At 63.3% G+C, this 117,880-nt stretch overlaps 5 protein-coding genes across 10 annotated transcripts; 3 read left to right on the top strand and 2 right to left on the bottom strand.

The window, feature by feature from the left end:
- The first annotated feature begins 24,957 nt into the window (after positions 1–24,957).
- On the top strand, positions 24,958–32,187 carry CHI3L1 (chitinase 3 like 1). The gene is made up of 10 exons (XM_028531314.2): positions 24,958–25,268; positions 25,520–25,549; positions 26,270–26,471; positions 26,871–26,927; positions 27,633–27,783; positions 28,528–28,649; positions 29,445–29,568; positions 30,868–31,050; positions 31,399–31,515; positions 31,661–32,187. Exons 1-10 carry the CDS (start codon positions 25,220–25,222, stop codon positions 31,799–31,801), a joined length of 1,176 nt encoding a protein of 391 aa, XP_028387115.1. The 5' UTR covers positions 24,958–25,219; the 3' UTR covers positions 31,802–32,187.
- Positions 32,188–34,037: 1,850 nt separating this feature from the next.
- Positions 34,038–41,374, top strand: MYBPH (myosin binding protein H). Its single transcript, XM_036016048.1, has 10 exons — positions 34,038–34,695; positions 34,787–34,921; positions 35,542–35,709; positions 37,874–37,962; positions 38,319–38,514; positions 38,693–38,832; positions 39,393–39,552; positions 40,554–40,690; positions 40,831–41,017; positions 41,307–41,374. The coding sequence occupies exons 1-10, from the start codon at positions 34,503–34,505 to the stop codon at positions 41,321–41,323; spliced, it is 1,422 nt and encodes a 473-aa protein (XP_035871941.1). The 5' UTR covers positions 34,038–34,502; the 3' UTR covers positions 41,324–41,374.
- On the bottom strand, positions 39,986–66,160 carry ADORA1 (adenosine A1 receptor). Of its 2 annotated transcripts, none has more exons than XM_028531225.2 (3): positions 65,925–66,160; positions 64,748–65,114; positions 39,986–44,040 (listed from the first exon to the last, which is right to left on the bottom strand). In XM_028531225.2, exons 2-3 carry the CDS (start codon positions 65,086–65,088, stop codon positions 43,401–43,403), a joined length of 981 nt encoding a protein of 326 aa, XP_028387026.1. In that variant the 5' UTR covers positions 65,089–65,114; positions 65,925–66,160; the 3' UTR covers positions 39,986–43,400. The 2 variants fall into 2 exon arrangements, with proteins under 2 accessions (XP_028387026.1, XP_028387025.1); XM_028531224.2 differs by lacking the exon at positions 65,925–66,160 and adding an exon at positions 65,439–65,760.
- A 16,284-nt stretch (positions 66,161–82,444) lies between these two features.
- On the top strand, positions 82,445–84,933 carry MYOG (myogenin). Of its 2 annotated transcripts, none has more exons than XM_036016096.1 (3): positions 82,445–82,958; positions 83,594–83,675; positions 84,169–84,933. In XM_036016096.1, exons 1-3 carry the CDS (start codon positions 82,461–82,463, stop codon positions 84,288–84,290), a joined length of 702 nt encoding a protein of 233 aa, XP_035871989.1. In that variant the 5' UTR covers positions 82,445–82,460; the 3' UTR covers positions 84,291–84,933. The 2 variants fall into 2 exon arrangements, with proteins under 2 accessions (XP_035871989.1, XP_028386940.2); XM_028531139.2 differs by having other exon boundaries at positions 82,445–83,078.
- A 2,006-nt stretch (positions 84,934–86,939) lies between these two features.
- PPFIA4 (PTPRF interacting protein alpha 4) lies at positions 86,940–115,337 on the bottom strand. Of its 4 annotated transcripts, none has more exons than XM_028531143.2 (30): positions 115,189–115,337; positions 108,952–109,575; positions 107,340–107,441; positions 106,959–107,123; positions 106,639–106,713; positions 106,335–106,424; positions 105,598–105,789; positions 105,341–105,487; positions 104,985–105,119; positions 104,657–104,740; positions 104,280–104,411; positions 104,013–104,075; positions 103,331–103,422; positions 101,464–101,560; positions 100,090–100,298; positions 99,034–99,274; positions 98,649–98,684; positions 98,373–98,506; positions 97,968–98,134; positions 97,698–97,791; positions 97,287–97,368; positions 96,676–96,876; positions 96,081–96,143; positions 95,609–95,635; positions 94,207–94,382; positions 92,170–92,267; positions 91,637–91,812; positions 89,875–89,943; positions 88,568–88,709; positions 86,940–88,133 (listed from the first exon to the last, which is right to left on the bottom strand). In XM_028531143.2, the coding sequence occupies exons 2-30, from the start codon at positions 109,183–109,185 to the stop codon at positions 88,084–88,086; spliced, it is 3,573 nt and encodes a 1,190-aa protein (XP_028386944.1). In that variant the 5' UTR covers positions 109,186–109,575; positions 115,189–115,337; the 3' UTR covers positions 86,940–88,083. The 4 variants fall into 4 exon arrangements, with proteins under 4 accessions (XP_028386944.1, XP_035871939.1, XP_028386946.1 ...); XM_036016046.1 differs by lacking the exon at positions 115,189–115,337 and adding an exon at positions 109,676–110,136; XM_028531145.2 differs by lacking the exon at positions 95,609–95,635 and having other exon boundaries at positions 115,189–115,324.
- Between the last annotated feature and the right edge of the window lie 2,543 nt (positions 115,338–117,880).

Here is a 117,880-nt window from a genome sequence, read left to right as displayed (position 1 = left end):
CCAAAGACAGATTGAACACCGGCCCACAGACCCAGGAGACAGAACCCAGATCTGTAACCAGAACCCCACAGCCAGACTCCAGAGCTGGAGCTGGGCAATGGAGCCCAGCTGCCAGATACAGGAGCAGAAGCGAGTCCTCACAGTGTGAAAAGAGCCAGGGGCCGATAAAGGACATTCCTGACTCTCTAAGTCCAAGCAGCTGGCCTCAGAAATAACTTTTCATGACAATGTAAGTGTACAATGGAAGAAAATAACTCATGGCACTACTAAATTATATCAAAACCTGCAGAAATACACCAAAAAGACTGGCAGAGCAAAACATAATAATAATGCTTACTCTTGCCGGGAGATGTCCATGATCTCTCAGACACAGCACTTTCCAGAAGTTAGTGTGCCACCCATGAATGTCACATGGCCGGTTCACCAACACTGTGGGGCACTAAAAAATTACGTTTGTCTTTCCTTCTAAATTCTAACACCTGAGATACCAAATTCACATGATCTGATTAATGGGAGACATTCAACATCTAATACCTGCGCAAGGGGGAAGTCACATTAAAATGAATACCAAACACAATGGGGTAATATTGGGCATACGGGGTATTTTAGAAAATGGAAGAACAGAGTATTCGATTTCAAACATGAAGTGGGGACATGCAGGTAATTTAGAAAGAAGGGCAGCATACCTGGCAGGTTGATTTTTCTTGGGCAACTCCCACAACTTTAAAACACAAGGAATACGGTAACAGAGTTAACAAGCTCGGGCTAGGAATCTTACTGTCTGAAGCTGAGGTGATTGTCCTGAAACTCTCTTCCTAAACTGAATTTTGGCAGCTAAACCTCTTAGGAAGAAATGAGATGAGAATCCTGTCATTTCCCAGCCTTCCCTTTCCTAACAGCCAGGTTAACATCAGCATGCCAGGTGCAAAATGCCAGCCCTCTCATGACCGCCTCTGATACTTTACATACAAGTTTTATATCCACAACCTACATTAGCACATTGTTCCATGTTTCACTGACATAATCAGTCCATTTTGAGAATCATTTACTTCACTTAAATTGTTAAATTTAACCTAACTAAATGTTGACATGCATGGACTCCCCAAATTCACCTCCTATGAAACACCTGACTACTTGCCTATGTGGTGGGGAAACAACCTTTCTTGTGACTTCAAGAATCTAAGGGCTGCTCTAATAATCCAACAGCTATGACACAGATTACCAAATGAAAACAGCCAAATGTCAGACATACACAGGCAGGAGAGCCTCACTCACAGGAGAGTCAGAAACCCCACACACACAGAAAAGCATAAACAAGGCAGCAATAATGGGAGGTGCCGTGGTCATTTTCTAGAACAAAGATATCTCCTTAGATCTGTGGGGAAATATCTGAGATGCGGCATTTTTTGGTACTGGCTTTGTAGCGTAATAGAGTTAGGTTTTCACAAGTTATAAGTGTGTTTGAAAAATGGCACATAAAAGAGGTTTATGGCATCCATTGCCCTAATCTGAAAGGCAGTCACAAGGGAACTGGGCAGTCCTTACATTTAGACATTTTAAAATATGCTTCTAAATACCATTGCCATCAACAGTCATGGACATTCCACCTGAACCAACCACTTGGCTGGTTGACTGGCACTAAGGTGTTATTCCCAAAATAAACAGAAGACGGCAGCACAGAACCATGCTTGGAACTTTTTGGGTTTTTTTACATTGACCGTATTGCACTGTGGAGCAAGTTTCAAAAAGCAATATAAGATTCTTTGAGGTTCCGCCCTGGCTGGCGTAGCTCAGTGGATTGAGCATGGGCTGGGAACCAAAGTGTCCCAGGTTCGATTCCCAGCCAGGGTACATTCCTGGGTTGCAGGCCATAACCCCCAGCAACTGCACATCTCCCTCTCTCCCTCTCTCTCTCTCTCTCTCTCTCCCTCTCTCTCTCTCTCTCCTCTCTCTCTCTCTCTCTCTCTCTCTCTCTCTCCCCTTCCCTCTCTAAAATAAATAAATAAAAATCTTTAAAAAAAATGTAAAAAAAAAGATTCTTTGAGGTTCCAGCCAAGATGGAAGCATAGCTAGAAACTCTTCACTTCCTTGCACAATCAAAATGAGGATAACAACCGACCTAAAATCAATACACAAGCGGCGGTGCCAGAATATCAAACTGCACAGCAGTCTGGCAGCCAAATTATTTAAAAAACAGTCAACCAGACCCACCAGACTGGTGCACCGAAACAAAGAAATATGGCCCTGATGAAAGAACAGAGCAAAACTCCTGAAAAAGAGCTAAGCGATGAGACACCAAACCCATCTGCCGTTGGGGAGTTCAAAGTCCTGGTAATCAAAATGTTCACAAAACTGATTGAGCTTGTTCACAAAGTGAAAGAATGAATAAAGACTACCCAAAATGAAATAAACCAAAATTGATGTGTGGGTCACTGGCCAGCAGTGATCACAGAACGCTGTGGATGGCTCATCGAAACGAGAGAAAAAACATGCACAGAGACAGACCAGTTTCTGTGGAGAAGTAGGGATGGAACGGTCACCCCCTCTAGTGGGGAGCATGTCCATTTACCGTCCAAACTGGCTTTTATTGGGTTCATTTGGCATAAGAATTCAGGTAAAGCACATTACTCATTGTGAGGAAGTAAGGATCAAACGATAGGTAACAAGGAACTCTGAGGGTCTATTTTGAGTCAGGGTCAAAGAGCTGTAAGACTTTAAGGAACAAACTAACTTCCTCCTTGGACCCTTCTCATTCAATTTAGAGCATTCTAAACAAAGATGGTTTCACAGGAATTTACATGTTCTTTCTTAGGCCTGATCACCCGGAAAATCCACCCTTTCCAGCACAGGGCGGCACCACCCTGTCATTGTTTCAGGCTTAGGTGGAGCTAGGGAAGTAAGGCAGCCAAGAGATTAAGAGATTTTCTTGCAGAGCAGGAGGACTCGGGCTTTGTCAAAGCCAAAGGGCGAGAGTCCATCACCCCCTTTTGCCGTAGCCCCCAAAGTCCTTCTTTTGGGGACCTCCCACGTGATCATGCCTGTCTGGGGTCATTCCCCCCTTGGGGAATTTTACCCCTCATTGGCTAACCGACCAAGCATTGGGGTCGAGGCCGGGTGACGTACAAAGGAGCAGAAGCAGGACTCCTGTCAGGGAGATAAGCTTGTCTCCTTGCTGGCTTATGGTTTCAAGGGTGTTCCCTTAGCCTTAGCCTAGGAGGGTTACAGCTTCTGATACCAGGCACAGTGGTTCCCAACACAAAATATGCAGGGAACCAACAGTCAGAGGAAGGAAATCAGGACTCAAATCAACTACTTGAAACAAAAGGAAGAAATAAACATCCAACCACAACACAATGAAGAAACAAGAATTCAAAAAAAGGAGAAGCTTAGGAACCTCTGGGACAACTTTAAATGTCCCAATATCCAAACTATAGGCGAGCCAGAAGGAGACGAACAAGAGCAAGACATTGAAAACTTCTTTAAACAAATAATGAAGGAAAACTTCCCCAGTCTGGTGAAGGAAATAGACTTCCAGGAAGTCCAGGAAACCCAGAGACTCCTGAGGAAGGTGAACCCAAAGAAGAACATACCAAGGCACATCATCATTAAGTTACCCAAGTTTAAAGATAAAGAGAGAATCTTAAAAGCAACAAGAGGAAAGGAAAGAGTTACCTAGAAAGGAATTCCCATCAGACTATCAGCTGATTTCTCAAAAGAAACCTTGCAGGCAAAAAGGGGCTGGAAACACGTATTCCAAGTCATGAAAGACAAGGACCCACATCCAAGATGACTATCCAGCAAAGCTTTCATTTGGAGATGAGAGGCAGATAAATGCTTCCTGGATAAGGTCAAGTTAAAGGAGTTCATCATCACCAAGCCCTTATTATTTGAATTGTTAAAGGGACTTATCTAAGAAACAGAAGATAAAAAAAACATGAATAGTAAAATGACAACAAACTCACAACTATCAACAAATGAACCAAAAAGAAAAGAAAAACAATGAAAACAAAAACTAAGTAAACAACTACAACAGGAACAGGATCAGAGAAATGGACATCATGTGGGGGGATTTCAGTGAGGATGGGGGAAGGAGGAATACGGGGAAAGGTACAGAGAAGAAGTTTAATTGGCAGGTATAAAACAGATGGGGAGAGATAAAAATGATATAGGAAACAGAGAACTTAAAGACATATGTACAACCCACAGACATGAACTAAGGGGAAGGAGCTGGAGGGTTGGGGTGCAGGGCGGAGTGGGAGTACAGGGGGGAAATTGAGAACACTGTAATAGCATAATCAGCAAAACACTTTAAAACTAAATAAAAGTAAGTAAATAAAAAACAACAAAAGAACTCAACATGACTGATAGTAAAGATGCTCCATACCAAAACTTGAGAAAGAACTCTTCACCTTTGAATGCACAGCTTAGAAAGAGAAGCTGGAAATACACAACTTTTGCACCGGAACCAAGAACCTAAAATAGTTGATGAAGTCCAGGCAAAGGAGAGAAACGAGCCCATAGACATGTCCTGAGGGGCATGTATATAAAATGAGAGCGCTTGTATTTTACTTTACTTTTTTTTACCTCCTGGCGGAGAATTTCAAATACATTTGACCTCCCCGTTATTTAAGGAAGCTGCAATAGAAAAAGCTAATCACAGATGATTTTCAAGCACGCTCGGCACTTGTAAAAACCTGCCTCTATCAGCTACAAAGCCAGTTCCAAGAAACATCACATGAAACACGCTTATTCCTCCCTAGGCTGATATCTGGAGACCAGACATGAAGTAACCGCACAGTCCTGACATTTGGACGTCTCCAACTGCGCTTCTAAATTACATCACTGTGAAAAGTCAGTGACATTCCCCCTGCAACCAACCACTTTCCCTGCGGACCTGCACTAAGGGGTCTTCCCCAAAATGGAGGAAGAGGCCGACATATGCAATGCATATCCCACTAATGGCTCGGCTGAAAAAAAGTTTCTTCACTTTTTAGTGTAAGATGCAATGATGGGCACACTTTTCATTTTCCCCCCAAAATGTCACTGCACAATGTCATCGCCAATCAGTTCCACTGCCCTCTCCCATCTCTCAGGCAAATTCCCATTCCACCATCCAACAGCCCCATTACCTTTAGGAGCAGAGAGCTCTTCCAGGTACCTTCTGCCACCTTCCACGAAACAGAAATTTCTCTCCACTAGGAGAGATTCGGAATAAATGGCCTCGCGAAGGTGCAAGGTCTGGTAAGTGCTGCAGAGGAATCACGACTGCACAGCCAGGCTGCAACCAGTTTTCCCTGGTCACCAAACAGAAATGTGAGCTCCCACCTCATCCTGAAGCTTTTACAACTTTTGATTGGACCCTTTCCCTCAGATGGTGCTTGTAGTTGGTCTGATGGGGCAGCACGAGTTGCGAATTTCCCCAAAGAGCTCCTCCTACAGCACTCCCTCTGGTATCACCACACAGGCAACATCACCTCCTTTGGATGAAGACTGCCCTGTGGAGGGGCTGCTGCTGGTGGTTCCTTCGTTGGCCCACACTCTCTCCCATTCTGTGTTATTCTCAAATTTTAATGGTTCATACCCCCTCACAATTTGCTTGCAACCAGAATGGTTTCCTCATGTTTATGTGGATAACCGCATGTGGAAATGAGGTGAAGAAAGCTCCCGCCTCCCTGCTTAGCTTCTGTGGAACCCAAACATCATAGCAATTCATGTAATCGTGTAGGTGCAAATGATTTTCAATGCGACATCTGGATACTTTGAATATGTCACCTTTCTCCCACACGACATAACATTGTCCGTCCTCAGTTAACATCTGGACTCGGTGGCTATCAACTGCAAAGGGTCTGCCAGACCCGTGAGACACCTTTGTGCAAGAAATCTTGGGCATGAAACTTCACAGACCACTTCTGACACATTTCATCACCTACAGCACCTTCTCCATACACACGACTAATCTTTATTTGTGCATTTCAGTTGTGTTTTCACCTTTCTGGAAGTGACAAACCCTAATGTGCTATGTTCATCCATCTTCCATACAACAATGGCCACACAAATATTCACGAGTTCTGGTCAGATTTTTTACTGTATGCGAAGATGACAGCTGTCACAATAAATTTTTTTTAAAAAGGGTTTCAAATGAAGTTAAATATAAGTCATGGCATCCACCTCAACCGCAACCCCTAACCCTAACCCCAAGCCATGCCACTGGACTGCGTATCCGAAGCCTGTCCCTGACTCCAGATGCCTGGCTCTGGACATCGTACTCCAGAGAACAGTCTGTCCTCCTATTTAAACCTGTAAACCCTTGAAACACAAACATCTAATGTCTACAAATATAAGGCAGGTTTCTGTATTAGCAGGAAAGAGCCCATAATTCGAGTTTGGTTAATTGCCCACCTCTGGTCACTATCTGTCTTACAAGGGAGTCCCTGATGCTTACAGAAAGAGCCCATAAATAACTTTGGAAATTGCCCCAGAATTTAATTAACTGCCTCCTGTCACGTATGTGTTTTACAACAGGATGACCAAATGGAGTCTGCAGCAAGATAAGAATTTGGGCAGACAGACCCCCATGCATCCCTAAATTTGGGTAGTCACATTCCCCCAGGAAAGCTGGCACCACATTTACCCGTTAATCAATATGTCACTTTTTTCCCCTCCTATCCCACCAACTATATAAATCCTGAGAACAAAGGACTTTCTCTCTCTCAGAGGCTCAGGATGCTCTCGCTCTCAGGGGCTCAGGGGGCTCTTGGCTCTCGGGCCACAGGGCCTCTGGCCACAGGCTGCCCAGGGGCTTGCCACCCTGGTCTCCAGCCTCTCTTGCTTTTCTCACCCTGACTTACTCTGAAACTTTCCCTTTCACCCCCTGATCTACCCAGTCCTGTTCTCTTCCATGGAAGCAGACCACTAATAAACTGATTACATACTGCTAGATTTGCTGATATGTAATTCTTCACATGCGTCAGCAAGAAGAACCAGGTCTCTCCCGTCAACACTCCGAGCCTCTTCATTTGCCGTATCCAACACCAGCCTCTGCTCATCCCCATGCGGAAGCAAAGAATTCAATAAGGCTTCTATGTCTGGCCAATTGAGATGATAAATGGCAAAAACTGATGCAATCAAATCAGTCATTTTAGCAGGGTTATGTCCATAAGAAGGGTTTGAGCTTTTCCAGTTTCACAGGTCCACTGTAGGAAACAGAGTATGTGCCAGACAACATCTAGCAGAGTGGCCTTCTGACCTTACTCGCACTGAAAAGTCTCCAAAAAGGATAGTGCCCTGCCCCGGTGGGGGCTTTTCCTCCACCGAATCTGGTTTCTTGACCGATTCAAGATAGCGATGCCAGTTCAGGCGCACTTTTCCCATTTCACTCACAGGAGTGGATCCCCTGGGGCTGCAGGAACTCTGACCAGCCTGCAGTGGGTCTTAATACCTAGATCTTCTTGGCCCCTCTCCTCTGACCTTCTATCTTTCATATGTAAATTCTCTTTTCTCTGAGCTATTAACTCACTTTCCTCTCTTTTTTCCTTTTTAACTCTGCATACATCTTTATCATATAAACTCAAAAACTTCTAGGTAAGGCAATTTGTCCTACTTCCCTGATTTCGACAAAATAACTTTAGTTACAGTATAATACAGTAATTTAAAGACCCATTCAGTGACCAGCACTCTCCCGAATCTAAGTTATACAGGACACAAACAGAACAGTACTACAACAAAACAACATACGCTTTCGATATATGCTCATACATCAATCAATTTACCAGAACCCACCCCAGCAGGCTGTTTTTTGGAACAGAGGGTTCCCTGCCCCCATATTACCAGACAGCACTCCACGGAGCTCCAAAGAGACCCCTTTTGGGACCAGAGCAGATGTCCTTGCAGACCAGACGGAGCTCCAAACAGACGGTACCCAAACAGAACAGATGACTTCAGTTGTGACCCGGGATTTCAACCTGAACCAGAAAGCGCAACGATTCAATCCAGTGTGATGCATGACGAGAGGTGCTGGGAGCAAGGGGTGAGAATCCCCAAGTGAAATCACTTGGCAGTTGCTTGGGATTCTCTGACTCCAAGCCCCCCAGGGCCCCTCAGTCCAGGCAGCCAATGGGACTCCCTGCCAAACACCCAGACTTACCAGAGAGTCCCAAAGTCTGTCCCAGCAGAGTTGCCAAAATATGTAACCAGAAAAGACACCGGCGTTCGGGCTGCCTGTCACTACCAAATCCAATAAGCAATGACAGTGATTGAATCTTTTATAGGCGCTTTATTCAGATGGCCGGCGATCAGAGAAGATGGCGGGTTCATACCCTAACAAACCATCTTACTCTTTCTTTCCAGGCCAGACCTTTTATAAGGCGGTTGGGGGAGGGCAAACAAGGTGTCAGCGAAAGCCTTTCAAAATCAACAGTTGCCTCCAAGGGGGAAGGGTGGTCGCTTGCTTCTTCCTGGTATTGATGTCTCCAGGAGGTCAGCTGCTTATTCTCAAGGGGCAAGGATGGGCCTTATCTGTAGTTACTGAAACAAAAACTTAACATACAAATGACTTGCTAGATTGATGACTATTTACCTTGAGCTAAATTTTCCCAAGTCTTAAGCCCTTATCATTGCCAGGAGATGTTCATGATCTCTCAGAAGCTGCACTTTCCAGAAGTTAGTGTCCCGCCCATGAATGTCATATGCCCACTTCACCAACACCATGGGCAATACAAAAAATTATTTTTGTCATACCTTCTAAATTGTAACAGCTGAGATAACAATCAAACTCACGCAATCTGATTAAAGGAGGAATTCAACATCTACTACATGGACAAAGAAAATTCATATTCACGTGAATACCAAACATAATGAGGTAATATTGAGTATATGGGGTATCTTAGAAAATGGAAGAACAGAGTCTTAGATTTCAAAGGTGAAGTGGGGGACATGCAGGTACTTTAGAAAAACAGGCAGCATACCTGGCACGTTCATGTCTGTTGGGCAACTCCCACAACTTCAAGATGCAAGTGGTACAGTAAGAGGGTCAACAAGCTCTGGCTAGGAGTCTTACTGTCTGAGGTTGAGGTGAAGCTCTCTTCCTGAAGCAAATTGTGGCAACTAAACCTCTTAGAAAGAAATGAGATGAGAATCCTAAGTCATTTCCCAGCCTTCCCTTTCCTAACAGCCAGTTTGACATCAACATGCCAAGTACAAAATGCCGGCCCTCTCATGACCGCCTGTGATACTTTACATAGAAGATTTATATCCACGAGCTACATTGGTACATTCTTCCATATTTCACGGACATGGTCATTCAGTTTTGAGAATAACTTACTTTACTTAAATTGTTAAATCTTACTTAAGTAAATGGTGATGTACATGTACTCCCCAAATTCACCTCCTATTAAACACTTGACTGCTTATGTGGCCGAGAAACAATCTTTCATGTGACCTCAAGAATCTTTGGGCTTGTCTAACAATCCGACAGGTATGCTACAGATTAGCAAACGACAGTGGCCAAATGTCAGACCTACACAGGCAAAAGAACCTCATTCACAGGAGAGAGTCAGAAACCCCACATGCAGAAGAGCATAAATGAGGCAACCATGATGTAAGGGACCGTGGTCATTTTCTATGACAAAGATATCTCCTTAGATCTGTGGAGAAATACTTGAGATGGAATAAAAGGTGCTGGAACAACTAACTAAATGGGAAAAATGTTGGGCCCCATACATTACATCCTCCACCAAAATCAAGTCTTTAATTGATTTTTACAGCCACTCATAACTAACATAAAACACTGAGAGCTATCTACAACATACCAAGAAATCTAAAGTGAAAGCATGGTAAAAATACACTATACGAACATTAACCAAATGAAAATTATACAACATACAGCAGACTTGAAGGCGAAATGTAAACCACTACTGCACGTAAACAGGAGTACTTCATAAAAGTACTCCTTCAGGAAGTTCAATTGACCACTTAGTTCCAAATTTTTATTCACTTAATAACATAAACTCAAAATTATATAGGACAGAGCTACATGGAAAAATACATGAAATAATACTCATAAGAGGAGATTTAACAAACCTCAGTCATTCAGGTTCTGTTTCAGAAACAATAAAGCCCACAAAAAATAGTAAAAATATTTTTACAATTACATGATAAGAAAATGGCATTCAATGTGCACACATACTTCACTACACCCCAAAATGGCAAATTACAGAAGCTTTCCTAGCACCCTGGGAATTTTTTTTAAAAAACTGACCATACTGTGATATAAAGCAAGTTCCAACAAACTGTAAAGGACTGAAATTTGCATATATATAATGTATATATATATACATATATGCTTATATGTCCACATATATATATTTCTTGCTCTCACTGCCATTTATCAAGAAATCAGTAACAACATGACTAGAAAACACTTATATTTACAAATTATGAAGTACACTTCTAAATAAACACCCAAAAATAATCCACAATTGGAGTTAGAAAACAATTTGCAGGGAATGATAGTAAAAACACTTCTTACCAAGGCCCGATCACTCAGGTTCCAAAGATGATCACAGCTTCAAGATCAGTGGTTTTCAACCTCAGCTCTACGTTTCCCCCAAGGGGGCATTTGGCACATGTATGGAGACCTTTCAGGTTGTCCTTGGGGTGGAGTTAAGGTGGGAGTTACTGGCACGCACTGAACAGAGGTGAGGATTGCTAATAAGCACCTACGATGCAGAGGAAAAATCTCCCAAGAGAAAGAATTATCCACGGCAATGAGAAACCTACTCTATATAGTGCACAATGAAGAGTCAATTAGAATACAAAGAGCATGTGACTTTGCACTCTCGATCTGAAATCATGCCCCTCTCTGGACAGGCAGCCTGCAGGATGAGAGCTAAAGAACAACAACAGATAAATAAATAAATACATACATACATACATACATACATACATAAAATGCCAGCCATGTTGCAAAGACTGGGGGCGGGAGGGAATGTCCCTGGCTAGAAAACACCTGCAAAAGCTCAGAAGCCAAGGAAGATATGACACCTTAAGACACTGAACCACGCTGTGATAAACCGCAGCACTGAGGGTCACTGTTCCTTTTCATTGCCCATAAATCGCTCTGCAATAATTGTTTCTTAAAGTCACTTAGACTCCACAATCTTCCTCATTTAGATTCCAGAACTCACCACCAAATGTTCTCCTCTTTGAAAATGTGGACCTTTGTCATATTGTGAGTTCCTCAGATAACCTATAAGGGACATGATTTCGCTGACAAAAAATTTCTGATTTCTAGAAAACCATTGCTCCAGGTCCTGACCTCATTTAAAATGCTAAGAATCATAGCACTATTTTATTTAATTATTAATGAACTTACAACTAACACATTTTTAACTCTTCATATCTTCATACTTTATTCCAAGCTCTATTTTTCATGCTTTATACAGCTAAACTAATGTAATTTTATTATTGCATGACATCTTATTTACCTTGAGAACTCATGCATATCAACCTACCGTTATCATAAATAACACAGCTTAGTAAATTGTGTGGTAAATAACATGCAGAAATAAATATCTTTTATATATACAAAGAATAATTTAAGGATATAACCAAAGAAAAGAACCCATGGTGCACCTGGTATCTGAATCCGGTATCCGGTCCAGACGATGTGCTCACAAAAAGTGGTTCCAAGGAACTGGTCACTTGCATTGGGACCTGAGACTTGTACCTCCTAATAGTCTTTAAAAAAAAAAATCAACAGTCACTGACATTCCACTATAACTAATCAACGACTTCTCTTGCTGACCTGCACTAAGGTGTCATTCCCAAACATGGCCACAAGATGGCAGAAGAGACCGCCACTTGGAACGCATGTCCCACAAATGGCTTGGCTGCAAGGTTCCTTCACTTTTTACTGTGAGATGCGACGACAGGCACACTTTTCATTTTCCCTCAAACACGGTGACTGCACAAGGTCGTCACCATTTTTGTTCCACTGCCTTCTGCCACCTTTCAGGTAATTTCACCATTCCATGGCCCCACACCTTTGTTATCTTTTGGAGCAGAGAGCTCTTCCAGGTGGCTTCTGCAGTCTTCCAGGGAATGGAAATTTCTCTACAATAAGTGAAATTCAGACAAACCAAAGTAATTGGCCATGCGAAGGTGCCAGGTCTGGTGAGCACTGTGGATGAATCAGGACCTCACAGCCAGGCTGGAACCATTTTTCACTGGTCACCAAAGAGAAACATGCATTCTTACCTTATCATGAAGGTTATGTGTCTTCTGCTGACAAATTTCAGACCATTTCCCTCAGGCGGTGCTTTCAGTTGGTCTGATGGGGAGCGGTACTTGTTGCAAGTAACCTGCTGGCTTTCCACAAGGAACTCCTTCTGCAGAGCACCCCCCAGAAACCACCACAGGGCAACATCACCTCTTTCGGATGAAGACCGCCCTTTGGAGGGGGCTGGTGGTGCTTCCTTTGCTGGCCCTCAATCTCCTCCACTCCACATTATTCTAATATATCAATAATTCATCCCCCCTCACAATTTATTTTGGAAATGAGATGTTTTCCTTATGTTTCAGTAGAGAACCACATGTGGATGTGCGGTCAAGATGGGTCCCCCACCTTCTACCCACTTAACTTCAGTGGAACCCAAACATCAGGGCAACTACCCTAACCGTGCTGGTGCAAATGATTTCCAACGCTTGATTAGGATACTTGGAGTATGTTGCCTGTCTCCCATGTGCCATAGCATGGTCTGTCTTCAGGTAACATCTGCCCATGATGGCTCTCCACTGCACCTGGTCTGCCTACCCGTGGGACAACTGCCCTGGAGACATCTCCAGCATGACACTGCAAAATCCACTTCAGACACATTCCATCACTCACAGCAATGTCTCCACACACTCCACAAATCTTTCTTTGCCTTACAGTTGCCCTTTTACCTTTCTTGAAATGACAAAGCCTAAGGGGCCAAAAATGTTGCTTATGTAATTCCATCTTCAGTGTGAAAATGGCCACACACATATTCACCAGCTGTGTACAGATTTGATTAATGCAAGCAGGTATGACAGCTGTCACAATGCAGTGTAACCAAACGGTTTCAAATGACGTAAAGGGAAGTATATGAGATCAGAGTGAGGCAATTAGGTGGGGGTGTGGAGTTGGGGGAAGGTGGGGGGCTGAACTGACATTTTTACCAGACCAGTTTAAGGCCAGTTTCAACCATCATCACAGCCTCAGAATCCTATACCGTGTTTTTTGCTCTCATAGCACTCAAGCTAGCATTCACAGGGAATGGCTGAGTAGAAGGTTCTGTTGTTCAGGACTTCTAAAATAGGCTCCTGCAGAAGCTCCACAGTGAATCACCATTTCAGTTACAAAATAACTGGACCTGAATGATGGTAAACATACTCCGTAGCAAAGTTTGAGAAAGAAATATTCACCCTTGAATGCACAGCTTAGAAATACTAGCTAGAAATGCACAAGTTTTGCACCCATAGGAGGAACCTAAAATAGTAAATGAAGTCGAGGCAAAGTGGACGAAACGAGCCAATAGACATGTCCTGAGGGGCAGGTACATACAATGATGGCACTTATATTTTATTTTGCTTTTTTGTATCTCTTGTAGCCGCATCATATATAAGTTTTACCTCCTCATTGTTTTAGGAAGCTGCAACAGACAAAGCAAATTACAAACGACTTTCCAGACCACTTGGCACTTCTAAAAATCTGCCTCTGTTATGCTACAAAGCCACTTCCTAGAAACATCACATACAACACGCTTATTGCTCCCTTGGCCATTATTCTGCAGACCAGTCACAAGGTAACTGTATAGTCCTGACATTTAGACATTTCCACGTGCACTTGTAAATACCGCTGCCATCAAAAGTCATTGATAATTTGCTGCAATCGGTCACTTTTCCTGCTGACCGAAACTAACATGTCATTCCCCAAAATGGCCACGAGATGGCAGCAAAGACCGACGCTTGGAACACAGACTGCACAATGGGCTTGGCCACAAGGTTCTTTCGGGTTTTCCGATAAGATGCAATGACAGGCACATTGTTTCATTCTCCTCAACAATGTGACTGGACAGTGGTTTCACCATTTAGTTCCACTGTCCTCTGCTATCGTTCGACCAACTTCACCATTCCATCTGCCCACGACATTGTTATCTCTTGGGGCACAGAACTCTTCCAGGTGCCTTTTGCAGCCTTCCATGGACCAGAAATTTCTCTCCACTAAGAGAATTTAGGAAAGGCTGAAATACCTGGCAGTCTGAGGACACAACGTCTTATGAGCACTGCAGACGAATCGGGACTGACCAGCCAGGCTCGAGCTGTTTTCCCCTGGTCACCAAAGAGAAACATGCTCTCTCGCCTTCTCCCGATGGCCAGTTACGTGTCTTCCGCTGACAAATTCAGGGCTATTTCCCTGGGACAGTTCCATTGGTCCAATGGGGAGCAGTACTGTGGAAGTAACTGCCTGGTTTCCGGTGAGCGGCTCCTACTACAGGACGCCCCAGTGATCCCACCATGTCCACAGCATCACCTCCTTTGGGTGCAGACCACACTTTCGAGTGGCTGCTGGTGCTTCCCTTCATGTGCCCATGACCTCTCCCAATCCACATTGGTGTCAAATATCAATGATTCATCCCCCTGTCCGCAATTTGTCTTGGAAATGGAACATTTTCCTTGTGTTTCAGTAGAGACTCTCATGGGGAAATGTGGTCAGGAAGTGTTCCCCCCTACTCCCCCCTTAACTTCTGTGGAACCCAAACATCAAAGCAATTAATGTAACCATACTGGTGGAAATGGCTTTTGATGCTTGATTTGGGTTTTTTGAGTATGTCACCTCCTCCAGTGTGGCATAATGTGGTCTCTTCTCAATTAATGTCTGGACTGGATGGCTGTCAACTGCAACCGGTCCATTTGACGTGTGGGGAACCCTCACATGAGAAATCTCTGACGTGAACCTTCACTCTTACTGGAAAAACCACTTCTGACACATTTGAGCCATCACACCACCTTCTTGTACACACCACAAATCTTGTATTCCATTTCACTGGCATCTTAACCCTCTTGATATGCCAAGGTCTAATGTAATGAAGATATTACTTCTGTTCATCCATTTTCAGTATGAAAATGGCCACACATTCAACAGTTTTGATGAGATTATTGTTTAAATGCAGGCTGATATGACATCTGTCATGATACATTTTAAGCAAAGGGTTTCAAATGAAGTTTAAGACAAGTACATGAACCAGAGTCACATGATGGCAGAGTGAAGGCGGGGATGGTGAGGGACCAAAGTAATTTTTTTGGCCATCCCGGTATAAAGCACGCTTCAACCAGAATCGTAGCATTGACATCATATACAGTGAGTTTTTTTGCTCTCAAAGCTCTTAAGCTAGAATTCACTGAAAGTGGGTTCTGTTGTTTGGAATGTATGAAACAGACACCTAAATAATCTCCAAAATGAACCACCACTTGAGATACAAAATAACTGTACCTGAAATATGCTTAACATACTACAACCACAACTTGAGGAAGTAATTTTCACCCATAAATGCACATGTTAAAAACAGGAACTGGAAATGTACCCGTTTTGCACCCCTTTGAGAAAACTAAACTAGTAAAGGACATCCAGACAAAGAAGAAAAAAGGAGGCCCAAGACATTTTCGTAAGGGTACGTACATAAAATGATGACACTTTTATTTATGTATTTTATTTTGTATTTTACACCATGGTGGAGAATACTGAATAAACTTTACTTTTGTCATTGTTTGAGGAAGCTGCAAGAGACAAATCAAGTCACAAGTGATTTTCAGGCGTGCCTGCAACTCCTCAAAGCCTGACTGTATTGCGCTACAAAGCTGGTTCCGAGACACACCACATGGAACGCGTTCGTCGCTCCCTTTGCCCTTAACCTGAAAACCAGTCACAAGGTAACTGGACGGTGCTGATGTTTAGATGTTTTCTAATGCACTTGTAATACCGCTGCCATCCAAAGTCACTGATATTCTACTGAAATCAACCCCTTTTCCTGCTGACCTGAACTGAGGTGTCATTCCCAAAAATGACCACAAGATGGCAGAAGAGACCAACAGTTGGAAACACTCTTACTATTATTCCATAGAAAGGTTCCTTCGCTCTTGACCCATACAATGAACCTACAATCATAAACACAATCGAGGCAAAGTTGAGGAATCAAACCCGTAAACATGTCTGGAGGGGCACATACATAAAATGAGAGCACTTGTATTTCACTTTACTTTCTTTTAACTCTTGGCAGAGAATTTTAAATAGATACCACATCCGCGTTGTTTAAGGAAGCTGCAACAAAGCAAATAGCAATTTTCAAGCACGCCTGGAACTCGTAGAAACCCGACTCTATCGCTATACACAGCCAGATCCAAGAAATGTCACTAAAATGTGCTAATTGCTCTCTGGGCCATCTGGAAACCAGTGACAAGGTAACTGGACAGCACTGACACTTAGGTGTTTCTAAACGCACTTGTAAAAACCCCTGCCATCAAAAGTCATTAATATTCCACTGGAATCAACCACTCTTACTGCTGACCTGTACTGAGGTGTCATTCCCCAAAATGGCCACGAGATGGCAGCAGAAATGGACACTTGGAACACATATCATACTATTGGCTTGCTTTTTCTTTGCTTTTTACTGTCGGATGGCACGACAGGCACACTTTTCGTTTTCCAAAAACGTGACTGGACAATGTAGTCATCATTGTGCTCCTTTGCCCTCTGCCACCTTTCAAGCAACTTCACCATTCCATCATTCCACAACACTGTTCTCTTTCGGAACAGAGACTTCCAGGTGCCCCTTGCAGTTTTCCAGGGAATGGAAATTTCTCTCCATTAAGAGAATTTCAGAAAGGACCACGAGAAGGTGCAAGCTGTGGAGAGCACTGCGGATGAACCGTGACCGCACAGCCAGGCCGGAACCGATTTTCCCTGGCCACCCAAGAGACACGCATGCACTCCTGCCTTATCCCGAGGCTTCCCCGTCTTCTGCTGACAAACTCTGGATGCTCTCCCTCGTGCGGCTTTCGGTCGGTCTGATGGGGGTCAGTGTTTGTTGGAAGTCACCTGCTCATTTTCCACAAGGAGCTCCTGCTGCAGGACTCCCCGGGAATCCACCACAGCCGCAACATCACCTCCTTCGGACGAAGACCGCCACACTTTTATGATGCGAGGTCCGTCGTCATCCACTAGTTAGTTGCACACTGCATGACAGCAGAGAAACACGTTTTCTGGCAGCTTTCTCTTAGGTGCTGCTCTCGAGGTGCACAGGAAGTAGCAGAGCTTCTCCTGGTGGCCTCCACTCCACTCTCTTCCCAAGGTGCACACCAGGAGCAGAGAAGAGCGTTTCCTGCTTACTTCCACTCAGGTGCTATTCTCAAGGTGCACACGAGAGGGCAGCACCTTCTCGATGCTTTCCCCAGTGACATCCACTGAAGTCCATGTACGTCGACTGAACAACAAATTCCTAAAACTCCCACGAGGTGGCAGCAAAGACCACCTTTTCCTGGCTTAAGGGCTCTGCCCACTCTATTAAAAAGAGAATCCAAAAGGAGAGAAAGAAAATCCAGACTTGCTAATAAGCTCACTTTGATGCAATTCCTATTTTAAGTCCGTCACGTGCCTCATCTTACCTTTTGCCCTCATTTACTGGATGAGGCAGGAACAGTTGTCATCTGCACCTTGCAGGCACTTGAACTGAAGACTCGTTCTAACGCAGTTCACAGTCCAGGGCCCAGGCCTACCTGGGCCAGGACAGCAGGCACACACGATGCCTGAACAGATTCAGTGATCCACAGTCCTTGCAGCTTCGGGTCAGATCTCAGTTGTTCCACTTGAAGAAAACCTGCATACAACCTAGTGGTCCAGACTGCCACGCACTCACCCCACTGGTGTTTGGGGTGGGACGTGGGCAGGCAGCTGGGAGGGGGGCAGACAGGGAGGAGGAGGTGGTTTGGGCCTTCGCAGGAGCACAACCAGCACCAGATTCCTGTCACAGTGACTTCCCCACTTCCACTCCCTGCCTGTCCCTGCACTGTCTGAAATCTGTTTTTCTATCCATGTCCCCTTCCTCGGGGGCCTCGCCTGGCACTAGCTTCCTAGGGGCTCAGGATGGAGTCCAGGGTGGCAGTTAGGTTACTGGAGAAGAGTCTGAGCCACAGACAGGGCAGAGCTGACTCCTGGCTCCACCACCCACCAGCTGCGTGACCTCAGGCAAATGAACGTAAACTTAGTCTCTGCCAGACGGGGTGACAGGCCCTCTCAGGGCACTGGGAGGACTCAGTGAGGTGGGGTGTTCGGTCCTGCCCGACATGGGGTCAGCCTCACTCTCCCTCCCCCTTCCCTTCTGTGTTCCTTCTTACCTTCTCTGGGCCGAATAAATCAAGAGTCCAGCAAATAGGCTCCTTTCGGCAGAATGAGCTCTCGTACTGGTGTCCAGACGGCCCAGCTCCCCCTGGGCACTCACTCCCGCACCGGTCTGGCTTCCACCTCAGGGCAGCACTGACAACAGCCTCTCTCTGGTCCTCACACCCCTGCTCCTCCACAAACTCGGGGTCGCGCCTCAGCTCAGACCAGCACCACCCCACACCAGTCCTCTCACTTCCTGTCCTCTGCTTCCTGACCCCAGCTCATCCAATCCAGCCTCCACATGGCGGCCAGCTTGACCCTTCTAAATTAGGGGGTCTAATCCTGTCACTCCCCATGCATAAGACGCTGTTACTTCTGAGACATCACTGAAATCAATCATAACTCAGTCCACAGCCTGGTTTTTAAATGATCTTGCTCTTCTCAGTGGTGTAGAGAACGTGGTCTGAACACAGAAACCATATATTCTGATAGAAGACGTGCCAAATTCAGTGTAACTACAAGTGTTATTACACTGACGTGGACATGTTAATATAAATTCCACATGTTGTATTATTTTCCCAGTCTGCCGTAACAGAGTCACACAAACCAGGTGGTTTCAGATGGCAGCAGTGATTTCATGTCCAGCCCCTGTTCCGGGGCTGGAAGTTCAAAACGCAGGTGTGGGCAGGGCCGCCATCCTGAGACGGTTTCCAGCTCCTGGTGGTTTGCTGGCCTCCCCCCGGGGCCCCCTGGGCTGCCCTGCAGCCCGCCAGTCCCTGCCTCAGAGCCACACAGCACTCCTCTGCACGCCCGCACCTTCCGCTTTTCTCCCGGGAACGCCGGTCGCGTGGGATCAGGGCCCGTCCTAAGTGGGCACAGCCACACCTTCACTCACTCACACCTGCAAAGACTCATTTCAACTCAGGTCACACTGATAGGAACAGGGTCAGGGTTTCAACATATTTTCTGGGGGTGAACAATTTAACCCATAGCAACAGTACACTGTAGTCACTCCTGCCAAGTTGTAACAATTCTTTATTACAGCCACCTGCTGTGCGGTGGTGAGGCTACAAGGCAGGTGTGTGTCTGTTCTATCTTGTCCCAAGTCCCTGCGTGAGGTGCACTGCGATCATGGTAACTGCTGACCGAGGTTACTATGGGTCTGTGCTTCCCCTTCTCTGATTGGAGTGCGCACAGCACAAGTCCACAGTGATAGGAGGAGCTGACCGCCCCCTTACCTGGCGTTAAGATCCAATGGAGGCTTGTATCCCACACACACCTTTGTCCCACTGTACAAGCCTGACACACAGACTGCACGACTGTAAAACCCGGCTGGCACGCAGCGCTGGGAGAGGAGACTCTTACGTCCTTCTACTTCCCTGGGGGAGGGGCGTTCCGCTAACCTGGAGCCCAGCGTCCTCTCCCTGGTCTGCAATTCACTCTGAGAGCAAGGTCACACCCGGTCACCAGTCCTGCAGGCAGCACCACCACCTTTTTGGTCTCAGGGACCGGGTGCCTCAGAACACATCGGAAGGGGTGTCACGTTGAGCACGCGGCATCACCTCCCGCAGCAGAGCGCCAGAGGCTGCCGACGCGCAGGTGCCTCCTGGGGCAGGTGGGACGGCCTCTGGAGGACACTGTGGCTCTGCTGAACCGGGAGCCCGGCATGGGGGTGGGAAGGCCAGAGCCTGCCAGGTGAGAGCTCGTGGCTGCTGGTCCCCCGTTCCCCGTGCAGTGCTGCTACCTTCAAGTATTACCAAGCAGGGGGGAGGGGCGGGGGGCGTGACCCTGGAAATGGAGAAAGGGGTCAGGGAAGGAAACACTCACAACAGAAAGAATCCTTAGAATAAGCACATGCGCGTGTATTACAAATGCCGTCTTAGAAAGGACAGTCCTTGAGGACGGCCAGTCGTCAGCTGAAAGGGAAGTAGAAGTCGCTCCTCACTCTGGCTTTTCGGCCCACCCCACCGCCCGAGGCAGAAGCCCCGGCGCCCACTCGCCCTGGCGGCGAGGCTCTGGCTGCATCCTGTGGCTCGGGCCCTGCGGTTGCTGGTCTGCGGCCGAGGGACAGCACCACCAGGTGCAGGAGGAAAAGGACGGCTGGGCCCCTCGGACGGAGCTGCCCCACAGGGGCTGATGGAGGCTGTTTTGTCAGGAGTGGGGAGAGGCTCACAGATTTCTGATACCCCCCACCCCACCCCCCCATCTGTGTCTCACTGTCTGGGCAGCTGCTCTCTCGAGGCCTGCTGGCCCAGGGCGGGGTCCCGGCTCCCGCCCCCGCCCCCCCCACCCTGTCTCTTGCTCCAGATCGGCTGCTCCCCCACGGTAAGAGCTCAGGGAAAAGGGGTGCTGCCAGATTCCTCTGATTATTTCAGCCATTCAGGCAATGCGTGGTTTTCAGGTGTGTCTCAGGGAGAGAGGCGTCGCTGCCAGAGGCCACCGGTCCATTCCTTCTGGTCCTGTGCCCTCTTCCTCAGCGTGGGGCAGGGCGCGGAAGAGCGGGCAGCATTCCCGGCATTCCCGGCATTCCCGGCACCGCCCTGCACGTGTGCGAGGCCTGGGGAGTGGGGGACGGCCCCCTCCGGCGTGTCCTCCCGTTCCCAGCTGTCGTCCAGGCCCTGGTAACTGGTGCGGCCGAGCCCCCAGGAGCCCGGGCGTGGCCGAGGACGCCTTCCCAGCCCTGCCCCCCACCGCCTCCTTGTTCCTTGGAGGCCACAGGCCAAGAGGGACACCGAGGGGCCACCTGGAGGGGGAGGTGTCTGGAGGACAGGGCGGAGGACCCAGCGCCCCGACCCCTCCCTCAGGAGGCCTGTCCCTCGGCTTCCTCGGCAGAGCAAAGACGGCGCTGAGGCCGAACCACAGGCGGGGGGCTCTTCCCTGACCCCTCTGGCGCCCAGTCTGAGTCCATGGGACCAGTCAGGCCTCTGAGGGGGTGGAGGCCCTGCCCCGTCCGCTTCCCAGCCAGCACTCAGTCTCCAGTGTGGCCCATCTGAGTCCACAGCCGCGTCCTGGGCCGCCTCCAGGGCCTGACCGGGACCCCGACCTTCAGCCCGGCCCACAACAGCAAACTCGGCCTCCGAGGGGCTCCAGGGCGGGGCTGGGAGCTACGCACCGGGGACCACAGAGCACAGAGGAGCATCCCCCACCACGTTCCTCCCGCCAGACTCCAGGGGCCTGGGTGCGGAGGAAAGCACACTCGGCCTTCACCTCTGCCTCTCTGGGTGGCCTTGGACAAGGGACCTCTCGTCCCCTGTCCCCCGTGTCCCACTGCCCAGTGGGGAGGTTACACTGGACGGCCTGCTAGCCGTGGGCAACCACCAGGCACTGGACGCCCCTCCCCGGAAGACAAGGGCGGCGAGGGAGGCCGGCGCTCCCTCGGCCTTCAGCGCCCTCAGCGGGAGAAGTCGGGCGCTTTCTCCATCCCAGCTGCCCTGCTCCCTCCCCGTTGTGGGGTGAGCATCCAGGGTTGTCCCTGCAGTGACTCGGAGCACCTGGCCTTCAGAGGGCTGCAGGAGAGACCCCCAGGGCACCAGGCCCCCGATGCCTGGAGACGGCTGTTTCTAGCCCCACCCCCCCGCCCCCCAGTCCAGTGGTGGGAGCCGCTTCCCACTGAGAGAGGGCTGCAGACCGGCACAGGCGGGGGTCTGGGCTCTGCTCACTGGCTGTGTTCAGATTCGGGCAGTTTTTCTGGGTCTTAGTTTCCTCCTTTATAACAGATTTAACCTTCAGAGTTCTTATGAAGACTGACCTGTGATTCAAGATCACACGAGCCGTCAGCGATGAAGAAACAAAGAACCCGAACCTGGCAAAGGAAAGAGAAATCCTCTCCCGGTCGGGGGCGGGCCGGGCGAGGGCTGGAGCTGACGGGGCGCCAGCACTGAGGCCGGGCCTGGAGCGCCGTCCCTGGACTCGGCTGGGCAGTGCGTGAGCCGGGCCAGGGCAGACAGCCGGGGTGCCCAGGACATGTGCACGCTGGGCCCGGCGTGGGGCTCACCACGCACCGAGGAGGGGCTGGGCCGGACTGAGCGGGTCGTGCACTGGACGCAGCCACAGCGAGCGAGCCCTGTGGGCACCGTGACCCCGGCAGCAAGTGACCTGTGCGGCCCGGTCCGCTGTCCTGGGCGCCGAGGACAGGAGGGTGGGTGGTCGGTGGGGGCCTTGCCTGCAGTCACAGGGGCTGACCTCCTCTCCCCCTGAGAAGCTCAGGGGACGGCTCTCTCTCCTTGGCCCAGCCCCGTGACAAGCCGGCCGACCGACACAAGGGACCTCTCAGCAGCAGGAAATGAAGCAACCTGGGCTGAGACAGCAACCACCTCAGTGGGGGCACGTCCAGGCCACGGCCTCCTCGCTGTCAAGTGGCTCTTGTTTGGAAACTGCTCTGTTCCTGAGCGAGCCGCGGCTGGGGAGGGCGGAGCCCCGGCCTGCGGGGGTGGGAAGGAGGGAGGAGGCAGGGGAAACGGAGGTCGGGGTCAAGGGCACTGGGGGTCTCAGGATCTCGGGGAAAGGCGCCAGACCAGGAACAGTCCCCGGCTCGCACCTCCTCGCTCCACGTCGACGTAAGAAATGCCCAAACACGCAAACAACGTTTGTAAAAAGGCATTTGAGCCGAACTGACACAGCCCCCCCAGGGGAGCGAGGTCTCAGAGGAGGGCGCTGCGACTGTCCTGCTGGGCAGGGACTGGGCCATGGGCAGGGTCACGGGGTCACGGGCCTTCTGGAGGGGGTCGTGCTTGCTCCCCCTTCTCCTCCTCCTGCTTCTGGTCACAGCCGGTCACACAGGTGCACACGCAATGCACAGGTGCACACGCACAGGCCCGGGGAGCAAGGCGCAGGGCTGGCTGGAGACGGAGAAAACCCCTTCAGCAGAGAAGTCACCTGCCGGGAGCATGGCCGTGACCGCGGCCTGACCAGTCGGGAATCTGCAAGCCCACCCCCCGTGAGCTCACCTTCCACGAACCCCTTTTCCGAGCACACCAGCCTCCTGAGGCCCACACACAGGCCCTCCTACCGCCTGGGCCACACCCACGGCTTGGGGGCCTGAAACCACACACGTGTCTTCCAGTCCCCTCGCCCGGACTCGCTGTGAGCAGGCCGTCACCCTGTGGGCTGCCCAGACGGCAGCTCAAAATCGGTCCTTTCGTCACAGGAAGTGACGCGAACACGAAGCTCACTGGCACTGCCATGGACGAGGCCTTCGCCTCCGACGTGCCAGAGCCCACGGCACTGCGGCTGCCTCGTTAGCTGCAAGGAGCACGCAGACCTGCTGCTGCTGACGGGAAGATGAACGGTGGGAGAGCGGAGAGGAATCGCGAGGACAGAGGAGGGCTCGGGGCAGCAGGGGGCCAGCGGGACGGGAGGCTAAGGCTGCCAGCCCGGGACCTCGGCCAGCCCCGCCTGCCCCCGAGACGCCTCAGGGAGGCCTCGGAGCACACGGCTCGGGCCGGTCTGCACCCGAGAGATAACTTCTGACAGAGGGGGAGAGTGAAAATAGGCTGTGTTTCATCCACATCCTACGCCCCCATGGAAATGTTCGCCACTGTGCACCACCTCTGTCAGAGACCAGAGGGAGCCCCCCTCCGTGCCCCCCGTCGGGGAGACGGAGCTATCGCTGAAGGCCATTGTGCCGACCACCGCCCACAAAAGGAGTCCAGCGCCTTCAAGGGGGAAGCGCTGACACTTCAGTGTCCACGGAGGGTGGCTCTGGCTGCACAGCACAGGGAGCAGACGGGAGGCGAGAGGGAGCGGCCGTGCACAGAGGGGCGGGGAACCTGCGGCGCCAGCCTGGGGTCACGACCGCGGGGCCGGGAAAATAAAGGCACTTTGTTGGGAAGCACCTCTGACCCAGTTCTGGCTTTTGCCGTTCTGAGCTTTTCAGTCACTGCCTGTTAATTGACTTATAGCTGGCAGAGAACGGGGTTGCCCTGGATCTTTGGCCAAACCATGCGGAGCCTCCGTGAGGAGTTTTAGTCTCCGCCTGAGTGGTGAGGGGTCAGAGGGGTCTGCATGGGGGTGAGCCACCCGTCAGGCCGGGTTTTCAAGGCACCTCAGAGAAGAGCAGAGGCTGTGGAGTCCCGGTGGCCTGCTCCTGGGGACCAGGGCCACCTGGCCTGCTCCTTGGTGCCACACTGAAGCCTCGGGCTGGCGACACACCTTCTCCTGCTCCTTCCAAGAGGCGTGTCGGAGATTCTTGGGAGTTTCCCACTCCAGCTGACTTTCCCTCTAAATAACCACAGAGAGTGAAAGGCCTTCACTCTCACGCCCAGCTGCGGGAAAAGGCTCACAGAGAGAAACCCCCAGGGGAGCGCAGGTCGGGCGGGGCGCTGCTGGACGCGGGGAGGAAGGAAGGCACAGCCTGCTCGGGCGCGGCGGGTTGCACAACCTGACTGTTCCCCGCTTCGCCCTGGCCGAGGGCCTGGACCGGGAGCTGGGGATGGAGAGGTGACAGACACGAGAGCTGCCGTGGAAGTCCGGAAACTGGCTGGGAAGGCCAAGGGGGGGGGGGCGAGGAGGATCTTCGGAAGTGACACTCGGTCCCAGGGGCGGTTCCAGGGCGTCACCCCAATGGCTCTGCAAAGGCAGGTGCCTCCTGAAGACCTGGCCCAAGTTTTCACAACTCCCGGGGGTTTCGCAACCCTCCCCGGGGGCCCAGGGTGCTTCGCCGCCACTGCCCAGCCTGGCGGTTCCTTCACTGACAGCTCAGTTCCCATAAATGGGATGGTTTGGGGCGCAGGACTGTGCGTGGGACAGGTATAAAAGGAAGTATGGGGCGGGCAAGAGGCTCTGGCAGGGCGGCTGGGCACCACAAGCGCAGGAAGAGGCCACACCATGCCCGTCTCCGCTGCACCCAGCACGGGCCTGAGGGCGGCTCACGCAGGTCTCGGGGCTGGCCGTGGGTCTGGGCTGTGGGCGCTGGCTGACATGACCGGCCTAGGTGCACACAGAGCCGCTGCACAGAGGGGTCTGGACCTGCTGGGGGAGGGACAGATGGGTGGACGGAGAGGAAGCAGGGCCGGGAAGGGGAGGAGGCAGCTAGCCATTATGCCCTGACTGTGGGGTGGGGGGCGTGGAGGAAGAGCAGCAGTAGCTGCAGTGGTCTGACCCGGCTCTCCCCGCCCCCCACCCCAGGCCTCCTGGTCCTGCTGCTGCTCCCGAGCTGTAAGTGGCCCCTGGGTGGGGAGACTGTTGTGCTGAGGGAGGCCTGGCAGGGGGTCCCTCCAGGTTCTTCTGTGATTCATAAAGGCTCAGAAATATTAACATTTGTTAAACGAAAGTGAGAAGTATTTTCATGTTTACCTTGCTATTCTCTACTTTTCTGTATATTTGAAATTTTTCAAAACAAAAATCGGTCAGAGGCCAGGGTTCCGTGGAGACCAGGGCAGACCCAGTGGCCGGTGGGTGAGCAGCACCCAGGTTCTCCCTGCAGAAAGGCAGGAACGTCAGGAGGAGGAAGGGGGAGGACTCCTGGTCCCTGGACACAGTGCCCATCTTGGGGGACGGGCCAGGGGCCTGGGATGCTGCTGTCCCCGGTGGCCTTCAAGTCAGGGCCACCCCCACAGGAAGGCGGGGGTCACACCCAGGACCCACTACAGGCCGGGCAAGGCTCCCAAAGGCCAGGATCTCCTGGCACAGCCGCCCTGGGGCGCTCCCTCCTCCCCTTCTCAACCTCCCGGAAGCCTTCCCTGGTGCAGGGAGCTCTGGTCCTCCTTCCTCATCAGACCCGGAGCTCCCGAGGCACCAGCTCCTGCACGCACCACCACTTCCGTGCACAGTTCCAGCGCTGCTCACGCGCCTGCCCCGGGCGCTGGGCTCAGGGCTCAGCATCTAGAGGGCCCCTGGCAGAAGCCTGGCCCAGGCCCCACCCGACTTCTCCTGCAGGTGCTGCGTCCACGCTGGCCTGCTACTACACCAGCTGGTCCCAGTATCGCCAGGGGGCCGGCAGCTGCTTCCCAGATGCCATCGACCCCTTCCTCTGCACCCACATCATCTACAGCTTTGCCAACATCAGCAACAACGAGATCGACACCTGGGAGTGGAACGATGTGACCCTGTATGACACGCTGAACACACTCAAGAACAGGTTGGGCTCAGGGCCGGCCGGGCAGGAGGCAGGTGGAGGGGGAGCCGCACCTCCGCTCCGGAGCGAGGCCAAGGGCCCCCTGCACGCACCTCTGCAGAGAGAGAGTCTGAGGCCTCGGCTGCAGTGCGAGCCGGTGGTGAGGGCAGCGCTGGGGGTGAGGGCGGAGGGGGCTGTGCTCCGGGGCCCTCCTCTGCCCGGGGCGTCTCTCCGAGGACGTGAGGGTGGCACCCAACTCTGTTTCTCCGCGTCGGGGCTTCCCTGCGGTGGAGGGACACAGAAACGGTCAGCGAACCTGAAGCCGAGACGCTGCACCGCGGGCGCGGAAGGACCTCAGAGGCCGAACACGGGGCCACGTGGCACCTTCACCCACCTGGCCCTCCTGCCCCCCGCACCCCGCAGGAACCCCGCCCTGAAGACCCTCTTGTCGGTTGGAGGGTGGAACTTCGGTTCTCAGAGGTAGGACCGGCTCCCCAGAGGGTGAGGGCGCAGGAGTGGGGGGGCACAGCCATCCCCGCCCTCCGGAAGGAGGGTCCGGCCCCGCCTGCTTAGGCCGCGGCCTGGAGCCCAAGGGAGACACTGGGCCAGAGTGACAGGGGCTTCACGAGCGTCGCGGCCACTGCCCGCGTCTCCTGGCTCCGTTCAAGACCTCTCACCCTGGCAGCGGAGGGTTTCTGGCCACCCGACCTCTGCAGCCTCCGGGGCCGGGCAGAGAGGGAGACGAAGAACGGGGAAACCTGGGGGGGTGGAGGCCTGGGAAGGCGCCCAGGAGCGGGGGCAGGGCCCCGGGCTTCCCGGGGCGGGGGGCGGGGCCTCCAGCGCTCTGGCGGTTCGGAGCCCCCTCCCAGTCGGGCGCCCTTCCGGCCCTCGTCCTAGGCAACCCTCAAGCGGCACTGAGATACTCACTGCGCGTGCCCCCTCTTTGCAGACAAGATAACTGGGTCTCGGGCTATAATCTGGGCGGGGGCCTGGCCAGGAGGTGCTGAGCCGGCTGGGAAACCGGGAGCGCCAGGCGCCGAAGCACAGGCTGAGAAGGGCTGCTCCCGAGTCTGCTGGCGTGGGGGGCGGGCTCCCTGCTCCTCCCGCACAGAAGCCCCTCCAGAGGACTGCCACCCCCCAGTGTTTCAGCGCTAGGCACTGAAATGGGGGCGATTTTCGTCCCAGGTTTTCCAGAGTGGCCTCCAACAGCCAGCATCGCAGGACGTTCGTCAGGTCGGTGCCACCGTTCCTGAGGGCCCACGGCTTTGATGGGCTGGACCTCGCCTGGCTCTACCCCGGACACAGGGACAAGCGGCATCTCACCACGCTGGTCAAGGTGCTGGCTGGCTCCGGGTCGGGCAGGGAGGTGGGTGGGTAGCGGGAGGGGTGGACGGAAGCTGTCTGTCCCGGCATCCTCCTGACAGCAGGAGAGCAGGACTGAGGCCCCCAGACCTCAGGGTCCTGGTACCCAGCCCAGGGCGAGGGCCCATGGGCCAGGCCCAAGACATCCCGGGGCAGGAAGACCCCCTGTGACCACAGTGGGCAGTGGGGCGAGGTCCTAGGAAGCAGAAGGTCACTCGGCAGGGCACCCACACAGGTAGTGGGCCTCACTACCCCTGTTCGGTCCCAAAGCAATGGGCTGCACTAGGGACGCTCAACCACATACGGGGCCGCCCAGGCATCTCCAGTCACCCCGGGGGCGGGGTGACTGTCCCCAGCAGCAGTGCAGCCCCTTTCAGCCTGGGGCCTCGTGTGCCAGCTGTGACAGGGCAGAGACCAGAAGGCGGACTGCTCCCAACACCAGCAGCAGCCCCACGGGATCTCCTCTGCAGCACGGGGTGGCAGGGGGTGGCGCTGAGCGGAGCCGAGGTGGAGGCCAGATGGGTCCACACAGTCTGTAGGGAAAGGAAGAGCATGCCTGTGACAGGACCACCGACGGGCCCTGTCCTGCCACGAAGCCCCACACCGCCAGGGTCGCAGCCGGGGGAGACCGGGAGACACTCAGGGCCCTGCCTCCCTCCTCGGGGCTCCCATCCCCCCTCCAGGCTCCCTTCCACTCCCCCGCCTCTCTCCCGCCCAGGAGATGAGGGCCGAGTTTGCGAGGGAAGCCCGGCAGGGCTCAGAGCAGCTGCTCCTCAGCGCCGCGGTGCCTGCCGGGAAGGTGGCCCTGGACAGAGGCTATGACGTTGCCCGGCTGGCCCAGTGAGTCCCCACCTTACTATGTCGTCCCTGGGCATAGTAACCTCGGTCCTTCCTCCTCCACTTGGGGTCCTGAGCAGAGCAGGGAGTTGCAGTGCAGGCATGTGGAGAAGAAAGAGGGAGACGCTGTGAAACCCAAAACCAGGACTGGGCACTCCCCACAGCCGGGCGGGCAGTGGGCAGCGGGTGCATCCCTGGGGAGCGAAGCCACAGTGAGGCTGTGCCCCCTTTCCAGGTGGCCAGGGTGCCCATAGACCGCCCCTCTGCCCCTCAGCCCACACCCTCACCCCAGGGAGAAGGCGCTGCCCCCTCTAAGGCCTGATGGTGGCGGGAGCAAAGGCCTGGGTCCTGGGAAACGGGACCAGAGAACAAGGGTTCTCCCCCAAGACTCTCGAGCCCTCTTTACGATCGCAGGGAGGCGGAGACTCGGAGCTTAAATCGACCACCTACAGGCTAGGGGTGAGGGAGCCCTCTAACCTCTTCCCCCAACACCTGATGCTCCAGTTCACAAGTCCACCTGCAGCCCCCCCCTTAGGTGTGCGGTAGCAGCCCAGGTGCCCTTGTGCTGCTGCCTCCTCACAGGCTGTCGCTGGTGGCGCTCAGTTGCTCCTAGTGGGATGAACCCGCTGGGCTGGCGGGTCCAGCAGGCGGGACAGCGGGCCCTTTGGCACGATGGGGGTTTGGGTGGACGGCCCGTCTCTCAGCCACCCGGCTGCCAGCTCACATCCCGCGGGGCTGGTGGTCCTGCGGCCGAGAGCTGTTCTGATTGCCCCCTGCCCCCCGTCTTCTCTGCTGCAGACACCTGGACTTCATCAGCCTCATGACGTATGACTTCCACGGAGCCTGGCGCCAGGGCACCGGCCACCACAGCCCCCTGTTCCGGGGCCCGGGGGTGGCAAGTGCTGACAGGTTCAGCAACGCTGTGAGTGTGGGGTGGGGGCGTCCTGGCCAGCCCCACGCACCATCCCCCACTCCTCAGTCAGCCCGCAAGGCAAGGGTTAGGGGCCACGTCCTACATCCTCATGATGCCCATGATGCCTCACTGAGGCCCAAGGGCCACGGGTTCCCAGGGTCTGGGCACAGAGGAGGCTGGGCCTCCCCTGGCAGGCCACAGAGGGACCGTGCCAGCGGCAGGGGGATGAGAGCACGCTGGGCTGCGGAGGCCGGTCTGGCCATGTGCTCGCCTCGGGGCCTGAGCCGGCCACCCGACCTCTACAACTGTCACACAGTGACACTGCCTCCCAGTGCCCGTGGAGTTGGGGGGGCCTCTGCCCGCAGAGCTCCCCCCCCAGCCTCCATGGATGAGAATGAGTCTACCAAGACATGATCTGCTTGGGGAGGGAAGGTGGCCAATCTCTCAAAGGAGAAGGACCAGGAGCCTGTTCCTCAATGGGCTTTTATTGGGTTCAGTTGCACAGGAATACAGGTAAAGCTCATCAATCATTGCCAGGAAGTAAGGATCAAACAATAGATAACCAAGAACTCTGAGGGCCTATTGAGTCAGGGTCAGATAGCTAAAGAGCTGTAAAACTTTGAGGAACAAACTTACTTCTTGGTTGGACCCTTATCATTTAATTGAGAGCATTCTAAACAAAGCAGGTTTCACAGGATTTTACATATTCTTTCTTAGGCCTGATCCCCCAGGGAACCAACCCTTCCCAGCAAAGGGTTGCACCACCCTCTGTCATTGTTTCAGGCTTAAGGCATTGTCTTAGGCTTAAGACAAGCAGGGGAAGTAAGGCAGCCAAGAGATTAGGAGACTTCTCATAGATGGAATGAGGACTCAGGCTTTGTCAAAGCCAAAGGGTGAGGGTCCATCACCCCCTTTTGCTGTAGCCCCCAGTGTCCTTCCTTGGGGCCCTCCAACGTGACCGTGCCTATCTTAGGTTGTCCTCCCCTTGGGGAATCTTACCCGTCATTGGCTAACCGACCAAGCATTGGGGGCCAATTATGGAGCAGAAGCAGTGCTCCTGCCAGGGAGATAAGCTTTTGTCTCCTTAGTGGCTTACGGTCCAAGGTCGCTCACCCAGCCTCAGTTTTAGCGGGGGTCACAGCTCCTGAAACCAGGCAGGGTGGCCCCCACAGTGGGGCTTTTTGAGAACGAGACGGGGCACCCTCCAGACCGAGGCGACTCGCTCCCGGAGGGCGGGGAATCCCGGGAGCCTGCGGGGACGGGGTAGCCCTCACAAGCCTAACGGCTCCACTGTCCCCCGTCCCCCAGGACTACGCCGTGGGCTACATGCTGAGGCTGGGGGTCCCGGCGAAGAAGCTGCTGATGGGCATCCCCGCCTTTGGGAGGAGCTTCACGCTGGCCTCTTCTGAGACAGGCGTGGGGGCCCCCAGCTCGGGGCCAGGGACACCAGGCCGGTTCACCCAGGAGGAAGGGACGCTCGCCTACTATGAGGTACGTCCTGGGGAGAAGGTGGGCCTCCCACCCCCTTCTGCTCTCCCCGGAATAAAAATAATGTTCCAGGGCACTAGCCCCACAGGACGAGAGGGAATGGGGTGAAGCACACCCTGTCTGCCTCTGGCCGCCAGTCCTAGGGGGCTCTGGTTTGTGCAGCCTGGGGCCACACAGCTTGGGGACATTTGCATCTGCTTCACATGAGCTTTTGGGAAGCCGGCAGTGGGGGATGGTGCCACCGTAGCCTGTGGGCCTGAGAGAGACCCAGGAACTGCACCCCGTGACCTGCAGTCTCAGCGCCACCCCCACCCCCACCCCCCCCCCACCCCCGCCCTGCTCTCTGCTCAGATCTGTGACTTCCTTCGAGGAGCCACAGTGCACAGGCTCCCCGGCCAGCAGGTCCCCTATGCCACCAAGGGCAACCAGTGGGTGGGGTACGACGACCAGGAGAGTGTCGAAGCCAAGGTAGGACCCCAGCCACATCCCAGGGCAGAGAGGGAGAGGAGGACCTGCAGGGCTGAGCGACCCGGAGTGTCCCCCCACCCAGGGAGGGGCCCAGGCAGCAGGCTCCACCCCCACCCCAGCCCTGCCGCCTGCCCACCCCCTGCAGGTGCGGTACCTGAGGAGCAGGGAGCTGGCTGGAGCCATGGTGTGGGCCCTGGACTTGGACGACTTCCGGGGCACCTTCTGTGGCCAGAACCTGCACTTCCCGCTCACAAGTGCCATCAGGGATGCCCTCGCTGCGGCTTAGTGCTCTGCCTCCGGCACACACAGCACGGGGGTGCCCCTCGAGCTGCAGTCCTGCTACTCGGGGGGCCAGTCAGTTGCCCTGCTGAGCCCCGTCTCCTCCCCTGGGGCCCATGCAGAGGCCACAGCTCTGAGCTCAGCTACGTGGACACGCAGGTGGCAGTGGGGCTGTGGGGCACTGAGGGCTGGGGACCCACAGTGTCAGACGAGGCACAGAGCACATGGCCAAGAAGTGAAAGCGCTTGTGACCGAAAGCCCAGCTCCCTTCCCCGGGCCCCCAGTCTGGGGCCACCACGCCCTCCACAAGGCCCGCCTTCCCCCCTGCAGCCGCAACGACCTTGTGTCTCCCCTCCTGGCTCCACGGTGCTCAATAAAGTGCCAGCGCTCCAGCGTGCGGGGTTCGCCCCGGCCCATCTCTGAGGCCCATGGACCTCACCGCCCGTCGCTTCTGGGCTCCTCTCCCTCGGGCTGGGGGGCCCTGAGCCTGCAGAAGGGGACACGGAGTCCCAAAGGAGACCAGGGTCAGCCCCCGCCCCCTCCCTACCTCCTGGGGACACCCTCAGCAGAGACCACGGCTCCTCCACACAGGCTGCCCTGGGCATGGGGGGGGGGGCTGCACAGGAATGGGGACGGCTTGCCTGGTGTCCAGGGTCCCGACGCAGCTAGGGACCCAGGGACCTCGTTCGTGCAGTGTGGGCTCTGGGACCTGGCCCAGTGGTTCTGGAGACCCGCTTGAGGGGCAGGGAAAGAGATGGCTATTGGCCGCCCTGAAATCTGAGCCCGCCGAAGCCGGGCAGATACAACTGGTCCCGAGGTCACGGCCTGGCCAAAGGCAAAGGGAGTGGAGACCTGGCCAGCACCTCGAGGGGACGTGACATTCCGCAGCTGCCCCGTGGAGCCAAGCATTCCCTGGCCCCGGACTCCTGCCCACCCCCCACCCAAGGGTCTTAGGAAGCCCAGGGCTGCAAGCCCCCGAGCACTCACCCCACCGCTGCAACCCCTCGGGGCCACCCCTCCCCGACTGGGCCGGCTCGGCAGGGCTGACTCAGGGCTCCGGGCCCGTCAGACTCACTTATAGCTGCCGACTCAGAGGGCAGGGTGGGGACCGGCCTCCAGGACCCGCCCCTGCCCGGCAGGACACTGAGTCACCTGGCGGAGGCCGCAGGCGCTGGGGCCCCGCACGCCGCTGCCCGGCAAGGGCAGCCAGGGGTGAGAGGCAGCCACACTGCCCACGCCTGGCTCCTGGGCCCGAGGTCGTGCCTGTGGCTGAGGACCCTGAGTAAATCACGTGTGCATTTATTTTTAAATTGCGGGGCACACCATACACACTGAAGCCGGCGTAGAACGTGCATTTTTAATGCAAAGAGTCGCTGCGCAGTGAAAACTTGTGTAACCAGCACCCAGGACAGGAAATGACACCTGAGGTCCTGAAACCCCACCCAGAGGCCACCACCCCACCCTGGCCTCCCGGTGGGGGTGCCACATGCACGGGAGGCGCCCGCTCCGCCTCTCGGGTGCCAGCGTCCCCCACACTCGCGGTCACCGGCACGTCCGCTGCGGAGGCCACTCTTCCCCCCGCCCCCGTGCCGGCTGCCGCACCGACCCTGCCGTGGACGCCGTCAGCACGTCCGTCCCCTGGCAAACGTGTGTGAGCCCCCAGGGCGTCGCCGCAGGGCCCAGAGGGTGGACGCCACACGTGCAGACCCATCCCACTGTCCCCGAAGGGACGGCCCCCATTCACCCTCCCAGCGGCAACGAGAGCCCTCGAGGCCCCTTCTCCCCGGCACACGGTGTTCCGAGGCTCGCCCACCTGAGTCCTCGGTGAACCCGTGAACAACCGATGACCGGAGTTCGTCCCTGCCCCGCCCCGTTTCCCGTGCTGCACGCGCCCCACAGGCCCTGCTCCGACGAGGCGGCCTGCGGGCTCCCCCCGGGCCCTCTGCCCATCTGCCGGGCTGGCCTGACCCCACCCCAGGGGCTCGGGGTCTGTCGCTGCGTGCTCTGTGACCGGTGGGGACGCGGAGGCCCAGAGAGGCCTTGGCCAGCATCCCCAGCAGAGGCAGTAACCACAGGCCTTAGAGCCCTTCCCAGGATCTCATCCCTAAAAGGCCTTCCTCGGCCCCACCCTGGGATCCCAGTCCCCTCCCTCTCTGGGGCCCTCAACTCCCACAGCCCCAGGGAGGCCCCCGGGGAGGGGCAGGCCAGAGCCAGGGGCCAGAGGCTCCCCAGGGAAGGCTGTTTCGGGCTGTCCGGGCCCCAGCCCCAGGCCGAGGAACTCTGGGCACACGTGACCCCCGGGAGGCCAGCTGGGCCTGATCTGGGTTCACCCTCCAGATGGACACTCTCGTTCCCTCCGTCCTGACCCCTGGCACAGGCTCCTGGCAACGTCCGCTCTCACCCGTCCGTGCTTCCTCCCATCTGGGCACCAGCACCCTGACCGCGGGGAGCCAGCGGGGTGATGGACGCCGCAGCGTGCTCCTCAAGGGACCCTGCGTCCCTGCCCCAGAGCTATTCCTGGCCTGAACGCCTCCCCGCCCCCCAGTCCCCCCCACCTGACCTGACCCCACAGCTGGGAGCCATTTGGCTGGGGGTGGGGCAGCCCTGCCTATATAAGCCCGGACCTAGGTGTCCCAGGCACCCTGGAGGCCCAGACCCTCCACTGCCGACCTCTGCGCACTTCAGCGGGCCCCCCCGCCGGCCCGGCCATGACGGGAAAAGCGGAGTCGGAGGCCCCTGCCTCTGGCCCGGGGGAGAACGCCCCCGAGGCGGCCCAGGCGCCCGCAGAGCCCACAGAGGAAGGGGCAGCGTCGCCGAGGGTCACGCAGGAGGAGCAGGCTCCTGAACCGGCACCTCAGGCACCTGCCCCTGCGGCTGCTAAACCGGCGCCTCCAAGTGAAGGTGACGAGAGGCGGGGCATGTGGAGGGGCAGGCAGGATGGCGGGAGGAAGGGGGCTCCCGGCCACCTCCCTCTCCCCTCCTCCCCCCGCAGACCTGCCCAGCATCCCCCTGCTGCTGACCGTGGAGGACGTGAGCGACAGCTCAGTGACCGTGAGCTGGGAGCCCCCAGAGCGGCTGGGCAAGCTGGGGCTCCAGGGCTACCTGCTGGAACTCCGCAGGGAGGGAGGTGAGCTGTGGGCCAGGCCCCGGGTGCGCCCCGGCAGGCGGGTGGGCGTGCTGGAGACAGCAGGGACGAGCCCCTGGTGCTGCCGCCGGTAGGTCGGGGAGACACACCCGGGAGACTGGAGGCAGGGCGTGTCTGAGTGACCTTAGGAGGGGCCATCCCCCAGCTCGGGGAGCCCCTGAGAGATGGCCCAGAGGCCTGGACCTGGGCTCTGCTCTGCGGGGGGGTGAGGGAGGGGCCGCATCTCAGGAGACCCTGCTGGGGGAGGGCGGGGGACAGTGAGGGACAATGAGGAGAAAGGGGACCGACGCCTGTCCTCCGCCCCACGGCAGCCAAAGTCCGCCGGGGCCCTGCCGCGGACCCCACCTTCTGGGTGACTTGGCAAATGCGTCCCCCCTCCCCGAGCTTCGGCAGCCACACCTCCGGCCACCAGTCGGCCCTAACGTCAGGTGTCCTCAACGTCAACACCATTTGGAAACCAGAGGCAGGGAAGGGGAGTGGGGTGGGGGGGGACTAGGCCCCGAGAGGGAGGTCAACTTCCCCAGTCACCAGTGAGAAGGGAGGCCCCGCAGGGCCGGCTGCCCGGGGCCCCCAAGCCAGGGCCTCACGCCCCTCCCCCGCAGCCTCGGAGTGGGTGCCCATGAACCCCCGGCCCGTGATGGTGACCCAGCAGACCCTGCGGAACCTGGCCCTGGGAGACAAGTTCTTCCTGCGAGTGGCTGCCGTGAGCTCCGCGGGGGCCGGCCCCCCGGCAGCGCTGGACCAGCCGGTGCACATCCGCGAGATCGTAGGTAAACCTCCCCAGGCACCTTGTCCGAGGGCCAGAGAAGCCGAGGCCAGCGGCCAGAGGGAAGGGGGCCGCCGTCCCCCGTCCCGCACCGCGGCCGCGAGAGCCACATGGGGCCCCCTCCCTGCCTTAAGAAAGCTCCGGGTTCCCTGTCAGCCACGGTGCACGTCGGTAGATGTTTATTTATAATTCACATATGAACAGTTGTCAGAGCAGCTTATTGTGAAAGAAACTAAAATCTCTGAAACAAAAAAGTTCCAGGTTGCTGTGCAACAACAGACCTCCAGAGGTGCACGAGGCCACTCCCCTGAGGGGCCCAGTCTCCAAGCGTGGGGGCTGCCTGACCCCCAAAGTGAAGCTCAGGCTCCCCAGTTCCCCTGCCAGTGCTAACAGCCATTCCATCCTCCCTCCTGCCTAATCTCCATCCCTCCAGGGGCCGAGAAAGCTCCCTTCTACCCGCTCTCCGAGTGCTCCACGGGGCCTGGGCTCCAGGTCTCGGGGCAGAGGCTTGGGGACGGAGATGTTGTCCCTCGGCGTCTCTGGTGGGAGGAAGACGAGGGCCCGAGAAAGGCCCGTGAAGGGTTCTCCATCCCCAGAGGGCAGCACCGCCCTGGGGACCTGAGCTCGTGGCGGCTGAGACTTCTATTTGCGGGTGCCACCTCCCAGGGCCGGTCGGGTTTCAGTCGGCTGATGGCAGTGAGTCATTGAGGTCTCTGGGGGTGGCCCAGGGCCCCAGTGAAGGGAGACACAGGCCAGCCTGTGGCCTGAGGCTTTCTCCACCTCCACCCCTGGTCCCACCTCAACCCTCGGGGGGCACCCCGCAGTTCTGAACAAGGCCTCCTGGAACCTGGGTTTCATGGCCACGGGAGGGGTCAAGTTCCGATCTAAGGACACACATCTCAACTCCAGGGCCTGAGCGACACGGGGCCCACAGGGAGCTCAGAGCTGTAGGCTGCCACCGCTGCTCAGGGACCCTCCGGAGGAGACCTGGCCCGCACCTGACCCCCAGGACCGCTCCTGCCTGCCACGCAGCAGGGCGTCTTGCTGGGGTTTTCAGAACCCGAGGATATTCCTAGCCTTGCAGTCTGGGTGAGGCGGGGCCGCACAGGGGGACACAGAGACCTCTTGCTGGGGCGGGTCTGGGAGCCCCCCACGGCCCGGGGTGCTCGGACTCCAAGAGGCAGCAAGGGCCCGGCCTCTCCGCCGAAGCCTGACGCTGACGGGCAGGCTCAGCACCCACGACTCCACTGAATTCCTCTGGCAGCACACCAGGGGATTTCCTGGAGAGAAGGGGGAGAGACTGTGAACAAACAGGGACCGGCCAGGCCCACGGGTGGGCAGGGCAGGGCAGGGCGCGGGCCAGTCCAGGTTCCTCAGCTGCTCAGCTGTCTCTCCTCGGCCACCTGCAGCTGCCACGCATTCCGCCCCGCGGCTCCCGGAGCCCAGCGCCCACCCAGCTAATCCTCAGAGACACAGTGTCCCTTCCCACTGTCTCCTTCCCTCCGCCCGAGCGCCGCCAACTGCGGCCACCTGTTTGCACTGAGAAGCCTCAGTCGCCACCAGCTCCACCCCCTCGGGGACAAGTGGCTCCTGCCCTGGGAATGCCCGGGGGCTTCAGGGGTGGCTCCTGGTGAGTTGCCAGCAGGCCGGCCGGGTCCTGCCCTTGCCGGGGCCCAAGTCAGGTTTCGGGAAGAACTCCCCAGCTGTGGGACTGGGCAGGGGTGGAAAGGGAGACGGCCCGAGCCCCCATGTGACCAGGAGACAGACCGCTGGGCACCTGGGCCTCCCAGCGACTTCTCAGAAGGTGCTGGGCCGGTGGGGGTGGAGGGGCTGGACTAGGGGGCCGAGGCTCTGCACCTCCTCCTCGTCCTCCTCCTCTCTGGGAACGCAGGCCAGCAGGTGCACCCCCCGCCTGGCCTGGTCCAAGAGCCCAGCGACACGGTCAGCTTCCCTCTCAAGCCGTGGAGGCCCTGCCTGCCTGGGGTCTCCTGGCTCTTCGTCCCCAGGGGCCTCGGGGGCTGCGGGCCCCTGCTCTCAGGAGGGAGCTTCACCCACCCCACAGAGGCGCGGCCCCGGAACACACCCAGGAGCCCTCCTGCCCCCCCAGCAGCCCCCACCAGTCAGCAGCCCCACTGCGGTGCTGAGCTGAGACTCTCGCTTTGATGCAGAGCCCCCCAAGATCCGTGTGCCCCGCCACCTCCGTCAGACCTACATCCGCGAGGTGGGAGAGACAATCAACCTGCAGATCCCCTTCCAGGTACGTGTCTCCTGCCCAGGGTAGCAGGCGGGTGGAAACCAGGGCCCTACCTGGGGTGGTCGGAAGAGCCCAGGAAATGTCAGGGTCCCCGTGGGTGTGGCCTGGGACCCACCCAGGTGGTCGTCCCTCCCTCTGTCACGCACATTCTCCAGCCTGTGGGCAGGGCAGCTTGTCCCAGGGCTGGCTGGGCGCCTGGGGTACGGCTGGGCCCAGCCCTGTCGCTCCAGCATCTGTGGCCCGTCCTGGGGGGGGCCGGAGGGCAGCTGCCCAGACACAGCTCCAGAGATGCCAGAACTGGGGGGCTGTCGGGGGCTGGCCCCTCCTGTACACACACTCTGGGGGCTCCTCCCTCCCAGGGGAACCCCAAGCCCCAGGCCTCCTGGACCCACAACGGCCATGCCCTGGACAGCCAGCGGGTGAGCGTGCACACGGGGGACAAGGACTCCATCCTCTTCATCCGCTCGTCCCAGCGCTCCGACTCGGGCCGCTACGAACTCACCGTGCGGCTGGACAACCTGGAGGCCCGGGCCGCCATCGACATCCTGGTCACAGGTACGGGGCTGGGGAGACCGGGGTCCCTCTCACCAGGGGCCCAGAGAGTCCCCACCTCCCCCCCCGCAGAGCGACGCTCGGGCAGCCAGACTAGGGGGGAGTGGTGGGGACAGGGCCCCGGGTGAGGGCCAGTGGCAAAGCCAGCCGTCCCCCTCACCCGGGCACCCGGGTCCTGCAGAGAAGCCGGGGCCCCCCAGCAGTATCAGGCTGCTGGACGTGTGGGGCTGCAACGCTGCCCTTGAGTGGACACCACCCCAGGACACAGGCAACACGGAGCTCCTGGGCTACACGGTGCAGAAGGCCGACAGGAAGACAGGGGTGAGCCCCTGGGGCGGAGCGGGAGAGGGGACTGGGCGGGAGGGGCAGTGGCCCAGGTGGCCGGGAAGGCCCAGCCCGTGAGAGTCCAGGGACTCAGTCCCGGGCTGCCCACCACGAGCCTGACTCCCGCCACTTGGGAAGGTTGCTCTGGTCTCTGGGCCTTGGTTTCCCCCTGAGGACTGCACGGGGGGCAGCGGGGGGCGGTGCTCTCTGAGGCCCTCCAGGCTCTGCATGGGGTTTCTGGAAATTTCACCAGCCTCCGAATCACTGGGGACCCCTGCTAGAGTGAAGGCGGTAGTCCAGGAGGTTCCGGGCGAGGGCTGAGGCCTCAGAGGCTGCCCACCGACTCTGCACTTGCTGGCCCTCAGGCCGCACTCCGGGCGTGAGGCGCAGGATCCTCTGAGGGCCCCAGCGAGGTCACCTGGATGCCCCAGGGCCCCTTCCCCCAGTTGAAAGTCCCTGAGCCCAGGCCAGATGCTCCGGTCTCCCGGGCTGGAGCAGCGGGTGAGCAGGGGGGCGAGAGGGGCCGAGGGCCTGGGTGACCAGGACCGGTCCTGCAGCAATGGTTCACTGTGCTGGAGCGCTACCACCCAACCACCTGCACCGTCTCCGACCTCGTCGTGGGCAACTCGTACTCCTTCCGCGTCTTCTCGGAAAACCTGTGTGGACTCAGCGCCTCGGCCGCGGTCACCAAGGAGCTTGCCCACATCCAGAAGGCAGGTGGGTCTGGGCCCGGGCCCGGACCAGGAGGCAAGCAGGGCTGCCCTCTGTCCCCCCTCCATCCCCAGTTTTCCTTGGTGTGCCAGCCGCCCTCCCTGAGGGCTTCTCGGGGATGCTGCTCCCCGGACAGCGCCGCCCTGTCCAAACCCTGCACGCCGTGCACGGACACACGCCCACGCACAGCTGAGCACACGCCGCTGCAGAGAGACGGACGAGGTGGGCTGCTAGAACGAGCACGCCAGGGCACCACCTTGCCCGCAGGAACGGTCCCTCGGGAGACCGTGTCTTCCTTCCGTAGTGGCTGACCTCAGAGCGGCCACTGGACTTCACGAGCGCAGTCCCGGGGCCAGCCTGAGGGGCAGTGTGCGGGCGGACTCCGGCCGGTCTGCTGAAAGCGCGAACCTCCCAACCCTGACACAACACCACAGAGACGGACAGGGAGACGCAGTGTTTATTGTCTGCACACGGGGCGCAGCCCCTCGGTCACACGTGAAGTCCCACGCCCCTTCACCCTCACTCTGTGGGCCCCAGGGCCCCCCCCACGCAGGGTCTGTGCCGGCTCCAGGAGGCACACCCTTTCTAACACCAGCCTGAGCCGCACAGAATTAGGAAGAAATTTTTATTTAAAAAAGGAAAGCCAGTCAGATCTCCAAAGACAGCGGAAATGAAATGCAGTGTCTCTGGGCTGCTGGTCTCCACCTCAGCCAAGATCACCTCCGCCTTTGCTCCCCGACCCCCCTCTCTGCTCCCGACCCCGGCCCACCCGGGTCTCAGGTGCCCTGTGCCTCTTTGAGACCTTCTGTCCTAAGTGCCCGCCCACTGGCCGTGCCTGGCTCCCCAGCGATCCCCGGAGGCTGAGGCCTTCCTCCAGGCCACCAGCGCACCGCCTGGACAGCTGTGCCCCACAGGAGATGACACCTAGATGGGAGCTGACGGACTGTTTCAGGAGAAGGGTCTCCTCCTGTAGCCTCAGATTCACCCCATTTTCTCCCCAAACCCAGATACTGCTGCCAAACTTAAAAGGTTTGTTGCAAGAGACTTCTCAGAAGCCCCCTCGTTCACCCAGCCCCTGGTCGACCACACCACCACCCCTGGCTACAGCACCCAGCTCTCCTGCAGTGTCCGAGCTTCACCCAAGGTGAGGGCTGGGGCCCTGCGGGGCCCTGCGGGGCCCTGGGGGACGGGGCAGGTGGACTGAGGACTCTGGCGGGGCATCTCCGCCAAGGCCTGGGGACGGCCTTGTTGGCCCTGTCCCAGCCTGTGACCATGTCCCCCCAGCCCAAGATCATCTGGATGAAAAACAACATGAACATCCAGGGGGACCCCAAATACCGTGCCTTCTCCGAGCAAGGCGTCTGCACCCTGGAGATCCGGAAGCCCAGCCCCTTTGACTCCGGGGTCTACACCTGCAAGGCCATCAATGTGCTGGGGGAGGCAACTGCGGACTGCCGGCTGGAGGTCAAAGGTGAGGGTTGGAGGAGGGTCTCTCCTCGGGGACCTGTCGGGGGGGTGAGCAGGAGATGGCCCCTCCCCTCCTGCTGGGCTAGAGGAGGCTGAGCCTTGAGAGGTAAGGCAAGGCTGAGGGGTAGTGAGACCACTGAGGCCTGGGTGTCGGGAAGGCAGCCCAGGGTGGGCAGAGGGGCTGAGAGTCCCCCGGACTGTGGCCATGAGCCTGTCTGGCTCTGCCGCCACCAGTCTGGTCCCCAGAGGACCCCTCACTCTGGCCCAGCTCTTACACATGGCGTCTCTCCCAGCCGCAGCCACACACTGAACAGCGCTGGAGGCAGCTGTGGTGAGGACAGAGGTAACCTGCTGGGGCGCCCCAGGGACACAGCCCCGGGGGAGCTGGCAGGCAGGGCCCTGCTGGGGAGGCCAGGGGGGCAGTGACTCGCTGCACGGCCTGGTCCTGGTTCTGAGTGACCCGAGGCCAGGGTGTCCTCTTGGACCTGTGTCTGGTCAGGAAAGTGGGGCCAACAACCTTCCCTGCCTCCCCTGCAAGGCGAGGCTCTGGACACAGAGGAAGTGGGCGAAGCTCAGGCCCGGGAAGGAGAGAGGGGCCCGCTTCCCCCACGAGAGCTCACGAAGCGTGTCCTCTGCCAGGTGCCCTGGGCTTGAGGGGTCGGGGCCGCCAGGCCGAAAATCAAGCTCCGCGGACGCCCCAGACCCCCATTTCCAAAGTGACCGCTGATGGCTCTGCTCCCTGGCACCAGCCCAGCCTCCCTCCCCCGAGGCTGGAGCCCGGGACCCAGGAGGGGCCTGGCGGGCCCGGACCAGCTCCCCGGGCACCAGGGCCACGGTCGGTTGGCCAGAGCTGCAGGCTGGGCGAGAGGCACTCGAATAAAGGTGTGCGCGTCACCGCCGGGTCTCTGCAGCAGTGATCTGGGACAGTGGCCGGCGTCGCAGCGGGGTGGCACCGTGTCCCTGCGAGGGGGGGCGCAACTGTCACCAGAGGGGGTCTCCACACACAACCCCTTGAGGAAGGTCCAGTGGGAGGGGACTGGAGAGTTCTCAGGGGGGTTTCCCAACGTGAGCTTTTTCGGGGTCTGGTTTCCTGGGGTTTGCTGCCCCAGGGTAAGAATTGTGACAACAGACACACCTTTCTCTGGCCCTTCCTTCTCCGAGAGCCTCCGCGTCACCCTGCTCCCCACTTCTGGGCCCTCACTTTGCATCCCCTCCGCCACGGAGACTGTCAGCTGCCCCGCATGGGGTGGACCCCCAGTCTTTGGGCCCCCCCGCAGTCAGGGGGCCTCCCCGGGAGTCAGGGCACAGCCTGCCTCTGAGGAAGGGTGGGCCTGGAGTCCCTGTTCACGCGCAGGGTCCCACCCCCCACCACCCCTCTGGACAAGGGACTTTGGGGTTGGTAGGGGGTGCCCTTGCCCAGACACCCTAAAACCCTAGACCCTGCAGCAGAGCCCCAAGGGCCCTGAAAGCCAGGCCAAGTACAGGGGGTGCCGTGGGCATTTAGAGGCCAGCAGCACCTCCTTGCCCACACCCTTAGGAGGGCGGCCCCTCTGGGCTGCCCCAGCCTGCTGTACCTCACCCCAAGGGGATCCACAGTCCCCTTGTGCCGCGTCCCTTGTGCGCCCCCTCACCAGGCAGGCACGATGGTCCCACGATTTGGCAGGTCTCCATCGGGCCCAGAAGCAGCAGCAGTGGGTGTCAGGAGAGTCCAGGCCCCTATGCGGGCTGGTGGCCCGGAGGACAGGCAGCCACAGTCCGGGCTGCTGCTGGGCACTCAGTGCTGCCACCTGGTGGCCGTGGGAGGCCCACAACACACTCCACACTTGCTCCAAAGGCTGGTGCAGAATAAAGCAGATACTGGAAGAGATCTCTGGACTTGCTGTTTCCGCCTCCTTCCCAAGAATGAGCCTGGGCTGCTCCAAGCAAGGACGGCAGGCACCCTGGGAGGCAGGGACTCAAGATCCTCACTTCCGCCCCTCAGCGGCTCTGGCCACTTTCTCCTGCAGACGGGGGAGAGAGCGAGGCACTCACTCCTCCCCGTTGCTCGTCTTTCGGGGGACCCCTCCCCTCCTGCAGCTTGGTCCTAGGGTTGCAGGGCCCCCACTGCTAAGATGGGGCCCCTGCCCCCCAGCCCCGCCCACGAGGCCTCTGTCTGAAGCCAGGGCTGCCGGTGGGAGCAGGCATGTGGGGAGGCAACAGCCACCTTCCTCCTCCTTCAGGTTACCCGCTCCTTCCCCGTGGACTGCCCCCCAACCCCCTCGCCAGACCCAGAGGCGCACGCAGGGCTCCCACGCCCCACAGCCAGGCCGGGGAAGGCTCGAGGGGCAAGTGGGATGGTGGGCAGGCGAGGGCCGATCTGAGATGCTCCAGCGGCGGGCAGACGGGGTCTAGTCATCTGGCCTCTCCTCCGGGGGGTCCTCGTCCTTGGGGGGGGCCGGCTGGCCGCAGAAATGGTCGTTCCAGATCTTGAGGAAGGTGACCCGGAACTTCTGGATGCGGAAGGCGTAGACGATGGGGTTCATGGCCGAGTTGCCGTGTGTGAGGAAGATGGCGATGTAGATGAGGAGGCTGGGCTTGCGGCAGGAGGGGCAGAAGAGGGTGATGCAGTTCAGGATGTGCAGGGGCAGCCAGCTCAGGGCGAAGAGCAGCAGGATGAGGGCCAGCGACTTGGCGATGCGCAGCTCCTTCCCGTAGTACTTCTGCGGGTCGCCGGCGGAGGCCGACGCCTTCCTGCTGAGCTGCCGGCGGATCAGGTAGAAGACCTCCAGGTAGATGAGGACCATGAGCAGCAGGGGGGGCAGCACCCAGACGAAGAAGTTGAAGTAGACCATGTACTCCATGCTGATGACCTTCTCGAACTCACACTTGATCACGGGCTCGCCCACGCTGCCGTTGGCCTCCCAGGCCCGCTGCACCGCACGCAGGTTGTTCCAGCCGAACATGGGCGTCAGGCCCACCACGAAGGAGAGCAGCCAGCAGCCGGCGATGGCCACCGCCGCCCTGCGGGGCGTCACCACCGTCTTGTACCTGGGGGCGGGGGAGGGGGGACAGAGTGTGAGCGCCCACAAGGCTGACCCAGCCCCACGGGAGGCCCTGCCCGCTGGGGCCCAGGCCGCAGGGGTGCCTGTCTGTGGCGAGAGAGAGCACCCCGATTCCGGGGCCTAAGATTAAAGGCAGCTCGGCTCACCTCTCCTGGTGGATGGAGGAAACCCTAACAGAAAGCAGAGGACGCGCCTTAGGAGTTTCAATGAAGTTACCGAGGTGGAAGTCTCTGGGGCCTGTTACCCCCACCCCTGCAATCGCATCACTGTTGCATGACAGCCCTCGCTGCGGGGGTGGGAGGCAGCGCTGGCAGATGAGGAAATGGAGGTTCAGAGTGGCCGTGTGAGCTGCCAGGGCCACTCGGAGGGAGGCCAGGCGGCCCCGTGCTCCCCAGCATGTCCACATGGGCCACCCAGCTGCTGGCCCACAGACCACCTTCCCCTCCGCCAAGGCGGCTCTCGGGAAGCACTGCAACCTCCTCCAGGCTCCGTCCACTCTCCCAGATACCCCCCCATCGCCTGCCTCCTCCTCTCCCCTCCTCCCCTCCTGGCCACTGCCCAGGCTCCTCTCCTGAGGGTGGCATCTCAGGAGCCGGCTCCGTACACACAGGCGACTCGGGAGTTGTTCTCCAGAAAGAGGCTCTGGATGCCCCCGGAGCCCCCGCCCCATGTGGGGCCCCCTCGGCCAGCGGACGCCGCCGTGAGCCGTGGGTCCCAGGCCCACCCTCTGCAGGGGAAGATACAGACCGCCCCGTGAGGCTCACATTCCGGGAGAAGACTCGGACGACACTGAAGAAGGGACATAACTACAGGCCGTCCCGTGTCCCTGGAAGGAAATGCAAGGGCGGTGCCCACAGACGGGGCTGCCGGGCTTTCCAGGCAGCGGCGGAAGCCCCAGGTGACGGGAAAACCGGCGAGGCGCCCATGGCCGGCAATGACCCTGCGCCCCACAGAGGACTCAGTCTCGCTCAGTGTCCCTGCTTCCCGCTACGCAAGCCCTGCCGGCGGCCAGCACACACTCAGGCCACACTCAGGCCTCAGCCGAGGAGCTGCTCAGCCCAGCGGCCTCGGCCACGGGTCACTGTTTCCCAGCACCCCTCACAGACGGAGGGGCAGGCGCCCCACTGAGCCCACACACAGCTGCAGACACCCGAGGGTGGGAGGGGCCTCCCTCCAGCTGCAGTTCCTGCCCGGTGCCCGCGGCTTTGTCCTTCCCAGCAACGGCCCCAGGTTCCTCTCCTCCCGGAGGCCTTCCCATCCACTGGCACCCGCTGTCCTGAGCAGGCTTCTCGGGAACAGAAGGGGCACCGTGGGGGTGGGAGAGGTCAGGTCCCCTCCCTGCCCCATGAGCAAGGCAGGTGAGCTGGATGGGGCCTCGGGAACCTCACGCCCAGTTTCCCCCCTTTCCAGTGAGGGCACTGAGGAGCCCGGTGGTCCCTGCACCCCGCACGCGTGGCGTGGGCCGCCCGCCCCTCCCCTGTGCGCCTCCCTGAGGTTCTTTTCATCCGGACCCTCGTTTGCTGCTGTGACTGAAGCCCAGTCCCTCCCGCCGGGTCCCCGGCGAGACAGCCAGCTCACATGCTGGAACCAGAGACTGGATCACGTCTCTGACTCGGGGAGGACCAGGTGACATGTGGACACCTGTGCCTGGGCCCCTGAGAGGTTCCGGCCTGGGAAACCTCGGGACATCTGCGTGCTCTGGCAAACACCAGGCTCGGGGCTTGTTACCGGTGCCCCAGGGCTCCGCAGTGTCCCAGCCGTGGGTCTAGGGCCAGACCCCAGGAGCCAGGCCACTCCATGAGGGCGGGGAGCCAAGGGGCTCGGGCCCCAGGGCGGCCCCGGGTGCAGGTCCACGTCCCATCTACTGCTCACAGCCCTCTCACATCCGCGCCTCAGGGGGCGTAACGGGCTGTGAGGAGCCCAGCTCCAAGGTTACAGACTCCAGGCCCGCCAGTGGGCCAGCCCGTGCCCAGGGCTCCCGGCTCCGGACCAGCTCTCCCTCGGGGCGGCAGGCTCACTGTGGGGCATCTGGACACGGGGTGGCTGGGAACGTCCGTCTCCTGCAGGCTCTGAAACAAGGCCGGCTGGACCCGGTTCGGACGTGGGGGCGACGGTGACGCCAGCGAGAGGAGTGGGTGCGACAGCGTCCCAGGCAGGAGGAGGCGGCGACTTGCAGCTGGGAGGTGCCCCCCCTCCCGTCCTGCCCGACTTCCTGGAGCCCCTGGGTCACAGCGTCCCTGGGGCTCCTCCAGGCTGGGTCCCAGCAGACCCTGCAGCTCAGGGTATCAGCTCCCATCTGTTTTTCTTGCTATTTTCTCCGCAGTGGGAAAGGCTGGACACAGGACCTTGGCTGAGGTGGGGCAGGCTGTGGCAAGACGGGCCGGGCAGAAGCCCACCTTGTCCTCACGCCCAAGAACAGTGGACGCTGCACATCCTGGGTGCACGTGGGGTGGGGCGTGTTGAGTGAGCCTCCCACACTCAGGGTGTCCCTCCCAAATGGGGCACAAGGGCTCTCCACCCCCGAGACTGCACTGGGAACTAGCCAGCGAGGCGGCTGCCCTCAGGAGGGAGTGGTCTCAGGCTGATGTGGGTAGAGGGGGGTTGGGGGGGCCAGCCAAATGCAGGCAGTGATGCTGCAAGGGGGAAGCCCCTTAAGGACACCACTGAAGGGGCCAGGGGCACCCCACCTCCAGCACCTGCGCCCGGCGGAGGGGGGCTAAGGCCCACCCACCACTGGAGAGACAACCCTTTGGGCGTGGTGCTGCCCCTCGGTGTGCAAAGGTAACACAGCTCCAAGGCATCAGGCAACCCATGAGTCAGTGTCTTCCGCAAGTGACAGTGACGACGTGGTGGCACGGGGAGCCGGGGGCAGTGGGGGCACAGACCGTCCGAGGCAGAGGCAGAGGCTGAGGCAGACGGTCCCTGCTGCCGAGAGTGAGCCTGGTGGGACAGGTGGGTGTTTGACGTGCTGCCTGGCGCCAGAGCGAGCGCGCACACCTGTTTAGAGGTGCTGGCGAGGGAGGAAGGCTGCAAGCCCTGGGTCTGAGTCGGGCCAGGAGAGGGCGCTCTGCAGGCTAAGGGAGGGGCCGAACAGGCACAGCCAGCTGATGGACACAACAAGTGAAGAGTAGTCTATTCCGTGACAAACTGAGATGCTGCAGTGGGGCACGGACGGCCCCCACGTGAGGACGGAGAGGGTCAGTGCGCAGGCGGAGCCAGAGCCCGGGAGGCAGCGGGGAGCCCGCCGCCGAGTCAGAAGCTGCGGGTCCCTGCACAGCTCCTGCCACCTAAGGCTGCTCTGAGGAGGACCCCGACGGAGGTGTGAGTCCGTGCCCCCAGGCCACCAGCCCGCTCCAGCGGGTCCGGCAGTGCGGCCGGAGCCCTGTGCTGCCCGCGTGCGGTGCGAGACCTGCAGAGGCTCTCGGCCGGATGCAGCCCCCAGGCCCCGGCCCCGCTGGGCTCTTCCAGTCTGCAGCCCGGAGAAGCTGGGTCTCCGTCTCAGGCCAGGTCCCAGCAGGGGCCGTGAGCGCATCCGTCCCTCGCCCGTGAATAGGCCCCTTTCATGGATGAGGTCACTTCCAGTCGGGGCCGCCGGGCACAGCGCGGAGGCCTCTCCCTGCCTACCGCCTCCAGGCTCACTCGGAGGACTCAGGCTGCAGCCTCCTCAGCACAGGAAAGGCTGGGAAGGCCAGTGGGTGCCACCCGGGCCGAGGGACCTGGGCAGGAAGGCGCATCAGGGGCAGACAGGGGGCTGGGCCCTGAAGCCCAGCTCTGCCTCACTGGGGCGCTGAGCCCTCGCGGGGGCCTTTCCCGAGTCAACTGGGTCCCCAGGAGGCACTGCAGTGCTAGAGGGAGGGGCCAGGGGCCAGGGTACCTCCTCCCCCATCACCGACGCCCATGGGTGTCGGGCAGGAGCCCTGTCTCCTCCTTGGCTCCACCACCCACAGACAGGCCCCCACAGCCCAGCGGCGGCCAGCCCAGGGTGGGGGTTGCTGGCCGTGGTTGCCGATCTCCGGGTGACCCCCCTCTCCCGAGCGGCACCTCCAGCGCTTCAGCCCCTGGGTGCCCGGGTTCTGGCAGGAAAGGCCGCCCAGGCTGTCCGCCCCTCGCTGACTTCCCCGCTCCCGGTCAGCCCCCAGGGGCTTGGGAGCGGCACCGCAGCGGGAGGAATGGAGCCTGGCCGTCACTCGGAGAGCACAGACCGGCCTCTGACCACACGTGTGTCGGCCCGGAAGGAGACAGGCAGACGCCCTACGGTGGGCTGCAGGCAGGGTGGCGGAGCGTCCAACCCACGGCTGGCACTGGGGTACGGTCCCCAAGCCAGGCGTCCATGCCCCTGTCACGGGCTCCTCGCTCAGGCCCTGGCCCAGGGCTGGGCGGGGGCGCCAGAGGGCCCAGCACCCTCCGTGGTCACGCGGCCGGGATGGCTGAACCCCTTTCCCACGGGGCTGAGGAGGGCATTTCACGGCTGCGGTCCCCTCCTTCCTGCCTCCTTTCTCAGCCACTTGTAACTGGAAACTTGGACGCCAAGACCGGGGGAGTAGGGTTTTCAGACCATTAAACCGCTTCCTGCAGAGAAAGTCCCCCTCCCAGAGGAGAACAGGGAACCAGATACAGTCACTCCAGGGGCCGGAGATGCAACAGTAACTTCACCCAGAGGAGTCTGGGTGAAGGGCCAGGTGGGGCACGGGGGGCCAGGACGTCTGGGTCTTAATGACCCTGCTTTGAATCTTGCTGCTTTGGGGCCTGTGGCATCGCCCACCAGCTGCGACTGTCATGCCCCGTGTCCCCAAAGGGGACGTCTGGGCCCCAGGCCAGCCTGCAGAGCTGCCAGAGGAGGAGGGACCCTGAACTCTGAGAGAAAGGACCCAAGTGAGTCCATGGGGCTATTAGCATTAGGAGCGTTGGAAATTGCTGCTGGTCACTCTGAGGACCCTCCCTGCCTCCGGAGGAGCCAGCAGGAAAGGCAGAGCCCCTGCCCTGAGGCAGCAGCGGTCAGCTGGGGCCACCGCCCGAGGCCAAACCCCATGCTCCCAGGCCCCACAGGTCCTGACCTCACAGGCTCTGCGTCCAGGCCCTGGTGTGCTCTCCCACTCCGACAGATGGGTGCTCCCCACTCCCACGGACGGGTGCTCCCCCACTCCCACAGACGGGGAGAGCACACCGGTCTGCTCAGAGGCTCCGACCCTGGGGTGTCCGCAGGGCATGGGTGCTGGACGGTGTTCTCCAGATCTAGGGAGGGAATTTGTCCCAGTCCCCACCCTTTTCCTGAGGGTCCAGACAGGTGGAAATGTCCCACCCCGAAGACAGGAGGCCCAGGAACCATGCTGGGAAGCAGGGCCCTGGGCGACTTTGAAGTGCAGCTCCCTCCTCGCCACCCCAGGGGCAGCCAGCTCTGCCTCCCAAGAGCAGGTGCAGCCCCCACAGCCGGGTGGTCAAGGGTCCTCAGGAAGAGGGCGCCTGACCCAAACGGTCAGCTCCAGAAAGTGTCCCCCGGCTTCAGCATTCCTGCCACTTCCTGCGCCAAACGCTGGCTCTGCAGCGGCAGCCCCCGCCCGCCCCCCCCGCCCGCTGCGGGTGGCTCTCCGGCTCCCCGGGTTGGATGGAAAAAGCCACCGTGTCCATGCCAGGGTTCAGTGACCTGTGAGCGGCCGCGCAGCGAGGCCTCCCTGGGGCAGCCGCCCGGTCAGGGGAGGTGACATTCCTTCTCCGGCGAAGCGGAGAGCCCTGACGTGGCGGGAACTGGAGCAGACTGTGGCTGCTTGCAAGAGGTGGCCGAGGGCCCCACAGCCTGGACGCTGAGTGTCCTCACCTCACTGCGCCCGGCTGCAGGGTGCACACAGGGACCTGCACTGCCCAGGGGGGGGGGCCTGCGGGGAAGCGGCCACGTCAGGACCCCTGGGGGCAGCCGTCGGCCTCACGACCTCGCCGTGCAGGTGTCAGGAGCCCGGGTCCGGTCCGGGCACCTGGGTCCTCGGCAGGAGGGCGTGGGGCTGAGGGGGGGGGTGCCCACGTGCCTCGGTTTCCCTCGCCTAGACCCTCTGGGCACGCGCAGAAGGGAGGCAGGAACAGGAGGACCGGCTCGGGGAGCAGGAGCCCCAAAGCACATCAGCTCCCCGAGGGGGCCCCCCACTAAGGGTGTCACACTCCGGCCACTCGCCCGTGGTGGCAGTGTGGGGCGGGGTGGGCGGTGGGCGCACCAGGGAATGGAAGGAGAATTAAATATTCGTTGAGTGGGTGGAGCACTGAGGAGTCAGGTCTGAGTTCAGACTGGGGCCCCGCCAGCTCATCGCCTTCAGCAGGTCACGGTTCCTTGCTCTGGGTCTCGCCCGCAGCACAGCGGGACAAGGCGACTGGCACGGAAGCCGTGTGGCCCAGAGGCTGGCGCAGGGACTGAGCTGGGCCCCTGCCAGGTGCCCGTTGCTTCCCCCACCCAAAGGCACCCCTGAGTGCCCTGGAAAGTCCAGTCCGTCCTGCAGAGACGCAGCAGGCTGCAGGGACAAAAAGTGTCTTGTTCTGATGCGGGAGGCTGTTCACCACGTGGCTTCGGCGTCTACTTTGTAGCAAGCTCAGCCTTGGGACAGAACCAGTCTGTGTTCCCCGACCCCTGACTAGGGCAGGGAGTGGGGGGGATGGGATCGGGCAGGCGCAGCCCCTCACCTGGCTCCCTCTGGGGCACACAGGGTGTGTGGGGGCTACAGACAGGTGCCTAGGACCTTTCCCCCCACCCTCTGAGCATCTCCTGGCCGGTCTGGAGCCAAGGGCGACTCAGCCTCTGCCTGAAGGGCTGTTCCCGCCGGAGACTCCTGCAGCCGGGCGCCCAGTGTGCAGACCTCCCCTGGCCTCAGGGCAACGCTCTCCCCAGGCTTGGGTTCTCCTCTGTCCCCGGCGCCTGAGCCCTCGGGGCTCCCCAGAGCTCAGGGCAGCCGGCCCTCTGGAACAGAGGCAGCGGGGGAGGGCAGAGAGGACGGGAGGGGCTCCCTCCTCCTCGGAATCTTTCCCGGAGGAAGAACACACGCCCGCCCGGGGGCCTCCTTCTCTCCACGGCTGGCACTTGTGTCGGCAAGGACTCCCGAGGGCCCCACTTCGTGGCTCCTGCTACGTCGGCGCAGGGGAGGGCCGCGGCGGGAAGAAGCCCAGCACAGAGCTGCTTCCCACCGCCGCTCAGTGGGGTCTCCTTGTGCTCCCTCCCTTCTGTCCACTGAACTCGCCAGAGCCCAGGGTCCAGGCCCCACCCGGGCAGCAGCCCTTCTTAGCCAGCGGCCCACAGACGTGCCCACTGGCCCTGGGCCCACCCACTCTGCCCCTCCAGTCCCCTGGCCTTTGCCCCAGGGATGGGCCGGGGGCAGGAAGGGCCCTGATGCAGTGGGAGGTGGGCAGGCACCAGGCTTTCCCAGGGGGGTGCAGGCAGGAGCGGGGCCCCCTTGGGGGATAGTCAGCAGAACTCCGTTTTCCTGCCTGAGCTTTTGACGGCGTGTCCCGGAGGGTGGGGACCAAGTCCCGTTCCCGGTGGGCTCCCAGCACCTGCCCCAGTCCCTGGCGGCCAGTCAGCACCCAGCCGTGTTTGGGGAAGGAGAACAGGTTCTCACACAATTCTCAACTGAAAACAGAGAGCGTGGAAAGAGAACGAGCCCAACGAACAGAAAAGTCACAAACACGAGAGACATTATTCAGTAACATCAATCAGCGGTCGGCTCCAACGTGAGAGAACTGGGAGGGTGGGGCTCGGGCTCGCGCAGCCCCCTCCGGCCTGCACGAGGGCCTGCACCCCCCCCCCCCCCCCCCCGAACAGCGGACCCTCTGCAGGAGCCTCAGGCTGCCCGCGTCGCCCAGCCCAGCCTGCGAAGCCGCTTCAGCAGCAGGCTCCAGCAGGGGTCTGACCCAGCTCCTCCCGCTGCAAGGCTGCCGCTCTGCTCACTGCTCTGCTCACTGCCAGCGAGGGGAACAGCCTGTTCTCCTCCGTGGGGTGCGGCCCGCACCCTTGAAACGGAGCAGCAGGGAGCCTGGCGGCCCCCCGGAATGGGGCCTCTGAGGGGTGAGCCATCAAGGTCCTCTCGGCCGGTTCTCCCGCCTCGGCACAGCCCTGCGAGGTGCTCTCGCGAGCCAGGACCCTGCAGGGACCGCAGGGTGGTGTGGGGGCAGGGGCGGGGAGCTTATTAAATCAGAGCCGTTTTTTCCACCCACCAGGCACGAAGCCTGGAAGTGCGCGGAGCTGGGAAAGGAACCGCAGGCTGCTGGCAACAGGGGGCCCTGGGGGCTGAACGAGGCAGGAATGGGCAGAACAGGCCCCGGGGAGTGGGGGGGACCCCAAAGTGCCTTCCCTCCCCCCTGAAGTCAACACCCCTGTGAGGGCCCTGTGGCAGGTCCCACTCTGGGCCCTGGAGCTGCCCCCTGGACAAGGAGCTGGAGCCCAGCACCAGCTCCCAAGCCCCCGAGGGACGGCCACGCCTGTCCCTCCCCTGACCTCTCCCCGCTGTAGCTGCTGCCTGCTTCTCCCAGAGGGGCAGACACAGGCCGGCGTTTCGGGGACAAGGCCCGACTCGGACTCAGGCTGCTGCCAGCGAATCGGACCCCCTCTCAGAGCCCGACTCCGCATCTGCGACTCGGGGCCACACCTGCCTCTGTCCCCTAGGCTTCCCAGCGGTCTCCTTCCTGTCCTTGGTCCAAGCACCGGGGGCCCGGGGGGCTGGCCCAAGGGCATGCAGCCGGACCAGCTGAACGAGCGGAACTGCACTCGGGGCCAGAAGCCTCCACGCCCCGCTCTGGGGCTCCAGCCGAGAACTCCCCTGTGGCTGCGAGGAACCGAGGGACAGGGCCTCAGGCCTGTCAGCCCAAGCGTCCCAAGGCCCACAGCACTCGGTGCCCCGGTTCCAAAGCACCTGCGGCCCCCCATCTTGGGGGGAGGTGACAGAAGTCCCCAGAAGGAGGGAAGTCCCTGCCGGTCCATGCCGATGCCCCGTCAGGGGGAGCAGCACCCAGGGGAGCAGTGCCCAGCACACACACAGGGGAGGGTGGCACCGGACGGGAGGCGCAGGGGGCAGCGGTCCCCTCCCTCCACTCATAGGGGTCCCGTCGCTGCCGCATCACAGACGGGAACACGGAGGCCCAGGAAGGTCCGGGGAGCGCCAGAGCCCCAGCAGGGCTGGCCGGTGCGGAGCTGAGGCCGGGCTCTGTGCAGCGCCTCGGCCTGGCAGGGCAGAGAGGGCCTCCCCAGGCCTCTCTCCACCTATCACCGCCGGGGGCCTCGAGGGGTCGTTTCTGTCTCCAGATTTAGTTCCCCTGCCCTTGGGACTGAGGGGGCCGTGCAGATGGGCACGTGCAGGCCCTGGGCCCAGAGAGGAAGCAGGCAGGGCCAGCAGGGAGCCACACCAGCCTACGGCCACAGCAGCCTCAGGCCCCGCCCTCACCTCTCAGCTCCGCCTGTGCTGACCCCTGTCATCTGCAGAAGCCCGGGCGCTCCGTGACGACAGAGGCCCAGCAAGCAGGCGCGTCACACACAGCGCCCCCTCAGGGTCCGCCCGGCAGCTCTCCAAGCCCCTTTTCCACTTGCGAACTCACTTCCACGTTCCTCGACCTCCCTGCATCTCAGCACCTTTCTTTGCAAGGTGGACTTGGTGCCAGCCTTGCCGACGTAAGTGGAATTAAATACACTACAAAGGTGACACTGAAGCCACCGTGAGCCAGCCGGCACCCCGCCCCCGCCACAGAGAGGGTCTCGCTTCCTGGGGCCCCTCACGCCAGGCAGCCCCCGCACGCACCGCCAGGCCTGAGGCAGAAAGGGAGGTGCCCGGGCCCTGTGCCCAGAGCAGTGGCAGGCCACGCCCTCACCTGTGCACGGCCCCCCCCCCCCCCCCCCCCCCCCCCGGTGGCGGCCGGCCAGGCTGCAGTGACTCCCCCATGGCCGCCCTCACCGCACCATCTGTGAAAAAGGAAGCCTCAGGCCGCAGTGTGGAGGGGCTGGTCGGCTGCCCGCCCCAGCCACACGGAGACAGACAGACACACAGACACGCACACAGCGCTGTCCACCCCTCCTCCTGCCTCCCAGCGGCTGCAGGAGGGGGAAGGCGCGCCAGGATGCTGGGGAGAGACGTGTCCGCACCCACAAGTGTCTACAACCCATGAGGCACACGCTGGCGTTCCCAGCTCACGGGTGAAGAGACAGAGGTCAGAGAGTCTGGCTGAGACTGGGAGACCAGCGTGGCAGCCTGACTCCCCCTGCCCTGGGTCACTGAGGCCCCCTAGGGAGTCGGGCAGGGACCAGGGACCAAGAGTCCCCTCACCGAGGAGGTGGCTGGTCAAGCGAGCCGGCGGCAGCCCAGGCCTTGGGCTCCAGGCTCTGGTGTCCCAGGCCCAACCCCCACTCAGCACTGGACAGGTCAGGGGATCCTCATCCCCCAGCCTCCCACAGACGGGCTCCCGTACCCCTGAGTCTTCTCACAAGTGTTTCCCTTGAACGTTTCTCTTCCCATCTCGACTGCAGACTGAGTTCACACCCTAGCCACGTTCCGATGGGACGAGGGGGCCTCGAGACTGCCCCCTCCTGGCTGATTTGGCTTCAGCAGTGGAGAGACATGCACTCCTGGGGCTGCCCGTCACTGAGGGTGGGAGCCCAGCACCCGCCGCACGTGGGGCAGGCGTTCTTGCCGGGGTGGGGCCTCCCTCTGCCCACAGGTCACCAAGCCTCACCCTCACGTCCAGCACCCGAAGGGGGCCCTCCACAGCCCCTGCAGGTGGGACACAGAGAGGAAGCAGGTCGGCTCCAGGCGCGGGGCATGTCCACCCACAGCTGCGCAGGTCTGTGCTGTGCTCCCACTCGCCTGCGGGTCCGTGTCGGGCAGCCCGGCCAGCCCTGGGGCAGCTCTGAACTGCAGGCCAGAGACCAGGTCAGGGGTGTTGGGGTGCCCTACCCTCCCCCCAACACCCACAGCCAGCCTACCCCTGAGCGACGGTGCTATTCTTGCCTCCTGATCCGACAGCACTGCCTTACCGACAGGTTTTTGCTGTAGGAATTGGAACTGAGCCCATTTCACAGACGTGGAAACTGAGACCCAGGCAGTAAGTGATTCCCCACAATCACCCAGCAGTGCTGCAGTCAAGGCTCAAACACAGGTCTTTTCATTCGCCCGTTCAGTCCCTCACTGGGCAGTCCCGTCGCAGGCAGCAGCTCCGTGGCCGATAGCGGGTTGTCTGACCTCTTGGAGCCCCAGCTTCTCAGGAGATGTGGGGGCTGGGGCCACGCCATACTGTTAACACAAGACGCTGTCAGTGCCTCTGCAGAAGGCTGTGCAGGAACTTCCACAGGAGAACGCACACCAGCTCCCCGGCACGGTCTCGCAAACTCCAGGTGCTCAAGAGCCACGTGCTGCCACTGACGTCCCTTCAGCGACCCCCGGGCCAGCTGTTGGGGACAAAAGTGGAACCGTGCTGGGCAGCATGGGCACAGCAAGAATGGGCGTGGGCCAGTGAGCAGATCGGACAAGGGCTGTGTTTCGGGGGAGCACAGGAGCTGCAGGGAAGTGAGGGCAGAACCAGGAAGGCTTCCTGGAGGCGGTGTTGTCTGAGCTGAGTCTTACGGAGTGAGCAGGAACGAGACAGATGAGAGAGGGTGTTTATGGGAGAGGACTCATCCTTCTCCGGACTCCGAGGCCTGGGTGGGAAGAAGACGGCGGAGGCAGAGAGAGCACTCCCAGCCTCGGGGGACAGGCATGGGGCTGGAGGGACCTGGGCCCCGTGTGCCGGGAGCGGGCCGAGCCTGCCCAAGCCTCCTGCCGGGGCCGCTGGGGAACCATCGCCCGTGGGTCTGTGCCCTTGAGGACAGGCCTGGTGTCCCCACAGACACACGCTGACTTGAACACGTGCTCCTGCCTGAGGGGGTGAAGCGCGCACAGGAAGGAGCCCCCTGGGCTGGGACTCACGAGGGGCTGGGTGGGAGGAGGGATGGGGTGAGCAGGCAGAGTCTCACGAAAGATCTGGAAGCCCGGGCCTGTATTTTGTGACTCGTAAGAAGAAGAACGAAGAGCTATAACCCACTACACACACACGCACACACACACACACACACACACACACACAGTCCACAGGTGTCAATGTGTGAATACCACCCCACACGCCTGCCCCACGAAGCCACGTGGCCCCCTGCCCCGATCGCAGCCGTGCTCCCACGCCCCTCACTGGCTCGCTGGCTCAGTGCAGACTGTCAGCCCGGGGGCCTGACCCAGGGCCTGACCCGGGGCCTGCTCTGAGGGGTGTCTGCTGCACCACTGTCTTCAAGGTGGCCCCCGGAGCCTGGAATGGGGGTTCCCTGCAGAGGGCGGGCCCCTGAGTCTGTGGGCTCAGTGATCCCCCAGACACACTGCACATTCTCCTCCCCGGAGCCTGACAGGGGGCCCTAGGGAGACACGGAGGACCCGGAGGAGCTGTTCCCAGCCTTCCCTCCTAGCAGCGGGAGCCTGTGGGACGTCAGGAGGCTGGGGCACTCCCCCCACCCCTGGGACCTGCCAGGTGAGCTGGGGTGAGACCTTTTACCTGCCTGTGCCCAGCCCCTCCCCCCCCGCCCCCGCCCATCTCCTGGGAGTGTTTTAACGAAACAGCCCTTCCTTCGCCAGGGCCTGCCTTCGGCCTGTGGGTGGGGGGGGGGAGGGCTACGGAATATCCCATGGCTTCTTCCCAGCCGGGCCACCCCACCTCCCCCGTGGGGGCTTCCCTCCGCACAAGCACCCCCCCCCCCCCGCCCCTCTCCCGGCCGACACCGCCCCAGCCAGCTGCTGAGGGCGGCTGGGTGCAGGCCCAGACGAGAGAGAACCGCCCCCCGGGCCCTCGAGAGCTCGCAGCTGGCTTTGACGCAGACCCGAGCACGGCGGGCGGCGGAGGCCAGTGGACACCGCGCTGCGAGCGTCCAACACGCTCCGGGAAATCCGACCCAGCGACAGCGCCCGTTCCCTGAGTGCCCCGCATTTGCCAGGCCCTCCGTCTCGTCTGCAGGCCGCGTGACGACGTGGAGGAGGCGTGAAGAGGCGTGTGCTCACGCCCGTCCTTCCACGGCGGGTCCCTGTGACCAGGGGAGGGCGCGCCCCTCACCGGAAAGGGGGTCACTGGAAGTGCCGGGGGCACAGGGGCGTCCTTCAAACGGGCCTTCCCCTCTCCTGCCCCAGGGGGGTGCTGCCCGCCGACTCCCTGGTCCAGCTGGGCCGCTGTGGCCCGAGCCCTTGGTTCCACTGGGAGAGAAACTAGGCTGCCAGCCGGCAGGGGCGGGGGAGGGGCGGGGGGCTGGGACGTGGATGCAGTGCTTCCCAGAGCGTCCAGGTCGACCCCGCCCCCTGCTGCCCTGCCAAGCACACTCGCTCCAGGAGCTAAAGGGGACCGTGGCAGGTCGGGCCAGCTGGGGCCTTCTGCAGTTGCCAGCACCCCATGCCCACCAGCTCTGCCCCCCCGGGCTGCACTGGGCACATAATGACTGCCAGTGGCCTGGGTGACCACCCCCCCCCCCCCCCCCCCCCGCTGCCTTAGCTGACACTTGCCACTCAGTGCCCAGCAGCTGTGACAGGCCCCTGCTGTGCTGGGGGGGAGGGGGCAGCGAGAGGGGCCACCCCGGGGGATCTGCCGTCACCTCCACTGCAGCGTCCCTGAGGATCTGGGTCAGCCCGCCACCCTCCCTCGCCGCCCCCGGCTCCAGGCGGGGCAGCACCATCCACCCCGTGGCTTCAGCCACAAACCGCAGAGTCACAGCCGACTCCTTCTCCGCTTCGCACATCCACTCCAGCACCACCCCCGGCCCCCCCCAGCCCCGAGGCCGACAGGCTGCAATCTCTCCGGTCCTCTCCACACCCCACCCCACCCGCCCACGCCACCGCAGCCTGCCCTGCCCTGCCCCCACCCACCCTGCACCCAGCAGGCCGGACCATCCTGCGTCCACGTGGTGGGCGCACCGCCCTCGCACACAGGGCGTTCGATTGAGACAGATCGTGCTCCCGCGTACCGCCGGATTTGATTCGCTGATACTTCATTAAGAACTTTCGACCTTTTAAATATGCAACTGGGATTACATCACCCTGTCTAAAGCACTTCTGAGGCTGCTCGGCGCACTTAGACTGAAGTGCAAGTGCTTGGCCCAGAGCCATGGGCCCCGGCCTCCCCAGGTCCGGGCGACCGTCCCTCAGACGCCGGCTGCCCTGGGGAGAGGCCAAGCACAGCCTGACGCAGGGGGTGCCAGGGTGGTGCCCCTCCTGCCCTCTCCTCAGGCTCCTCTGCCCCTGCCCTGGGGATCGCTCCCGCCCACCAGTCCCTGGGGGCACAGAGGCGGGCGGGGGCCTCGCGCTGGGCCGGGGTCTGGCCCCGGCTCGGTGAGGGAGGGGACTCTCCGGGGGGCTGCAGACACACACGTGTCTCACCTCAGACCCGTCATCACCTCGAGCTCCAGGCGGGCCCTTCCTGCCGCTCCTGACGCCACCAGACGCCCCAGCTCCAGTCACCGTCCCACCCCCACCTCTGGGGAGCGATCTCACGGTCTCACGGGCGGGAGCCAGTCCAGACTCCGCGCATCGCTGCCTCCCGCACCCTCCCTCGGCGCCGCGGACCTGCCTTCGGAGGGGCGCCCCCTCCCAGCACGGGCACCAGCGCCACACACTCTGCCTCCTGCCGTGAGCCGAGCCCAGGGCCCTCTGGACCGGCCCTCGGGCCCCCGCCCGCCCCTCTCCGGGACGGCCCTCGGAGAGGCCCTCCTCCGCTCCACGCGGGCCGAGTCTCAGTGGGCGCACGGACCAACGTCACCGCATCCGGGAGGACAGCGCGGCACAGCAGGCCCGTCCCCTGCCCTGCTCCGTAGCGTCGCCCCCCAGGCCCCTCAGGGGCCCGTGCGGGCTCCGCCGACCCGCTCTGCACACGGGGCCTCTCGGGCACCACGTCCGGGGCTCGGGGGTCCCCTGCACATGCCTGGCTCTCCTCCCCTCTCTGTGCTGGTGCCTGCTCTCCCCCTGCCTCCCAGGGCTCAGTCCTCGCTCCTCCTCTCCACCGTGGGCACTTGTCCTGCCAGTGGCTCCCCGCCCCCACCCGGCCTCCCACCCGAAGTCCCCCCGGGAACTCCCAGCCACCTGCTCAGCATCACGCGCGGCCCAGACCCAGTGAGTCCGGAAGGGCCCCCGTGTCGCTCCCACGCCAGCCGCACCCGCAGCCCCACTTCGGGGCCCGGGATGGACAGTGTGGTCGCATTGACCCTTCTGTCTCCCGTGCCCACACCCAACCTACAGGCAAACTCTTGGGCTCTTTCTCCGGAACACGTCAGAACGCACGCAAACCGGTGCTTAAACTGGACACGACGTAGCACACGGAGAAGCGCACGCACCGCTCCGTTTCCTTCAGAAAAGCTCAGCAGCGGGCAAAACCGACCTGCGGGCACAAAGACCAGCCGGCGGTCACCCTCGAGGGCACTGACTAGGGGCGACACCAGGGGGCCCCCCGGGTCGCGGAAACTGTCCTGAACACTGACCTGGGCGGTGGCCACGGGGTCTGTCCATCTGCGATGCTCGCTGCGCCGTCTGCCTGAGCCTAGGAGGCCGCGGGGACGACCGACAGCCCGAGGGCCCCTCGTCACCTCCCATCTCTGCTCCGTGCCCCCCCGGCCCCGGGGCCAGCCAGCAGGGAGCACCCCCCGGCCCTGCAGCTCGGGACGGCGCTCCTCCCCGAGAGGCTGAGTGATGGGATGTCAGGCCTCGTCGGGGAGAGGCAGGCACTGAGCTGAGCCCCACGGCCCTCCCGTCCTGCCCACCCAGCCCAGAGGGGCCCGGGGCGGAGGAACGCCAGGCTCCCCCCACCGGGGGCTGCGGCTCCCGTGGGACTGGCCTGCCTGGACCAGTGACCGCGCTGGAGGGCAGACGAGGCTGCGGTGGAGGGAGCTGGGACACCGCCCGGGGACCCCCACAGCTGGGGCCTGTGCTGGATGCAGCTGTGCAGCCCAGGGCGCAGGGTCGGCCCAGCCTCGCAAACAACGAGGTTCATGAATGTCATGCTGTGATCGTTGTAATAATTTTTAAGCCTGGTAATAACCCTCATAATTGAAACTGTAGGGAGGGATAAATAGAATATGATGTTCTCTTACTGAAGAAATGCGGACAGCCGGCCTGCTCGGAGCCGGGCGTGGGAGGACGTGGGCGGGTGGCACTGAACAGGCTCAGAAAGGCCGCCTGGACCATGAGCGATGGGGAACGGGACACAGATGCACCCTGAGCACCGACAGAGGCAGGTCCCCCGGCCCCCTGCTGGGGGGAGGGCGTGGCGAAGGCATTCCTCAAGGAAGGCCAGTGATGGCTGAGACTGAAAGGTGAGTTCAAACCAGCTGACACTAGACCATCCTCAAACTCCTTACCAACTGGTCTGTGTTGGCCTGGGAGATGCTGGTGACGTCACACGGGGGAACACACTGGACTGTGAAGCTACAGACGCTCTCGACTGTGCAAGGGTGACCGGTGGCCGAGAGGTGGTGGGCAGACAGGGAGATGAATGGATGCACGGAAAATCGTCCCCGAATGCCAAACGTCAACACTCGTCTGCACGCGGTGGAGTTACCGGCGACTTTCTCATCTCTGTTTCTTCCCAGGCTCTTGACATTTTACACAGTAAACATGCGCTCAGGACTCCACCCCAGGACCCTCGGCCGAGGGCGCCTCGGCCTCCACCTGCTTCCCAGGGGCTCAGATCTGGGCCGGCGGCAGCCTGGGAGCCGCCTCCTCGCCGGCCGGCGAAGCGGCCACTGGGGAACTCATCCACGTCGCACCTCATCCACCTGCAGCCCACGGCACCTGGCCCAGCTCGCTCTTCAGCAAGAGCCACCTGAAGGCCGCCCCTAATTCAAACAAAGAACGGCCTGTCTCATCACCAATCACACTCCCCTCGGCCCACCCCAGCGCTGACCGGCCGACTCCGCTCTGCCCCCGGAGGGGTGGCTGCTGAGAGCCCTTCCTGCCCGGCCCCGGCCTCCAGGGTCAGAGGCTAGGGAGCCAGAGTGGGCACTGGGTGCGGGGGAGGACAGACGTCCTGTGTGCTGGAACCCTGGCCTCGCTTCCCCTTCTGCAGGGGGGGGGGCTGGACGGCAGGGCTGCTCGCAGCGGCTCCGCCCTTGCCCAGGCAAGGGGACGCTCCAGTCCTCTGAAAGCAGAGGCCGGGACCTGAGACCCTGAGGCCACAGACGGTGGCTGGCTGGGGGTGGGCGGGGGTACAAGCACAGACCTCTTTAACTGTCCGGAAAGCCCAAGCTAGTGAGTAGGGAGGGCGGGGGGGCCGAAGTCGGGTCCGAGAGGGAACACACCCTCATCTACGGGAATCCTCGCCCGCCTGAGCCGGGCCGGCAGGAGCCTCCGCTCCTGGCTGTGCTTCCCGGTCAGCAGCCCAGCCGGGCAGGCTTCCAGCTGTGGACAGAGGCGAGGCTGCCGGGCCCCGCTGCCCACTGGGGTGAAGGTGAGGAGGGAGTGGAGGAGCGTGTGTGGGCCGAGTGGAGGCAGGGGACGCAGGCCCGGGTCAGAGGAGAGGCCGCCCCGCCGACAGCCCCCCCACGAGCCCTGCGGCTCCCCGGGGCTGGTTCCGGCCACACGTGGGCTCGCTGGCCAGGGGCGCCGGGCCTCGATTCACACCCGGCCTCTTCTCCTGACAAGATGTTCGTCTGGGCAAATCACCGAACCTCCTGGAGCCCCGGACCTCAGTTCACCCAGAAGAGTGCCTGCGGGAAGGGGCTGGCAGTGGTCTCCGCTGGTGACAGGCCTCGAGCCCTGAGACACAGCAGCTAAGATCTCGGCCTCGCGCCGTTCTCTGCGCCAGGGGCTAAAGACAGCACAGACAGCTTCACCGGGATCTCAGCACAGCGCCATCCGGGGCAACGGCACGGAAGAGCCTCGGGGCTGACAGGAGCCTCGGAGAGCCGGGCGGGGGGCGGGGGCAGAGGTGAACGCCGCCGCATCCCAGGCGGCGGGCAGTCAGCGACAGCGCCAGGTTGAAACTCGGGTCGAGCTGACCCCCACACACCCCCTCCCCTCACCCCACCCCACCCACCGGGTCTCCTGCCCACAGACAGGGCTTTGCTGCTCAGGGAGTCCCGCCAGCCTCCTCTGCAGGGGCAGCCCCCGGGGGGGTGGGCGCCACCCAGACCCCCGGGGTGGGGGTGCTGAGATGAATGTGGGGGGAGGGGCTCCCAGAAGTGAGAGCTGAGAGGAATGGGGCATCAGTTGCCAAACAAGTGAAGGTGTTGTGCAAATGACATGCAAAGCACATGTAAACGACCACGGGTCATTGATGAATCAACCATTTGAGGCTTTTTCTCTTTTGGTAGCTGGATCGCACTGCATGCTGCGAACCTGTCTTCTCCCTTGTCTTCCTGCCAAGTGGAAGGAAGTAAAATTTGTGGTTGACCGACCAAACCCTGCCTCGCTCGGTGAGGGGTCCAGCGGACACGTCAGCAGCGGCCGGGACACACCTGCCGACGCTTGTTCCGGATTCCTCCCTGCCGCCCGGGGCCTCGTTCACCACTGGCTGGCTCAGAGTGCCAGGGCCCCCAAGCTGAGAGGTGTCCCCCAGGCCCAGCAGCCCTGCGACTCCAGGGGGCCCGTGGGGAGTGTGACAGGCAGGGCCTGGAGTGGCCTGCCACCTCAGCCCCTCCTCCACCCAGGAGCCCAGCTTGGGAGCGGGGCCCTCCAGGCTCTGGGGCCTGAGCTGCTGGGGGGCCCGGGAGCAGGGAGGGCCCGGCCACAGCGAGACGGTGAATCAGAGGGTCGGCGTCTGGGAGGCCTGCCTGAGGCTCAACCAGGTGAGCTCTGGACGCCCAGCTAGTTCAGTCCCCGGTAGCTGAGTGCCTGTTACAGGCCCGACGCCACGCCAGGCTTTCTGTGCCAACGGCAGCACAGGCAGGACACCAGAGCTGCCCCTCAGGCACTGCCGACCAGCCCACGGTGCCTGGACGCCTCCCTGGGAACTCGGGGTGGGGGCACGCGTGGGTGGGGGCCACACTCGCCTACTTTGCCTTATGTCGACTGTGACGAGACGGCAGATGTGAACCTGCCGCGTGTGGCTCACATGCGCGTGCCCGACACAGACTGCCCGCTGTATGTCCTCCCAGGCATCCCAGGGAGAAGGGACGGTGCCCTCGTCCCCTGCGGTGGATGAGGTGAATGAGCGACTCTCTGAGGTCACACAGCCAGAAATGCCCAGCAGGGCCGGGGACCCGGCCTGCACGCCCAGCCTCAGCGCCGCCGCCGCCCTCAGAAGGCAGCCCAGCCCCACCCCCAGGTGCACAGAGGCCTGGAGCACACAAGCTGACCCTCGGGGCAGCTGCTGCCACCCCACAGGGCAGGCAGGGCAGGCAGGGCAGGCCCCACCTCCGTCACAGCAGGACCAGGCTCCTGCTCACCCTCGCACCCGCTCCTGCCGGAATTCCTGAGCAGCTGCCTGCACCGGCCCGTCTGTGGGAGCCTCCCAAGGTGGCGGCTCTGCGCGAGGTCAGGAGGGGCCCAGCCACCAGAGTGGGCTGCAGCCAGTGTCTCCCGCACAGCCCACCAGACCTGGGACCCAGGGCAGCTCGAGGGCCCCGTGGGGCCGAGCATCCTGGGTGCCCAGGCTGCCTGCCCTGGGAAACCTGGAGGCTCTGCTCCCGACCGGCGTCAGGGCACACCCTGGGTCTGAGTTTTCCCTTTGCCTGCTCCCACGCAGCTTCCTGACAGGAGCATGGTAAGAACAGGAAAAAAGATACGTGAGAAAAGCTTCCCAAAGTTGCACAAACTCAGTGCAAACGGGAGAAACATGGGCGGCTGGGCCTGCCCGGGCAAGTTGCCAAGTAAGGCCACAGGCCCCACGTCCCAGATATGGAGGCTGCAGCAGGGACAGCAGGTGCCAGAGCCGGCCGCAGCCCCCGAGCCGCATGGAGGGGCCTCTCGGGGTGTCCCAGCAGGGCCGGCTGGCAGGGCGCCCAGGCCCTGCCTGGTGCTGCGACGGTGGCCTGGGAGCCCTGGGAGCCCTGGGAAGGAGCCCCTGGGGAAGGAGCCCCTGGGCACTAGCACTCTCAAGGAGACAGTCACCACGAGGCCACCCACCCTGGTGCTGCCTGGACACAACCTGAGTCCCTGTGTGGTGGCCAGCAAAGACCTGCACGGTTTTGTGCCCGAGCAGGATGGTCGAGAGAAGGTGCCGCACTTGCCCCTCCTCCTGCTGCCACAGAGCTGCCGGTGCGGGTGCCGGGCAGATGTGCCAGTGCCTGCGGCAGGGCCACCCTGTCTGGCTGGAGGAGCAGCCCTCCGGCTCCTGGTGGGCCACCCTCCACACACGCTCACCGCCCCCTGGCAGCCTGCTGCCCCCTCCACTCCCCCGAGACTGGTGGGCTCTGCTCGTCCTGCCCAGTGCTCACCGGGACTCCTGCTGGCCCCTCCAATCCCTCACTCCAGGCCAGACAGCTGGCTGTGTCCAGAGAACAGCAGCAGCGTAGCTTGGGGTCCTGGGCACCACCAGGCTGGCACTCCCCCAGCCACCCAGCACCCTCCTGCCTCGGCGACAGCTCAGCCTGGCACTGCAAAGCAGAGGGCAGGGGACAGAGTGCGGACTGGGGCACAATGGCCCAGAGGACATCTGGCTTACGGGGCCCTGTGCTCCACCTGCCAGCCTCCCAGGACGGCCCTCACGCCGCCCAGCATGGGCGTGGCCGGCACCTCCCGCTGCGGCAGACTCACCGGAGCGGGATCTTGACGCGCAGGTAGCGGTCCACAGCGATGGCCAGCAGGGCCAGGATGGAGCTCTGAGTGAGGATGAGCACGGGGCAGGCGACCATGAGGCAGGTGTGGAAGTAGGTCTGCGGCCCGATGTTGATGAGGATGGCGAGGGGGATGACCAGAGCCCCCACGGCCACGTCGGCCACGGCCAGCGACGCGATGAAGCAGAAGGTGGCGTCCCGCAGCGCCTGGTTCACCTTCACCGCCCAGATCACCAGCACGTTCCCCGGCACGGAGACCAGGGCGATGAGCACCTCCACGCTGATGTAGGCGGCCTGGAAGCCCGAGACGGAGGGCGGCATGGCAGGCGAGCGCGTCAGCGGCGCACCTGGGGTCGGGAGGCGCGGGGTGGGAGGTCTGCCCGTCCAGGGCGGGGGCTGGGGGGCCCCCTCCCTCTGGAGACGAGCCCCACTTGGCACAGCCGGCGCCTGCCTGGGCTGGCAAGACGCCCCTGCCCTTCTCGGCCTAATCTCTGTCCCTCCCCTGTCACCCCTGGAGGTTCCACTCAGCAACTCAAGATAACAGTGCTGGGTCCTCCCCTGGCTTCTTTTTTTTATCAGGTGTGAGGCAGCTCCCGGTACACACCCTACAGGGGTCCCCCATGCCTGCCTCTGCCCACCTAAGCCCACAGAACAGAATACCAGGAGCTCACTAGCCTGCCTGTTGGCCACCAGGGGGTCCCAGAGGCGGTGCCCAAAGTTGGGGACACCTGGTGCCGCCCGGAGCTGCGGGCCGCGCAGGGCAGGGCTGGCTCCGCGCAGCCTTAGCGCCGCTCATCGTCCTCCGGCTCCGCCGCAGCCCCGGCCTTTCCAGCAATCACATGGTGCGCGGAGGCTGGGCCCCGGACGCTTTTAAAGAGGTAGCGCCCTACTCCGCACCTGGGACGGAGCTGACCGACGCTAGTCTGGGGAACCGAGCCCGGCATCCGCAGTGTCGCGCGGTCCCCTTTCCCCAGCGTGCGCCCACCCACCCTAGCCGCTGAGCGCCAGCCCCCCAGCCGCGCTCCGGGCCCCGCTCCAGCTCTACCGGGGACCCTCGCCCACTCCTGCTCCTAGAAAGGGGCTTTCTAGTCGCCGTTTTCAACCCTCTCCTGCGTCCCCCTGGGGGACCCCTGGTGCGGACGGAAACACAGACCTACCCAAGGTCACCAAAGCTGGCAGAACTCACAGCCACCTGAGCGGGTCCGTCCAAAAGCGCCCCGCCCCAGCCCGACGCCTTCAGTGCCGCCAGTTCGTGGGTGCCGGAGCACCCAGGGCCAGCGAGCCTGGTCCGGGGATGGGGCGGGCGGACTCGCCTCGGGCGCCCCCAGCGCGGGAGCCGAGCTGCACAGGGCTGCGCACACCGGGGGGCGGGGGCGGTGCACCGCAGGCCCTCCCTCCTCGCCCTCCGCCTTCTCCCCGCCCCCTACCTACGCTAAACAAAGGGAGGGATTCTGGGTGAGAAAAGCTGGGAAATGGGAGCTCTCCTCAGGGTCCCCTGTGCGAATCCAGCCTCTGGAGTGGACGGAGGTGCAGCCTCCCTGCGTCCACTCTCCCCTCTCGACGCAGGGTGCCCGGGAGGCGACCGCTTCGCCAGCCGCGCAGCACCCCTTCGGGGCTCTGACTTCCCGCACCCCGCGCCTCCGTCCGCGACCCGCTCTCCCGGCCTCTCCGGCCCGGCGCGCGCTCAGGGCCTGGCGTCCTTCCTCACCCGCGCCGCAGGCGCGCTCCCGAGCCGCCGCATCCTTTCCCAGCTCCCAGAACTGCCTGTTCGTGATTTCCATTTCACAGATGGGCGTACCGAGGCTCCGAGAGGACGCCTCGCTCCCCAGATCGGCTCCATCCTGTCCTGTCTCTGGGGCCCCTTTCTGGATTGCCTCGCACAGCCCAGTCCGCTGGCGGTGCAAAGAGCAAGGCTGGGCGGGGAAGCAGGTGCACAGTAAATCCTAACGGAGCCCTGAGCCGCGCGCTCGCTGCTTTGCCCGACCCAGATTCTCTTCTTGGCTGCCTGCGGCTGCGGGTTCTGGTCAGCTGGCCCAGTGCCACCTGCCGGTATCCGCCCCTCACCTCCGCAGACCCTCCCTCAGAACAGGTGCTTTGCAGACACCCCGCCCTGAGAAAACCACACGGACGGTGGGAACCGTCCCTGAGACAGCAGAGAGTCGGGCGGGCGGCCCCACGCCTGCAGCCGCGCCAGCCACCTGAGGCTCTGCCCTGAGGCTCTGGACCCCGCCTCTCAGGACCCCGGAGAGTTCTGCCCAGAGGAGGGGTCTTCTCTGAGCCTCCCTGGGGTGGTGGCCGGGGGCAGGTAACTTCCACTTCTGCCACAGGCAGCGAAGTCGCAGCCCTTGCCCCGGGCCAGCTGCAGCAACGGGCTCCTCCCCAGGCTTCTCACGGCGTCCTCAGCGCCGGGGGCAGCCACGCCCCCACCCCCCCACCCCCCCGCGGCGAGAGCCTTTGCACCCAGCCCTCCACTCCCAGCGCTTTCCTCCACCCGAGCTCTTCCGTGGTCAAGGCTTCCTCTCGGCTCCCCAACCTGGGCTCATCCAGCCGTCAGAAACACCCGCAAAGACCCGGGCAGGCCTGGGCTGGCGCAGGGGGGTGACTGGCTCACCCTTCACCCCGGAGGGCACCCTCCCCCCCTCCCACCCCCAGCTGACAGGGAGTAGATACCTTTGCACACTACCTGCAGGTGATTTGTCTGTTCCTCAGTTCTAGGTGAAGTAAACCGAAGCCTTCATCCCTTCTCCCACTCCCACCCCCACCGACCCCTGCCTGTGTGCCAGGACCAGGCCTCCTGGACCACCCAGAGCCGGCCCCGTAGGGAAGGGGCGACACCTCTGGGAACCAGCAGGAAGGGGTATCAAGGCTCTGCTCAGCCTCCGAGGAGGAGAGGAAGTTTAACGATTCTCCTCTTCCCCCTTCCAGCAGGCGGGGGGTTATTTTGGTCCCTGTGTTGTTCTTCTGCGTTTCTCTGGGCAGTGTTCAAGGGGGGGTGGGGGCAGTGGGGGAGGCGGAGGGCCAGGGCTGGTCAAGGGCAGGCAGATGGAAAGAAAAAGATCTACCATGGCAAGGAGGCCCCTGGCCTTTCCCCCAGGGCCCCTCCTGCCAGGCCAAGCCCCCCCATGCAGTGACTTCCTTGGAGCCCCCCCTTTCCAGGCTGTAATCTAGGTCTGCCTCTTCGCCACCCCTCCCCCTCTTCCCCTCTCCTGCGTCAGAGCCTCCTGTGGGGGAGAGCCTGTACTCCCCTCTGTGCCTGTGCGCGGGGGCGGGGCAGGGAGCGGGCTGGTCCAGGTCTCCCAGACGGGCAGAGTGTTTCCAAACCCTCACAGGAGTGTGCTGCTCCCACGTCCTTCTCAACGTCGTCTTTGTTCCCTCGTCCACCCACCCACTCTGGTCAACACCGGGTGCTGAGCCCTTTCACGGACAGCGAGCTGGGCCCCGGGCGCAGGCAGGAGACACCTCTCCCAGCCCCACCCAGGAGCCCTCCCCCGGCTGCACTTGGAAGGGCCCCACGCGGCGGGCACTGACGCCCGAGGACGGGGGTTCCGTGCTGTGGGCGCCCCAAGGAGTGCAGCCGAGGGGGGGGCGGAGTCTGGGGGGAGGGGCCGGTCCTGGGGGCTCAGACACGCTCCCCTCCTTCAGCCAGAGCCGCTCCGCTTTGATGCACTCACTCCACACACGGCTTCTGGGTACGAGAGTTTATTTGAACATGAGATTCTATTAGTTCTGCCGCTTTAGAAACTTGAAATTTTGAGCCTCGAGCTAATCCACTCACTGTACAAATAAGGAAACTGAGATCCAGAGAGGAGACACCCCTGCTCCGACCCATGGGTGACGGGGGGGGGGGGGGCAGAGCCTGGTGCGGGGGCGGGGACACGGACGTCGGGGGCCGGGGGTGGGGGGGTCGCGTCCTGCCCTTTACACCAGCCCTTTAAAGCAGCGCTTGGCGAGGTGGCCCCCGCTCCTCCGGCCTCGGGCTGCTGCACCCAGAGCAGCCCGGGGGCGAGGTCAGCTCCCCACCCACCTCCCGCCACACCCCCGGGGGGCAGATGCTCTGAGTCCCTGGTCACAGGTGAGGGGCCGAGAGCCGAGACTCCCCAGACGTGACGTGGTCTTCTTGGAGTGGCTGGAGCCGTGGAATCCACTGGCCTGAGCTCCTGGGGGGCTGGGGGAGCAGCCCCATGCATGTGCCCACGCAGGGGCATTTGCCAGGGTCCTGCCGTGGAAGAGGCACTGTTCACGGGTCCCCTCCAGGGACACGCTGTGTGGGATGGAGGGCAAGGCTGCGAGTGGGCCTGCTCGGAATCGCTCGTGCGCCTGCTGCTGTGGCCCAGGCGCCGCGGACACGGGAGGCCGTGTGCCGCCCCGGCACAGGCTGGGGCGGGCCCTGGGCAGGGGTGGGAAGCCGCGTGTGTGGAGAGGAAGGGCTGGTGGCTGGAGCAGGGTCTTGTGGGCGACAGGAAGAACCACAGGCTGAGCCGGAGAGCAGACTCTGGGCAGGGCTGGGCGCTGGCCGCAGGGTGACAGCCAGGAGCCACTGGGGCTGCCAGGAGGTGAGAGGCTGGACTGGGCCTCGGACCCAATCGAAGCCAGGAGCCCGGACTCCCCGCCCTGGCAGGGGTGAGCCCGGATGAACCGCGTTGCCTGCTTGCGAGTGCTCTTCCAGTTGCCGCCACGGGGTCGGCTCCGCTGGCGAGGGGAGCGGGGAGGGCATCGAACAGGGGCCTGAGGGAGCTGAGAGGCGCTCTGGCGAGAAGCTTGGGTCCCGTGCAGAGCGTGCAAACCAGGAGCAGCAGGAGGGGCCGTCAGAGGCGGCAGCGGGCTTGCCCAGGGAAGACGACAAGGCCAACACAGAAGGAAACGACGGGAGGGCGAGGGTGGGAAGACAGAGGTCGCCGGGACGCCCGGGCCCCTCGGCCCTGGAGAGGAGCAGCCCCGGGGAAGGGAGAACAACGGGCCTCTCTCTGAGAAAGGCTGATGCGGGATAAGGAGGTCGCTCCTGGACGGGGTGAGGGGGTGGGCCCCGGGGGACACAACCCGCCCGGCAGGGATGGGGTGCTGAGGGGCCCTGGGGCTGGGGAGCCGCCGTGAGCCACCCAAGGGGGCCGTGGAGACTCGGAGGAGAAGGGGGTGGATGCTGGGCAGGAAGGGAAACGGGGGGCCCCGGCGCAGACAAGGCATCGAAGAGCCTGGCGGGGAAGAGGGCAGAAGGTGGGCCGGTAGCCGCAGGAGAGAGCGTGGCTTCCGGCAGCAGATCTGAGCAGGTTCACACCCTGAGGGAGGGGCTGCACCAGGGGGAGGAGAAGCTGAGAACAGGCCCTGCGGGTCAAGGCCCTGGTGGTTTAACTAAGGCTAGCTGGACACAGAGCTAGCGGATGGACTTGGCGGAGGAGCCCTGCACGTCTCCAAGCCCCGCCCACCCACGCCCCGCCCACCCCGCCCCGCCCCGCCCCGCCCCCACCCGACCCGAGGCCCTCAATCTGCTCTTTCCGCCCGTCTGCCCGCAGCCCAGCCAGCCCTCACCCTGCCCCCGTCTACCGGCGCCAGCCATGGCTTTCTGGGCTTCTCTCGCCCTGACAGCAGCCAAGCAGGGTCTCCGTGCGCGCTGCCTGCCGCCCCGCGGCACCCACAGACCTGGCTCCACCAGGGCACAGACTCGGGGCTCAGGCCCCTGACACGGCCCACCTCGCTCTGGCCGTCCCATCCGCTGGCCCTTCCCTCCCCGGCCCTCACACACCTGCTCCCAGGGCAGCAGGGCAGACGGGGAAGTCGAGGCAGGGAGGTCGTGTGACACTTGGATGTCTCCTTGACTCCTTCCCACCCAACAGGCTGTGCCCTTGCCCCTCAAGAAGAGAAACGTGGTCGCTGCCTCCCCATGTTCAGAGAGGGGGTCGAGGCCGTGGAGACTGGGGGTGGGGGGGGTAAAAACAGAGTTGTCCGGTCACATTCAGGAACCCAGTTCCTGACGTGTAATGGCATGTCGTACAGGTCACCGTGCGAAGCGTGCGACTCGGTGGTCTTCAGCACAGGCAGAACTGTGCCCCGATCACCCTCGTCTGATGGTAGAGCCTCTCCGTCACCTGCCCAAAGCCCCGAACGTCAGCAGTCCTCTCCCGGCCCCCCCGCCGCCCACGCGCAGCCTGGGGACCGCTCACCGTGGGCTGCGGCGAACATCCGTGCACAGTGTGTGTGTGAGCGTGTCTCCTCTCATCTGCACGGAGACCTGGGAGCCCGTGCCCGGCTGTCACGCATCGCCACGCTGCCTGGCTGGGGAGCCACGGTGATGACCCCTTACCGGAGCACAGTGCCCAGGCTCGGGGGCGCCCTGGGACCACCGAACGCTGGAATGAAACGTGAGCTCGGGCCCCCCAGTCCCTGTCCAAGGCCCTTGCCAACACGCCACCGGGACCCCCCGGAGACGGTCTGCGGCTCACCCCAGGGAACAAGCCAGACGGGGGGACCGGGTGCTTTGTGTGCTGGGCTCAGGGCTGAGACCACAGCCCAGGGCGCCCTGGAAGGAGCGCGGTGGGGAGCTAACGGGGCCATCGGCCCTCCGCTGGGCCCGAGAGCCTGTTGCAGAGCCCACCTCTCAGGTGCTCCCAGTGACTGTCCCCCAGAAGCCAGGCGTCACCTGTCGCAGGAGGGGTCTGTGCTGGCCAGCACTCCGGGAGGAAGAACAGAGCGGAGACCTTTGAAAAGCGCAGGTTTGGCCCCAGACCCTGGCTTCAGCCCCCTTTCTCTGCCCCAGCCTCCGCTCGGCCCTCCTTCCCTGGTCTCAGGCACAAATCCAAGTGCTGGTCTAGGGCTGCTCTGCTCCCACCGGCCTTGACCCCTGGTGCCCAACGGACGGGACAAGCCAAAGGTCTTTGCACTAAGTGCTTGTCCTGCAGTCACGGTGGGGAGGTGGCTATGGCCTGGGCTCCCTCTGTCCCCACTCTCCACCCACCCTAAAGCCCCAAATTCCAGGCCGAGGAACACACGGGCGCTGGTGGAGGCGTCCACTGGTCAGGTGGGGTGGGCCACGCAGGGGGCCTTCCAGCAACAGGGGTTTCTTAGTCCAAACCCCGTCCCTGGCCCACGAGGCAACAGACTCCACCCAGGGCTTCCGGGAACTCCAGACAGGTCTGCCGAGTGTTTGCCAGCACCAGGCCGACCCTCTCTTTGTCGTCCACAAGTCTTTCACGCTCCCAGCATGGCCAGTGCAGCGTAACTATTGCTCCGTTTTGCAGAGTAGGAAACTGAGGCTGGGGCAGGGGTGTGGGTCAGCGGGGCAGTGGATCAGGGATGGGTCCAGAGCCAGGAGCAGCCGCCCAGGGCAGAGCTGGTGCCTGGGGCTCCGGGTCCCCCTGCTGGCCAGACAGGAGCCAGGGCCTGGGTCACGGAGGTGGTCAGGCCCAGCGCTCCTGAGCTGGAGGCGGAGCCCGGCCTGCGCGGCCTCCCTGAGCTGCCCCACTGCGCAGCCCACCTCCCCCAGGTGTGTTGGCTCTCCTGGAGAGCGAGCACCACGGCCCACGCCGAAGATGCCCGGCGACCTGCCCGCCAGAGAACGGAGGGGCTGCACTGACGCCCAGTCCAGCGGATCTGCTCCCTCTTCTCTGGGCCAAGCCCCCTAAACCAGCCCCTGGGGGTCCGTCATTGCCGCCTGGAGACAGCGCCAACCTCGCCCCCCCACCTCCCGTGTCTCCTGGAACGGGGGCTGCCGGTGTCTCGTCAGCGCGTCTCCCTCCGAGGCTACGAGTGTCGTCTCCAGTGCCCAACGAATTTGCTGCCAAGTCTCGCTTCTGTCCCTTCTCGGGCGTCTGATGGAGAAGGCTCGGGGTTCTCGCCCGCACGTGGAAGGCTGCGACCCCCGTGCAAGGCCGTGGGGAGGAGGCAGGGATGCACCACGAAATCAGCAGCACCGTGTCCGTGGGGGTCGCCCCTCCTCCCGTCGCTCACCGGGAGGAAGGATGGGGGAGGGGCGCAGGGCATGCGTGGCATGTCCTGTCAAGTGCCTAAGACTCGCCCTGCCCAGTTGCCTCCTGGCGTCCCTGCCCCATCTGCAAGGGGAGCAGGCAGCTGCTTCTGGCCCTGCCTGGGCCCCGACCCGGCCAGAAGCCGGGCCCAGCTGTTGGAATGGCCCGAATGCCTGGGGTTTCGGGTTGGGCCCAGGACAGCCGGGGCGGGGGAGGGGCAGGGCACAGACCAGGGGACTCTCGTCCGTCTCATCACGTCCACTGTCCCCTGTCCCCACAGCTTCCCAAGCCTTTCGGGGCAGCCGGCCCCAGCGGTGCGGGGGTGCAGGAGGAGTTCCCCTCTTTCCCTCCCTGCTCTCCTGCCCTCTGGTGCCTTCTCCCTGTGGCTGAACCCACCCCACCCCACCCCACCCCCGTGCGGCCAGCTGTCACCGCCCCGGAGCCGGGCACTCCGCCTGCCTGACACTCAGGAATCGCCCAGCATTCACATTCGGGCCCTGGGGCTGCCACCTGTTCCCCTTGGTCAGGGCCGTGCGGCCCCACCTGTCACCCCCCCGGCCCCCCCCGGCCAGGACTCAGTGCAGAGCCTCAACTTCGAAACCCCCCCCCGCCCAACTTCCACCTGCCGGGACAAGCGGGGACGGGTCCTAAGCAAACCCACGCCCCAGACCACAAAGAGCGAAAAGGCCCACTCTGCCCGAGAGGAGATTTGCAGCTTCCACAGCGTGCGCTCACTCAGGCCACCTACTCGTGGCCAGCGCCTGAACCAGGGGCTGCTCAGGGTGCAAGGTGAGCAGAGACACATGCCTGCGGCCACGCAGGCCAAACCAGTTCTCGTACAGGCAGCAAGCGGCCAGAAGCACGAGCACACCCCGGGGCCACGCTCGTCCGGTGAAGAAGGGCTGTCCGCGGGGCGGCCGCGACAGGGCGCTGCGGAGTGGGGGCACGGATGACGGCCACCCCTTTCCTCACGGTTCCGGGGGCCCGGGTCCGAGGCCAGGCCCCACGCGGCCAGGTCCTGGTGAGGACGCTGCTCCCGGGGCGCGGACCGCCCCTTCCTGCCCCGCACACGGGCCTTTCCTCGGGGTGAGGAGGTCGGAGAGCAGGGCTCCCGGAGTCGCTCGGTGGGAGGGCACAGACCCCACCGCGAGGGCCCACCGCCGGGACCTCACCCGGCCCTCGCCACCGCCCACAGGCCCCTTCTGCAAACCCCGGCACGCTGGCGGTGAGGGCCTCCACGTGTGAACTCGGGGGTAACCGGCCGTTCAGCCCCCAGCCCGCAGCCACCCAGAGGCGCTCCCTGTCGGCTCAAGGCCAAGAGCGGCAGGGCCCCGGGACTCGGGCAGGACACCTGTTTGGGGGAGTGGGAATGAGAGTGCAGACGGGTCCCGGGAGTCTCACCCCACCCCCCAACAAGGCTGCAGGCTTTTTCGGCTCCGGAGATGCAGAAAACCTCTTCTGAGCCCCGTTCTGGGGCGCCGCCCTGTCCCCCCAGGCCCCCTGTGCACGGCCAGCCCGCCCGCCCCTAGCTGCCCAGCCGAGGCCGAGGCCGGAGCAGCTTCCGCCCTGCGATGTCCCTTCGTGGGCCTTTGGCTGCAGCGACGCAGACTCGGGGGAGGAGGCACAAGAGGGAAGAGCCCGACGTCCCCCAGCGGAGGAGATAAACTCCCTGCCAGAGCAGAGGGAGACGGGGATCCAGGAAGCTTCTGCTTTGCGCTCAGCGCTGGGGTTTCACGGGACAGATGGTGGAGGTTATTTATAGCCTGAAACAGACGGGGCTAGGCCGGCGACGGGTGGGCAGGCTGAGGGCGGGGGCCTCCTCGAGGACTCCTGGGTGCTGGTGTTGGGGGACGGGGTCACACGGATGGGCCGTGGGACCCCGACCAGCTGAGTGCGCCCGGGGCCTGGGGAAGCGTGTCTCCCCATTTGTAAAGTGAGAAACTGAGGCTTGGAGGGTGAGTTACCGACCTCGAGCCTCACGGCTGTAGATGGGGAAGCCTGTGCCTGGCGCCTGGCTTGTGCGGGAGGGAGGAGGGGCCCAGGGTCCACACACCCCCCACCCGCCGTCACGGCAGCCTTGAGCCATAGGCGCCAGGGCCCTGAGCCTGACGGGGGTGGGGCGGGGCGGGGACAGGGAACGAACCCACCCAGGAGAGGTGCAGAGGGAGGGTCCAACAAGCGTGCACACACATGGGTGTGAGCGTGTGTCGTGAGTGTGAGTGTGGGGGGTGCAGTGTGCACTACACCCAGGTGATCCGCCAGGTGAGGGCAGGGTGACGACGCGTGGAGGGGTCTAAACGCTCCTCAGGCCGCCGTGTCCCAGCTCCGAGGACAGGCAGGCCGGCAGGTTGCTGGTGTCCACCCAGCGCAGCTTCCTGGACTCGCCGTCTGTCCCCTCGGGCCAGGGGCTCTCACACTCGGGTTCTGCTCTCGGCCTGAGGTGCTGCCCAGCCCTGGCCAGATGCACCTGCGACTTCACTGCAGCCACAGTGTCGGGGGGGCGGCTTCGGGTGGATGCGTGAGGTCAGAGGTCGGGCTCTTGGCTACAGCCTCGAGGCCAGGAGCCAAGCCCTGGCCAGGAGGGAGCGGGGTGCGGAAAGGGGTTGCACCATCTGCTGCTTGCCACAGGAATGAGGCACCGCCGGCACCGCCGGCGCCGCAGATCGCGCCAGCACCCACCCTCGGGCTCCAGGCTCGGCTCCAGGCTCAGCTCCAGGCCCACCCGTCAGCATGCAGAGGGGACAGACATTCCTGAATTCATGACTCCAGGAATGAACAGAGCGCCCAGTGGCTGGGTGCAGCTCACCAGCTCCTGGGGCTGCGCCAGCCCTTCGGAAGGCTGGGCGTGCAGCCCCTGCCTGTCCAGGCGGCAGTTCCAAGCCCCCCCACACCCCCTTGCTCCCCCACGGGAGAAGCGTCGGAAGGACCAGGAACTCCCCCAAGTCTCCGAGGACAGGAGCGGTGTCGGCTCTGTCACCCCGGAGGGGCGGGGGCGGGGTGGCCCAAGAAGACACTTGCTTGGGTGAAGTGCTCCACCTCTCAGTCCAGCTCATCAGTGAGTGTCCAGGAAACATCACTAGAGCATTTGCTGAGCGCCTACTGTATACCGGCCCTGGGGAGGGGCCGGCCCCCTCAGGAGTCCGAGGCCCGAGCATCAGGAGTAACCTTTGTGGGGAACCCTCCCCGATGACCAGTCGGCCCGGCTGGTGCCACCTCCTGCGAGCGACCTGAGCAAACTTCTGAGCCGGACCCCCAGGCTGCAGATGTGAGCACAGCCACTCACACAGCCGCTGCAAGGACTGCACGGCTCGTGCGTGTGACGTGCTTGTCTCAGTGCCTGGTGACACTGCCCCCTGGGCAGTCCCGCCTGGGCCCTGGCTGCTTCCTCCGACCGTCTAACCCCCACCAGCGATGCTCCAGGCACGAGGCGCCTGGCTCTGGGTCCAGGAATCCAACGGGACATCGCTCCTTGCCCAGACCGGGAAGTGTGAGGGCCTCACTAGCCAACAGTGGCTTTCAGAAATGTGGTCGCAGCCAGGAAAGATGGGGAACAGCCAGGTGACCGGGGCTTCGGGCAGCCAGACTCAGCACAGCTGTGAGGAGAGCCCCGGTGGGGTGGGGCTGGGTGGGGCGGCCTGGGGCCTGAGCCCGAGCCTCGACTTCCCCACCCTTACGTGTAGAAAGTCAAGCCATCGGCTGAGGAGAGCCGGGCTGTGACCGCACTGGGGGTGGGGACCGGGTGGGTGAGGACGCGAGCGTGGGAGCTGGTGGACACGGTGGCACGGCCTGTCCACTGCGGGAATGCCACCGCAGCTGTGCGGTGTGGGGCACACCAGCACGGAGACGCCTGCTGGGGAGAGCCCCTGGGCCCGGGGTCAGCAGGTTCCCAGAGCCACCCCTGCCATCGGGGGCCACCCTGAGACCCGTCCCCCCACGGGGAAGGGGGTGCTGGCAACATGGCTCGGGCAGAACACTCCAGGCAGCAGGGGCCACGGGGCGGGAGGCGGTGCCCCCACAGCCTGCTCTTTGGGGGAGGGGGCGGACGGACCTGCCCCGACTCCCAGGAGCCTGTTTCCTGGTCTGGCTGTGACCCGCTGGGGACGGTCTGAGGGGGCCCGGGACAGACAGACAGACAGACAGACAAAGGAGAATGTCGGGTGTGGCCGGGAGTGACAGAGTAGACGGTGGCCTCAGTCATCACCGAGAGAGGGGACATGGGGATGGGTTCCACGCTCTAACGGTTCCACACCTGCGAGGCATGAGCATGGGGTGCCTGGGACCCGTGACCTGCAGCTCGGGGAGGGGGGCAGACTGGGGGCTGTCGGCACCGAACGGTGCGGAGTGGCTAGCATCGGCCAGACCCCCATACACAGAGCCGTCCGACCCCGGGTGGGAGAGCAGGGTCGCCCAGGGAGACGGCAGGGAAGAGACCTAACCCTCAAGGTCCCTCTTCAAGGGCAGGCGGAGGGGAAGCCCAGGCGGAGGAGGAAGAGGAGGGAGAGAGACGAAAGGAGGAAGAGCATGAGAGGAGTGACAACGAAGCCCGGAGAAGAACTGGGGGAAGCCGCAGGGCCTCGGGCAGGGAGGCGGGGCTGAGAGCCAGCGCCCAGGGGGGAGCGGGCACCCGCTGCGGGCAGCTGGCACCCCGGGGAAGGCGGAAGCCAGTGAGCAGATCGGTGAGTAAGTGTGAAGTTCCGGTGCCAGGAGCCTGGTGCCCAAGGAGAGGCCGTGACACAGCCGCAGCTGAGGGCTGCTCGGGAAAGGGAGGGGTTTCAGTGGGACAGACTCTCCCGTTTCCGAGCTCGGGGGAAGGCCCGCAGGGAGGGGGACAGAGGGACACGGAATGAAGTCCCCAGAGAAGACAAGAGGGGCTCCCCGTCCGCTCGGTTACCAGGCGACAACAGCAATTATGGTTGCCGGGGAAGACAGCACTTATCCCCATTTTACAGATAGAAAAGTAGAGCCCGGGGGGGGGGGGGGGGCCTGCCTCAAGCCACACAGCGTGGATGTGGCCGAGGAGTTCTGTGCCGCCCACGCAGCCACCCGCTCTCCCCCCCAGGCAGGCCCCTCTGTGCCGGCCAGAGCCCCAGGCAGCCGCACGGGAGCCGGCGAGGCTGGACGAGGCCCGAGCTCCCGGGAGGGGAAAGCAGGGAAGGCCCCGCAGCACATGCTGGGAGGGGGCGGCCGGCGGAGAGGCTCTGGGAGGACGAGCCAGAGCCGGAGACCAGCACAGGCATCTCCACCCAGGCAGCAGCTGCTCCCAAATATGTCACAACTTGTCAAAGTGCAGAAATAGAAGCTGTCCAGGGAGGGGCCGGGGGTGGGCGGCCTGCCGGGCTGTGGACCCACAGGGAGGGCAGGAGGGGCACCGGAAGGGAGGGGGCAGGAGGGGCAGGTCGGGGGCGTCCAGCGGTGAGTAGGACAGGTAGGTGCCAGGCAGGTCTGCACACCAGTCAGAGAGCTGCCCAGTGGCCTTTCGGAGAGACCGACCAGGGGTGGATGTGCAGACGGGAAAGGACAGGGTCCTCGCTGACCCCGGCTGAGCCCCAAGTCCACTCCTCAGGCTGAGGCCCTCTGGCCCCACGCACCAGCTCGCTGCGGGCCCACGTGCTGGGTCAGGGCAGGGGTGCCACCTTGCGAGGGGCCATTGGGTCACTCCATGCAGCCCCCAACTTACAAATGGGGGACCTCGACCCAGGGAGGAGAAAGGCCCGCAGTGCACCAACTCCTGCCCCGGGCTCCTGCTCCTGCCGCCTGAACCCCCCAGCGTCTGAGCCAGGTGCACAGGGGCCCGCACGCAGGAAGCACCCCTCAGAGGCCCCACCCGAGTCTCCAAAGGCCCGGGTCCTCTCTGCCACACACCCTGCTGAGCCCCGTGACCACCAGTCCCCTCCCCGGAAACCCACTCCCCGAGGACCCCCACTTCCTGCCCCTCAGCCTCGCCTCGGCCGGCGGAGGCCAGAGATTCCTGGCGGGTGAGCCTGGCTCTGAGGGCAGATTCCAGGCAGAGGCGACTTCCCCACGGCCACCGGACACTCGTCCTGCATGGAAACCGTGCGGGGCCTGCCCGCTCCTCCCTCGCTGCCTACTCCCGCTGGCCTCCAAGCCCTCCTCCCACCTCCAGCCCTCAGGCCTCCGGCCCCCCAGCCCGTGGCCCCCCGCCCTGGCGTGTCTGTCTCCCCCACGCCACTCTCCGACGTGCCCCCGCACGTCCCACTCGAAGCCTAGAGCGCCTCCAGCGGCTGCCGCCCCGCCCTGCGTGGAGCCCACGGGGGCGCAGGCACTCGCCGTGGGGCTGGGCCCAGTCTGCCTGCCGGCCCAGCCAGGAGAGGAGGCACCCGACTCCGCCCCAGGCCTCAGCTCAGGCGCCCAGAGCCAGCACCCCTCGCCCTCTGATCCCGGAGCCCCGTGCACCTAGGGCTAGACCTGTCCTCCGGGCCACAGTGTCCCAGCTGGCAGGAGGGAGAGGGGGACCGCTGACCGGGGGGGGGGGGCTCCCAGCCCAGACCCTCTGGCTGTGGTCTGCTCTCACCGCAGGGCTGCTGCCCCAGGGCCCGGTGCCAGCTCGCCTTCACGGCTCGGCTCGGCACGCAGGGCCCGGGGAAGCGTCGCCCTCCCAGCACAGCCCGGGGCGCAGCCCAGGGACACAGCTCAGGCCCAGCTTCAGAGCCCTCCCCGATGCCCAGCACAAGGGACTCCTGAATGGGCACCCGCTTGGGTGCAGGCCAGGCAGCCCGGCAGCCCCGGGAGGGGCCGGGGGTCAGACAACCAGGCCTGGGCGGGCTGCGGGGCAGGGGAGGAGCGGAAGCCAAGACGGGGACTCCTGAGGCCTCTCAAACAAGACCGGCCCGCGTGCGAGGTGACAGCCAAAGCCAGGCAGCCCCTCCTTCAGGGGCCCAGCTGCTGGGGACAGGGCTTTGGGCAGCAGGGCCTGTGGGCCCAGGCCAGCCTCGGGGAAGGGGGGGGGATTAGGGCCTGACTCCCTGCTGTCAGGCCGCAGCTGATGGATCCCCACTGCTGGGAGCACAAAGCCCTCTCTGTGGCGGCCCCAATGTGTCCCTGTCCATCAGAGGGCGGCTCCTGGGGTGGGGCCGCGGGGGAGGGGGGCCTGGCCTCCAGGGGCGGCTGCTCCCCAGCTCGGCTCTGAGAGGACTGAGGTGGGTCAAGGGGCAGTCTCCTCCCCCCGTCAGGGTGTTGAGGTCACAGACACCCGAGCTACCCTCTCTTCTGCGTCCTGGGAGGGCCTGTGCCCCCCAGCGGGGCCGTGACACAGCCTACAGGCCCCTCAGACAGACACACGCGCGTGCCACTGCGAGGCAGGCTCCCAAGGCCACCCCCACCTCAGGCTGCTGAGCGTGGCGGGGGGGGGCACCCCACCTCTGTGGCACACCACCCTTCCCGGGGCTGTGCGCCAGGGACCGGGTTCCACGGGCAAGACGCCCGTGCTCCTCTCCACACGCACCAGCGAGTGTGTTGCAGGCGTGTCCGCGTCCTGCTCAGGTCACTGACCCCAGCCCCAGCACAAGGGCCCAGGCGCGTCTCCTGACCCGGAAGATGAAGGGATAAGTGTCTGTCGCACACGGGAAGGGGCCCAGCCCCTCCCCCAGTCCTGCTGCTCTGCTTCCCTGAGGCCCAGAGCACAGCCAGGCTGTGGCCCTGTGAGAGGCCAGGTGCGGAGCAGGGGTCCGTCCTGTGCCAGGTGCCCGTCCATCACAACAAGCGTTCACCTGCCCACACTCACCCCTCCGCCAGCTGGAACACCTGTCCCCTCCCGGTCAAGCCCTCCTCCGGCGTCTTGCTCCCGAATGACCGCTGCGGTCTCCCATGGGGTGTCCCTGCCTCGGCTCCAAGCCCCTCCAGGCCCCGCTGGGTGGCCCCCACACCCCACAGGCTTGTCCTGAGCCCAGAGCCCCAGTCAGAGACGCCCCCTTCCCCGTCCGCTCTGCTCCTTGTCTGGACCCTGTGTGTCCTCCACATGGCCCTCTGGAGGCTCCTGACCCTCCTGTGCAGTGGGCCCTTCGCTGGCCGCACTGTCGTTCCACGCGCACTGGACAGGGGGACCCTGAGCATCCCCACGGAACACCCCAGTTCTCCCGTTCCCAGGTTCAGAGGACCGAGGCACACTGTTGGCAGGTGAGGCAGATGGGATCCCGAAAGGACCAAGCGATGCCATTTCTGGGTTTCCATGGTAACATCAGCATCCCTCCCATTCCCAGGGTGCATAGTAGTGCAGTGTAAACTGAGGCAGCTTCCTTTTACTTTTTTCCTTTTGGGGCGGGGCCCCTGCGGGGCATTTTCTCCCTCACTGGCCGGGCCCAGGGCCAGGCGCTGCCGTCGACCCTTCCGCCTCTGTTCCCACCCCCCGGACACGGCACTTGCCCAGCTCCTCCCACCGACAAGGGGCGGAAGGGAGGCCAGGCCCTGGGAGTTCAGCTCGGGTCCCCCTCCCCTGCGACGTGTTCCTGGAGTCCCCACAGTTTCCCTTCCTCTGTGGTCCTTGCCACTGTCCAGGAGGGATGGCATCAGTCCCATCTGTCACGGAGGAGGGACAAGGCTCTGTCCACTGGGCCCTAGAGAAAAAACTGGGACCAAGGGATTTAGTAATGGGGCAGGTTGCAGCTTAGGACCAAGGAGGCCTCCCTGTGGCCAGGGCTGGGGCCAGCGGAGCTGAGCAGCCCTGGGGAAGGGGACTCAGGCCTTGGGGGTTGGGTAGCACCAGGTAGGTGACTGTCAAGGTCCTTGAGGGCAGAGACCGTGCAGCTCAGAGACCGGCTGTGGCCCCTGCCCGCTGCCCGGAGCACGGTCCACCCAGGCCCCGAGGCCCCGAGGAGCCAGGGCCTGAGAACCCCAGAGGTCACGGAGCGCCTCCGGTGCTCGACCTCCGAGACCCCAGGCTGCAGGTGGGGCTGACAGCTCGGACGGGAAGACGCGGGACCCAGCCAGGTGGCCAAGGAGAGAGAGCGAGGGTTTAAACTGAGTCGAGGGGCTCTGCCCCCCACCTCCACGGCAGGCAGCCAGGAAGACCGTGGTGCCTGGCTGGGGGCAGAGACAGGCTGGCGGAGCCAACGCGGGAGGGTGCAGAGGGAGAGAGGGAGGGAGGGAGGACACGCAGGATGACCAGACTCGAGTCTGGGACCCTCCACGGTGGGCACGCGGGCTGCCCCGCCCCCGCCCGGCATGTTCGAGGCCTCCGCTGGCCCTGCCGAAAAGGAAAGCCAGGCCCCCAAATTCCTGTCGGCTCGACACACCCCAGCCGCACGAGCCCCGAGAGACATACAACGTCCCTGAGAGACAAAGACCCGGACGGGGAAGCCGCTTGTCCCTGCGTTTCAGCCCTTCTCGCCCCGATCCCGAGTTCCCACGCCTGCCTTCGGGTGCGTCTGCTTAGAGCACGGCCAGGAGGCAGAGGGACAACTCGGTGGGTGTGAGACCCCTGCCAGCCTAAACCCACCCCTCTGCCCCCACCCCTGCTTCCCTGGTCCCGGCCCACAGAGAGCAGGCCGGCCCCCCGCCAGCAGTAATTGAAAGGAGCAGATGAGAATGCGTCCCCACCTCCCCTGCCTGCCCCACGGGGGCTGCTGAGAAATGAAAACTAATCAAGTTACACCCGACGGGCTCGCTCCCGGGCACAGGAGCCGCCGGCCGGCCGGCCGGGCAGGCAGCCTGGGTGGGTGGGTGGAGGCGGGGGAGGGGGGCAGGGGGTGGGGGGCTCACGTCTAATCCGCTGTGAACGTCTTGATGTGTAGCAACAGCTTAGAGGGGCTCAGGTTTCCGCGGCGTTGGCTATATTTATCTCTGGTTCCATGCCAGCGAGGAGGGTTTAAATGGCACCCAGCAGTTGGCGTGAGGGGCTGGTGGCAGGAACGAGCCTCTTCCGACCCCATGGAGCTGTATGAGACACCCCCCTACTTCTACCAGGAGCCCCACTTCTACGACGGGGAAAACTACCTGCCCGTCCACCTCCAGGGCTTCGAGCCGCCGGGCTACGAGCGCAGCGAGCTCAGCCTGAGTCCCGGAGCCCGGGGGCCCCTGGAAGACAAGGGGCTGGGGACCCCCGAGCACTGCCCGGGCCAGTGCCTGCCGTGGGCGTGCAAGGTGTGCAAGAGGAAGTCGGTGTCCGTGGACCGGCGGCGGGCGGCCACGCTGCGGGAGAAGCGCCGGCTCAAGAAGGTGAACGAGGCCTTCGAGGCCCTGAAGCGGAGCGCCCTGCCCAACCCCAGCCAGCGGCTGCCCAAGGTGGAGATCCTGCGCAGCGCCATCCAGTACATCGAGCGCCTGCAGGCCCTGCTCGGCGCCCTCAACCAGGAGGAACGCGGGCTGCGTGGCCGCGGTGGCGGGGGCGGGCCCTCGGCGGGGGTAAGTGGCCCCCCTGACCCCCCCCGGGGGGGTCCGAGAGGGCCCCGAGAGGGCTGGGCTGTCCGGCTGCCCCGGGTCCCGTGTCCTCCCCAGACAGGACAGCGGCAGCGGGGAGAGAAGCAGGGATGGGGCGGGGGGCGGTGGGCAGAAGGAGGGGTCGAGGGGCCAGGCCAGGGCCAGCCGCCGGGGTGCCTGGGGGTGCGGCCCAACAGCAAGGCCAAGTACGCGGGCGAGGACGGCCCTGCCACACCCCCGACCTGGAACCCCAGCACCCACGGAGAGGCCCTGCTGAGCCAGACGCCCTCAGCCCAGGGCCCGCCCCAGATGGAGGCCAGGAAAGGCCCGGCTTGGTCGCCAGGCGGGGGCGGGGCAGGGGCTAACCGTGACGACCCCGGGTGGCTGTGGCCCAGGCTGGGGGGTGGCACCTCCACGTAGGAGCATCCGCCTGGGGGACCAGACAGAGGACACCACAGAACCGAACGCCGTGCCTGACCTTGGGCCTCGGCGTCTTGCAGGTGGCCGGTGAATGCAGCTCCCACAGTGCCTCCTGCAGTCCCGAGTGGGGCAGTGCCCTGGAGTTCGGCCCCAACCCAGCGGGTAAGTGAGGAGGGACCCTGGTCAGCTTGGCTCACACCCCTCAGCCTGTGTCCGGTCCACATGGCCCCTCCCGCCTCACTCCCTGCCCTGGGCTTCTTCCCTTGGCCTCTGCAGCGACCTGCTGACCCCGAGGCCCCGGGGTGGGCTGGGAAGCCCCGTGCTTCCCTGAAGCCTTGACCAGCTGAGGTGGCTCCAGCCTCTGCAGCTCCCAGCTGGTGCCGGCGGCTGGTGGCTGCCGCCTACAGGGAGAGAGCCGTCCCTGCCCCAGGCTCCCTGGGAGTCGCTGAGTCAGTGCTGCCCACTGGCCAGCCAGGGTAGGTCCACCTCCCAGGACCTGCCACTCAGGCCCCGCCCCCCCCCCCCACGCCAATGCGGGCAGCTGCTTCTGGGCCCAGCGCTGGAGGAGGAGGGCCCCTGAGCTTCGCTCCCCCAGCTGTCCCGGGTCTCCAGACACAGTGTACGCCCAGTAACCACCCCCACCTCCTCCCTGCAGACCACCTGCTCGCAGCGGACCCCACCGAGGCCCACGACCTGCACTCGCTCACGTCCGTGGTGGACAGCATTGGCATGGAGGACGTCTCTGTGGCCTTCCCGGATGAAGCCATGCCCCGCTGAGGGCGCCTGCCGGGCTGGCCACTGGCGGCACCACAGCCGCAGCGGGGCCACCTGAGGCGGCCAGCCTACCCCTCCTCACGTGCGCGAGGTCAGCCCACCACCCTGACAGTGAGCGGGCACGCTCACTGAGCTGGCCGCTCGGGGCACAGGCCATCCCGGCTCCAGAGCGAGAACGCAGGGGACCAGGGTGCCGTGTGCGCCCCGCTCTGGGCACACTCAGGAGCTTCCCTTTGACCCCAGCGCAGCCTCCGACGCCACCCCCACCCCCACACATCTGTGTGCCACAGACACTGCCCTGACCGCCGACCTCCTTCTCTCTCTGAGGCCAGGGGCTGGGCTGGGCCTGCCCTGAGCTGGGAGAAGAGAGGGGACAGCCCTCTGTTCCCTAGTCCCTGGGGGGCCAAGCTTCTGCGGTGAACCCTGGGTGTCTTCCAGTGGCTTTTCGTTTTGTTTGTTTTGTGTGTTGTTTGTGAAGCTGCCATCTGACCAACGTGTCCTGTGCCAAGTTGCAAGGGACGGGGGGTCCGGGGAGGGGACAGGGACCCTTGGGGTGATTTCTTTTGTTAACTAAGCATCGTGTGGGTTTGCTATTGTTTTGTAATTTTTTTGCTAACTTATTTGGATTTCCTTTTTTAAAAAATGAATAAAGACTGGGTGCTGGATGTCTGTGATGATGTAGGCAGAGGGGAGGGGTGTCCGCTGCTCCTGCCCCGCCCCCTCTGTCCAGCCGCCCCAGGGCCAGCCTGCAAGGCCGGCAGTTTCCACAGCGTCAGTGCTCCCCGCTGCTGGTGGTCACTAGGCCCGGGACCCCTGCTCTATCTATGACCCAAGGGGGTCCTATGTCCACAGGCCGGGTGCCAACCAGAGTCCACAGAAGTGCTTGTGGGACGTGAAGGGGGCCCCACTGTGTGTCCAGCGCCCTCTGACTCACGACACTGCACAGTCCACTGGGTCCCGCCAGGTCCTCGCCTTCACGGGGCACATGCCCACTGCTCGGCCCACAGCCCGCCGGCAGGGGCGCAGCTGGAATCGGTGGGCTCCCCTCCCCAACCCCTGCCTCCCCGCTGGTGGGATGTCACCGGGAGCCCGAGAGGAAGAGTGGCCAAGGTCGCTGTCCCCACACTGGGGTCCTGAGGGAGGACAGACCCTGGAAGGAGACGGCATAGGAGCCACGGGGAGCTCCAGTGTCGGTGAGCCATGAGCGTCTACTCAGAACTTCCTTACGCCCAACAGCTTGTGGCCAGGGTTGTCTGAGTGACGGCAAACGGCGAGTTTCAGAAGCATCACCGGAGGCTGGCGGCTCAGAGCCTGCTCCGCTCCAGCCCCCAGCCTGCCCTTCGGGGCCCTTGGCAGACGAACCCAGAGTCATCGACCCGTCTCCAGCGCCCCTGGGGCTCAGGAGGACACCTTCCCCACACCTGTCTCCTGACTCACCCCCAGGGAGGGGGCTCCGCCCGGGGTCCCCAAGGTTTCCCTGGAAACTGCCTAAGAAAGGGGAGGAAGTGGCCTCAAAGCAGGTTCGGACCCCAGGGGAGGGCGGCTCCTTCTACTGCACAGCCGTGTTCAGTCCCCGGCTGGGAAGGGCCCCATCCCCCGACTCTCAGCCCTCCCAGCTCAGGCCCCACACCCCAGGGCTCCCAGAGAGACACTACCCAGACACTACCCAGCCACCTTCATCTGCCACCCGCACTGGGGGTTTGCGCTGGCCGAGAAGGGCCCCCGCCTCAGTCAGGGAGCTGGTAGGCTCTGGCGTTGCCGGGTGTGTGTTTTTTTGTTTTTGTTTTAAGATTTTATTTATTTATTTTTAGAGAGGGAAGGGAGGGAGGGAGAGAGAGAGAGAGAGAGAGAGAGAGAGAGAAACATCGATGTGCAGTTGCTGGGGGTCATGGCCTGCAACCCAGGCATGTGCCCTGACTGGGAATCGAACCTGTGATGCCTGGTTCCAAGCCCAAGCTCAATCCACTGAGCTACGCCAGCTAGGGCTGGTGTGTTTTCAAAGTCTATTCCTCCTCAGCTATCAAGCCCACTGGAAACTGAAGTTCACATTCATGTTCTGGAAAGAACAAACACCCTCCAGCAACGAATGGCTCTCAGGGCTGGTGGTCCCCCACCAGGGCCAGGCGTGCCCGCTGCCCACAGATTTGTTCCGCAGCACCCCTGCCCCTCGGCCCCAGCTGGGGGAAGGCCGCCAGGGGACGACGGCAAAGGCTGCCCGGCCCACGGCTGTCACTGCAGCCCAGGGACTCCCCTAGATCACAGGGAGCTTAGCCGTCACAATTACATCACAGAGGAGGGCTCCTGGATGAGTGGCAGCCCCTCAGGGAAATTAGCTTAAGCTCCCGTCTCCAGCGGAGGCACCGGCAATAACCCGAACTGGGCCAATCAGATGCAGCCCAGTGCTCCTGGGGAGTCCAGCCAGAAGGAGGAGATAAGAATCACTGGGACGAGCCCACCTCAGCGGCAGTCGGCTGCCCCCCCTCCCTTCCCACCCCGGAGGAAGCCAGTCTCTGCTCGCCAGCCCTCAGCTGCTCCGCCACCACGGCTCTCAACTCTGGCATCTGCTTCCCAGGGTCCGCCCCCCTCTAGGACTGTGGAGGTAGCTGGACATGGCAGGTCAGCTCCGATAGAACAAAAGCCCAGAGCCACACGTAAGCTGTCGTAAAACCAGGTTGTTTACTGGCAGGCACACACGCCCACCCACGCACACGGGCACACCCAGCCCCCACTCGGACACACTGAGCCGGGGCACGCCAAGGGGGGGCCTGAGACTCGGGGGCCGGGCACAGGCTCAGGTCACTGGTGACTCTGCAAATACACGGACAGAGGCGACGGGGACGGGCTGGCGGGTCCGGGCATTTCTGGAGGAGGCAGGCCCTGCCCGCCCGCCCGCCCAGGAAGCCCTGAGCTGGGAGGCAAGGGCCCCGGGGCCTGGACCTGGGCCCGACTCACTGACGGAAGCTTTATGTCGTCCCGCCTCCCTTTTCCCAAACCTGCAGTCAAGGTCAGAGTGCATTCAGTGCCCCGGGGGGCCCACTGTTATGGGGCTGGGGCTACTGCGGAGTGGGCCGAGGGGACAGCTGGGGCAGGGGTGCAGAGCAGGGCCGGCAGTGCCTGGGGGTGAGGGCTTGCTCTGCCCCGAGCCCAGGCGCACAGACCCCGCCCCCTCATCCTTCGGGGCGAGACCCCCGCAGACCCTGGGCTCCCTTCCCACCGGCCGGCCCGCACCCAGAGTCGGGGGTGGACGGCTTTTTCCCCACCTCGACCCTTGGCCCAAAGGTCAGGGGTCACTTCTCCGAGTCTTCTCAAACTCACATTTGGGATTTGGCTGCAGCCAGGCCTGGGGACTGCCCCCCGGCCTCCCCATCCCGGGAGGACAGGCCTCCTGCAGCCCCCGAGCCCTGGAGGCAGGAGCCACAGGTGTCAGGCCGTTGGCAGGGCCAGGTCGGGGACAGGGACCAGAAGGTCGAAGAGCCCAAGCTTGGTTGAGTGCGAGGTGCCTTTTCTTGTCGAGGCTGCCCCAGCCCTCGGCACAGCGCCCGTGGAGGTCCAAGTCCAGGCCAGGGCAGGACCAGGAGGAGGAGGTGGCGTCCTCTGCCTCCTGTGAAGTCTGCCACACCCATGGGAGGCTGACACAGGACACAGGGTGGCACCAGGCTGGGGGCTGCCAAGGGCACGGAGGAGTCAGCTCGGAGATCCAGGGCAACCAGAGTCACTGCGGAGCCCGGGAGCCGTGGGAGGAGGGGTCGGGCAGGAGGGTCGGCGCCGCGGAGCCTGCGGAGCCCTCGGGCCACGGCTAGTCCCGGAAGGCGGAGAGCATGTGTCCATAGAGATAGTGGGAGTGAGCTGAGAGAGAGAGACAGGCGTCGGTGGTGAGCAGGCTTCAGCGCCCAGGAGGCTGGGGTTGCAGGCTGCAGCGGGTGGGCAAGCCGGGAGCGCCAGGCCCGATGGAGCAGCGCGTGCCCGGGGCCAGCCGCCAGCCAGGAGGGCGGGCACGGGAGGCAGAGAGGAGGCCGTGTGGCTGGGCCTGGCCCACTTACCCCGCGCCACAGGCACACGGGCCAGGCCAGGGCGGGAGGGGTCAGCAGGAGCAGGTCTGCACTGTGGGTGTCCCCGGCCTCTGAGCCCTGGCCATTCTGGCTGGGCAGAGGCAGAAGGTAGCCAGGGGACACACAGGGCCACCATTAGTGTGGGTGCTGGTGCCGGGCGGCCAGAGCCAGGGCCACAGCAGGGTCAATGCAGCGCCGGGGAGCAAGCCAGGGGGGTGGCCCACAGCTCACCTTCAGGGGCGACCTTCTTGGGCGGGGCTGGTGGAGGCTGCAGGGCCCCCAGGGTGGGTACCCCGAGCACCCCGCTGGGCAGGTCCCGTGGCCGGAAGCGCTTTCTCCAGGAGGGTGCGCGACGGAACACCTTGTCCTCCCCCTGCAGTGGGGACACACTGGAAATGCCACCTGCCCTCCTCACCATGGGGAGGGTGTCACAGCGAGGAGGGGGACAGGGTCCCACTCCAGACCCTTTGGAAAGGAGGAAGCCACACTCTGGCCCTCAGTTTCCCTGTCTATGACATGAGTCTGGCTGGAGCGGATACCGCCCTCCACGAGAGGGGCCCCTCTGGGGGACCTGCCACCACCCTCCCGTGCGACTGCCTGCCCTCTGCCCAGTCACCTCCGATGGGGCCTGGGACACCGGTGACCTTTCCAGTCCTCCTCTGGGGTCAGGGGTCAGGAGACCTGGCTTGCTTGCCACCCTGGGCCTCCTGTGTCCTCCCCAGGCTGCCCACTGATGGGCTCAAAGAAGCACAGAGGGGACAGACTGCCATGGGCAGGCTCCTGAAGGGCCAGTGGGCGGCCCCCTTAGGGGGCATACACACCCCTGTCCCAGCTCCGGGCCCAGGAGCACTGCACAGGTACCTACGAGACCATTTCCTTAACCTCCCCGCCCCTCAACACACACTTCAGCTTCTACCCTCCCCGGGGCACAGGCCGCCCTCTTCGCGGCTCTGACCCAAGCGGCCTGGCCGCCCCACACCCCAGACACACAGGTGCTCGGCAAATGTCCCTCGACACACAGATGGCGACTGGCTTCCTGTGCAGGCACCCTGTCCCCAGGGCCATCAGGAACTCTCCTGACCACGTCTGTCCTCCCGTGACCCTGCCCAGACCAGAGCCCACAGCCTGGCTCCGCCCCGAGGCAGGAGCAGCCCACCTGCTGCTGGGGGACCTCGGCGCCACTCTGCCTGCAAGGCCCTGACCGGAGGTGCGGCCTACAGGCCTGACCAGAGAGGCCCTAGAGACCAGGACAAGGTCTGGTGCCCAGGAGACAGCCTCTGGGGAGACCGGCCCAGGGTCAGGCAGCTGCGAGAGGCGGTGGGAGCAGGGCAGCCTGCAGCTCCCCTTCCAGGAAGGGGCTCCCCAGCCCGAGGTGGCTGGGCCCTGCCTCCCCGCTGGCCTCACCCCTCCCCCGGGGCTCCCTTCCTTAGGCCACCCAACACCACCAGCCCCAGGAGAGCACAACTCACAGACTCCCACCCCCCGAACTGGCAACGACCGAGCCCCAAGGCCCCTGATGCACGGTGGTGAGCACTCACGTCCTCCAGCCTCCGGTCTGTGCCCAAGGCCAGCAGGTTGCTGAACTCTCTCTCCATCACCTGGCGGGCCTGCAGGGCACAGGTAAGAGAGGCGAGGGGCTGCAGTTAGTGAGCCCAACGCCACCTGTCAGTCACCTGCTTCCCTGGCTCCAAGGGCGAACTTCAGGGTCCTCGTACAAGTCAACTGTGAACCTTCGGGTTGTTTCTTACTGATCGAGTCAGGGGACTGCAACGTTTCCAGGAGGACACCTGGACAGACAGGAAGAACCCACATTTTGTCCCTAAGTGAAGATGACGTGGGGGGTGGGGCGTAAATGGTGGTGCAGGCCACGAGCAACAGGGATTTAGCTCATCCCTCCATGTCCACAAGGCCCCTCATTAAAACTTCACTTGGAGGCGGCTCATCGTGGGCGGGCGCCCTGGGGCTGAGGGGAACACCAACGTCCCCCCCACGACTCCCGGGGGTTTCCCCGAGGGGTTGGGAGATGCCGAAATAAGCAAGTTTTCAAAAGTGCCACCAGGTGTTTGTAACCCTTCTGATGAAGGACTCCCGCCAGCTCAGACCCCACCTCCCCTAAGCGCCCAGCCACGAAGGGGTCAAGGGAGCAAGGAAGGCAGGACAGCTGGGGGGCCTGCTCCTGTCCAGGGGCCAGCCCCGCCCACAGCGGCTGTGTGTGCAGAGACCGGAACACAGAGGTGGACTGGGAACACGACAGCCTTCTCGATGACTGTGGGGGGGATGGGGGGGGGACTTCAAGCACCCAGAGGCGCTCCCCTCGGAGCAGGGACAGGCGAGGACCAAGCCCACCGCAAACATCCCCAGAGCGGCGGGTGTGCGAAGGGCAGGGCAGGCCAGGTCGGAGGGGGCGGCTACGGAAACGATGTGCCTCCGAGAGTGAGGGGTCAGAGGGCCTCTCGGACACGCTGGCCGGTGCGCTGCCACCGCCCCCAGAAGGCCACCGCCGCCCAGACCTCCGAGACAGCGGAGCCCTCCCCTCACACAGGCCACACGCCCCTGCTCCCAGAATAGCTCGTGCAGCTCTGTCACTGAGTTTCAAGAGGCCTGCCAGCTGCCCCCAGTTCGGACCAGACGGCTAAAGTGATCAGGGCAGGAGGCAGCCCCAGGAGGAAAAGCTAAAGCAATTGGGAGAAGGCGGAGACGAAGGCCTGGGCCCTGAGGTGGCACAGCCGCCGTGCTCGGAATCCTGGAAGCTCAGGCCTGGTGAGCAAGCCTGGAAGACTGGCGCTGGGGCCTTCCTGGGCCAGCACAGTCAGAGAGGCCTGTGGCACGAGGTGGCCCAGCCCGACTCCACTGCCCACGAGCAGGCAGCGAGCCTGAGCAGACACAGGCCGTGAGAATTCAGGTGTGTCCTGGCACGGCGGCCCCAGAACCATGGTGACGCGCAGTTTCCAGAGAGGCCTGCTCTTCTGAGCTGCTCACGGGAGACAGAGCCCGGTTCTGGGTGGGTTATTGGTCCATTCAGCGCCTCAAGCCCGGGGCCCAGGCCCAGAGCCCTGAGGTGGGAGACAGGGGACATGTGGGCGGCGGACCCTTGGCCCAGGGCCAGCAGGTCAGGTCAGTGGACAGAAAAGCAGCTTGAGGAAGAGACAGGCAGGGAGCCTCTGCGGCAGGGACCGTGTGAGGCGGGCGCTGTGTGTGTGAAGCGCCTGACCCCTGGGGGCTGGGTGACAGGGGCCTCCTGGAGGCGAGGCCCCACCCTCCTGAGGCCGGCGCAAGAGGGCGGGAAGGAGCAGCACCCACCTGGGTGTTTTGCGTGGGGATCTGCAGTGCCAGAGCCAGCGCGCTGTGGTCGAAGTTCTCGTCCAGGGCCAGCAGGGCGCCGTGCACGCCGCTCTCCTGAAGGTTGCCCGCGTAGTCCCGCAGCCCGACGGACTGGACCCAGCGCACCACCTGCTCATTGGTCCAGACCAGCACGTCTGGAGGCGGGAAGAGGAGCGGAGGGACCAGGCTCACCAGGCCTCCAGGACGGAGGGTGCTCCCCAGACCAGGGCCCTGGGCTCCCTGTGCCCACGCCCCTCTCCTCCCCGGCACCGGGCGCCCTGTAGGACTCAGGGTCTGGCCGGCAGGCCCCTGGTCTGCAACGGCTTCTCCTTCCCCCTTCGAGGTCTCCTTCCCGTCCAGCCTGCAGGTGGTACCCCTGTCCGGTGGGGGACAGCTGACTGGGCAGGGGCTCCTTCTTCTCCACCACCCGTCAGCAGTGTCCCCCGGGCATGGGCCTCACGTCCCCTCAGTCCCGGGGCCCCCAGCTCCCGCCCTGCTGGCTGACAGCTCACCCTTGATCTCGTGCTGGCTCTCCTCCCGCCGCCTCTCCAGTTCCTTCCGGTCGTAATTGAGCCTCTTCAGACACATGATGCCGTACTGGAGGCTGGTCCTGCAGGCACCCGCCACAGCCTCAGGGGCCCTGCCGCCGCCCGCCCGTCTGCCCCAGGCCCGCAACCACAGGCTCCTCCACATGGCGGCCCCCTTCTCTGCCTCCCGACCCACCCTCTCCTGACCCACCCTCTCCCAACCCGCAAGGGCCCACCAATGGGAGAAAGGCTCTCAGGGGACAGCAGGCTCTCAGGGGACAGCAGCTCCCGAGGAACTGAGTGACAAGGACCCACAGCCCACCCGTCACAGGGAAGCGCCAGCAGGACACCCCCTTGTGTTCCCAAGGCACCGGACTCCCCCCAACAGCCTCGGGGCTCTCAGACGTCACCCCGGGCCCCTCGGTGGCAGGCGGGGGACAGCCCTGCACCCCTGCCCTTCGCACAGACGGTTCCACTGCCCGGAGCCGATCTGCTTTCCATCTTTGCTCGAACGCCCCGGGCCCACCTGACTACGTGACGCCCCCACACTCCTCGTCTGGCTCTCACCTCCCGCCTTCTCCGTGCCCACGTCTCCCCCCCAGGTTGGCACAGAAGCTCCAGGCGGGCTGGGGGCTCCGCTCTGCTCCCTCACGGCTGTCGCCCCAGCGGGGTGCCCGGCGCACAGCACGCATCCCGGACGCTAACGAGCAGGAGCGCCGAGAGCACTCAGGCAGCAGCAGGTGCGTGTGGGGCGCTCACCAGACAGCCCTGGGCAGGGCGGAGAACCGCGGACGCCGGGGGCTGGATGGAGCCCCGAGGCCGTCCCTCCAAACACCTGCCTGATGCAGGGGCCGGGCACCCGGGCCTCAGCACCTCCGCTGACAGACAACTTACTGCCTCTCGGCAGCGATCGGCACGCTGCCCCTCCTCGCCCCTCCTCGCCCCAAACACCACGCAGCTCTGGCTGTCGTCCCCAGCAAAGCCGAGGGACAGAGGAGAAGCTCCCTGCCAACCCCAACTTCTCGCCCCTCTATGGCTGAGGCCGCCGCTCGCTCTGAGAGACTGGACCATGCAGGCAGCTCCCTCCTTCTGCCCTGCAGCACCCCGCCCCCCGCCTTAGCACCTGGAACAATTACTTTGCAGCTCAGAGACACCCCTTCCAGACAGCACCGGAGAGAAGCTGGTGTTGGAAAGGACTTCCGAAAGCCTGCCTCCCCTCAAACCATTCCCAGCCCCCTACTCTCAACCCAGATGCCTCCGAGGGCTCAGCAGGTGTTTACTGCACAGGGGCTAGCAGGCTGCAGGGGCTGCAGGGGTTGGGGAGCTGCAAGGGCTGGGGGGGTTGGGGGGCTGCAGGGGCTGGGGGACTGCAGGGGCTGGGGAGCTGGAGGAGCCTGAACCTGGGGAGGGGCGGGGGTGGCAGCCACTACCCGGCCTGTCCACTGTTGAGTCCCTGCTACAAGGTGTCCACAGAGCTTTCAATTTCCGAGAAGCCAGACATCTAAAACTTTGGGCCAAACTTCCTAGTGCCTATGTACTGGCAACTAAATTCCTAATCTTAAAACTACCAACAAAACACATCTGTCAGCCACACTCGACCCAGAGGCCGCAGTCCAGGGCCTCCCGAGCAGACACCTTTGAACAGGAGATCTTCCCGGCGATGAGAACTACGTCCCGCAGAAAAGCCGGTGGGAGGCTCAGGTCTGGGAGGCCGGCAGGCCAAGGGCCCAGAGGGACCTTCCCCGCAACTCAACCCGGAAGGAACTGGCTGCCCCAGCCCAGGCACTGGACCCTTGGGTCTCAGGGTAAACACAGAGAATTCAGCAAGCCCAGTGACAAGCAACAAAACCCAGCAAAACTCTGGGCGAAACCTCCGAGGAGGTGACGCTGAAGAAAAGTGACGTTTCGTGTCTTCAGGGTCGAAGGGAGAGAATTGGGCTTTCAAAGGGGGAGCCGTTACCACCCAGAACGGGCCACGGAACAAGACGGGCACCGGCGGCCTGGAGACGGAGCTCCGCTCACCGGTGGAAGCTGTCCACCATCTTGAGGTGCACCCGCAGGTCCTTCTTGGTCAGGTGGTCCAGCATGCGCGCGTCCACCAGGCACTCCATGAAGTAGCTGCGGTACTGCGGGAGGCCCAGGCTGGGCAGCCACTCGTTGCCGATCCACTCGTGGTTCATGTCCCCGTAGGCCAGCGTCTGCGGGGGGAAGGCAGGGCCGGGCTGCAGCCTCCGCGGCGGTCCGGTAAAACTGCGGCTGATTTCCACCCACGGCTGGTAGTGGTGCGAGGTGGGCGTTTTAAATGGACCTTTTCGGGGCCCCGGGATGCTACTGGTTATCTGCGCTGGCGACGGAAGCCACTACCCAGAGCAGACGGGAGCGCCCTCCCGTGCCCACAGCACCTGGGCCTCGCCCTGCAGGCGGCCGCCGGCCCGTTCAGCAGCCTTGGCCCGCCGCGGCCGCAGAGGGCGCCGGACAGGAAAACGCAGGACGGGGCCTGCGCTCCCCCACCGGAGCCACGGTGCTGGGCTTTGTGTCACTCGCTCACGTGGAAACAGGGCTAACGGTTTCACGAGCACCGACACGTATTTCTCTGAGCCGGTGATTTCCAGCCTCACCCATCTCAAGGCACACGTAAACTACTGAGGCTCTCGGCACGTCGAAAAGTGTGGTTGGGCCGATCTGACAAAAGGTGGGTGTGGTTTTGCCTCCCTCACACTGGACAGCTGCTGCCGCTGCCCTGGCTGCTGTCCTTCCGTGACCCGACCACCTGCAGGGACGAGCTCCGTGCCCCCGGCTGAGCAGGCGCCGCGGGTGTCAAGCTCTCCTGCGGCCCGCTGGTCGAAAGGCTCTGCTCCGAGCAGCACACGGCCAGCTCGGCTCACTCTCGAGTCTCTGCACACCGCTCCACGGGTACCTGCCTGAGACTACGGACCCTCCACAGCCTGGGGCCTGGGGGACACCTCCACTGGCCGCCTCCCTGTGGGGACTGGCCCCGGCTCCAAGCCCCTGCTCTTCAGGGCCCCTGACCAACCCACTGTCCGCAGGTTCAGGTGGCTGCTCGCCACCTGTGTCTCCCCAGAACAGAAGCCCCAGAGGGCTTGGCCTGCTCGCTTCTGAGTCCAGAGAGCCTGGAGAGGCCGATGGCCCCGCAGCCGCCCAGTGGCCCCCTGCTCACGAAGTGAGCTCCCCAGGGCTCCCCAGAGGGGCAGGAGGAGGAGCAGGGTCCTTCTGACCCACGTCTCGTCATTCCTGAAGGGAGTCGCATGGTGGGGGGAGAGGCAGGCACTCAGGGGGCACTGCCCCCCAGGGCTCCTCGCCCACCGCCCTGAGAAGCCAGGACCGTGGCTGAAGGGGAGACGGGGAGGGAGGCTCCCGGCAGGAGCACCTACAGGGAGAGCACAGCCCCGACGAGGGGTCTTACCTGAGCCCAGCTGCCCTCCTCACTGTCCTAGCAGGAACCGCGCAGCGTGAGGGGAAAGGGGCCGCGTCAAGACGGGGCCGCGTGTGCCCCGGCCCCATCGGGAGAGAGTGGTGCCCAGGGCTGGGCGGTGGCCAGGGAGAGGGCACTGTCAAGGCTAAGAGGGCAGGAGGCCGCTGCGGGTGCCGTGTGTTTGGGGAGGGGGCAGCAGAGTGCGTGTGGCCACGACAGAGCCCACCCCGAACCCGTCCCTGGAGGCGGGACCCCGGCTGCCGGCCCAGCCCACACACAGCCGTCCTCACTCCAGCTCGAGGGGAGCAGCGGCCAAGGAGTGGGCCCCTCCCTCTCCCCCAACGCACACTTCCCTCCCCCCAACCCTCCGCCTGGGTCACCTTCCCACAACCCCCCCCCGCCCCCGCACCACCCCCAGGGGGTCGTCAGCCCCGACCCCAGGCCCAGGCCCAGGCCCACTCACTGTGTTGGTGGACGTTGCCAGAGTTTCCATCTCTTCGTGGGTGACCCAGACGTTCCCAGAGGACTGCAGGCAGAGAGAAGCCCTCGCGGGCCCTGCACGTGGCCCCCTGGTGCCCCCATCAGGCCGGGACCCCCGAGGACAAGCACAGAGCTCCCTTCCAGAGTCCTCCCGCAGGCCCTGCCCACTGCCCAGTTCCGAATCCCGCTACCCAGGCACAGGGGCGGGTCACCTGGTGGCCCCTCAGCAAGGGGGCTGGAATGCTACAGCCGTGGGACGAGGGCCACCCCAGCCACAGGGCGGGGCCACGAGAGGCCGCACGGCCAGGGGAGCATCCCCCAACACCCACTCCCTCAGCCCTCGAGTCGCGGTGCTGAGCTCTGGGCTGGCAGCAGACTCGGTGTGGGAGCTGGAGCCCATGGGGCACGGGGGAAGCAGGCATTGGGCCCGCTGGCACCTGGAATTGACGACACCCCCTGCAGAGCAGGGGGGCCCTGAGTGGGATGGGAAGTAAGGGGAGGACCCAGCCACCATGCCCCCCAAGACCAAAGAGAAGCACCGTAGAGCCGCCCGAGGCCCCGCCCCGGGGCTCACTCACGGTCCGGGAGGTGGGCGGGGCGGAGGGGCTGGTCAGCGACACCATCTCCTGGATGGCCAGCCGCAGCTTGAGCCGGTGCAGGGCGTTGCTGATGCCGATCTCCCGCTGGATCTCCGTGTCTGACAGCGCCGACATGATGGCACCGCTCTTGACGTTGGCCCGGCAGGCCGCCACGTACCAGGCCGGCATGCCCACCCAGAGCTGTGGGCACAGGCACGGAGCCTCTCAGCCCCTGCCCAGGAGCCGGGCGGCGCCCGGGGCAGGGGCAGGGGCAGACCCAGGCCCGGCCATGGCCTCGGGAGAGCAGACGCCCTCCTTTCCCATCTACGGCGAAAACTCGGAGGCCCGGGAAGGGGAGGGCTTTCCTCAGCTCCCGGGGTGCCCACAGGGGAGCGCCCACAGGGGAGCGCCCACAGGGAGAGCACAGCTCACGGCTCAGCAGCCTGGTTGCCCGCATCCAGCGAGGTCACCGCTGGGAGCTGCTGTGCGTGGGGGGCGGGGCCGGTGCCAGGTGGCAGGCACGCTTGGCAGGGGAGAAGCATGCTGGGAAGGTCCTGCCTCGGGGGCCTCGCCCACCCCTGGGCCCCCGACGAGACCCTCTGCCAGGCTACCTCCAGCCAGGAGACCACCGTGGGGCCGTCCCACTGGGCGAAGGGTGTCCCTTTCCTCCGGGCGTCTTCAAGCAGCTGGTGTCTTGCAGGAAGAGCAACAGACTCAGCAGTCCACCCTTGTCTTTCCTCGGTGCCGAGTCCCAGGGACCGGGGACTGCGCCCCACCCCCGGACTGCCACCTCTGCTCTGCGCCAGGAGCGGCGGGACAGGGAGACACAGGGCGGAAACACCTGCCCACCCCCCACCCCCAAGGGCGAGAGGGAGGGGTGCTCCCTCCGACTGGCCCCCAGCCCCGGCTGGGCCCACACGAACCAGGCCACCTCAGGGCCTTGCTGGGCCCTGGCTGCTGAGCCCCGTCCCCTCGCAGCCCGGGGGACGGCAGCGGCACCCAGCCTGGCCGGTGGCCCTTACTTCTTCTTCAGCCGCCGGTCCTTCTCTGCCTGGGTCCCCAGCCTGGCAGGCACAAGGGGCTCCTGCAGCCCGAGCTCCGAGTCTGTAGGTGGGCCTGGAGGGGGAGCGACACCACGTCAGCCAGACCCCGAGCCTGTCCCACCCTGGCCTGGCCGGGACTGGCGGGGTGTGGGGGGGGCACTAGCAGGAAGAGCCTCAGCCCGTGGAAGCCCGGGGCCTGACGGGACCGCCCACAACTCCCGGAGCCCCTCCTAGGGCAGGAGCAGAGACCGTGGCCCGCGGCTCCGTCCCGGCTCAGCTGGGTCAGCCGGCCCTTCTCCTTCTTCCCGAACAGGCGGCCGATGGACGACTTGATGCCTTTGCGCTTGGCGCCCTTGTGCAGGGAGTCCTGGCTGCTGTTGCTGCTGCTGGGGTTGCTTCCCGGGTCCTCCGCGGCGCTGCGGGCGGCCACCGGGGGCGGGGCGGGGGGGGGGGGGGAACAAAGGTCAGTCACGGCAGGAGGGCCAGAGGTCGGGTGGGGCAAGGACTTACAGTAAGTGTCAGAGAGGGGTGGGGTGAGGGGGGAGACCCCAGCGGGCGACAGGGGAGTGTGGGACCGTCCTTCCCTGATGGCGTTTGACAGACAAGTGAGATGTCGAGACACCCGGGCAGGACAGGCGGGGCTGCCCCCCTTACCTCTGGCCTCCCTCCTGGCTCAGGGCTGGGTGGCCGGGCTTCTCGGGCCGCAGCGTCCTGGGTGAGGAAGGAGGAGAAGTCTCACATTTTATGGTGGCTTTATCCTCTCGGTTCTGTTCCCGAGACACTGGTGGCTGAACAGACAGCGGAGCCATCAGGCGATAGAGGGAGGGAGCTGGGGGCGCAGTGGGGTGGCCCAGGGGCCGGGGGGGGGGGGGGGGGGGAGCCAGGGGGAGCCGAGGGCTGACCACAGGGCCCGCATCCAGCAACGCTCACCTGCAGCTTCCTCCTGTGCTTCCTCAGGTCGCTGGGCTGCAAGAGAGAGGAGCCGGGCTCAGACTCCCCGCCTGGTGCCCAGGGTCCAGCCTGCGGGAGCCCCAGGTCTCAGGAGAACACAGGCTCGGCGCCCCCTGCAGGCCCGGAGACAACATCGCCCCCGAAAGCCGGCTGGCCCCGGAAACCAAGCCAGGCCCCTCTGAGGGGGCAGGCACCGTGGGCAGCTGTGGGTTTCCGGGGCACCTGTGCCTGCCCAGGGAGGGGCCCTTCCCCAGGCCAGGGCGGGCTGCCGGCCCGATGCCCACCGTCTGCGCTGGTCAGGGGAACAGCCCTTGCCAGTCCCCAAAGCGGAGCCCAGGGACCGTAGGGCCGTCCCAGGACTCACCAAGGTCATGACCCCCATTCGGTCCAGGTCCTGGGCAGCACTGCGGGAGGTTCCCGTGGGAGTGGCGCGGCCGATGGCTGCAGGGGACCCGCTGGCCAGGGACAGGGCGGTCAGGGAGGTGGGGATGGGGCCGCGCCTGTGCAGCTGGGGCAGGTCCAGGGCTTCCATGCTGCCGCTGGTCACTCGAGTCTCCAGCTCCTCCGCACGGAGCTGTGTGGACTCCTTCTCCTCCTGGATCATCCTGGGAGGCGGCAGGACCTGGCCGTCAGCCCCGGCGGGCCAGCGGGGGGGCGGGGTTCCCAGCACTGCCCGCACACCCCACGGCAGCGTGGAACCGCTCCCCCGCCTTTCCTGTGCGCTGGGCTAGCGGAGCAGAGCTCCCCGCTTCAACCGGGGCAGCGGCTGGGGCGGGGGCACTTCTGTGAGCGGGGCACAGACCTGCTGGACGGACGCCGGCAGCCAGGGGGCACCTGGAGGCAGGCCCCAGGCTCTCCGGCCTGCTTCCCAGCATGGGGAGAGGTCTGCACCCCCCACACAGGCCCTGTCACTGACCCCGACCCCGGACGACACTTTCCCGTTCAGAGACCAACGGGAACAATGACGGCTGCAGGGGGCGGGGTGGCGCTCAGAGGGGAGCAAGGGAGCCGCGACCCACAGGCCTCGGCAGCTCTGACGGTGTCTCGCTCAGACTGCCGTTGGCCGTGAACACGAGCCACCTCCCTGCTAAGGCAGGCAGGGAGCCCCTCCTGGTGACTGTCTGATGCCTCACCGGGGGAGGGGGACCCGTATGAACCCTGGCTCTGCACCTCACTCAGCTGCATCTGGCCAATCAGCCAGCCTCCCGGGCTCCGTTCCAAAGCGGGGATGGTGCCGCCTCCCCAGAGACCGGGGCGAGACTGGCCACAGGCTTGGGGAGCGGGGCCCGCCCCTCAGCATCAGCCACAGGAGCCCCTGGCCCCCGGGTCCTGGCTCGTGGGCCCAGCGCTGGGCCTGAACCTGGGGGCCCGGAGGGGCAGCGCTCGAAGCCTGCTGCCCGCGCCCCGCAGAGGCCCTCGCCTGATCTCCTCGTCGATGGCGTCCAGCTGCTCCTGCAGCATCAGGGCCAGGGTCTGCGCGTCGGAGCGGCTGCCAGGGGAGACGGTGTCTGCAGGGCCCGCGGGACCCCCGGGCCCCTCCTCATCCACGTCGGAGACCTCGGGGTCACTGTCGAAGGCAGGGGTGGCCGTGGGGGCCCGCACACGTGGCAGCGGACACGGCTCCCAGTCCTTAGCAGAGAAGGAAGGGGGAGCGGTCAGAAACCCCACCTGGGGCAGCAGCAGGGAGGGGCGCCTCTGGGGGGCGTGTCAGGAGTGCAGAGCCGCAGGCACTTTGATAAGGGCCCTGGGTGGCGTATGTGCACGTGTGGGTCTAAGACACACCCCTGGACTGTGACAAGGAGCTGGAGGGACTGCAGAGACAGATGAGCCCCACGAGGGCTAGCTCTGTGGCCACGGAGAGGCTGTTTACGCGCCCAGTGCCTCGGTTTCCTCATCTGCACAATGGGGTCGTCACAGCGCCTGCAAGCGTTCGTGAGGATGACGGCATCTGGCACTGTTAACCCACAGGGCGAGGACCCCAGGGCTGTCCCGTGTCCCTCCTCTGCATACGGCAGGGCCCGCCAGCCCACCCGAGGGGGGCAGCTTCTCGGAAACCACCCTCGGACTGCCCTGGTGCACAGAGGCCCGTGGAGAGAGCACAGGTTCCTGCAGGCTCAGCAAGAACAGAGCCGGGGCAGCCAGAGGAGCGGGTGGGACAAGGAAGGGGGCTGGGGCAAGGAGGGGCCCTGGGCAGCAGCTGTGTGGTTATGAGCAGAGAGGGGTGGGGGCGAGAGAACGAGGCGCCCTCAGACTGTGAGTCCCCTCCTCCACCTGCATCTTCTGGTGGCCGTGAGCAGGTGAGGCCCTGGGAGCAGGGCAAGAGGGGGCCAGCCACTGGGGGCCAGGCAGCAGCCAGCCTGCCCCTCGGCCTTCCTGCTCCTCCCGGCCCCAGGAGGGCTCAGCAGGGGCTCCCAGCAGCTTCTCGGGGAACTCCGGGCGCCACCCAAGGGCCAGCCACCCCGTCCGTCATCCTACCCATCTCCCCATAAACCACAGCTTTGTCCCAGAGAGCGTGCCGATTCCCCCCTGTCCCCCAGCCCCCAGCCCGACCACACGCCTGCACGCCCAGGCACACGTGCACAAGCTTCGGTGGGGCCTCAGGGGCCAGGAGGCCGGGGGCACAGCTGTTGCAGCTGCCAAGGCCCCACCCCTGGGCCGCAGCTGTCGCTGACACGGGGGGCGGGTGCGGGGGAGGATTTGCACCACACGCCAGCCGGCCGTGGAACCGGAGCCAGGCACGCGGCCTCACAGACCCCCAGCTCCCAGGAGATCCCCCTTTCCCCTCCACCCTCACCTTGGCAAGCTCCTCCCGCAGCGAGTAGCGGCGCCGCAGGCCCGGGGGTGCCGTGCTCAGGGAGAACCGCAGGTCCACGGCGCTGCCTGTGTGTGACCTTGTGTGGGGGGCAGGGAGGGAAGGCGGGGACTGAGCCAGCTCACACCCACTGGGCCCAGGAGTCTCAACAGGGCGCAGAGCTGGGTCCGTGCCGCAAGGGCTGCCATGTGGGCAGGAGTTTCATGTACTCTCTGGAGCCCGAGCCATCAGCCACTCGGGGCAGACAGTTCTAGGGAGGCAGCTTTCCATTTACGAGAAGCACCTTTGAACACGAGAGTTGGCTTACGACGCAACTGTCGGCCTTAGAAAAGCCCAGCTCCCCACCGAGGTATTCACACAGAGGTCCAGCGGCCCCCCGACACGCATGGCGCGGGAGGGCTGCTGGCGCCGTGAGGCTGGGAGAGACGACCTCTTCAGGTCCTTCCGCTCCGAGGGGAGGGTCTGCTGCCGGGCCCTCTGCCCAGCACCTCCCTGCGTCTCCCGGCATCGGGGCTGCATCCTGGCCGAGAGCCGGCCCAGGCTCACCCCTATTCTCAGGAAGCCTCGGGAGGCCCTGCCGCCGAACCCAAGTCGTGGGCCGCCCCAGGGTCTGTTCCAGCCCTGGGGTTTTAGGGTCCTGGTAACAACCCTCTGGGATGTCTGGGCGCCCCCCAGTCTGGAGCCCTGAGCAAGCCCAGAACAAAGGGACATAGCGGGCAACCACAGGTCCACACCACAGCTGCAGGGAGAGGGGTTTCCCTTCCCCACCCCCAACACCACCCTCCTGCCACCTGCCCCAGTTCTGTGATGGGCTCAGGGTGTCAGCAGTCAGAGCCGAGCGCCCAGCCACGGAGGAAAGCAGGCAGTGGCGAGTGGCTGGTGAGCCCTGGGCCATGTCCTACTGATGCGGGGGCTGTCTCTCCTGCGTGAGCAGCCCGCAGAAGGGGAGGAGGGAGTCTGGTCCCTGCTTCCCGCCACACCCACACGATAATGTGCGACCAGAGCGGAGCTGGACCGGAGCCCACCACCGATGCCCAGGCTCACCACCCTTCCCGAACCCCAGCCCCACCCTGGCACACCCTGGGCACGTCCCCTTCCCCCCTCTGCAGGAAGGGATCCCGGCTGCCCTGAGACCTCTGCCGCCTGGGGGTGCAGGTCTAAACACTTCAGTCGGTGGGGAGACAGCCAGGAGCTGCGGCTCTTGACTGGACGCACCCGCGCCAGGGTCCTCCTCGCCCTGCCCCTGGGAGGGAACGGAGGGCAGCCCCACGCCAGCCCCGCACGAAACACGCCGACAAGCCCAGAGGTTCCCCGCAACACAGGCCTCCCTCACGCCCCGGGAGAGCTCCCTCACCGTCCCCAAGACGCTTTCAGGGAGGGACGCCGCCACCACGGGACTGACAGGAAGGGGCTCCCGGGGCCTCGCTCCAGCCTCTCCTGCTGCCCTCCTGCCCCCTCACCGCCCCCCGCCCCCATACCTGCACCAGGCGGGTGCAGCTCACACAGCAGCCGGAAGGACGGCGTCCCGGGAGAGCCAGAGGGACCAGACCCTGTCCGTGGGCAGGAGGGGGGCCGGGGCAGCCCCAGGGCGCCCCCCCCACCAGGAAGCAGGAGGCGCAGCCCGTGTCCTCGGCCTCAGGGAGGAGCGCCCGGTGGGTGCTCTGAGCCATGTCAGGAGGACTCCCTTCTAACTGCCCAGTGGGCCCTCCAAGCCTCCACGCACCGCCCCCTGCCCCGGACAGGAGGAGGACGCTGAGGTCCTCGGCCGTCTTTCGGTGGGGCGGAGTCTCCCTCCTCAGGGTCCGTGGAGGACCCCTCCCAGCACGCCCAGCCTCCCACACTCTGGTACCTGGGGTGGACGCCATCCACAAACGGCCCCCCGCGACCCTTCAGTTGGTCCACCTCCTGGCGCAGCTTCTCAATCTCCTCGGACAGGCGGCCCTGTGCCGGGCGGCGGGGGCGGGGGGGACCAGGGAGGGGCAGAGAGGGGAGAGAGGGGCAAAGAGGGCAGCAGAGTTGGGGAGACGCGGCAGAACACACCAAAAGGTGCACAGCCAGGGCCCAGGCCAGGTCCATGGGCCATGCCAAAGAGATGGGTCCAGCGGAAGGGCGAGCAGAGGTGGGCGGGCAGGGCCAGGAGCGGGGTGGGTCTGGAAGGACCTGGGAGCAGGTCTGCAGAGCCCCCAGCGCCCTGGCACGGCCCTGGAGGCCGCCCGGCCCAGACCCCAGAGACACCGCGGAGGCAGCACAGCTGCCCGTGCTCCCGGAGTCCTGGGGTCGGAGGCCTCACTAAGTCCTCTGCTGGGTCCTCACTGGGCCCTACATCCCTGTTGCCCATTCTAAGCCCTCCTAAGGCCTCGGGCTCTTCCTCACATGCGGGTGCAGTGCGCCTGCTGCGAGGCCCCGTCAGGACTGGTGAAATAACAGGCGCTCGCGGAACAGCACTGGGCCCGCGGCGCGCGGGAACCAGAGCGGCTGTGCCCAGCACAGCGGCGCCGTCCCAGCCGGCAGGCGGGCAGGCGGCTGGGTACCTTGTGGTTCTGCTGCTCCTCGATCTGCCGCTGGGAGCTCTCCAGCTCCTGCATCAGCGAGTTCTGGGGGAGAACGGCAGTGAGACAGGGGCCCGCCAGCGCACCCCTGCCTGACCCCCCCCCACCCTGGCAGCGGCAGATCACAGGGACCCAACTCGAGCGCCCCCCACCAACCTCTCACAACGACCCCGCCCCATCCTCCAGGCCCCGCCCCCAGACAGCCCCGCCCCTTCCTCCGGACCCGCCCCTCCGGCCTCGCCCTCACACCTTCTCCTCCAGGGCCGCCATGCGCTCCTTGAGGTGCAGCTGCAGGCGTTCGTTGGACTCGCTCAGCAGCCGGTCCACGGTGTCTGACAGCCTCTTGTTGTGGTCCTCGTTCATCTTCTCCCTCTGGCGCACCTGCACAGTCAGCCCGCTTCGCACCAGCGCACCCAGCGCTGCCCTGCGCCCGCCCCGGACACCGGTCCTTGCGTCCCACACTCACCCTCTCCGCTCGCCCCCCACCAGCCCTCCCGACCACCTGCTGCGGCCCCTCTGCAGCCGGGTCCCTGGACAGGGTCTTCTGCCCACCTGCCTCCTCCCTGCCCCATCCACCCACAGACCACCCCGGGAGGCTGGGCTGGGCTGGGCGGGAGGGGCCTCACCCTCGCCAGCTCCTGGTTCTTCTCCTCCAGCTGGCCCTCCAGCTGCCGCAGGTGCTCCTCGATGTTGCCGTGCCGTTCCTCGGCCTGGGGACGGGGACAAGTCAGTGGCAGAGCAGACTTGGTCCTGGGACAGGGGACCGCCAGGCTGCAGGTGCCACCCCCAGAGCCCAGAGCTGCCACGGAAGCACAGAGGCCCCTGACGTTCAGGATGCTGGTTTCTCTCTCCCCGAGAGTGGGGCTTCGTGGGCGGGGCCTGCTCTTCCAACCGACGGACACGGGTGGGCTTCCTGCAGTGGGGACACGCAGACCCTCAGGCCTGGCCACTCGCCTTGGTGAGGGCCACGATCCTCTGGGCCAGCTCGGCCTCCACCTCCGGCAGCGTCTCCGCCCGCCGCAGGGTCTGCTGCAGCTTCTGCTCGGCCACCTCCAGCAGCTCCTGCAGGTGTCGCGCCTTCTCCTCGCACTGGCAGGTGCAGTGGGAGCGCGGTCAGGAGGGAGCACTGCAGCCCCGCCGCCTCGGCAGAGCGCCGGGACAGCACAGGCACAAGAGACGCCCCCGGCACTTGGCTGCCCGCGGTGACCTGCGGGACCCCAGGGGCTCCCGGGCCACCAAGGGTAGGTCCCCACGGGACGCAGACGCCAGGGCCAAGCGCGACGCCCCCACACCACATCGGGGGAGGATACCTGGCGGTGCAGGGACTCCTTGTTGGCCAGCTCGTTCTCCAGCTTGTCGTTGAGGTCATGAATGGACGTGGCCTCACGCTGAGCAGCCAGGTAGCGCTTCTCCAGGGTGGCGATTCGCTCCTCCATGTCCTCCTTCTGGGCCAGAGCCTGGGCGGGGGGCAGAAGACACGGGGAGGCCGCCGGTGTCTCTCCGCCCCGCCCCACCCCACCCCAGGGTGGCCGACGCAGCACAACCGGGCAGGCCGAGCCCCGGTCACCTCCCGCAGGTCCCGCTGATGCTTGCCGCTCCGCTCCTCCGACTTGAGGAGGTCCCGGCGGGCTGTGCCCAGGTCCTCCTCCAGCTCGGCCACCGCTGCTGTCAGGGCGGCCAGCCGCTCCCGGGCCTGGCCCAGCTCCAGGTTCTGCTTCTCCAGCAGCTCCTGCAGCTCCTCCAGCCGAACCGCGTCATCCTTGGGGACAACGAGCCACCGTCGGTCTGTCATCGGGGCCCCAGGAGGGCTGCAGGAGGGGTGGCTGTGCCCCGGCTTCGGAGCACACCTCCCTCTAGGCACACCTGCCCCCTTCCGGGCCCCAGCCCACGCCAAAGACCGACCCCCTTGCTCGCCGTGAGCCTTTTCAAAAGCCACGGCTCCTGGCTAGACAGGCTGTCTCGGCACCTGGGAACCTGGAGAGGGCGTGACCGAGGAGCCCAGGCTCCGGGACGGATGCACGGGTAGACGGGCAAGCACGCTGTGTGCCTAGCTGTGCACTGGGGACCACAGCAAAACTCTACCCACTTCTCTGCGGGGCGGGGGGGGGGGGGTGCAGGGAGGAGGAAAGAGAAGGCGGATATCGGAGGGAGCCCCGAGTTCAGTTCCAGCAGTCCCTCCACTGAACAGGGAGGGCAGGGCCCCCACCTCCCATCTGGGGAAAACACGCCCCCTGCCGTGCGGTCCCCCATGCTCCCTGCCGTGCGGTCCCCCATGCTCCCTGCCGTGTGGCCCCCATGACCCACCTTCCACAGGCGCTTCAGCCCCAGCTCCATGGGCCCCTCTTCCTCTGCCACTCCATCCCGAACCCCTGCCACCTGCTGCAGGGCAGACACCTGCGGGGCACGGCCCCAGCACAGTGAGTCGGAGGCAAGGGGACCTGCCCTGTGCTCCAGACCGTTTTGGGGCCCCTGCCGCCCCTCAGCCAGCAGTCTCCGGCCGAGCCAGCGAGCCAGCAGGGGCAATCTGATGGGGAGCCAGGTGGGGCAAGGGGGTGACCCAGCCTTGGCTTCCAGCTCCAGTGCAGGTGGAAGGTGGGCAGGAGCTTACCTGCTGGTGGGCACCTGCCAGCTGTTCCTCCAAGGTGGAGACTCGCTGCAGGGCCACCCGCAGCCGCTCTCGCACCTGCCCAAGGTAAGAAGGTGAAGGGTAGAGGGGGAAGCAGAGACCCCACTGGACGCGGGAACAGCAGGGCTTGGCCGACCGCTGCTGGCGTGAGGCAGAGAGGCTCCGCCCAGAGCACACTTCTGGGGGAACCTCAGAGGAGGGCCTGGGCCCTGGGCAACAGCAGAGGGACCCCCAGCACTGCTGGAAGGCAGCTGTCCCTCCACAGGGTGCGGGCGTCGCAGAGGAGGGGGCCAGGCTGGTACCTTCTCGTCCAGGGCCTTGTGGTGCTCAAACAGCGACTTGAGGGCCTTCAGAACCTCCACCTCGCTGGAGACCCCTGACGGTGCCTGGGCCTGGCGCTTCACCACAGTCATGCGCAGCGAGCGTTCGTGGCGGGACACCAGGCACTCCAGGTGCTCCAGGAGCAGCTGGCCGGGCGCAGGGAGGCGGGGGAAGGGCCCAGGTGAGCCCAGCCGGGTGTGCCCCACGCCAGCTGCCCTGGGCTCTCCCCTGGGACCCCGACTGCAGGTGGCAGCCAGCACTGAGGGTGGAGCCATCCAGCTGTCACCCCAGACACAAGGCAGGGGTGTGCCCAGCCTGGCCATGGGGCCCACCCCCAGCACAGCCCAGGCCGCCCCGCTCACCCTGGTGTTGTTGCGCTCCGCCTTCAGCTCTGAAATCTCCTCCTCTCGCTCCAGGAGCTGCTCCCGACACAGGCTGAGCTCCCGGGTCAGCGTGGCAAATTCCTGCAACCCCAGAGCCCCTCAGCGGGCAGGCTCCCCGGCCCCGCCCCCGGACCACGGCCTCTCCATCCAGGCGCCGCCCCGGGAGCTCAAGTATCTCACACCCTGGCACGCCCGCCCGGCCAGTGCGGGCTCACACCTCTGCACTCACCCTGTCACATGCATGCTGCCCCAGGCACAGGACTCCCAGGCACGCCAGGGACACCGCCGCCAGGACCGGTGCCCTCTCCTCGCCTCCCCTCACCTCAACGCTGCCTGGTTCGGCCCCCAGAATGCCTCCCACCTGCCTCCCCAACTCCGTCCGCCTGACGACTCAAAGCACAGCGCTGTCAGCAGTATCTCCAGCCTGTCTCCTGGCTCCTGTCCATTCGCCCTAAGACCTCACCAACCTGAGTCACCTGCTGTTTCCACGCCTCTGCTCCACGGGTCCGTCCCCCAAGAACCCCACCCTCTGCCACCACCCGCCCAGCCCCCGCTCGGAAAACCACCTGGAACCGTGGGGAGAGCACCCACCGCACGCCAGGCCTGGGCCAGTCTCCCGGACAGGGCCCAGACAGACGCGACCCCTGCCCCCACCACCGAGCTCCCAGTGTGGGGCTGGGGCGCAGGCTCTGCTCTGCCCCACACGCCGCTGTGTGACCTCGGACATGTCACCTGACCCCTTTGAACCTCCTCCCGCTACCCCGTGGGACAGAGGCCCCGTCCTCCAGTGTCACCACAAGGACCCCGAGAGCCACCAAGGCAGCAATCTGAGTGGGGGGTCCTGTCTCACAGCCCCCCGGGGTCCTGTTCACTCTCCTCCAGTCCCTCGGGCTCTTGTCTGTCTCGGTCTGGCCTGGGAGCGCCAGGGTGGGGACCGGCTACCTGCCACCCCAATTCTGCCCCAGGGCCCCACCGTCCTACTGAAAAGGTGGCGCTAGACTCCGGGCCTGCACTTGTCCCCACCTGGGGACAGGCCTGCAGTTGCCCCGTGAGCCGCCTGGTCCTTCGGAGCCACTCACTGGCCTCAGGCCCTCGCGTCACCGTGTGTGAGACAGACCGAGACGCTGGTGGCGGCAGAGCCACGAGGCCCTGGGTGAGCCCCAGGAGCGCTGTGCATGCAGAGAGCACACACTGGTGCCACTGCTGGCAGAGCTGCTGCCGACCGAGGCGTGTGCCGAGTGTCCGGCTGCTGCCTGTGCTTGTCTGTGGGACGCCTCTTGTTTTTTAATCTGGACGATAACAGGGGGCTCCCGGCCCAGCGCCTCCAAGGACAGGCTCTGGGGGAGCAGCAGCCAGTCTCGGGCGCCACCTGCTGGCCGCAGGGTCTCACTGCAGCTGGCCACGCCAGCGGGTTCCCTCCCGCAATTCTCCAAGGCGCCGGAGCGCATCCTGCAGGGGGCTGAGGGGCCCTCCGGGCTCTGTGGATTCTGCCCGCCCAGATGCAGCTGGACGCCCTGAGCTGAGGGCCCCAGGGCGCTGGGCTCAGAAGGGCGGGGGCGGGGCAGGGAGGAGTGCCCAGGTCAGGCCTTACCTGGGGGAGGGCAGAGTTCAGGTGGCGCTGCAGCTGGTCGCGCTCGTGAAGGGCGTCCTGGAGCCGGCCCTGCGTGGCCGCCAGGGTCTCCTGGCTCTCGCGGAGGGATTCCAGCAGCTTCTCCCGCTCGTCCAGCATGCTCACCATCAGCTGCTCGAAGTTGGCTTCCGGGTCGGCGCCGTGGGGGGGCCCCAGAGGGTCCCCCTCGTTGATCGTGGGCATCACCTCACACATGGTGGGGCGGGCAGGGCCTTCTCTTGTGGGGGGCGGGAGGGGGTCACAGGACTGGCACCTCCGGGGGACTCAGTGCGCGGGTCTCAGAGTGGGCAGCGCCAGGCGAGTGGACGGTGGCCCAGGGCTCCTCCCGTGGCATCAGTTGCTCTTGCCCTGAAAGGGGCCAGGTGCCCGGAGCGCCCCTGTGCAATGGAGCCTGAGGACCTGACGTAACTGGTCAGGGCCGGGGCTGGGCGCCCTGTGTCCCCAGGCAGGCGAGCGGCAGCCGAGTGTGGCCATGGCAGGCGGAGAGAGGGGGCTGGAAGAGGGCCCTGTGCTTAGACTGCACACTGGAGCCGGGCAGGGTCCCAGCTGGGTCCAGCGACACCCATGGCTCTGGAGGGCAGTGGTCTGCGGGAGAAGAGACTGCTGTGAGGCCCAGCGGAGCGGGATGGGGTGTCCAAGGAGGGCGGAGGGAAGGAAGGAAGGTTTCGGCCCCCCCCCAGCTTACTCAGTTCTCCTGAGGAATGCTCTGCCCACCCACAGCCTCTGCCCCCTGCTCCCACACCTCAGCTGTCAGAGTGCCGTGCACAGGAGTGGCTCCCCCACTCACGTGGCTCCCTGGCCAAATATAGAAATGATTCGGTTAGCGGCAGGCTGCCCAGAGCCCTCCTGAGGCCTGGGGTGGGAGAGGGCGAGGGGAGGAAGCAGGGTCTCTGCCCTTCTCCCCCAGCTCCCCCCCACCCACACTTTGGCCCAGGTAGGCACAGAAGGGGCTGCCGAGCTGTCGGTGCTACTGGGCCCCACACAGGGTGGCTCTGCATGGGTCACTGGTGCACCGTGGCTCCTTGGAGCAGCCTGGGCTGGCACCCAGGCCCGGCCCTCAGGGAGGAGGCTCTGGTTCCAGGGCCCCATCCCGGAACCCTGGCATATGGCAGCAGGTGTTCATTCTGCGTTCACTGCTGGGCAGCCCAGGGGACCCGGGTGGATGTGGGGTAGAGCTGTCACTCTCCCGGGGTGGGGTTGGGGTGGGTGCTCAATGCTGGGCATCTTCTCCCTCCCATTGGGGGGAATGACACCCTCCCATCTACTGCCCATTGCTGGTGCTGCCAGAAGGCACCAGCTAGGGCTAGCATGGGCACAGCCTGGCTCCGGTAACGCCACGAGCCTGGCACAGAGATGCACAGAGGTCAGGGCATGGAGGCGTGATGAGGAGCGCAGCATGCAGCTGGGGTTTTTCTGCCTGCAGTGGCTTTTGACAGCCCTGCTGCTGCCGGGAGGCTGCCACCCGAGTCAATGCGAGGAGGGGAGCTGCCCTCGGAGCCCCTGGGACACGAGACGAGATGCAAGGTGCCCGCACTGCGCGGTCCCGTGAACAGCACTCTCCTTCCTTCCCCTCCCCCTGCCCACACGGGAGACACTGGGCAGCTTCTTCTCCTCCCCTTGGGTGGCAGGCTGGGAGAGGACAGGACACGCAGGGACCCGGCGTGAGGTCGTAAGTCAGACACTGGGCTGAACCCAGCAGGAGAACCAAAGGCAGACCAAGCCTCTTCCGCCCAAACCCACCTGCCACTCACCCCCAAAGTCCTGGAGATGTAGGCAGAAACAGGGACGGACAAGGGAGGCTGGGGGGAATGTGGGCCTGGACCACCCAGAGGCTAGGGAGCCAGCATGAGAACTGCAGAGCTCACTCCACAGCCACCCCTGAGGGCCCAGTGGTTACGGCAGGCGTGTGCGTGCCCACACATGTACACACGGGAGCAGAGAGACCTGGGACATACATACATGTGGCCACACATGTGCTCCCAGACATACTGACCCATGGGGTCCTGTCCCCAAGATGACAGTCACCACGGAGGCAGAAAGTAGCTCCCTGGTCTGCACCTGCCCCCCACTACCATGTCCCTGCACCCCGCCCCCAGAACAGCAGAAGCCAGAGTTGCCATCTCACTGATGCTAACAGCCATCCCTCCCACACCCACCCACAGTGCCCAGGACCCTGCTCCCTGAGGGCTCCACCTGTGAGGCTGAGAGGCCACAAGGGCCCCCCACACCTGTCCAAGCTCAGCACAACCAGGTTCTCATCTCTCTCCCTCTCCCACACCCACCCCATGAAGAAATGAGGGAACAGAAGAGGAGGCCAGGCTGGGGAAGGGGCCCTTGTGTCAGGAAGCGTGCTGAGGAGCTCAGGGACACTGAGCGTAAAGGGACCCAGAGCTGGCACGGAGGAGACCAGCTGGGTGGCCTTGGGCTCATCACCACCGGCCAAGGCCTCTGCTGTAAGATGAAACCCATGACCTGTTTTGCCCACCGCAGAGGGACGGGCTCAAGGATAAGCAGAGCCTGGAAACGCAGAGTGCACCACAACTGCAGGGAGCAGGGACCACCCAGTGGCGGGCCAGGGTGGGCTTGTGGGTGGGTTTTTGGAGCTCTTTACAGGAAAGGGCTGGGAAGTGTGCGGCCCGCCTGCTGTGACGTGCTGGCTGGTCCAACTGGGCCTCCTCCAAATCCTCCTGGTCATTCTGGCAACTGAGAAGCTGGCTCCGGTGCCACCCGCCCTCCCCAGCCTCCCTCCAAACCAGGTGCCAGGTAGCAAGGCCACTTCCCCGGGCGACGCACCATCACATAGCGCCAGGTGCCCTGCTGAGGGCACCAGTGTGGCAGCCACAGGGGGGCCTCCTTCTGGCTGCAGGGCTGTCCTCCAACAGCCCGTTGGAGGCTGTCACCTCGGCCCAGCACGGCCCTTCCGCTCCCACCAGTGACACATGCAGGTCCTGGTCCAGGGGCGGAAGCCACCTCCCTCACCACCAGCATTTGTGGGGGGTCTGCGGGTGACACCGCAGAAGGGGGCTCCGGGTGAGCAAGGGTGTGAGTGTGTGTGGAGGGAGGGCCTGGGCAAAACCAGGCCTGTGGGCTCACCAGCGTGGACACAAAGACTCTGAGGCCTCTGTGACTCGCCAGAACTCAGCCGTCTCTTCCTAGCGAACAGGAGGGATGGGCACTTGAGTCTGATGCTCTGGCGGGTCACACGCACAGGCTGGCTCCCTGCTGCCCCACCAGATGGCAGCCCCACCACTGCGAGAGAGTGCGGCCAGGGCCAAGCTGCCACCCTGCAGAGGCCACGGGGCAGGTGCCCAGCCGCCAGCAAGTGCTCAAGCGCAGTGCCCACAAGCTGGGCCAAGAGGGAGCCTCAGGGTGTGAGCCCCTCCGAGCAAAGGGATGAGAGGAAGGTCATCCACCCCTCCACACAGTGACATTGTATACACGTACTCCTTCTGAAATCACGGTGCACGGTGGACGTTCCTGTAACTGACACACACGCATACTACACCTGTACTAACATACATGTGACTAACATTACTGTTCAGAGTTAAAGACCTAAACCCATACACCATGCTCAATGGGCCCTTGGGGGTTTCACTGCACTTACTGTCTACGGACTCTGATGACACCTGACTGAGGTGGAGCACCTGACTGTCCCAGGTGGACACCACTGTCCTGGGTCCCCAGGGGCTCCTCTGCTCCAGGCTCAATGGTTCTGGTTGCAGGGAGGCCCTGCTTCCGTGCAGTGCAACAATGATGCACTGAGCTGATTTCCACACACCCCGCGCTGAGCTGGGTCTTGTTATGGGTACGAAAGGCCCACAAGATGTGATCCCCACCCTCAGAAGTTCATGTCTACTTGAGAGAACACAGCTACACAAGCAACAGTTGGACGGCACCCTGGACGGACGAGGAGCACGTGACTGGACGTCCAGAGGCTGGCGCAGGCCGGGGGTTGGCCGGGGGCCCTGCTGCAGTCTGACCCAATGGACTTGCCCTTCCCCTCCCCCGGAACGGAGCAGCTCCAGCGCAGGCCTGTCTGGCCTTGGAGCTGGTGTCACCTGGGGAAACAGGAGAGCCTAGAGGAAGGCGGGGGCTGCAGCACCAAGGCTCTCTGAGGGCAGAGCTGTGAGCCTTCCGGGTGATTCCTCAGGCTCTGGGGCTGTATCACCCTAGCCTCTGGGAGGGGCCCTTCCGAGTTTGTCTCCAGGCACGTTTCCTCTGACGGCCACTCAAAGGGCCACATCTACTCCTACGAGCCAGCCCCGCAGGCCTTCCGGAGCTGACTGTAGATCAGTGAGCTGGCAGGCCAGAGGGGGCACAGAGGGCGACTCCCGGTGGCTGCAAGGCCCCCCTCCCTCCCCTCCATGCTCCCAGGTCTCCACCTGGGACCTGGGGCAGCTTCCCATCCTCCAGTCCTCCCTGCTCCACGCCGAACCCTCCTGTGCAGCACACACACTCCCCACGGCTCTGAGGATGACACCGTGGGACCACTGCAACCCTTCCGAAGGCCCAAGCCCCAGCCAGACGGCCCCCGGCCAGAGGACCCCCGTACCCGGCATGAAACAGCTCCAGCAGCTGCCATACATCCTGCAGCCCTCAGGGCCCCCAGCTCCTGGCCCTGCTGAGTCTGAGCCCTGCCTCACTGCCTGCACAGCCTGACTCCTCACCCTGCCCCAGCCCCCTCACCAGGGCCCTCAGGGGCTCTGGGAGGACCACAGCATCACTGACAAGTCTCTCCAGCTCTGAGGCTGGAGCGATGGAGCCCCAGGAGCCGGGCTGCCGGCCCTGCCCACCCCACCAGCACATGCCCCAGGGCCCTGACATCAGGGCGGCTGGGCAGCACTCCCTCCACACCCACTGCCGTCCAGAGACTGGACTTCCCACTGAGCCAGGTGGCAGAGCACCGGCCAGGCGACCACTGTGCTAGTTAGTAGTCACTGTCCCCTTGGTCTGAGAGACCATGCACCCCACGCAGCCACCTCGGGCCTCAGGACAAAACCCTAGAGAACAGCCAGGGGAACTTCCCGCTGTGCCCCTTGCAGAGGCAGCGTCCCTTCGGAGTGTGCAGCGTGCTAACAGTGGCGGGGGGGTGGGGGGCGTTGACACCCCTGCTGTGTGATCTTTCAACTGCCCCACACACAGCCTTCCATAGCTTCAAGGGACCCAGCAATTTGCACTGTGTCTGGCATACAGTAGGTGCCCAATAAATGTTTGCTGAATGGTGAACAAAGTACCAAGTATCAGTCCCATCGCCCCTGGAAAGGCTGAGGGGGTCCCTGAACCTTGGCTGCTGCGAGGTCCCCTCAGCTCCCACCAGGGGAGCAGATCCCGCCCCGCTAAGCACGGCCATGACCACTTGTTCACCGCCGGCATCAGCCGAGCGGCAGCCCCCACGCCGCGGCCCCTCTAATGGACACTGCCCGGACGCCTCCCTCAGAGGTGACATCAGCGCCTCCTGGCCGTTTGTCCCCCACCCCCATCCTTCTCAAACACGAGCACCCACAGCGCATTTCCACGTCCTCCAGCCTGCCCGGGCCGCTCTCGTGCCGCCCGCCACCGAAAGCCGCAGGGTCCACTCTGGAAAAGGCGCTGCGCAGTGGAAAGTCAGCTCTGCGCCCGCACCCTCCCGGCCCTTTCCCAGCGACGCCACCCTCGCCCCCGCCTTGGCGAACCTCGGAGGCCCTGCGGAGACAGGCATCGCAGGCTCCACCCGAGTCCGAGTCCGGCAGCGGGAGGACGGGAGCCAGTGACATGGGAAGGGGCGCTGCAGGTGATGCAGGGAGGCTGAGGACCCCCACCTCAGGGGAGCCCGACGTCCTCGGCCCCTCTGGCGCCCCAGGTATGTCTGGGGCGGAGATGACCCAGGAGCTTAGAGGCACTTCTTGACTCTCTCGGGACTGGGTGGGGGCGGCAGGAGAGCGCAGTCCCTCCGACTTCCATCAGACCTGCCAGTTCAGCCCCCTCCTCCGAGGGCGATGGCGGGGTGCAAACGCCACCCCGCGCAAACTGAGCATCGCAGCCACGCTCACCCCAATGGGGGGGGGGGCTGCCACGGCCGGTGAGGGGGGCGGAGTCTATCCCTGCGGAGCGAGAGGGGGCTGATGCCAAAAGTGCGCGACAGGCACCCCTCCCCAAACGGTGCAGCAGTTGGAGCGGGGGCATAGACATCCACCCTGGGTCCGGACTTGGGACGCTCACCTGCCTGCAGTCCCCGAAAACAAGACTGGAGACGCGCAGCTCAGCTCGGCATCCAGCCGCAGGCACTGCGGAGGCCCCACGAGTCCCTAGCAGGACACCGAGCAGCTGCAGCCTCCCAGGCATGCGCCCCGCCTCCTCCCTTGAGGCCCCGCCCCTCCCCTGAGGGCCCACCCCTCACGTGACCAGAGGCCACCACAGCCTCCACGGAAGGTCTGGCCCCACCCCGGGGGCGGGGCCTGTCGATACCCACCTCTCCCAGCAGCACCCCACCCCGGCACGTGACCCCAGAGCAGCTGGGAGGCTGCGCAGTCTCTGCTGGGCCATGACCGGGCCGCCCAGGCTGCCCTCCCCCTTGGAAACCCGCCCCCTCCCGAAGCTAGGCGCCTGCTCCCTCCATCGGAAGGTCCCGGCCTTGTGGCCAGTGGGTTGTCCCCCATCACACTCGCTCTCTCGAGCCCATTTAGTACTTTGCCTTTGGTCACACCCATTTTCCAGTGGAGAAACTTTAAACCAGGACACATTTCCGTAGTGTGTTTCTAAGTGAACCGGGCCGCTCGTCCCCCACAGGCCCCTGGCGGGGCCGACACTGTTACTGTGAAACGAGACCTCTCTCGCACGAACCACCCACAGCACCCCCGAGCTCCACCGCCCGGGGCGGGGCCTGCGAGGGGGCGGGCAGCAGCTGCAGGTGCGTGCGCTGCGAGCACGCTGACAGGACGAAGGCTGCAGTTGAGGTCAGCGGCACGCATGGCCTGCCGTTTTCTCTTTTTCTCCAATATAGTCACCATTTGGCTGTTTCCTGGAATCTTCGGTGGAAGGCAGAAACATCTGAATAACTGATTTATTAGAGGGGTGAGAAATGAGGTTTAATCTGGTTTCTCGGACCATCAGAGTGGAATTGAAGTGACGATCACAAAACAGATTTTACAGGAAAGTAGTGCAGGAAAGTCCCGACTACTCCTGGTGGCTTGGGGGGGGGTCTCATCAAAAGGAAATCCCTGGGACACTTCACATCTTTTCATCAATGAAACATGGGTCGTCCGAGAACAGGCGACGCACCCGATTAAGGGAGGAGCTGAAGGCACAACGGGCTCTGCCAAGCAAGTGCTGGTGACATCACTCCGAGACAGCAGCTGGGGCAACACCTGGCGTTTTACCTACCGCTCAGGCACTGAGTCAGAACACACCGATGATGCCAAATGCAGTTTTAGGGAGCATTATTTTTTCATTTTGTCTTTTTGCTAACAGCCCCCTTGTAAAGGGAACTCCTAAGTAGGGGGCAGCAACCCACCAGGACAGTCCCCTTCCACTCCAGGGAACTAGGGGTCTGTGCTTCTCTCCTCCTACCTTGGAGGCAACTTTTTTTTTTTTTTGGAGACTTTATTTATTTATTTTTAGAGAGGGGACGGGAGGGAGGAGAGGGAGAGAAACATCAGCTGCTTGCCTCTCACACGTGCCCCAACCCACAACTGGGAATCAAACTGCTCTGGCTTGGCGGGGATGTTGGGGCAGAAGCGAGCTTTGATTGTAGACTAGATGTGCAAGGTGCTTTCCATCTTCCAGTTTGTTTTAGTTTTATCATTTAAGTGCCCAATGCTCTTGCTCATGGACCCACACTCACCTTCTGGGTAAACAGCTTCAGCTGCACCCTTAGTGTGGGGAAGACAGCTGTGAACAGAGGCATCAGCAGATGCTCCCTATAAACAGTCCGAGAGTAGCAGGGGCAGAGAGGACGGTAACAGAAGAACACGCCCACTTCCCAGGATGGCAACAGCTGCCCCCACACGACGTTCATGGTTAAAGAATGTGACCCTATTGTAACAGGACGCAACCAAGATGGGGGCCCCAAATAGGGATTTGTAACCGGATCCAGAACTCAAGGTGTCCAGGAAATATAGAAAAATACAAGGGATGTCCTGACCCCACCCCCACAAGGCTAAGCTGGGAGATGGGATACATGGAACAGGGCCATTGGGAGCTGTTATATAGCAACAACTTTGCAGCTGACCTCTGGCATGGTCATGTAACATATCTATAACCTTTAACTGGTATCATAGATATGTTAAATAGCTGTGGCCATGCTCTGAGCCAGGGGGATGGAAGTGACTTCCACCCAAGATGTAACTGGGAGGCAACTGCCCCTGGTTACAGCACCTGCGTGACAGCTTGGAGATGACTGGCTCCATGCCATAGAGCCACACCTACCCAGACTCATCATGGCAGCCCAGAAAACCTGGAAGAATACAGGAATGCTGGCAGGTATAGCCAATTGTGGGAGGAGTCAGAAACAGGGCTGCAGAGGAAGACTGGTGCAGGGCTTTAAACCCAGGCGCAGTAGCCATGTGAGGGGAGAACCACGGGGCTTTGACAGCGAGGGGACCACATGGCTTTGGGGTGCTCCCTTTTGCCACATGGCTCAGGAAGCAGGAGAGACTTTGCCTGGAAGAAAAGGGGTAAAAGGACTCTTGCTGGTGGGCCATGAGAAGGTGCCACATGGCTTTGGGTTAACTGGAGATCGTGGCAGCAACATAGCTGATGTTGCCAGGAGCCCAAATCACAGACTTCTGCTTCTTTTCCTGAGATATGGTGCCCCGGACTAGGTCAGAGGGAGAAGGAAGGACTGTGTGCACCTGTGGGTATCCTAAAAGACTTTAATATTTTAATGAAGACACTAAATCACTACTCTAATTCT

The sequence above is a fragment of the Phyllostomus discolor genome, chromosome 15 (assembly GCF_004126475.2).
Source record: "Phyllostomus discolor isolate MPI-MPIP mPhyDis1 chromosome 15, mPhyDis1.pri.v3, whole genome shotgun sequence".
Taxonomy (NCBI): domain Eukaryota; kingdom Metazoa; phylum Chordata; class Mammalia; order Chiroptera; family Phyllostomidae; genus Phyllostomus; species Phyllostomus discolor.
Note: the sequence above shows the minus strand (reverse complement) of the source record. Positions and strands in the feature narration are given on the sequence as shown.

Excerpts from the sequence above, each read along its gene's own strand:
- CHI3L1 (XM_028531314.2), top strand. The coding sequence starts at position 25,220 with ATGCCCGTCTCCGCTGCACCCAGCACGGGCCTGAGGGCGGCTCACGCA. Across the intron at positions 26,472-26,870 it reads CTGAACACACTCAAGAACAG|GAACCCCGCCCTGAAGACCC; the intron begins GTTGGGCTCAGG and ends CGCACCCCGCAG. Across the intron at positions 31,051-31,398 it reads GGACGCTCGCCTACTATGAG|ATCTGTGACTTCCTTCGAGG; the intron begins GTACGTCCTGGG and ends CTCTCTGCTCAG.
- MYBPH (XM_036016048.1), top strand. The coding sequence starts at position 34,503 with ATGACGGGAAAAGCGGAGTCGGAGGCCCCTGCCTCTGGCCCGGGGGAG. Across the intron at positions 34,922-35,541 it reads GGAACTCCGCAGGGAGGGAG|CCTCGGAGTGGGTGCCCATG; the intron begins GTGAGCTGTGGG and ends CCTCCCCCGCAG. Across the intron at positions 40,691-40,830 it reads GTGTCCGAGCTTCACCCAAG|CCCAAGATCATCTGGATGAA; the intron begins GTGAGGGCTGGG and ends ATGTCCCCCCAG.
- ADORA1 (XM_028531225.2), bottom strand. The coding sequence starts at position 65,088 with ATGCCGCCCTCCGTCTCGGGCTTCCAGGCCGCCTACATCAGCGTGGAG. Across the intron at positions 44,041-64,747 it reads CGCGTCAAGATCCCGCTCCG|GTACAAGACGGTGGTGACGC; the intron begins GTGAGTCTGCCG and ends CCCCGCCCCCAG.
- MYOG (XM_028531139.2), top strand. The coding sequence starts at position 82,461 with ATGTGTAGCAACAGCTTAGAGGGGCTCAGGTTTCCGCGGCGTTGGCTA. Across the intron at positions 83,079-83,593 it reads GGGGCGGGCCCTCGGCGGGG|GTGGCCGGTGAATGCAGCTC; the intron begins GTAAGTGGCCCC and ends GGCGTCTTGCAG. Across the intron at positions 83,676-84,168 it reads GTTCGGCCCCAACCCAGCGG|ACCACCTGCTCGCAGCGGAC; the intron begins GTAAGTGAGGAG and ends TCCTCCCTGCAG.
- PPFIA4 (XM_028531143.2), bottom strand. The coding sequence starts at position 109,185 with ATGTGTGAGGTGATGCCCACGATCAACGAGGGGGACCCTCTGGGGCCC. Across the intron at positions 107,442-108,951 it reads TGAACTCTGCCCTCCCCCAG|GAATTTGCCACGCTGACCCG; the intron begins GTAAGGCCTGAC and ends CTGGGGTTGCAG. Across the intron at positions 107,124-107,339 it reads CGGAGCGCAACAACACCAGG|CTGCTCCTGGAGCACCTGGA; the intron begins GTGAGCGGGGCG and ends GCGCCCGGCCAG.